The sequence below is a fragment of the Carassius gibelio genome, chromosome B23, assembly GCF_023724105.1.
Source record: "Carassius gibelio isolate Cgi1373 ecotype wild population from Czech Republic chromosome B23, carGib1.2-hapl.c, whole genome shotgun sequence".
In the NCBI taxonomy this organism is placed as follows: Eukaryota; Metazoa; Chordata; class Actinopteri; order Cypriniformes; family Cyprinidae; genus Carassius; species Carassius gibelio.
The window spans coordinates 14,542,550-14,658,986 of record NC_068418.1 but is presented as its reverse complement, the minus strand read 5'-3'; the positions used below and the strand labels follow the sequence as shown (position 1 = coordinate 14,658,986).

At 36.7% G+C, this 116,437-nt stretch overlaps 6 protein-coding genes across 16 annotated transcripts; 1 reads left to right on the top strand and 5 right to left on the bottom strand.

Moving 5' to 3' along the window:
- Positions 1 to 532: 532 nt before the first annotated feature.
- On the top strand, positions 533 to 9,492 carry LOC128011461 (zinc finger protein 362-like). Of its 4 annotated transcripts, none has more exons than XM_052593905.1 (9): positions 533 to 654; positions 2,149 to 2,215; positions 2,671 to 2,917; positions 3,781 to 3,885; positions 4,004 to 4,301; positions 4,393 to 4,617; positions 4,706 to 4,784; positions 5,625 to 5,783; positions 5,870 to 9,492. In XM_052593905.1, exons 2-9 carry the CDS (start codon positions 2,153 to 2,155, stop codon positions 5,984 to 5,986), a joined length of 1,293 nt encoding a protein of 430 aa, XP_052449865.1. In that variant the 5' UTR covers positions 533 to 654; positions 2,149 to 2,152; the 3' UTR covers positions 5,987 to 9,492. The 4 variants fall into 4 exon arrangements, with proteins under 4 accessions (XP_052449865.1, XP_052449864.1, XP_052449863.1 ...); XM_052593904.1 differs by having other exon boundaries at positions 534 to 654; positions 3,980 to 4,301; XM_052593903.1 differs by having other exon boundaries at positions 535 to 654; positions 3,977 to 4,301.
- Positions 9,493 to 9,944: 452 nt separating this feature from the next.
- On the bottom strand, positions 9,945 to 24,811 carry LOC128011460 (coiled-coil domain-containing protein 30). Of its 4 annotated transcripts, XM_052593899.1 has the most exons (30): positions 24,741 to 24,811; positions 24,525 to 24,616; positions 24,088 to 24,236; positions 22,779 to 22,958; positions 22,493 to 22,613; positions 21,144 to 21,334; positions 20,778 to 20,846; positions 20,543 to 20,617; positions 19,897 to 20,050; positions 19,349 to 19,420; positions 19,072 to 19,187; positions 18,884 to 18,958; positions 18,694 to 18,758; positions 18,408 to 18,600; positions 18,235 to 18,324; positions 18,023 to 18,148; positions 17,727 to 17,864; positions 17,418 to 17,596; positions 17,049 to 17,271; positions 16,442 to 16,564; positions 16,102 to 16,272; positions 15,772 to 15,981; positions 15,537 to 15,694; positions 14,484 to 14,649; positions 14,272 to 14,393; positions 13,887 to 14,028; positions 13,677 to 13,813; positions 13,479 to 13,596; positions 13,309 to 13,373; positions 9,945 to 12,620 (listed from the first exon to the last, which is right to left on the bottom strand). In XM_052593899.1, exons 3-30 carry the CDS (start codon positions 24,100 to 24,102, stop codon positions 12,407 to 12,409), a joined length of 3,708 nt encoding a protein of 1,235 aa, XP_052449859.1. In that variant the 5' UTR covers positions 24,103 to 24,236; positions 24,525 to 24,616; positions 24,741 to 24,811; the 3' UTR covers positions 9,945 to 12,406. The 4 variants fall into 4 exon arrangements, with proteins under 4 accessions (XP_052449859.1, XP_052449862.1, XP_052449861.1 ...); XM_052593902.1 differs by lacking the exon at positions 20,543 to 20,617; XM_052593901.1 differs by lacking the exon at positions 24,525 to 24,616 and having other exon boundaries at positions 24,741 to 24,784.
- Positions 24,812 to 25,377: 566 nt separating this feature from the next.
- Positions 25,378 to 30,306, bottom strand: LOC128011302 (ubiquitin carboxyl-terminal hydrolase 21-like). The gene is made up of 13 exons (XM_052593540.1): positions 30,156 to 30,306; positions 29,481 to 29,664; positions 29,024 to 29,077; positions 28,828 to 28,945; positions 28,574 to 28,688; positions 28,284 to 28,406; positions 28,130 to 28,194; positions 27,067 to 27,170; positions 26,901 to 26,987; positions 26,740 to 26,818; positions 26,543 to 26,650; positions 26,338 to 26,452; positions 25,378 to 26,147 (listed from the first exon to the last, which is right to left on the bottom strand). The coding sequence occupies exons 2-13, from the start codon at positions 29,634 to 29,636 to the stop codon at positions 26,057 to 26,059; spliced, it is 1,215 nt and encodes a 404-aa protein (XP_052449500.1). The 5' UTR covers positions 29,637 to 29,664; positions 30,156 to 30,306; the 3' UTR covers positions 25,378 to 26,056.
- Positions 30,307 to 31,227: 921 nt separating this feature from the next.
- On the bottom strand, positions 31,228 to 41,389 carry LOC128011985 (rho guanine nucleotide exchange factor 3). 2 transcript variants are annotated; one of them, XM_052594828.1, is made up of 13 exons: positions 41,175 to 41,389; positions 40,922 to 40,979; positions 40,747 to 40,809; positions 39,365 to 39,409; positions 39,025 to 39,132; positions 38,763 to 38,927; positions 38,275 to 38,337; positions 38,106 to 38,202; positions 37,948 to 38,024; positions 36,249 to 36,506; positions 35,340 to 35,510; positions 35,033 to 35,225; positions 31,228 to 32,393 (listed from the first exon to the last, which is right to left on the bottom strand). In XM_052594828.1, the coding sequence occupies exons 1-13, from the start codon at positions 41,228 to 41,230 to the stop codon at positions 32,146 to 32,148; spliced, it is 1,602 nt and encodes a 533-aa protein (XP_052450788.1). In that variant the 5' UTR covers positions 41,231 to 41,389; the 3' UTR covers positions 31,228 to 32,145. The 2 variants fall into 2 exon arrangements, with proteins under 2 accessions (XP_052450788.1, XP_052450789.1); XM_052594829.1 differs by lacking the exon at positions 40,747 to 40,809.
- Positions 41,390 to 43,272: 1,883 nt separating this feature from the next.
- uba1 (ubiquitin-like modifier activating enzyme 1) lies at positions 43,273 to 64,081 on the bottom strand. 2 transcript variants are annotated; one of them, XM_052594119.1, is made up of 26 exons: positions 63,868 to 64,081; positions 58,958 to 59,074; positions 58,698 to 58,756; positions 58,426 to 58,594; positions 52,346 to 52,480; positions 52,098 to 52,204; positions 51,925 to 52,015; positions 51,644 to 51,776; positions 51,220 to 51,317; positions 50,983 to 51,129; positions 50,619 to 50,795; positions 50,393 to 50,500; positions 50,181 to 50,261; positions 49,536 to 49,688; positions 49,282 to 49,447; positions 48,976 to 49,172; positions 48,813 to 48,877; positions 48,527 to 48,722; positions 47,509 to 47,583; positions 47,234 to 47,423; positions 47,045 to 47,133; positions 46,868 to 46,960; positions 46,588 to 46,779; positions 46,398 to 46,499; positions 44,362 to 44,462; positions 43,273 to 44,254 (listed from the first exon to the last, which is right to left on the bottom strand). In XM_052594119.1, exons 2-26 carry the CDS (start codon positions 59,072 to 59,074, stop codon positions 44,119 to 44,121), a joined length of 3,177 nt encoding a protein of 1,058 aa, XP_052450079.1. In that variant the 5' UTR covers positions 63,868 to 64,081; the 3' UTR covers positions 43,273 to 44,118. The 2 variants fall into 2 exon arrangements, with proteins under 2 accessions (XP_052450079.1, XP_052450078.1); XM_052594118.1 differs by lacking the exon at positions 63,868 to 64,081 and adding an exon at positions 61,263 to 61,522.
- Positions 64,082 to 65,426: 1,345 nt separating this feature from the next.
- LOC128012159 (caM kinase-like vesicle-associated protein) lies at positions 65,427 to 104,000 on the bottom strand. 3 transcript variants are annotated; one of them, XM_052595211.1, is made up of 12 exons: positions 103,766 to 104,000; positions 80,698 to 80,722; positions 73,955 to 74,061; positions 73,652 to 73,783; positions 73,239 to 73,313; positions 71,782 to 71,920; positions 70,755 to 70,875; positions 70,577 to 70,652; positions 69,371 to 69,507; positions 69,188 to 69,266; positions 69,006 to 69,093; positions 65,427 to 67,841 (listed from the first exon to the last, which is right to left on the bottom strand). In XM_052595211.1, the coding sequence occupies exons 1-12, from the start codon at positions 103,966 to 103,968 to the stop codon at positions 66,516 to 66,518; spliced, it is 2,508 nt and encodes an 835-aa protein (XP_052451171.1). In that variant the 5' UTR covers positions 103,969 to 104,000; the 3' UTR covers positions 65,427 to 66,515. The 3 variants fall into 3 exon arrangements, with proteins under 3 accessions (XP_052451171.1, XP_052451173.1, XP_052451172.1); XM_052595213.1 differs by lacking the exon at positions 80,698 to 80,722 and having other exon boundaries at positions 103,766 to 103,995; XM_052595212.1 differs by lacking the exons at positions 80,698 to 80,722; positions 103,766 to 104,000 and adding an exon at positions 80,062 to 80,646.
- Between the last annotated feature and the right edge of the window lie 12,437 nt (positions 104,001 to 116,437).

The following is a 116,437-nucleotide window of genomic DNA, read 5'->3' as shown; positions in this document are numbered from 1 at the left end:
GCTTTAAAGCACCTTACACAAACAAACATCAAAAGTTTTTCTCATCAGACTTCGCTTTTTTTAGTTTGTGGACTGTATATTTGTTTAAATGGTAATTTGACCTTTATAACAATAGCATTTATTACACATTTGATTGTTGTGCTGTGCACTCTAGTGAATCTGTTAATGTGGAAATCGCGAAACTGTTATTATTTAGTGGTGATTAAATTACCGTTTTATTTAAATTTACTAGAACAAGCACTGGGTGCATCAAACTTCATATATTTATATGTTACTACATAAAATTTGTCCATGGGAAAGCCTCAATTATGTGTTATCTCAAATGTCTCTCTTAATGGAACTGTAAATAATGCAAATATGGTTACTATATTAAAGTCTAAGGTAAAAAAATAAATAAATAAATAAAGGAGACAGAGATGCCAGACAGACCAATTACTTAAGCCTAAAGGAACTGATCCCGTGTCTGTGTGAGACTAAAAGCCTCAAATGTGCCAGCTAAAATGAGAGGTTTTGGTGTAAAGCACCCAGAAGTGAACACGCAGGCTGACCCGGAAGCTGTGCTGTCTGGAGGCGCATAGAGAACATCCAGCCTCTTCTCTGCTTTATTAAAGCCTTTTTTTGCGAGGAAAAAACACTCTGACATCGAAATAAAAGGTTTGTGCGCTCATGGCGGTTTTTTTCCTTTTTCCCACACTGCGCTATCGTGCACATTACTGCATTGTGTGACACATAACTGTTCGTCGGGCGCGACTGATCGACCACAGGTTGCACAAAGCGAAATATAACATTAAAAATGGCAATATTTGAATGTATTGTGCATGCATGTACTAATGGTTTCTACGTGTATTCGCTATAACGCTGTTATAAAGCGGTCCGGGCAGGCATATATTGTAAAATTATACAGCCGTGTGTAGCGTTTCGCCAATTGTAAGACTTTTTTGCACGGCATGATTGTCGGAAGTGTCAGGGTTTTTTTTTTCAAGGGGGGCCGGGCAATTCAAAGGTGCTATTCTTCATAAACAAACACACACACACACAACCACAAACATCTAGTCGCTCGATCGGTTTTTCCATTTAAAAAAAGGAGTGTGGTTTTTTGGGCTCTGCAGAATATGGCGTCTTAATGAAAATATAACAGACTGCCATTTTTGTTATTTTCTTTTGTCTGAAATGTTTTTGGCGAAACTGCAGGAATGAATAGACGGCTTAGAGTGATCAGTAGAGATGAGAGATAACAGTGTTGTGCAGATGCTGTATGGGGAAGACTTGAGTCACATGGCAAATATAACAAGTCCTGACACTTCGCATAATTTGTAACAAATAAACAATCAAATCAAACACCTAGTAACAATTAAGGTCGGAAATTGGGCTATATATATATATATATATATATAATTTGATTGTATAGCAAATGTTTTATTTCATTTTATATATAACTGGTTCAATTGAGAATTTATTTAAATTTAAGTTCATGTGAACTAGTATTGGCCCTTAAGAAAGAAAAAATGTCATTTCTAGTTGGTTTTAGAGTAGTAACAATTCAATAAATAATTATGGTAGAAAACATTTGCAGCTTAGTAAATCCAAAAAATGTAATTTATGTCCTAATTTACTCACCCTCATGCTGTTCATGCCAAACTCATATGACATATTTTCTCCTGTGGACCACAAAAATCCTGAGTTACCTTTCTTTACATATAAAAACGAAATGAAGGATGAAGGAATTGGAATAGCATGGTGATGACAACATCATCGTTTTTATTTTGGGGGAACTAAAGGAAATAATTATGAAATGTCAGTTAAAATGACTCATCTATTGTGAGAACAACTGAAACAAGCACTGATGGTGGTCTGGCATATTCCTCTATTACAGTTTCAATAAATTTTTATAGACATGTGATTGAAAATAAAAAGAAACTAGAGACTGGTGGTTTTAGGTCTTAATATTATAGATACTACATTACATGGTCTGACTTATGTACATTTTATAAGTAAGAAATTGACTACTTTCATGATAGGAAACAGTCTGGCTCATGAACACAAGAACATAAGATTTAGGTGGCAAATATGTTTCTAACTAATTCCTTTTAGGCTTGTGTGTGCTTTAATCTTCTACAGATTTGACCTTGTTTTGATCTGTTTTATTAGAAAGATGGCAGAGCCTCGATTCAATAATCCATATTTCTGGCCACCACCTCCCTCTATGCCTGGTCAAGTGAGTATTGTGCTTTATGAAACGTTGCCTGACATGCACTAGCATTCTTCTGTATATTTGAAAAAGTTAATTTGACACATGAATATTTATCTAATCATTATTTTTGACTGTTTCAATTTAATTAATCAAAAACTAAACAAATGCCATAGTGTTTATTAATTCATGACAACTCACTGTAGAAGAGTCTTTTGTACGTACTGTACCACTGATTACAAAGCGAAACTTTGTGGCATTTAATGATTGTTTGGAGGTAAGATAGTAACAGAATATGCATGGTTGCTCAATTCTGTACATGCCAATGTGGTTTGACAGAGTGAGCATCAAAACCTTGATACGAGTCTCCCCCCGTCCTCCCCCCAGACTTTCCCCTTTTCTTTTTGCTCGGTTTTGGTTTTGTGTCTCACGTCACATGGTGTACATGCCCCCATTCTAAACCTAACCAATGACTTTTACAGCTGGATAATCTGGTTCTTATCGACAAGATCAAAGAGCAACTGATGGCAGAAAAAATTAGACCTCCGCATTTGCCGCCCACCACTGTTCCCTCTCAGCAGACTCTGCTGGTGGCCTCTTCACCTTCAGAAGGTGGGCAACATGTGATGTCTATCCCCAAGCTGCAGCAGGTGCCGGGTCTTCAGGCCCACAACTCCTCTCAGCCCGACATCGCCCTGCACGCCCGCCCAGCATCCAGCACCATTGCAGGTACAAGGTTCACATGTAATGCTTCACCATTATGCACTGTACATCATAGTATTACATGTATTCATGTATTATGTGGGTCAACAATGGCTTTGTTTACATGCAACCAAATAATCGATTTGTAATCATATTGAAGGCTCAATCGGACTGAAAAGCCTTTATGTAAACACTTTAATCGATCCGATTGAGCTCGATTGGAATTGAATATCAATCGGATTGAAGGGGGTGGTTTATTCCTTTTCTAATACCATTGAGAGTGCATGTAAACACTCGCATTGAACCCTGAAACGACTGCGCATGTGCAATGATGCAGAAATAGCAAAATGATGTGCAGAATGAGCGGTTCTTCCTTTTGAATAACGTGTTGTATAAATGCATGTCCTCTCATTAGAAAACTCTCCTTTCACTCGGCAACTGTGAAGTGGAGCAGAACAACCTCCCACCGGTCCTCGTTTTGGATTCTCTTCCACAGGCAACCCGTTTTGGGCATGAGGAGGGGCATTTTTACTGTGTGATAAATATGAGCAGCGTGGCACACCGATTTAGATTTATTGATCCATAAATGGAACTGAATGTAGGAGAGTGGTTATTAAAATGAACACCTTTCAGAAAGGCATGGAGGAGCAAGGATGTACAGTATGTGGAAAGTAATGTGTTTTTGAACCTTAAACTGCGTAACCACATTGCATTACCCCAAATACACAAAATAATGTTCTTCTTAGCAATGCCATATGACCCCTTTATCTTTTCCCAACCATATGAAAGGGAAATAATAATAATAATAATAATAATTTCTTACAAATTGGTACATATATTTTATATATATAGCATAATACATGCTTGCTTTTATTTTTACATGATTTCAGAGCTGAATATAGATGACAAGTCTACAGTGAAGGCAAAGGGGTTATGGGAAGATTGGCACATGCGACAAGCATTGGACCAAGCCTCTAGAGTCAACCATCGCTCAGGTGGATGAGACATGCATGTATAAGCAAGAGATATTACATTCCCACGTGCCATAGACAAGTTGTAAATAGACATTTTTTGATTTTTTAACAGCAGGTCTCACGCTGTCATCCCGCACAGAAAGCCACAACACCTCTGAGGCTATAACTCCCACAACCCCGACATCTAGCAGCCAGAACCGCTTGGGCGGCGCACCTTCCTTAAACACCATTTCCGGCCTGGCCAGCGGTCCTGGCATGGACCATGTGAAAAGTGGAGGTTTGGTGGGGATGCTGGGACCACAGCCCAAAGCTCCCCGGGGCCGCAAGAAGATTAAAGCAGAGAACAACACTGGCCCATTGTTGGTGATGCCCTATCCGCTTCTGGCCTCAGGCCCTGACCAGGCAGTTACCATCGCCAAAGAGGGAAAAACATACAGGTTTAACACTTTTAGTAATGATACAATGACCTGTATTACATCTTGAGTTTAATTTCAGTAACCAATGATTCCAGTTTTGTTTTTTATTCAGGTGTAAAGTGTGTCCCCTTACTTTCTTAAACAAGTCAGAGATGCAGATTCATTCCAAGTCCCACACAGAGGTCAAACCCCACAAGTGTCCTCACTGTTCGAAGTCATTCGCCAACGCATCATACCTAGCACAGCACTTACGTATTCACTTAGGCATTAAACCCTACCACTGCTCCTATTGTGAGAACTCCTTCCGCCAGTTATCACATCTCCAGCAGCACACCAGGTCAGCAGAACTCACAGCGAAGCCTTTACAACTATACAGCCACTTTAGAGTTCTATAGGGTGTTAATATATCTGTATTTGTTTTTAAGGATTCATACTGGTGACAGACCATATAAATGTGCCCAACCAGGATGTGAAAAGGCATTCACACAACTCTCGAACTTACAGGTGATGACAACATAAAGATAACAAAGGCAAAAATAAAATTACGTATTCAAATGTACAAATTAAATATACACATATATTCTCATTTTTAAAGTATTTAAAACTCTCTTTATAATTGTTCTAAAATTATATAACTTTGTTATATAATTGTCTTATAATTGTGATAAATCTATGACAGTTTTAAAATGTAAAAATGTCTGGGGGTCAGGTTTTTTTTGTCAACAATCAACAGAAGTTATTACTTCAGCAAGGAAGTATTAATGTAATTAAAAGTGACAGTAAATACTAATATATAATTATTATTATTTATTTTTTTTTCATATACATTTTTTTTTCCAAAGAATCCTGGAATAAAATTTATGATTTTTCACAAAAATATAAAAAAAAATGCAACATTAACAATAATAAGAAATAATTTTTTAAGCACCAAATCAGCATATTAAAATGATTTCTGAAGATCACGTGACACTGAAGACTGGAGTAATGTCTGAATAAATTTAGCTTTGCCATCAAATGAAGTTATTTTGTAATGATTTTTCACAGTATTACTGTTTCACTGCACTCAAATAAATACAGCATCAGTGAGCATAAAAAAAAAAAAAAAAATATATATATATATATATATATATATATATATATATATATATATATGTATATATGTATATATATATATATATATATATATATATATATATATATATATATATGTATATCTTTCTGACCACCAACTTTTTTTAAACAGTAATGTGTTATTTAACATGTATGTGTACAGTATTTTATATTGCATGACACTTGAGTCTCAAGAGGTGTTAAAGTTTGTTCCACACTTCTTTTCCTGTTCAGTCTCACCAGAGACAACATAACAAAGACAAGCCATACAAGTGTCCGAACTGCTACCGTGCATACACAAACTCGGCCTCCTTACAGATCCATCTCTCCGCACATGCCATTAAGAACGCTAAATCGTACTGTTGCAGCATGTGTGGGCGCGCATACACCTCAGTGAGTATCAATCCAGCTCAACCTATGGGAAATTATGGGCCCCTCCTTTTGTCATATTATAACACCATTTCTTTCTTCTTTTTCAGGAGACCTACCTTATGAAGCACATGTCCAAACACACCGTGGTGGAGCATCTGGTCAGCCACCATTCCCCACAGAGAACAGAATCTCCCAACATCCCCATACGCATTTCACTTATTTGAGCTTCCTCCTCCATGCTATTCTATTTATTACAAGGTATTTTGTTCACTGCAATAGTCTTCCGTTAAAGGGGTCCCATTATGCTATTTTACAAAGTCTTGCTTGATTTTGTTTTGGGGTGTACTAGAACAGGTTCTCACGTTTAGGTTTTTCAAAAAAAAAAATATATATATATATATATATATATATATATATTTTTCACATTTACTGTGCATTATAACAACACCTCTCTCCCAGTATGAACAGCTTGAATAGTTCCTGTATCAAATGAAGGCCCACCTTCTGAAATAGGAAATGTGTTGTGATTGGTTAGCTGGGCTAGTGTGTGTTGTGATTGACAGCACTCAGCGCCCGATCTGGAAATGTTATGCACCTTACCATAGCCACCAGCGAGCTTCAGTGTAAATATTGCGTCAAAATCAAATTTAAACCCAGATGATTGTAACCACTCTACGTTCGTCTGCCTTGGGAAAGCTAGCTTGTCTCTGACATCGTGAAATAACACTCGTTGCCTTCTATAGTGCAGCTCAACCAAGTCTCGTCAAGGGCTGCACAATTAAGCAAATATCTAATCGCGATTATAATCATGGAAGCCACAATTACGTGATCGTTCAAAGCGGCAATTAATCGTTTAAAGTCCACTTATGTTATTCTGCGTGCTTAAGATGCATTTTTTTCTTTACAAATTATCTTAAGGGTTTTTCATATTATTTAAATTATAGTTTTAGTATAACAATGTAATACAATTCATATTTTTACTTTTTTATAATTTAAAGAAGAAACAAATCCGATGTATAGGTGACATTTAAGGCTTAATACTATTGAAAAGCACTAAAATAAAAATTCAGTTAGAGCCGATTTTTTTTATATATAAAAATACAGCATGCAGTTGCATCAAACCATGGTATGAACATCATTCAGTGTAATTTGTCATAATCATAATTAATAATCGACTATTATGATTTTTATCATAATCGTGCAGCCCTACTCTCATCCCATTCGTCGGTATATGAGAAATCACAAATCCCGGAAAATATGCGTTGTAGTCCAAACGAGTCATTCATTGGCGTTTTTGAAAAGTGATTTCTGTTTAATAAAATATCTTCTTTTGAAATGGACTTTGAGCGTTGTAACTTTGCAGATCTTGTTTATCCTCAAACGGAAACATTACAGACTAACTAAAGTTGAAAAAGTGAAAAAGCATAATAGGACCCCTTTAAAAAAAAAAAAAAAAAAAAAAAGGGACATGCTAAGTGTTGAGACCTCGGAGGACATTTGAGTCTGATATTGTCTTTGCCCCTTTAGCTCTTAGTGAAATTAAGCCTTACAGGCCACAGACATTGGTTACATTCAACTCCAGACACCAGTCTAAAGGATTTTAATTGATTATTCCAAAAACACAAGAGTGTCACAGTTGTGATCATTTTAACATTTTGTTTCAAAGGTGTGTAAGGGAGACTTCCAAAGATACTCTTTAAGCACTTTTCAGCCTTGTGGTTTTGGCTCAAAGTCGAATGAATCTTTTCAAAATGGGAGCAACTTCTCGCTTTGGGCAGCTATGAGAGTTTAAACTTCGTTATAACAGGATGTTGTGTTTTATTTTACTGTGGATATGACACTTCTTTCACTTTAAGCTTCTATTACTCTTTTAGGTCATGGTGAGAAATGGAAAGGTTACGTTTTGAGTTCTGTATGCCTTGACACAGTTGCGGTTAAGTCAGTTTTGTGGATTTTATAAGAGCGCTAATTGGCTCTTATATATCTTGTATTTTGCTCTGAAAGGTGAAGGAATTACAAGAAATCACCCACTAACAAAAAAAGAGTCTCAAAAAGGACACTCTCTAAAATAGTTACTTGCATCGTAGATGTTAAACTTGTTTCAGTTTTTGTGTGCAATTGCCCTTGCAATCATAGTATTTTAAGGAAAAAGTGTCCTTTGTCTTTTTTTTATTTTTATAAATGGCATAATTGCATGATGACAGTGTCCATTAAATGGATGTTTGTCATGATGTTACAGAAGAAGTGTCACACAGGTTCAGTGTTGTTAACTGAATCACACATTTAGGGTGTAACGTGACCTCTGAACTCTGTTAAGTGTTAATGCCCTCTATTCTTCCCAACATAATCAATGCAAAAGCACCTTTAGACATTAAGTTACCACGATGGAAATTGTTCGTTTTTTTTTGTAATTATATAATGTTTTTGATTATGATGCAATCTATAAGCAGTGGCCTATTTTGAAATGTTTTTATTTGTCAAATTAGAATCTTGTATACCAAAATATCAGTAATCATGTTTTATGAAAACCAAGTGAAAAAAGCTCATTTTGAATGTAGTTGTGTTCATTTCCACCGGTGCTTTTCTATTACGTTTGTCCAAAATTTATAATTCTGTAAATCTGGTATGTTTAACAGTTTTTTTTTTTTTTAATACAGTGTATATATATATATATATATATATATATATATATATATATATATATATATATATATATATATATATATATGTATTTGCTCTGACAGCAAACCAGCATACAAGCTGATAAACATTTTTAACAGTAGTTGGCTGCAGTATAAAATGTTCTTACTGAGTTAAAGCACATGTGGTCTATCGAATCGTTCTAGCCAACAGGCCACAACACTGCAGCTCTACAACATACATTTATTTTTGTGGTCATTTATACCAGTCATTTGTTAAGCTTATTTCTTTATTTTATTTTTATTTTATTCATATTTAGGAAACTTTTTTTTTTGTCTATATGTTTGCAAAGGACCAAGCTTTTGCTCCCAAATTTCCCCAGAATATATATAATTGTAATTATATATACAGTTTAGGTGATTTGTTATGCAGTAATGGTTTACTGGTTCAAAACTGAATTTCACAAAATTCAGATCACAGCAATTTGATGAGGATCTACTTCTTGGTGCTTTCTACAAAACCTCAGCTCATTGCCGGGAATAGATTGTTACATTACAGTATAATCTTGGCTTGTTCATTCCTCAAATCCACTTTAAATCAGTAAGATCTGTACATTTACTATAAAATATATAGTGTATTCATCATTAATAGTGCTAATTGCAAGGTTTAGATATTTTGTTCATTTTTGTATCTGTTTAGTACATTTCAACTTATTGATATTTGTTTTTCTGTAAGTACTGATCATTGTTTTTATAGGTATCCTTGTCATTTTTATGTGTATGCCTTAATTTTATCATCGCTGAAAGACTGTTTTCTTTCTTTCTCCCTTCATGTCAGTGTTATCAGTATTTGGTTTTCTTAAGCCTTTTTTCTGCATGGAACACTCGTTATTAATTAACTGTTAACATGTATTACGTAAGACATTGCTATGTATGTTTTGAAATAATTCACGTTTTCCTTCGTCTTGCATTGTGGTTCCATATAATGATTTTGGTTAATATGCACAGACCAGACTGATAGGTGAATTAAGAAAATCTCAATGTCAAGAACACTTTGTATTTCTATCTTGTTTACTAAATTCAGACTGTTATACCTGAGCCTTTGTATTTTTTTAAAGATGCATTGAAGTTAATGACGATACAATTCTGCCAAGTTACTTTCAAAATTGGCAGATTAATTTCCCAGGAAGTTGAATCTTAAATCATTTTGTTTTTTAGATCTAAGACCTTACTTTGATGGGAATCTTTGTTTTAACTGCTTTTTAATTTCAACATTTACTAAACCATTATTAAAATCAAAAGCTGTATCTGATCATACAAATCAGATTGACCTGAGCTAACGTTAACTAACAATAAACAGTTGTATTTTTATTAGCTAACAATAACAGATTAATACACACTGACACAAATGCAGTGCACTTTATTAATGTTAAAGTTTGCTAAGGGAAGTTTATTGAAAAGTGTTACCCAAAACTTGATTTGGCATTTTATTTATTGAAAAAATGTATAATTCTAGCTCAGATTGACTGAAGCAATCAAACAGTCATCATAAAAATAAGTTTATTAAGAAAATACATGCTTTGTGTACACTGATGTCTTTCGCAGTTTAAATGGCATGAGCCCTATGTTAATATTTTGTGAATGATGCATCCTAATATCGTATAGCAGCAGGACACAATGTAAAATGCACTCATAATGTACAGGCACAACTACAGGATCTTGATCCTTTTGCCACAGTTCAAAACAGAGGCTGCTCACTGCAGAGCAAATGGGCGGAGCTTCAGATCCAGCTCTCTTGAAACAGTAGGCGGAGCATGAGGAGCTGATGTCATTCAGCTCTGCACTTGGTTTAAAGTGATACACAATTCTCCTCTAACACATGACTTTGCTCCCAAATCACAGGTCATTCAGTCTCTGAGGACTATGTACAAAACACAAAGGGAGTGCAAAATATTATACAAATCTATAAAACTCCCATGTCACCCCATTCCATAAGTAAACAACAATACCACGAGGCTGATAATGCTACCAAGTCTGTTTTCTTGTCAGTAGCCAAATCTTTTTCTTTTTTTTTTTCAGTGGAACTTGAAACCAGCAGACCAACATTTTCCATGATAAATTATTAAACACAACGCATTGCTCACATTAGTCCTTAAAGCATATACTAAGGTCTTAATAAATATTTTGACATTTCATCGTTATGGTTTCTGCCCTCTCAATGGAAAAAAAATATATAGTGTAGGTGTGAAATACAGTCACTAAATAATCTCTAGAAATAACTCTGAGCAACGACACAGATTATGATCAACTTTCCAACGAAAATATGATATACAGCAAGCTTTTATAGCATTTGTCTTTACAGTAATCTGTGTCATACAAATGTACACTACTATTCAAAAGGTTGGTGAGATACGTTTAATAATTCTTTAATGTGTCCTATAGCGTTGAGCGATATGCTTCATAGTTATATCGTCCTATTGTCAGTTTATGAGATTGTAAATACACAATATCATCATGCTAATTTATTAAATTTTTTAATTACTTAGTTTCATATCCGGAGAGTGAACAAACTCCTAAAAGACAAAAAAAACAAACAAAAAAAAACGGTTCCCACTCTTTTTAGGTGATCAATTTCCAACACTGCAGTAAGGCCGGTATTGTTAATTTTTTATTTTTTTTTTCAGTGTTGACGTTATAAGCTACTAATAACGTTTACATTTTCCAGGATCAAAAAACCTCATCACCGACTCCTGTTATGATCAGTGAAGCCGTCTATGCTGTATGATGAATAAATCTCTCATACTTAAATCGCATGTACATCTATTATGATGAGCGAATATTAGTGAGTGAGCAGAATTCAGTCAACACACGCTCATGCTCACTCAGCAACAAAACTCAGGTGTTTCAGCGATGACTAATCTGAATGCCTCTGATTGGACATTGCATTCATACAATCAACAGAATCGTGATTAGTTATAACGTGCAATACTGTAAAAATGCTAAAAAATGCACACACACAAAAAAAACCCCGGATCATATATAACAGAACAAATATGTACTAATATTAATTAGATAATAATTATAATCATCTTTATATTGTAAAAGGCATCAGCCACAGGCGATATCTTTGACTATCTTCGATGCACGATACTATCGTCTATCGGCATAACCTTAGCCTTATAAAGACCAATTTACACTGCACCTAGACGCAGACTAATGCATAAAGCACAGTACATCATCTCTCAGATGTTCTTTTGATCAATTTAATGTTTCCTTGTTAAATAAAAGTATTAATTTCTTTAAAAACAACTTACTAACCCCAAATCTTTGAACAGTAGTGTAAATGCTTTAATCTACAAAGAGTGTAGTAATCTGAGCTCCATGTAATATTTAACCAGGTTTTTTCCACCCTAAATCAGCACAGAAAATGAGAAAAGGTTTACTGATACATGCAAGAGTTCTGACATGTACATTTACAGTACACCAAATCTCACGAAAACCTACAAACACTTGATTTCAAATACCGTTTCTCGAAAGGCAATAGTGCATTTCAGTTGTAAACACCTGCAGATTGTACCATCTGAACATCAAATTAATAGTGCTTTAAGTGCTTCTCCACCACAGTCGTACCATTACGGTGTAAATGTATAAAAATCCATATGGCATCTTATAGATGTGACAAGGCTACTGAGCATAGCATCCAATGAAGTGTAATGTTTTTGAATGATATAAAAGTTCAGGTCTTCTAGACTGACCAGCCACAAAGGCAATGCAATTCAACCCAGGTGATATGAGCCCGGGCAAAAACCCAGCTCTTCACATTCGCTTTAAAATCAATTAAAGTGTAAAGAAATGAACTGAAGACCAAACATGATAGACTGTCACAGTGCCAATTTGTGTGCATTTAACCCATTAACAGTTCACTTATTTTTAAGCCATGACTGATCCAGTGACCTTTCGGATTGGCAAACCTTGTAATGGCATTTCACAGTCATCCCAACTCGCTCAGGCCTCATCGCTGGTGGCACTGAGACTCTCTTCCTGCTCTAACCTGCTGTTAGGAGCCACAGGTGAGGTCACGTTCAGGTAGCCTATCTCAGTGGACTGTGAAACGGGCACAGACGAGGAGATCTCCAGGCTCTTCACTCCAGACTCACCCACTTTGACTTTGCGAATGGCATCCAAAATTCCCCATGAGTCACTGAGCCCAGGCTGGGGACTACAGCAAGATGCAATGTTAGATGTCACTATTTGTTTACAGAGACTGAAAAATGAATGTACTGCAGTCTCATCAGAAAAACAAATCCAAAATGGCAGACGAGTAGTAAAATAGAGTAAAACTGTAATAATTCTGTTTAAGTATTAAAATTACCATTTTCTTTTTTAATATATATTTTATATCCAGTATATAGTCCTGCAATTGCAGCAGCCATTACTTTAGTCTTCAGTGTCACATGATTCTTCAGAAATCATTCTAATATATTAATTTCTTCCTTTTATTATCAATGTCAAAAAGAGTTGTGCTGTTTTAAAATATTTTTGTGGAAAATGTGACATTTTCAAGGATCTTTGATGAACAGATGTTTTAAAAAGCATGTTTGAAATGGAAAACCTTTGTAACAATATCAAATTAAAGTAAATATATTTACTGTCACTGTCACTTTAATGCATCCATGCTGAATAAAAGAATTCATTTAAAAAAAGTTGTTGAAAGACCCCAAACTTTGCATAGAGAATACTTAAGTAATGTAATAGTGTAATTGCTATGCATTATATAACCCCACATTTTTGTGTATTATCTATTTTTGATTGGATTAGATTTTGGAATAGAAGTATTGAATAAGTTAAGAGGCAGAAAAAAATATATTATTAAAATTATTTTATATTAAAATATTTCTGAATTATACCTTGGAGTTGATGTCCGCAGCTGGCTATCGGGATGAGCTCCCGAAGGAAACATTTTCTTGACCTCCTATAACAGAAACACTCACAAAACTGTGGCATCGGTACAATCCAAATAATTTAAAATGTTTATTGAAATACTAATAAAAAGAGTAACTGCTAAATAAACACATACCTCAACAGTACACAGTGACTGAAGGTTTCTCAGCGCGCGATCTAAAATTCCTATCTGATTGGCCAGTGTTAGAGTTTTTTCTTGCAACTGTTTATTCTCCATCTCCAGGAATTTAACTCTGAGAGTGTACAGGACGAAGAGACATTTAGCATGTCTGTGTTTTCCTGATAGATGCAGAAGAGGACATAAGATCTTTACCTCTGCTGGATAGTAGTGGCAGTTCTCAGTCCGTTATTTCCCATCTCCTCAGCTTCACTTATTCGCTGGAGAAGTTCTCGTCTCTCCAGGAGGAGCTGGTCGTTTTCCTCTGTCACAGTCCTAATCCAGTCCTTCTCCTGCTCATAGTGTAAAACACTCATGATGAAGTGCAAGTTACTCATGTAGTGTTAAAGGTATGAAAACACTCACTTTCTCTGAGAGACTTGAAGCAAGAGCCAGATCGTTCTCTAGCTGCTGGATCCTGTGCTCATGTTGGGTGACTGTCTTCATGAAGATCTGTTTAGCTCTGCGCAACTTGGTTTTGTGCTGAGACTGTTTCTCGTTGTATCTTCTGCAGAACATGAGTTTCACCATTTCAAATGCACACACTGCATGTAACATCTGTACTTTAAGTCTATGTGTAGTAAGAGTGAAGGTTGGAATACACTACAAAACGTTTAAAATCTCAACAGATTTTAAATCACTAGGGGCCAGATTTACTAACAGCATGCGCCAGCGCAAACCGTCTTCTGGCTTTAGTAAATCCGGCCCTAGGTGTCATACACTATAATGTCCACCCATTGAAGAATGATACCGGATGTTAGTGTCAAGCTGCTGAACAACCAGTTTCAGTTCCTCCTGCAGTCTCTCAGACTCATGCTGGGAAGACAGCAGCTGTTCTTCCAGCCTGTGGCAGCTCTTCTGACTGCTCCTCTGCTGCAGGACACATTGGTAGTTCATGGTCAGGAGCTCCACTGACAGACACATCATTTCAGCAGAATTCAGATTCAGTTTCGACCCACAAACCTCTTCTCTAGCAGAGTTAAGTTCACTCTCCAGCACCTGCAGCCGCGTCTCTAGCTCTTGTGTGCGATGAGACAACTCTGAGTTGTTGCGTGTCAGAGTCGCCTCCTTCACCCGCAATGAGCGCATCTGCTGCTGGAGTTTCTCATCTTTCTGCTCAAGTAATTTCCTGTCACAGAAAGTCATCTTAAAATCCACTAAAAGTACATTGGCTTCTGACTCATGTAAATTTTGTTTGTTGTTTCTACGATGAAATATATTTGTTGACAACCTTTTTGGTAACACTTGTAGGGGTGTAGGGGCCAATTCTCACTATTAACTAGTTGCTTCAATTCTCACTATTGGCTTCGTATTAGTACTTCTAAAGCACATATTCTGCATTACCATATTCTACATCTCTAATCCACCCAACACCTAAACTAAACAACTACCTTACTAACTGTTAATAAACAGCAAATTAGGAGTTTATTGAGGCAAAAGTCATAGTTAATTTTTTGATAAAAGCAAGAATTGGACTTTAAAATAACGTGTGACCACTTTTTACCATGATTAAGATAAGATGAGACAAAGACAAGGTAACACTGGCAATTAAACTATAACTACATCAACATGTAGCAATATATTTCACAAAAAAAGACAAAACTAAATTGTAGTTAAAAAAAAAAAAAAAAAAAAAAAAAAAATTTATATCCAAAATCTCTGTATTTCATTTACTGTTTTAGTGAAACTTTTGACTTTTACCAGTTTTGATCATTTAGAGAGCGTTCATTTATATAACAATTTAACAAAACTTTAAACTAAATGAGGTCAAATTACCTGAAATAAAACTGATGATATATTTCTAATAATACAACAATTACGTTTTGTGTGTATTAGTCTAACCACTATGCAGTATGACTATAATATGATAATTTTTTCTTTGACTAAAATGCCTAGACTTTTTCCAGACTCAACTACAACCTAACTTAATATGATTACAAAAAAGAACATCTGACACAAGACATTTAAAACACCTTTCCAAATGAACAGTACTTGTGACGCAGTGAGCTGTCTGACCTCTGTAGTTGCTCCTCTTGCAGTAGGGCTCGGAGGGCAGACAGGTTATCAGACATGTCTCTGGTGTCTCTCTCCAGTTTGCTGGTCTCCCCCGCTCGGGCCTCCTCCAGACGCAGCTGGTGCAGCGTGTTCTTCAGTTGCTGCTGCAGTTCTACAACCTGGAAAGATGTTCAATTAACAGCTTCTTCATAACTGCTATACTACTGAAGATTTTCAATCTGCTTTAATCACACACCTTCTTGTCAGCAGCGATCACACGCGCTCTCTCTGAATTGAGCTCCTCCATCAAGCTGCTGCTAGTCTGCCGGTTCTGAGTGCTTCTGGCCACCTCCAGCTCCAGATCCCGGACCCTCTGCTGGAGTCTCTCCAGCTCTGCCACATGTCCTGCTGCGCTCCCCTCCAGCTGGGCTACTTTGGCCTGGGCCTGCTTCAGCTCTGCACACAGCTATCAGGAGCAGAAACATACAATTTCTGAGCATTAAATTGTTCATGCATCTTAAGTGTAACTTTAGTGTCCAAATACTTTATGGCACCTGGCACAATTTCATTGCATGTTTTTTTTTACCTTGATCTTCTCCTGTTCTAGCAGTACATTGTGTCTCTTAAGGTCTAGATTTTTCTCTCTCTCGTAGCGTAGCTCTCGCTCTGCAGAAGTGAAAAGATGCTGGGTTCTCTGCAGGTCCTGTCTCAGCTGTTTGTTCTCATCTCCCTTCTGTTGTAGGAGTGAGTCTTGAGCCTGTGGACAACCACATTATGGTCATTGGTCACGTTAAGCCTGGCATTAAAAAACCAATAGTGCTATAATTAAGTTATGCAGGTTCTAAGAATGTTTTGTTCTTGAATAAAAGTAAAAATGAATGTGAATGTTTGTGTGGGTGTATGAGTGACTGGAGAGCAGGACTGACCTTAGCCCGGGCCTGAGCTTCACTGATCTGGGCCTGCAGGGCCAGCTGGTGTTGTCCGGCCAGCTGTCTCTCTTCCTCCAGGGTGGAGTGAAGCTTACTCATCTCTGACTTCACACAGGCCAGCTAGAGGAGCAGCACATAACGCCAAACAGTTCACATATGATTCTGGCTGATACTACCGTTTAAAAGTCAATTCAATTCTTTTTACACTGGTAAAAAATTAATGAAAAGTGAAATTTGTTACTGTGTTCTTACAGCTATTATTTTGTAATAAATGTAAACATACTTCAACAAAACTAATTTGATTAGATTTATACTTAAGCTAAATAAATAAAACAATTAATTGTAAATGTAAAAACAGGAATATAAATCTCTTTAATAGGGTACTATTATTTATTCAAGCTGAAAAAAAAATGTAAACGTTAAGTTGGTACATGAAATAACAATGGACAAAAAAAACATTTAAAATTAAATAATGAAAAATAATAATAATAATAATAATATAATTTTAGAACATGTATTAGATAAAAATGATCACCAGCCTAGTTCATACAAACCCCCTAAAAATCCACAGGGCCAATCGTTCATTGTTGAAGAAACACCTTACCTGACAATGCCCATCATCCTCCACAGTAGGCTTGTGGTTGGTCGTGTGCACCTGTGATGCTCTGGGCATCTGCTCTCTAGCATACTGGAGCTGCTGTTTGACATGCAGGAGCTCCAGACCGAGTCTCTCCCTCTCACCCTCAGTCTGAAGCCTCTCGTAGGCTTTCTCGCTGAGCTCCTTCTGTAGCTGCATCACATGCCTGCGTTTCTCCATCAGCTCATCTCTAACACAGAGCCATAAAACATCTTACAACATGATTTCTACAGAGATCTGGAGCTTTTAGTAAAGATGGGATGATGTCAGCTATATTGGACAAGAGAGAATGCTATACAGGGACGAAAAAGGAGAAAAATAGTGATGTATCTGTACCTTATAGTGTTGTGCTCCTTCTCCAGTCGAGTCAATTCTGTTCTCAGCTTGTCCACCATAGAGTTAAGCTCTGCCACCTGTCCCCTGCTGTCTCTCAGGTCCTCTTCGGCCCGGCTGTTCTCTGTCTGAAGGGTCAGGTTGTCCTGGAGTCGTGTCTGAGCACGCTCCAGCTGGGCCACCTGCAGAGCACAAACACAGCCTCAGTGAGTATTTAAAAGCTATGGGAATGATATCCGAGCATTCCAACAACAAATGGAATGCATTCTTTGCAATATAACCCTATCATTCAGTGACCTTCGTTTTCATTACCTCTTCCTCCAAAATTCCCTTTTCTCCTTTAATCTGTGTGAGGTTCTTGTTTAGTGTCTTTCCTTGTCGACATTCCACCTCTAGTCTGTGGACCTCCACACGTAATTTCTTAAGCTCCTCATGGTCTCTTTGCATGACCTGTCCACAAGATCACCACGTGGCATTTACGGTTCCAGATCACTTTATTATAACTCTTCAGAACAAATGTTCTGTATAGTGCTATATGAATAATGAACCTCTTTCCGGGACTTTAAACGGTGTATTTTACAATGAGTCATGTGTGGCAATGACATTACCTCTTTTTCCGTTTTGAGAGCAGCCTTGGCTACAGACAGATCCACCTCCAGCTGTTTCCTCCAACCTTTTTCTTCAGCAAGGCATCCCTCGAGGAACTGAAGTCTTTCTTGAATGCTCTCGCTTAGCTTTAGATTAAAAGATAACGAAAATATCATTTATCCTACCCTACCACACAATTATAGGGACTTTTTCGATGAGTCTTGACCTTTACCTCAGAGTCAGTCCCACGAACCTGATCTTCTTCTTTCTTCTCGAGTTTCTTACTATTTCTCTTACTTAGTTCTTCCTCGATACTTTTAATCTAGAACCAAAATCAGTCAGTCTCCACATTCAGGTGTTTACTTATCAAATTGAGCCCAATGCGGATTAATAAAAAAAACGCACCTTTCTCTGTAACCCCTCTATCTCACACTCATGTCGCTCCCGTTCCTCTTTGGCTGCATTCTGCGCCTCCCCCAGCAGCGCCTCCAGCTCCTCATTCCTCTCCACCAGCTCCTCATGCTCACGCTGCTGCTTCTGCAACCTCCTCTCCAGCTCTCGCAGGCGGCTGTCCTTATCTTCAGACTCTCTCCGACACCTGCCATCATAAAACTGCCATATCAGCATCTTTAAAGAGTGGAAGCAATGACATGTAGAACTTGAGTACCTCTAATAGAAGGCAAAGCTTCACCTTTTGTGAAGTATCTCATCCTCTACATCCACAGATGGATCAGGATTGACATGATTACCAACACCCTGACAAAAAAAGCATTCGTAAGGCTCTCAAAGTCTCAAACTATTCAAATATTAAATTACCTGTGTCATGTCATACATGCAAACTAGTGCTTTTAAGAGAAGACTGTAATAGTATGAATATCTACCTGTGCAGAGTGTGTTTTATTGTGTTCTAAAGTTACACTGATCCCTTGATCCAAGTTCAGCTTCGATTGTTCAACCTGTGGCAACCCAACCCAACATGGCAAATTATATCTGTTCTGTGTTTGCAATTAAGTCTACATAGAAATAAGAGTAACTTACATGTAGTGCCACTAAAATGAACATTTCTTGCCTGTTTAAGAAGAGTCCTTCTCTCTGTGTCCAGGGAACGAACTCTATCCCTCAGCACAAGAATCTCACTATCAAGTCTTTCATTGCGTTCCTTGGCCTTCTGTAGCTCCACCATATCTGTCAAACATTGGGATTACAACCAGTTCACATCATTTGAAACGTTTTTTATGGTTTGTTCTCTCTTTATGTACAGCACTGTCATTTTTTTTGTCATAAACCGGGAGCAAATATTTTAAAGTGAGTTTTAAAGTGACATCTTGCTGCAGTATAAGACACACCACACTGTTTAAGCTTGTCCACTTCCTGTTTCAACTGCTCCACTTCCTCCCCAGTTTTCTGCAGGTCAGGTACTGAAATGAAAATGTTGTTTTGAGTTTACAAGGCAAAACAGCAAACAAAATTCTAGTACTATATTTTTTAATCTTCTAAAGTTGACCTGAGTGAACGATAACTATAAAGATAACTATAAAAATAACGATATTAGCGTCCACACCAGAGAACCATATTGTATGTTTATTCTAAGCACACGCTGATAGAAATGAGTTCTCTTTTATTGAGCAAGGAAACATTACAATGAGCAAAAGTGAGAGTAAAGATGTGTGTAATGTTACAAAATATTTCCATCTCAAATAAATGCTTCTGAACTTTCTATTCATCAAAGAAACCTGACATTTAAAAGATGTAGTTTCCACAAAAGCACTTCCTTCATCATTGATAATAATAAGAGGGGTTTTTGAGCACCAAATAAGCATATTAAAATGATTTCTGATGGATAATGTGACAATTTTACTGGCACAGCGTCACTAACAATTAGTGATTTACTTACCACACAAGTTTTGGACCTTACGAGCGAGATCTAGTTCATCCGTCAGGTGGCGAATCTCTTTATGTGCCATAGCAAGACGACTCGATGCCTCTTCCAGATCCCTCTCCAGCCTCTGGCGCTCTGTGCGTTCTCTATTGAGCTCTTCACTGTGGCCCTACAGGGGACAGAGCTTTCAGTGAGACATAAACCTGGTTTCACTAGCTGGACGAGCAATGAGGATGTCAGCATCCATGAGTTTTAACATGCATACGCCACAGAACACAGGTGAAGCTGAATGTGGAACATGTTCCAGTGTGAACAGAGTTTAATATGCACCTGCTCCCTCATAACCATCAGAAACAACTGTATCAAGTGGACAAGCAGCCTCTGGTTAGTAACCACCCTGAATGAAAGGGGCCCATAGTGCTGTTAGGGTCCAGAGTGAAAATAAGAGGAGTTAATGTGATCATGCTAAGCTCAGCATGTGAGAAGATATTGTTATTCTCTGCTTTGTGTTCAACCAAGGCATGCATTATTACATGAGGTGAACATGGAGCTGCCCTAATCTGCTTAAGTGGATCATCCTGTCTAGGACAATATGGAAGGTTCCACCTCTCTCAATTTACATTTCTGTCATGCCTTTTTTATGATATGTATGGAAACCTACAGGAAGGTTCTGTGCTCTTAGTGTAGCCTTGCGTACACCAAAGAACTTCCTCCAAGGACTTTGAACGGTTGATTCCTGTCCATTTAAGGGAGGAACAAAGAATCAGGAGAAATTATGGTGAAGAACATATCAAGAGATGGAGAATGAAACACTTGAATACAGATAAATGGGATATGATTCCAACACGCTGCTTTTGAAGTTGCTTCCTGCTCAAGTGACACTGAGGTCTTCTCACCTTCTTCATGTTTTCCTTTTGCTGTCTGAGTTCATCATCCAATGTGTGACGCATATGATCCAGCTCTTCCTTATTTCCATAAGAGAGGAGATATTAAAATGACCACAAAACTAATGAGCCATTACTATTAAGAGAAGACTCCACATTTTAACACATATGTTTCTAATGAAATATTATTATTTATTTTTTTTGCATTTGCCATTTCATTCAAGTTTTACACATTTTATAAGTATGCTGGTGTTGCTATAGGCACATTTGGTTGATTTCACAGCTAGCATTTTTTAATAAAATGTAGATATTATAACGGTCTACCTGTTGACCTACACTTTTATGAAAACTGATATAAAGTTGTATTTCTCATAGTACCTGCAGATGCACCTCTCTGAGGTTGCCAGTGAGGGTCTGGGTGTCCAGTTTTCTTTCCGCGGCCTCCAGTCTCTCCAGCAGAGTGACTCTCTCCACCAGCAGATAGGCCACCTGCTCACTGGCACTGCTCTGACTGATCTCTGCCAGACCCTCCTGCTCCAGCATCTCCACCACCTCCTTACACTGGGAGTCTGACACATGCAATCATGACTAAAGACCACTTACTGGACTTTGACATTGGACATTGTGCAGAATGCTAGGGCTATGCTCTCAACGGAATACTAGTGTACTACATATTGCATACAGTACTGTATGCACTAAATACCAAAACTATTTTTTATCAACTCAGAAATTAAAATTTATTTTTATTTTTATCTAATTCTAAGTAAATAATAATAATAATAATAATAATAATAATAATAATAATAAATGCAATTACATTTAGAAAAAAGTTAATTGGAAAAAAGTTGAAAAAAAAAAAATTTGAAAATGAGAAATACTGCTAATAACTGGAATAAATTAAGTTTAAAGGCCTGTTCAAACCAAAGCTGATGACTATCACAAAAACAAGAAAGTGCATACCATAACTATAAAGATACTGAGACAAAGGAACATTTTTTTTTTCAGCTGATGAATGACAAATAAATTCAGAGCTCAGGCATTTAAAGCAACTGCAGTGTGTAAAATGATCAAAACATTAATGTCTGTTGGTGTATTCACATATATGTTGTAGTTATTGTTATAGTAATTTTATAGTTATTGTTTTTGGTGTGACCAGGCCATGTTGAAGATGAAGTACTACAAAAACTAAAACTAAAATAAAAATCTATTTAAAAAGATATATATATATAAATGGGAAGAAATTAATAAAAATGAAAAGACAACAAAATTATTGCAACAAACTAAAGTTAAAACGGACATATACAAATAAAAGCAAATTCTAAATTGTAATAACTTAATATATAAACAAGATAAATCCTGAAAGCATTATGTAGATAATATTAAAATAATACTTGTAAAAACATTGTAATACTTGGATGTCAGATCAAATGAGAGAAGAAAATTGTGGCTGATATTACTTCCAGGTCCAGCCAAGCACATTGCATTGTGGGATACAGTATTCTACACATCACGCTCTATAATATACTGTACATTTGACGAATGTAGTAGCTGATCTGAGTTTTCTGCATACAGAGCATTTACATACTGTGTACACTGCAGAATACTGTCTGCATGCTTATATTTAGTACACAAATAGTATGAGCAACATGCAACCAAACTACTCACTGACCAAACTTAGACCACAGTCTATTTTATTTATGTTAAAACTAACACGAGGTCAAACTCACCCTGCTGGTGTTTCATTAGAGCGAGCTCAGCACGGAGCTGTTCGCTCTCACGTTCGTACTCCGCTGTAAGAGATTCCCGCTCCTCCAACATGTTTCGAATATGCTCCACGTAATTTTCCACCTTGAAAAAAACCCATCAAACCACCACACAGCACAGCAAAAGCATTAGCTACAGAAGCGGTGTGTTTTAGTCAGGAAACAGCGTGGTCATGTTACAGTGCTGATGAGGGATCATTAACTATTCTTTAGGGTGGGAGGACGCCTGGCCTGCCATCTGCCGGCTCACCTCTCTCATCTCGCTGGCCTGCTGTGTGCGTAAAGTCTGCAGGTCTTCAGTGGCCACGGTCAGGCTGCCCTCGCTGCGCTGGAGCAAACGCCACAGGTGCAGCTCACGCTCCTCTGCTGGAGCCTCAGGGGACACACCGTCCCTCTGCAAGCGGAGGGTGAGCTCGTCCAGCTCCTTCTCCTTAGAAGGAAACAAAACAATGATGAGGCCTGGGTTACCCGACACCATCTTCAACACTCTGTCACCCTGTCTACAGCGCATCTAATTGCTCAGTGTTAAGTACGTCTCAAAAGGTGCCTTATATCTCACTATACTGTCTCATTAAGCAGTATTTCTTAAAAGGGGGGTCGGGATCCACTGGGAGGCCTTTAAACTTCTAAAGGTGCTGCAAAATGTTTTAGAATGACAATTAATTCCATTTGAATTAAAATGTGTATTTTGCATGTAGATCAGTGGTTCTTGACAGATGCAAACATCAGCAAACTTCCAAGGAGGCATCAAGATGCTTAAGATAATTTAAAATAGTAATAATAAGCTAAAAAAAAAAAAGATAAATCAAGATGAAAACTGACATTGTTTTTATAATTTCTATTATTTTCCTCAACTATAATTCTTCTTAAGAACCAGGATTCTTAATAAATGCAGATTTATGAGGGAATTTTAAATGCGAGATTTCTAGACTAGGAAAAGATTTGAAAATGATTAAAATAATAAAGTCATGGACATTTTTTGAATGAATATCTATTTTTAGAAATAAGGGCTAAATATTTTTAGTATCTTGCTGAGAAATGGCCGTTTGGAAGTAAAATGTAAAAACCTTATTCCATACACACTAGAAAAATAGAAATTATAGAAAAATAATTTTTTTTAATATCATTTGAATATAGCTCTTATTTTGACAGTGTAATTAAAAAACAAGCAGCTTATTACATTGCTATTACAGCAGAAGTGCCAGAAATATCTTCGACTACATGGGTGGCCATAGAATATTGTCCTTGACACATGGGGGCCTTGGACTCAAATAGGTTGACACTTTCTGTAATATAATTTAAACAAAGATACAAGAAGACCTTGGGGTTACCAAAGATTGAGAATTACTGTCATAAGGTTATTTCATTAGATGTATTCATAAAGTACATATTATTACACCTGTTGAAATGAAAAACAAACGACCCCGTGTAGTTAACTACAAAATCTATTCGCTTTTTCTTTCAAAAAAACTACCAATACAGGCATATTGCATGATCTTCGTTAACTTTCATTTCATACGGATGTCATATTTATAAATATAAAAATGACGACAGCATACCTCTCTTTTTTCCATGGCCGAGTATAGCTCCACTGGAGTCCGTGCATCACATGCAAATTAGCCAAGCGTTTTTATGCGAACAAAGTTTAGATTGTGGTTTCCAGCATTTGCCTCCGCTCACGTCAGTCTCTGGACTATTCATCACTTTACTGTACAAAAGAAAAGCAATAAACATAACTCTGCATGAAGTCTGCATGCATTTTAGTTGCACACAAGCAACAACCTTCAAATACTAACAACACTGCAACTAACAAAACAAAGACTAACGTTACACGTGATATTCTGCATAATCCAAAAATCCATTATCATCCGTTATGAAATGTTTCTCTTAACGTTACATTTTAATAATGTATCTGCAGTCACGGGTGTATTTGACAATAATGGTGTTGCTTAGGCCTCAACAGGCTTTTTTACTGCAATATAAAAAGTTTCCTAACCCTAGCACAGTCCAGTCCGCTAACTTTGGCTAGCGGGCTAACGTTAGTTCGCAGGTATTATGCACGAGCTTCTTTTCATATCCTCCAGACGCCTGTTTAAAATAAAACAAATTACGTTTGTCGTTATCCTTCAAAATCGACTTGAAACAGTTAATGATGTCTGTCTGTTTACAAATATTGATGCAACAGTAGAGTTTAGTATCTCCTGAGGCCTACCAAGTGTTTTGTTGCAGCTGATCGCAGTAGCGTGTACCGAGCGCCTAGGCAACGGGTTAAACCATTACGAACAAACAGGGAGAGGAGGGTCATACCATCAAGAACATACAGGGAGAGAAGGGTCAAACCATTACGACCAAACAGAGAGAGAAGGGTCAAACCATTACGAGCAAACAGGGAGAGAAGGGTCAAACCATCAAGAACAAACAGGGAGAGAAGGTTCAAACCATTACGAACAAACGGAGAGAAAGGTCAAACCATTACGAACAAACAGGGAGAGAAGAATACGCTGAGAAGTTAATGTGAGAAGTTGAGGTTTCACGTAAGGCCAGCAGATGGCGGTATTTGCTCTATAAATCAATAAGCAACCGAAAAATAAAGTGTAGAGACAGTACTGAATGACTTAACTGTTCGTTTAATATTGTAAGTCATCTATCTATCTATCTATCTATCTATCTATCTATCTATCTATCTATCTATCTATCTATCTATCTATCTATCTATCTATCTATCTATCTATCTATCTATCTATCTATCTATCTATCTATCGATCTATCTATCTATCAGGTCTGCAATAACCTTTATTTATTTAATGCAGTATCAGGGTGAATTAAAATAAGTGAACTGGAGTCACATATATAAAATATAAATTTATTAAAGTAAATTAATAGTGGGTGGCATGCTTTGAATCATTACCTCTATGTCTAAACTAAAACCATTTTTATACATTTATACACTGGGTGAATGTTAAATCTAACACTCGATCAAACAGGTTTAAAGTGGAGGAATTGAGCATTCATTTATGGCACAGAATTTTGCATGTCGTTCTATAACAGATAACAGATAAAAGATTCTATAACATGTGTAAAGCCAGACATAATGTACAGAAAAGACAAAGATTTTATATCATCCACCAGCTGCATGAATTTCCATGTTTAGTTCATCCCTGTTTTTCCACTCTTAATTAAAATTACATTAAAATTACAAAGTACAGATTTTGATTTGAGAATAAGAAAATGCTGAAAAAAATAAAACATTTCAGTGCAAACAAGTCATTACATATCTAGATGTTTTTTTATATACAACAGGCATGTTTTTCTAAAAGAATGTGGTTTCCTGAGTGAATAAAACACCTCATTACCTCATAAAAATACCTCATTATCATGGATTTACAATGAAACTTAATCATGTAAATTGACCAGTATTTTTCAAGCTCATTCACCTTCTCCCAACATCACAATGCAACATTTTTTCAGTGGTATCTGAAATTTGCCAGATAATTACAGAAGTCTCTCACAACAGCACGCTCTCTGCCCTCATTTCCTGGTGATATTGCAGCTTTTGCGCTCATAGAAGAGAACATATGCCTGATTGGACTGAAGCTTGTCCTCTGTTATTTCACCAACACTGTAAAAGAAACATAGCATTAATTTTTTTCACATTTTCTATTACTATAAAAATATTCTAACATCGTCAAACAAACAAAAATAATTTATCTATATTATCTTTAATAGGAGCAAATTACTATTCTTGTATATTGTGAGAAAACTGGCCCTTTAATACCATTATTTTATATTGAAAACAGGTCTGCACCTACCATGAGTCATTATAGTAGCACCAGCCCTCCTCCTCTCGACAAGCAGCCGTGTAGTGACCCATATTTACTGTGCCTGAATGATTGCACACTGCATAAAGATCATACAGCACTGGACCTGAAAGCGAACATTCGGTAATATTTCAGTTTATAACAAGACCCAAAATTTATGGTGTGCATTATACTTATTCAGATATTAAGATCTCACCACAGTCAACAGGTCCAAATGGCCCTAAATCCAGCCCATTCAGAGGGAAAGACACGGGCACTGTGCTCTTTGAGATTGAGTACCTTGACATGGCGAATCGATTTAAGTCTGAGATGGGAAGTTAAGTCAATGCACCTTTTGTAAAGCATGTACTTGGTCACAAGACCTTACACTTACTGCTCCACACAAAAGGATACGTATTACGAGGATTCTAGGGAACCTTTGGATGGACAGTCTCTTTGTGCTCTCAGTGCGACGGTTACACCGCTCACACATCTAAGAAACATACACATCCATGGGTATCAGTAGAAACTCCCATTTTAAATGCAAGCAAAAACTGGCCATGCTTTTCACTCACTGGGGAGTTTTCTTGATCAAGTTTTTCCTCTTGTGAAAAGAGATCTAGACACTCTCTCAGTGTGACGGTGCGTCCATAATCACTCTTCTGCAATACACACAAACAAAGATGATGACACATCTGCACAATGCCAGAAAAGATGAGGACAGGGCCTGGGGAGCGTTACCTTTGGGATGGGGAGTGACAGGTCACAAAACACGTCAAAGGTGTTGGAGTAATGAGAGCAGACTGAACAGTGCAAAGAACTGCGCAGCTGACCGGAGAACAAATCTGTGACAGAGGGGGAAAAACCTTTGAGCACCAGGATTTAAAATGGACAGAAGTTAAAAAGAAATGTAAAAAAGAAGAGGAAGAAAAAAAGTATTTTTTTATCGTATTTACTAAATAGACTTGAATAATAAAAATATAGATTATTATGATGATTGCAAGTATATATTTAAATTAACGGTACTTTAACTTATTTTACTTTGGTATTTTACTGTTTTTAATCATTAATACACACACTCACATATAAAATAAAAATAAAAAAATCTATAAAATCCACAAATATTTTAAAAGTTTAATGGTCAAATGGTTCTGCATACAAAAAAATAAAAAAAATAGCACAAGCATAAGCATGAATAAGGTGTTATGCAAACAAACCAGTTGTGTCATGAAACTCTAGATTCCCCAAACTGATACGTCTTTTACATGCAATCTAGAATTCCTATAATATACTACATGACAAGAGCTGATTGGTCGCTGATGATTCTGCAGTCAATAAGACTGTTTGCTCAACATTTAAATAGTCTGATTCAGAGTTTACTGTAAGCTGGTCCTGTAGTGCATTCCACCTCCCCCAGCTCCACATGTCTAGATCTGCTACGGGATTTACACTGAACAAAATTATAAATGCAACATTTTTTTTTTTGCCCCAATTTTTCATGAGCTGAACTCAAAGATCTAAGACTTTTTCCAGTACACAACATTTCTCTCAAATACTGCTCACAAATCTGTCTAAATCTGTGTTAGTGAGCACTTATACAAGGCAACTCTAAAATGTGCAGTTTTATCACAACACAATGCCACAGAAATCGTAGGTTTTGTAGCAGCTTATGAAAAATGGGGGAAAAAATAAGTGTTGCGTTTATAATTTTGTTCAGTGTATATACCCATGCAAAATTATTGATTACATTTATTGGTATAACGGATTATTATCACATCATTATTTTAACAGCGCTACTGCTTACCAACAATTTTACTGTCATCCCTGTCAAGATGCCTTTGCCACATTGCAAAGGCCTCCTCTGAAATCCTGCAGGAGACAATGAGTGATTAAAGCCTCTTAATGACTCCAGATACTGTAAGTTTGCTCTTTTCAAGATCTGTCTCTTTGTGGAGTACCTGAATCTTGTGTATGTTGGTTCCTTAATTTCCATAACTGGAGGACGTTTGGATGGACGACGGTTAATTTCTGTATGAAGCCTGTCCAGGAGGAACCGCAAAAACTCTTGAGCATCCTCCTGACTGTGTGAGTGAGAAATGAAATGGATAGATTATTTGTCTGCCAAATATTATTTGCATAAAAACTGAGAAGGATATCTCTAAACACCTGTACCCTAGCACATATTTTAAATATTGTGTTAATCAGAGAAATCTGGATAGATATCGGTAATAATTTGTATTGAACCTACCAATAGCCACTGAAGTAAGGCACTGAATCTTTAAAGACGTGATAAAACTTCCCAGGATTCACTGTGGTTTCCCCAACATCACATTCCCACAAGCCAGCCAAAACTTTAGCGAATTCTACAATAAAGTCATCAACAAATATATTTAAGAATGTAGATTAGAAGAGGAATGTATAACCATGCACCCCCAAACCACTCAGATTTTGATTTACTGTACCACGTCACCCCTTATTAAATAACAGCCGAAGTGTGCTTACCATTCATAAGCACAGGTTCCTGGTTGGAGTGTTTGTCCTGAAGGTAAGTTCTCATCAGACAGTAGTCCCGAAGACTACGAGTGTGAGAGAGACACTGCACGATCGCATTAAGGAAACACTAGAAACAAAAGAGAGCATCTGAGATTTTTTTCTTGCAAACATAAGCATTAAAACCTGTCTTTGAATTAGAACGTACAGTATTTCCAACGTTACGTAGTCCAACTTGTCCATTTCCCAGTTGCAGCTCTTTCTATATGAAGAAAAATGACAGCAAATGACTGTCAGTGTGACTTCCTCAATTACATCACAAGCGGCAACAGGTTTGCCATTAACTGTCCCCCCTGCAGTGACTGAGTGTCCATTTATAGGTCTATGATCCAATTATCACAGAGGGAAGACACTATCATAGATGACACTGAGGTTAAGTCCAGATATATACTTAACTCGAGGTGAGCACCTACAAGTGACAAAACACATGTATTATGCTTTATTTTAATAGTGATTTTTAATATGGTTTGCAGTTAAGCTTAGCCTGTTGTTTAAAGCAAATAAGAGTTAACAGAAGGGGCAGATATATAATATATGCAATGTGTCAAACACACTAATATGGCAGGTTTCAGACAGAATGTGTCAATGGCATAACACTGCTTCACCTCGTTGTCTGTCACCAGCAGGAGTCCCATGATGGATGTGTATAGTACAGACTGTGAAATGTCCACGTTTTCTGGCTGAAGGCCATTTTGAGTGACTAAGTTTCGGCACAGGGCCTGACACGAGTTGTCCATTGCAGTGGATTCAGCTCTTGGCATTATCACGTCTGCAGCCCTGCCAGTGATCCTGTGAATGAAATCATGAATAATGAAAAGTTCTTTGAATATCTTATTCATTAAGCAAACTATATGGATTGTTCTATTGCTAAAAACTTCAGTTTGTGATTAAGTCGTGCACTGTAGCATGAATATTTATTATGGTCACATTCTTTGACAGTATGTCATCTGTAAACTTGAAAAAAGTCAATTCAATTAATCAAAGACCATGCAGGCTGCTACATTATCTGTTTTAATTGACCGACTATTTCCCATGCAAAGTAAATAAAGAGAGAAGTGATAATTCACTTGGCCATAGAAGTTAGTTTAAAAACATTAAAATTGCAGCGAGATAGAGAGAGAAAGAGAGAGAGAGAGAGAGAGAGAGAGAGCATTGGTTAATTATAAAAGAAAAACAGCAAAAAAAAAGGTATATTAAAGTTTTTTTTAAAAGGTAGCCTATATTTTCAATAATATTGCATTAATTACATAACATGATTGCATAAAAATTTGTTTACTCACCCTTCAAAACACAGTATGTGCTCCACTTATTTTCCGACTGATGGTCAATGAGAGTCAGTCTTTCTATCCAAAAATCAATCTCAAATTGAATGTGTATAAGCGTTACTGTGCTCTCGTTACACCTGCTGTTCACCTGTCTGTCCTGTCGCTGTGTTTCTGAACAAGCTTTAATCATGGCTAATCTTTCCTCTCTCTCTTTAGGACCTTCTATAATTAGCCATGTCTTCGCCTTTGCTTAAGAACAGCTTTGACACTGAGGAGACATTGTCTGCATGCTACTCAGTCACTATAGTAAACTACAACTGCAGAACGTTATCAATAAATACTGAATGTCTGCTAGTATCTATCGCTGTGCATGTTATAAATGTTAATGTTAATGTTAAGAAATAGTCTTAACTATGTTTTAATTGGCGAAAATGGGATTAGTTAGTTGTCACTCTAGGAAGTTGTGGAAGTCAAAATTGCTGTTTATTTTGGGTAAAACGTTGACACAAGTGTGTTTTCTCTAGCAGTGGTTTTGCATGCTTGTGTATCCATAAAATATACTTTCGCTTCTTAATTCAGTCCAATATTGTATTTTTGTTGATCATATTTTCTTGCCAAAGAAAAAAAAGGGTTCATATGATAATTGGCAGACAACATGACTGAGAACAGTATAAATAAAAATAGTATAAGTAAAAAGTGAAAACTAGCACTAATCTAATACCGTATTTTCCGGTCTATAAGTCACACTTTTTTTCAAAGTTTCGCTAGTCCTGCGACTTATAATCAGGTGCGACTTATCAAAATTAATTTGATATGAACCGAGAGAAATGAACCAAAAGAAAACATTACCGTCTCCAGCCGCCAGAGGGCGCTCTATGCTGCTCAGTGCTCCTGTAGCCTACACTGAAAACATAGAGCACCCTCTCGCGGCTGGAGATGGTAATGTTTTCTCTTGGTTCTTGGTTCTAAATAAATGCGACTTATAGTCCAGTGTGACTTATAGTCCGAAAAATACGGTAAATGAAATTAATGTTAGTAATACTGCTGCTTTGAGAATTAAAATAAAAATGAAAGTAATCAAGTCCTCTTTTATGGAAGTTGTCAGTTTATTGAAGACAAAACGGTAACTTATGGCACTGAAATGATAATGGGAGCGAATACCTTTTGGCATAGAAGTGGCACAGAATTTCTATAAAGCAACTGTATATAGTTGCATGTATTTTTGCAACTTTGGGGTCCCCTATAGATAAATGAGTCTTAATAACAGTGGATTGCTGTACACGTGCATTTATTGCTGCAGTAAAGCAATCTGCCTTTTTAGCCAAAATTTCATACCCACCCTCCAAACTTACACACTTCTACAACAGAGATATGAGGTGAGTGTTGGAAAGAAGCCGTTCGCCTTATTATTCACCATACCATCAGAATGGATTTTGAATCAGACATTTCAAGGTAAAACATAAATATAGTAAATACAGAGAAAATAAGCATTTTGGCTATATTCAGGTTATATCAGTGAAAGACTTGCAGAACTGTTAGCTCTGATGCTACCAAAATTCAATGCCTAAAATCCTGGACTCATCTAAGATCTTACCGTTCAGATTGCACAAATGTTGTTGTTTATAAACTATATGAAACAGAAATGGGGCACAATTTAAAGGAATGAGGAACCGAGAGATAGTTCTCATGGCCCATAGCCATATGTCATTTAAACATATTCAAGAAACATCACACAGTATTCTCAATGTAAAAAATAGAAACAGGTTAAGCAAGAAGCATAAATCTAATATGAAATATTCTCCTTATGAGACATCTGACACCAACAAAAACATCCACGTGAAGAATACAAATATAGCTACATGACGTTATTTTCACAGTTTCTTGACAGGGTGCAAGACAGCAACTGTGTGTTGTCCTGAGAAAGTCGGCTGTCTCGCTCACAATAACAGTGAAACTCTGTGTCTGTGAATGAACCATTGAACTGGAAAGCACCGGTGGCCCTGGTCTATGTGTCTGGCATCTCCACATCAGAGTTAAGGTTGAGTTCAGCAATGTTGTTAGTGAGTGCAGGCTCAGGGCTTAAACGCTCGAAGGGTTTGCAGTGACTGCTTTGAGCCTGTCTGTCCCGTGACTGGACCATTGCTTGGCGCAGACATGAAATCCATTGCTGCTTATTGAAGGAGTCATTAGCCTGCAGGCTGTGGGATTGAGGCTTGGAGCGCCCCGTGGCACTCACACGAAAACAGTTCTTCACTGCAAGGGAATTAGGAATAAAATGTAGAATTAGAATGAAGTGAAAGCAATTAAAACACAATTTTCGAACGAGTCATTATCTGGCTCGGCTCGGTGTTCATCTCTCTCTGCACAGCAGATCAGTCAGTGTAGGGGAGAGCAGGGGCGAAAGTACCATTTTTCAGAAAAACTTCATTTTAAAAGATAATGTTGTATACAGAGATATATTTCTGCTGCGGCCAGTAACTCGGAAGTGTGGTCTAACAATACCAGGTGGTATTTTGTAGAAATGTAGAAAGACTTCAGTATAATTTCACTTTGAACATAAGTTGAACATTGTTACTTTCGACCCCATCAGTTGGGAAGAAAGTAACACACAGGTGGGTCAAAAGTAACGCAACAATATAAGCTAGATTTTTTTCTGTTAGTCTTATTTTTTTTTTAAGTATACCTGATTGTGACATTGTTAATAAATAACTGCAAACATATTTTGTCCTTTATCTTTGCAAAAAAATTATTAAATTACATTTTCATATTTTCATTTAAAATTTAAGTTTCATCAGAGGTCTTAAAACCTGACTGTATTTTTTTATTGTAAATTTCAATGTATATTTTATATAATAATAAAAAAATTATACAGAATGCACAATATAACATTTTTATCACATTAGCATAATAAAAAAAAAAACTCTAAACAGGACTATTTATGTTTCCATCCAGTTGTTTTTATGCATGAATTGAAAATGTGCATTAAAACATCTGGAAACACTGCAAATTCACAGGTGGAGGTGTAAAGGCTAAGATATGGCTAAAACCTAAATATAAATAGCAGCTGCCCAGTAGCAGCTGCCCAGAGAGAGATGTTCGTCTATGTCCAGAAACACCCTCTCAAAAACATCTGTATAAAACCAGACCTCTGTCTGTCTTTCTGACCCTCACTAAGACATATTCTTTTGGTATAATATGACATTAAAATTTGTAAGAAATGATGCAAGACACAGAAATTCACAATATAGCTTCCACTGGAACAAAATAAATACTTTTTGTGACTGTCGCGGGACAAAAGTAACAACTGTTACTTTCGTCCCGAAAGGAATTCCTGACATTTAAACTCGATTTAATTTTATATAAAAATAAAATTGAAAATGCAAACTTTAGGATGTGTTAAAGCACTAAATAACCTGTAGATTGATCATTACTTTGACACATGAAATAAGAAAAACAACACGACTAATAAAAAAAAATTACCGCTTCAACAATTTACTTTTTGTACACTAAAACAGTTTTAAGGTCCTAACTTCGGGAAACGATGAGGAAATCACATGATATTTCTCAGCTCCGTCAAGGATTGCATGCTGAATATACCGTCATAGCTAGGAATAGAAATGCAGAAAGAGGCTCAGAGAAAATCGCTTTGTTACTTTCGTCCCGTGTTACTTTCGCCCCGGTTCTCCCCTATTGTTTGAGTGCATGCATTACTCCGGGATATTGGTTTGTTTTAACTCAGAGGGAGTGTCAGCCACATTAAAAAATGTTAACAGCTTAAGTCATTTGTGGATTAATGCGTATTAGAGACGCGAACCGTTTAAAACGATTCAGTTCGATTTGGTGAACTGGTTCAAAAAGATCCGAATCCAATGATTCGTTCACGAACCAGATATTACAAACTGCTTTGTTTTGAACTCTCTCTCACAACAGACATGGAAGAGAAGACCATGCTGAATAAAGTCGTAGTTTTTGCTAGTTTTGGACCAAAATATATTTTCGATGCTCCAAAAAATTCTAACGGACCCTCTGATGTCACATGGACTACTTTGAAGATGTTTTTCTTACCTTTCTGGACATGGATTCAATGGAGGGACTGAGAGCACTCAGACTAAATCTAAAATATCTTAAACTGTGTTCCTAAGATGAATGGAGGTCTCACTGGTTTGGAATGACATTAGGCTTATTAGGAGTTATTAATAACATCATTTGGATTTTTGGGTGAACTATCCCTTTAAAAGCATATAGAATTACAAAACAATTAAACATTTAAGCCTCTAATGCATGCATTATAAAAGCAATAGTAAAAAAAATGTACCTATTAATATTATTATTTTAATTTTAATTATTTTAACATTTTAAATATTGAATCATTTGGAAATTAATATTGAAAATTTGAACAATTTATGTTGCTTGTGAAAAGAATTTAACAACACTTTTGTCAAACTAAATTGATATGACTGTAACGGTTTTAAAATAATGTTTACTCACTAGTAAATTTAAATAATATTTTTTACTGCAAGAAAAAATTGATTTATTCAAATTCATATCTCTTCCATTTTAATCATTTAATTGCCATCCTTTACATGAGATGCATGCAAAAAGCATTTTAAGCAATTTAATACAACTAAATTTAAAACTAAATAAATTTTTACATTGTGTTTTATTATTTTAAAACATATATTTAAATACCAGATATATGTAAATATTGAATATCATATAATAATACAAAAAATATAACATATTCAAAAACACTTTGCTGCTGTTAAATAAATAATTGATTTATTCTATTTTAATGGTAATCATTTTTTTGCAACACTGTATGCGTCATATGCTTTCAAATGAAATCAAATAAATAAATAAATGATTATAAGTGTAAGATGCAATGCTGCTACCTTTGTCATTGCCCGTAAAAGCCCCACGAAAGGATCCAGAGCTGCTTGGCTCTCCATCAGGCAGGTCCTCCAGGTGGAGGTGAGCAGCTGGGAGGGGCTGACGATACACCTGGAACTGGACTGGTCCTTCCCTATCCTGGGCCATCGGTCGGGTCAAAACCAATACCAGCTCAAAGAGGAACACATGCAGCTTCTAGAGAGGAAAAATGAGAAGGAGAATATTTGTGTGGATTGTTTTTAATTTAAACACTGGAAAGATCTGCTATACATTTGTTGAATAGATAAAATATCTATTGAAATTAGTTACCTGTCCTTTAGTACTCTTCAGTTCACCATGGCAGTATAGAAAACGAGATCCCTGGATTTCTGAAACCCTCTGGCTATCTTCTGAGTAGCACAGCCCCCGTCTGTAAAACTGACACTCAGCCTCTCCAGTTTTAAGATTGACTTCTGTTATGATCCTTTGGATTAGTTCCATCTGAGATCAGAAATAAAAGGATATACTAGCTGCAGTGTTACAACATCAGGTGGAAGGCAGTGTTGCCAAGTCAGCAGAAAATGGGCTACTTTAACACTCATTCTGCAGGATGTTTTTCATGTCCATGGGATAAAGCGACCCCGATATTTAGACTCTGGAATGCGACTTTTATCAGGTGGACGCCACTGAAAAATATTTTTTACCATCCAGAATACATTTTTTATTTTTATCGGTGGGCTAGTTTTAAGTAGCAATTGGGCAGGTTTTACTGTCAAAATCTGGCAACCCTGGTGAAGGGGTCTTGAAAAGTGAATCCCTGAATCACTCAACCATTTGTTTATAGGCAACAATAAAGTTAGCTGCATTGCATCTAAACATCATTCATTTGGCTTTGTGTGATCAATTTTATCAATCACTCAAGCATTTTGTTCAAAACGTTAATTGAATGCCAAATGATGCACTATACACGTATACTCAATCTACTTGTACACCATGTGCTCAACCATGCAGGGTTATATAAGGTTATTCTGTCATTAAGGCCCCCCCCCCCTTCGCAAAGTAATTAAAGTTGCGACAGTTGAATGCATGAAGTGTCCAACATTCCACACTTAAGTTTTTTACGGTTATTTAAGTGCATCATTTGGGTACTTGGGATGTACCTAATGATTAATTCAGGAAGAAGTAACTTGGATTCATATCCAGTGTTAGTATGCTATATGTGAAAGCATCTAAACTCACCGCCTGTGGCAGCACTTCCTCATCTGGATGATCAGGCGGAGTGCTCTTCTGAATCTCCTTTAACAGCAGAGGATATTTCACCAGCCTGCTGCGAGGCAAGTCTAAAAAGTTCCACAGGTCTAACTTTCTGCTGAAGGATGACTCCTGGCACAGCCGCAGGAAATGCTCGACCCGTCTGTCCTGCTTCTTTTGATCGAGCAGAGCTTTTGCCCCAACCTGGTTACAGCAGTATGTGATATATGCCTCCAGACATGGAAACTATGAAAAGACAGCAAAGAGCTTATAACCCATTCAAATATTTTCTTCTAAGTTCGTGGGTGAAATTTAAAAGTACACTTCACTTTTTTTTGAAAATAGGCTCATTTTCCAACTACCCTAGAGTTAAACAGTTGGTTTTTACTATTTTTGAAACCATTCAGCCGATCTCCGGGTCTGGCAGGTACACTTTTAGTTTAGCTTACCATAGATCATTGAATCTGATTAGACCATTAGAATCTCGCTCAAAAATGACCAAAGAGTTTCAATATTTTTCCTATGTAAAACTTGACTATTCTGTAGTTACATCATGTGCTAAGACTGACAGAAAATGAAAAGTTGTGATTTTCTGGTGCTGTGTAATATTTCACTGCGCCTGCTGCACTCATGGTACAGCAACAAAGATTATTACGCAGGAATTAGAGTATAGTTCCTAGCCATTTCATCCTAGAAAAATCATTTTCCGTCAGTCTTAGTACAGGTAAAACTTAGTACAAGTTTTAAATAGGAAAAATACAGAAACTCTTTGGTCATTTTTGAGCGAGATGCTAATGGTCTAATCAGATTCAATGATCTATGCTAAGCTAAGCTAAAAGTGCTACCGCCAGACCTGGAGATCGGCTGAATGGATTTGAAAACTGTAAAACTCAACTGTTTAACTCTAGGGGAGTTGGAAAATGAGTGTTCCTTTAAAGGCCCGTTCACACCAACAACAATATCTTATTTATTTACTACTATAAATAAAACTTCAGTTACATATGTATAACATTCTGTATGTCGTAAACAACAGAAAGTCTGAATTCTGACTTTTTTTTCCAGTTTATTCGGACAATTCTGAGTTTCTCTCTCAAAATTTGGACATTTCTCTTAGAATTCTGAGTTAATTTCTTGCAATTCTCTGCTTTTTATTGCTCCCAAGAATTGTGAGAAACAGTCGAAAGTCGAGGCTCCAATAGCCTCATGGTTAGCGTGACGGGTCGACAAATATGATAACTGTGCTCTGTGCAAATCAAGTTTGAATCCCATCTCTAGGTCCTTCGGCTATCCCGCTCCCCTCTCTCCCCCCATTGCTTTTCTGTCTGCTCTCTACTGTCCTGTCCATTAAAGGCATAAAAGCCCAAAAATAGAACTTTAAAAAAAGAATTTTGAGGAACAAAGTATACATTGTGATACATAATTTCACAATTGTGAGGTAAAATGTCACAATCACCTTGTTTATTATTATTTTATTTTTTTATTTGTGGTGGAAATAGGCTTCCATACTCTTCCCCTTTTCTCACAGAATTTGAACGACAATTGAAACTTCACAGTTTTGTTTATCATCCTTGATGTGGATGGGCCTTTAGAGTTGCATTGATAATAGCAATGTTTTAAGAAAAATGGACTACAACAATGTGTTGTTATCATCTTTACACGTTGGTAGGCTGTCAAACATTAGACTGACCCAGTCCATCATGGTCGGGCCGACCTCTTGCACAGTCTTCTCTGCTCCACGAAGACCTTCAAGACGAGCTAAAAGATCTAAATGCACAGGTCAACAATTGTGAATACACAATTATGTCTCAAAGAAACAACTAAAATGAGTGCACTTTGTACGTTTACCTTCATGAAGGGGTATTAAAGAGTCAAGGGTGCCAAATATCTGTCCCAGCTCACTTTCTGTCATGATGTCTAATTTCAGCATTGGTTCATAATACACCTGTCAGGAGAGCTCAAATGAAATTCACTCCATAAAGACAGTAGAAACAAACCTGCTGAATTCTGCACAAACCTTTTTCACTAGACTTAGATCCTCGATGAGCTGTTTCTCACCCTGGGTTAACTCATAGATTACCTGCAGGCGAAGATAATAAAGCGGTAAATAATACATAAATGAAGGGTAAAAACTGCACAAGGTAGAGCTAACCTCATGAGGCCTTACATAAGCAGAAGATACCACAAATTCACACACTTTAATAACTGCGCTACTGTCACAAGCTACCAGTCAGTTTGGCAGTGTGTGGTAGAGCCTTTCAGAGGAAATTCTGACACTGAAATAGAGAACATGGCTTTGTATACCAGCTCACTTCCTGTTTCACAACTAAGGCCACTGAAAGCTCTTTAAAAAGGTATTAAGGTACACGAGCCAAAACTACCAGTGTGATACTTTAAACTGTATCTTATTAACCAAGAACTGAATTACATCATGAAAAATATCAACTTTAAATAGTACGCAGCATGTCTCTGTGTTGTGGCGTTAACTCAAGCAGCTTTTCACACCTCTTGTCTCTTGATCTCTTTGGTACTGAGCTCGTGGCTCAGACTGTCAACTGTATCACTCCACAGCTGACTGTTCCGACGGCGTGGAAATGAAGAGGCCTTCTGACGCGTTCTTATTGGCATTGGGGGCAACGGCCGGGCCTCTGTCCGGAAACTGATAGACCGCTGAGGACAATAAACAAACATTCATTAATATGGATATATATGTATAAATATTCAAGATGGATGTGAAAAGTTGAGTGCATGAAGAGGTTTATTGTACCTGTATGGACTGGCCCAAGCGTTTCAGCGCTGGGGTTTTCACAGGTGCTATAATCCCAGTGACTGAAGCACTTTTATCTACTGGTTTGACTCTTTTGTTACATGGACCCTAATGAGAAGCCAACAGCAGAGAATAAGGGTGATGGTTAAAATATCTAGCATGCAACACCAAGGTATTCACTGAAACTGAGAAAGTTAACTGAAATGGCGCATGGTTCAGTAATGAAATTTGAGCTTTATCAGATCTGATCATGATGTTTTGACAACTGTAAAGGTTTATGGACCGTTACTGCACAGGAGCAGAAATGTACTAGAACAAGGATGCATATTAATTTCTGTACCTCAGAATCTTGTATGTGGTCACTGATGGGAAAGTCATCGTCTTCCTGAAAGAGACGTGTAGCGTAGCACAGATGTCAGCACAAGCATATAACCACATGCAGATGAAAGCAACAAACCTATTCGCTCTGTTTGAGTTTATTCCACCAAATATCACTAAATACATCAGTAACAGAATAATAACACAGAACACAAAGACTTCCACTCACAAATAAGTGTGTGTTTTTTCAGCTACAGCCACGGTTATGTTATAATGAATTTGGAAGCATTTTCCACAGCATTCATAATTTTATTTTTTTACTCAGTTTAACCCTTACCACAGACCAAGAGTTCATTACTAAAATAAGTAATAAAAAAGCAGTCGTAAAATGTATTTAAAAATCTATAAATAAATAAAAAAAATCATACATTTCTAAGTTATTTTCTATGAAAATCTCACAAGTTATGATGTCATTTCCAAAGTAACTTTTTTTCTTATCTATTTAAAGAAGTTTGATCAACTTTTCTAATTTGTTAATGCCTTTTATTAATTTTGTTGCATCAATTCTAATCAAGCCGCAATTATGAAAAGTATTCAAAATGTATGGATGGCAATGTATTAAGGGTACATTGAATTCTAACTGTAAACACAGCCTTAGCAAAACTAGGCCATTTTCACAACGTCATTTCCACCACAGAATCTGAATTTTAGAAAACATATGGTTCTGGTCCTAGATTCGAATTGGTTTTTACAGTATTGGAGCAGTGTTGTATTTCTAGCCTGTATTAATGGTTTACACCTGTTCATTATTTCAGGCGTTTTATTCTTAGTGAGTGTGTTTCTTTTCTAAAAGTCCACTGGTGCCAGTATATGAAGAAACAGCAACAGCAGCAAGTGAGACTGAACCGCTATCATTCAGATTCAGACCGGAAACGTAGTTGTAAAGCTTTTTTTCTCGTCAGCTTTTTTTCTCACAGCTGAGCACAAGTTGCTTCATTCGTTTACTGTAATATTTCTTAATTTCTCTTTAAGGATGAAGGATCTTTTCTAGATGTCTTGTGCAACAGACCGTGAAAACCATGGATTGTCACCTGGTCTCAACAAGTTTCCGGTGTAGAGCACAAACAGGTAGACCACCTTCACCATGTCAGACCCTTCAACCCACGTACATCAATCTTCACACATAATCAATGATCAAGTTAAAATATATAGAGAAGAACTTTAACCGCTGACTATCTTTAGATCATCAAAAGACAGACTAACAGGAAATATCGTGGCTGTTTTTGTAACAGATGCTCAAACAATCACATTCAAACATCTAGTACTCTATAAGACTATGTCAGAATGATTTACAACATACTTAGATCAGGCATGTTGCATCTTATATCATAGATAACAACTTACACAGTCCTCCAAGATTCGGGCTGAATGCTCAGCATCACTACTTGGGTCTTGTTTTCTTTTCTTCTGCTCAGAAACCAACAGATAACACATTGGTGTTCCTCAAAGGAGCAAGACCTACAGTTTAAGGTCTGTCCATCAAAATATGCACAGGATCTACGACCAAAACGAAACTTACCCCTGTTATATCTGAAAGGTTGGCGCATGTGAGGAGCCTTTCTCTAGATACAGGAGACCTGAATGCGAATCAAATAAAGTGGAAATAGGTCACTGATCTTAGGTGTATGATTTAAATGAGTATCTGTTAGTTCATTAGTGAACAGCTATTAGATTTATTGAGTTTATAGGCCACTACAGCTGATCAGAATGACAGCTAAACACCAAAATGGCTTTTAGTTTGAGCAACTTGTTAATTGGTGAAAAAGTCATACCAGGAAGGTGATGTATCAACCTCCGTCTCTTCAAGTTCCATCTTTCCCTCTCTCATAGCATCTCCAAAAGTGTTTATGAAAAGAAACAGCAGTAACTATAAGAAGATTACATTACAAAAATCAGACCATAAATCTTAGAAGCACCTGGACCCACTTTTTAAAGAAAAGACCAAAAAGATAATGTGCACTCTCTCCCAGCCCTCCCCTCTTCCTCTTACACTTGCATGTCTGAAACCACATCCTGTGTCAGAAAAAAAAAACGTGTACTTCCTGTTGTCAGGCAGAATGAAGACAAACCAACCTCTCTTAACATCTTCACAGATCTTTGAGTCTCTGTGTAATTACAGCAGCCACATATAACTGAAGAGGACGGAGTTAAGCAAATCTTCTGACCCACTTCTGAAAATAATACAGTGGAGTCTACTGCTCGGTTGATTAGGTCTCGACTGGCTCAGTATGACAGAAATTAGGCTCGCCTTGAAGCATGTCAGGAAGAAAAAAAAAAGAAAACTATGGCCTAAAATAAAAATAAGTATATTTTTTTCTCCATCAAATGTCTGGGAAATGATGTGCATAACCTTGAGGAGGTTGAATACTCTAGGGGTTCTATTACTATGCATTTACAAGTTTTGATAGGTTTAAGACATCTAAATAACGTAAATGTAGCCTAAAAACAGCAGTCATCATTTTGGGACCAATGATAGTTTGTTAAAGAAAAATACTTTTTTTCTGATAGTAACAGGGTTTAATGGTTGAGATTGGCAATGCAGTCAGCAAAGTGGATAAAACTCTGGATATTTACTGTATATAAAATGCTACTTCAGATGCTAGGTCAGTCAAAGCCAAACCCCTTAACTGTCACTCACGTTTTTGAAGATAGACTTGAATGTGCATGATACAAACTTAATTTTTATAATTCATGACTGAAAACATTTTGTAACATGATATTGATGTATCATTTAAATGGTAATGCAATGTCTGATTTTAAAATGGATTTTAAAGGATGAACTTTGAGATTTTATGTTTTCAAGTGATATATAATTTCTAATGATTTCTAAAATGTGATAGAGAAAATGGCAACAAAGAAGTCTTTTTTAAAACAAAGGTCAAAGCTCCTGTTATAATGTAGATTTTAGAGGGTGCACTCTTGTCATAAATTAATCTATTACTTTTCCTACATAATTTGTAACAAAAATCATTGGTAAAATATATATTTGGGAGTCTTAGACCTTTCCAACGATATATAGTTTTTTCAAGATTAGATTCGATTTGATTGTAATATAGTAAAGTAAACGTAGGCATCCCGTATTCAGGACGGGGGTGACAGTTAAGGCGTTAAAAATGGTTAGGTTTAAAATTGTACCCATGCTTGAAAAGTGACTTAACCACATGAAGTGCACCCACATGCACTTGAAAGAGGATAACCTGCAGAATGATTCTGTAATGTGATGAAAGCAAACTTGTAAAATTAATACAGCACCACAAACAGTTCCAAACGTGTAGCACATAGTGCCAGCATCACACTTCCGGCTTTGCAGCAGGGATAAATTCAATAGAAAAGGGGGGGGGGGGGGGGGGGGGGCAAAGTAAAATTGAGACAAAAATACAATTGGACAATGTGCTATACTTTGAAGGCCAGTAGGAGTAGGATCATTTAACTTACAGTTAAACTGTGACTCAGATCACTGTGTAACAGCCAAGCTGTAGTGAATTTAAATCAAAAAGGTTAATGTTAAGAAGTGGCCCATTTAAAGTGGAGTGACTCTCAGCACAGCGCATAAATGCAAATTTCTCCTCAAACCTCTATTATCTAGATTCAAAGCCTTGATCCAAAAAAACATTTGACCTAGACTACTCATTTCTACTATTATTGACAAAATATTAAAGATTATAACGTTTATATCCACTAACACCTAATATATTTAAATTGAGACCTTTCTTTCTATAAACAATGAAACACTCAAAGTTGAAAGTGTATGGTGCATCTTACCAACTGAAATATTCCTGACAGGCAGTCTGATTAATTGCAGATTCTTTTATTAACTTTATAGATACATTTTAAAAACAACCGTAGCAAAGAAAAGACAATAAAGCAAGAAAATGTTTTCAACTTTATTCACTAACACACTAAGTGCTCCCATTACAGAGTAAAATCACTTTTTTTTTACTGTAATGTTTTTTTTGTTTTGTTTTTGGAGTTTAAAGTAGAAAGAATACAGAATTTATGTTCTACAAGGTGTACACCAGAAAAAAATAAAAAATAAAAATGGGGGAGAAAAAAAAGGTTATGTGCAAGTTCCTGAACCCAACCCATGAAGAAGCCAGAGAGGCAAAGGGATGTTCCCACCGGGCTTACGGGAGAGCAGGAGTTCAGTAAGTGGACCAACTCGCTCCGAGACCTTGGCCAAAAAGAGCGCTTTAAGTTACATTTTAAGGTGACATCAAGCCAAGGCAGTGAATTGAAATGATTAAGCGAACATAACTGATTTTTCTCTTTTGTACTCCATTTTTTGGCATCAGTCAATATTTTACTTCAGAATACAAAGCAGTATGGTGCTGCCCACAAAAGTAACATGAGGACAGGAACGGAGACCGGTGTGAAGATGATGTAGAGGGAGGGAGTGACGAGTGGTGTACAGATAAATTCATACACTGAAGCTGTGCGTTACAACAACCAGGTCAAACAAGCTACAGCCAAAGATTCACATGCTCCCCATAATCCTAAACATTACCAGCCTGATTGATACATACCCTAGAGAGCTCGACCAATAGGGAAAGAGTGCTGTTTGAGAGATAATACTTTTAGGATTCAGTTATTGATTAAAATAAAAAAAAAATGGACTGTTTCTCTTTGGGCTTTCCAAACGTACTGATACTCCCCCATCCCCAGTGGGCCGCCCTCTCCTGCCTCTGACCAGTCCCCTTCCCTACCCCAATAACCCTCTCAGCGGATGGTGTATCTGACATAGGGGACCTCTACATCCTCTTCTGTCTCATCGTTGCAGCAGAGCTCAAAAACTAGTGCTTTAACATGCTTCCCCAGTTTCTTCTTGGACACCTTAGTCACGATCTCAGTCATCCTATGAAAATAGAGAGAGAAACTTAATTTTCTTCAATCTCATATGCCTCACTGCCACCTGTATGCTTAGAATGGAGTAAATCTTTGAAGATAGGAAAACCAACTCACGGTAGGTCCAGTCGTTCTTTAAGCTTGGCGGCAGGCATGAAGAAAGAGTAGAGCATGGAAACTCCCTGAGAGAGCATGGTGATCTCCAGTTTGTGTTCATTCTGAGGGAGCAACAGAGTGTCAACCATTAGCGCGCAAGGTCTAAGATCGAAAAGACATACATTTGTTTGTTTCTACAAGGGATGGACACAAATAGGGCATATTAAAAAAAAAGCTAATAATATTACTTCCCCATTACATTGAATATTAGTATTTATTTTAGTCAATTCATAAAATTAAATGGGGAAGGAAATGCATTAAATAGTCATGTGAAAAAGTTAGAAAACCCTACTGAATTCCATGCTTTTTCCAAAATCATAAAAAATAATAAAAATAAAACGTTTTGGTAATGGTATGGTTAACTTGGAACCACAACCGAGGTGGTACTGAAAAAAGTACCGGGTACTGTAGTTTAAACAGTGGAAAACTCCCCCAAAGTGAATCGCACCAAACTATACCGTGCAATGGAAAAGCGCCATAAGGGTGTCCTAACTTTTCCATTTTGGTTTTATTTTCATTAAATAAACAATTACACAAATAAATAATGCAATGTGTCATATGTAGTTCATCAGAAGTTTCAAATTTTAAGACCTGCCAAGCCGTTAAGATTTATTACAAATGTGTCAAATTGTCTAATGAAATTAATTCTACACATTTAACAATTAAATGGTCTAGAATATAAACCAAATAAAATATAAGACAAACATTCCTTTTATTTTTTTCAAGTGCTGTAAAACAGACCTTTTACAGTGTATAAATTAAAACATGGGTTAATAAACATCTTGATAGTATGATATTTATCAATACATTATATAATTATATTATGATGACTTCTTAGAACTAAAAATAGTCTTTAAAGAGATTTAACAAAGATTTCATATCTTTGCCCTCTTTGGCCTAAATATTTGCCACTTTTTTTTTTGTTACCTTGAAATTCTTAGTCTTTATAATAGGGAAATTAGTTAAGCTGTAATGCTCAGACAACTTCGTAAAAATAGTAAAAGCAACATGACAAAGAATTGTGATAAAATCGTGAATCATGTTTTTTCTAAAAAAACATCGTGATATTATATTTTTTCCCATATCGCCCACCCATACATGAGAGGGGCCTGTTTTTGTGACATCACGAAGACAGGCATCTGAGATCGGCTCGATTTAAGAAAGGGGTAAAGATTTAAGAAGATTAAATAAAATAAAACAATACTGGCTAGATTTTTAATCATTATAGGGTGGTTCTGCACACACACTGCCAGCACACATTTCAGTAAAAAACAACTTGTAAAAGTGCATGTAGCGTCATATGTTCAACCAAACCAATCAGAATGTTACTAAGGCCCAATCCCAATTCTATTTTATACCCCTTCCCCTTGTCCCTTGAAACAGAGTGTCAAGTGGTAGGGGATAAAACACAGACGAGAATACATGCAACTTCCATTTCTCTCTCTCTCTCTCTCTCTCTCTCTCTCTCTCGAATAGGCAATATTTGAGAAAATGGTTTAGCGATTTCTAATTATTGGAGGAATTAGCCCCCATCAATGTCTATGGCAGTTATCGCCCTGATCAGACATATGCTGTGTCACTATCATACAGTCTGTAATGATATGACGTTAGCAAATATTAGCGATTTTTTGCAAACATTTGAGTAACATGAGCGTTAATATGAACTCACAATTGAAGGTAACAAATCAAATGATTACTTTTCATTAAAATCTTTATGCCAAAAAAGCTTACATTTATGTGTCTTTGTTTGCTGTAGCAGCCATGTTGCCTTGAGAATTCATACCCCTTCGTTTGAAGTGTGGTCCCGAAAAATCTTTGTTTGAAGGGCTATCTGGCCCTTCCCCTTACCCTCCAACCAAAAGAGCATCGAGACACCCCTACCTCTTCACGTGAACGTGCGAAATGGATCGAGCAATTTATCTGCCGAGTACTAAAATAATTTTCAATGTCTACCACTAGTTTCTTCAAATTCATCAACAATGAGCATCAAGTATTACCTTGAAATAGTCCAAGAACTGTCGGAGTGTCATTTCTTCACCACTGGACTGAATGCCCTTCACCTCAAAGCGGTCCCAAAGCGTCCAATCAATCTCATAGTACTGCGGAAGAAAGCAAGTGTTAAAAGAGCTCATTCATATTCAAAAGGACACCAGCTCTGCTGCTGTAATGGACAATGCTGTTGGTTACCTTGTGCTTGGGAGCAGCTATGGGCTCAGAGAAGCCAAAGAAAGGCAGAGCAAGGTTCATGAAGCCGTTCTTGTAGGACTCAACCTTCTTGTGGCCCTGAATGATCTTCAGCAGCTCCAGACACACCAGACCCACCACGGCAGCTGTCGTTGTGGCGATTGCTGGAATGATTTTTCCAGCAATGAGTTTGCTCTGAAAGATGAAAAAGAAAGGTGAGGACATGCGAAGGGTGGGATTTGACTGCGAGAGGGTTAAGAAACCATTACACTGGGCCTCTCACCTTGTGTCTATCTGCAGGAGGAATGTCATAATTCTCTGCTCTTAGATTAGAAGCTGCTACAATGAAGTCCATATGAAAGTTTGTGTCATCGTCCTGAAGAAGGGAATATAATTAGCATTTTAACTGAAGTTCAAAAGCTCTAAATTCAGGAAATTGAGGTCGAGTTATAAGTGGTACCTTTTCAAACTCAATGGGACAGAGCTTGAATTGAGAAGACGCTTCAGGAGAAGGCAACAGTGTCTTCAGTTCTTCAAGCCTAGAGTCGTCTGAAAACAGACCAATAGTAAAATGAGCAATCAAGTTTCCTTTGTTCTGGCTTCACTGGAACAAAAAAGATGAGTTCAGCAACTCTTCATCTCCTCTTACCGATTGATGCACTGGCACTCTGCAGCTCCTGATCAGACACGTGGATCTTGACTCCTGATTTGGGTATGAACTCAGGCACTTTAATATCCTGCAGCAGCTTAGTCAGAGCAGAACGTTCAGTGGAGCCCGGCAGGCCATATGACTGGGCAAGCAAATTAGCTGCTGCCATAATGTAGTCCATGTGAAGATCCTACCAACCATAATATCAAGATCAAGCATTTTTTTATGACATGAAATTTCAAATCAAGACTTGTCTTTTCACAGTGAATACTCACGTTGTTAGTGCTGAATTCTAATGGATGGGGACATCTTTTTGGACCTGACCAGAATGGCGCCCCAGAACTTGTAAGCTAGACAGAAAGAGCAGGAAGACATTAAACTAAATGTTCAACACGGTTGGTATTAAATGGAAATTCACACTATTTTCTAAATACATTTTATTGATTTTTATGCATCAAAAAGTAATTGTATTTATAAACAGCAATTTTAATGTATTTTTTATAAATTAAGCCTCTGGTGCTCCTCACATGGCAGTAAAAAATAACCCCCTTTTTTTTCATTTGTGAATGTACAAGATTTACTTTAATAATGTTTTATATATAAATATATATAGTATTTTTAGGGGATTTTATGGCAGTTAATTATTTTTACCTAGTAGTTATAACCCATTACCTGCTAACCATTTTTTGAGCATAGACCTGAAAATATAATTTTAGCACAGACCTATGTTTGGTCTCTTTTTAAAAAGACAACACCTGGCAGATTACAGATTTTATATGAAATGCATATTTTCCAAAACGTGTTTTACTCCAAAACAACAAAATAGTAGCCATAAATCTAAGTTGTGTTCCAAACTTAAGGTTGATATTTCAAAAATTATATATTTAAAAAAAGACCGTGTTCTGGCACAGTACCAACTGTTATCACTAGATTAGAAATTAAATTCCCATTAGTTCTCAGTGGGAAAGTGGTCATTTTTGACAGTGAGGAATATAAGTGTGACTATTTTCAGAACCATTCAACCTTTTCAAATCATTTCCATGATTTTCCTGTTCACAAAGCAAGTGGCAAAAACGCAAGTTGATAAAGCAAGTTTTGTACAATTTTGATAAAAGTAAAAACTTTTAAAAACATTCAATTCAAATTTCAGTTAAAAAAACGACTGAATAGCACCAGTGGTTTACTATTTCCTGTTAGATATGAAAAAGGTGTCATGTGATTGACCCTTTATGGTTAATTTTATGTAAACACCATCCAATGATAGCTGATCAAATGAGAACAGAAAGGCCTCACCTGGTCTGGAGGGAAATTGTGCAGTAGCTGACGGATGTTGTTGTTATATTGACACTGAAAGTGGTTGCGGGCCCAGGCTACACAGTCATCCCAGCTGCGTGGGTAATCTGTCACCAGGCTCTTGTATACTGCCTCCACCACCTCCAACGGCTGCGCTCCAGGGAGCTTCAGTGTGCGCTCCATAAACTTCGGGTCTCTGGGGAGGAATGAAAACATTACATTTTAAACCGGCTGACAGCACCATGCGTGGAAAATGTACAGGTTGTTTAGGTTGACCAGAACTTACGTCAGATACTGCATGGCGTTTTCAACAGGCTGTTTGAAAAGACCCTCAAACTCGTCACGAGCCCACTAAGAAAGCAGGTGGGTAAACAGTCAGTTTAGGTCAATCAAGGTATGCAAGGCTTAAGACACCAGAAGTTCACCACAAAGAAAGTTTGAAAAGTTACCTGAAGGGTGTGCTCGATTGCATTAGGGAAGTTTTTGAGCGTGCAGATAGGAATGGACTTCTCTGGAGGATCCTGGCTGGAGCTGTACGACTCTGTTAGGAAGGGAATGACCACCTGCACGTTCCCTTTGGTGCCGAGAGTACCAGACTCCAGCAATGGCTTACGGTAGTACACACACCTCCGGTCCATATACATACCTGGAAAAGCAAAGCATGAAGAGTTGATTTCTCCAAATAGTTTTTTGATTGTTACATTTTGAAGTGACCTATATGACCAGCCACTTTGCTTTCTAAAACTTTTACTTACGGGCATCTACATTGTCAAGAGCATTTGCCACTCCATCAAGGCTTTCAAAGAAGTCATCATCATAGACCTTCTCAGTCTCAGGCCCTACACGGTTCTGATGGCCCGTGATGCGGACTGATGGGTTCATCAGCTTCACAGCAGCAGCAGCGGTCTCGCTCTTCATCTTCTGCTCAGAGGAACAACAAACTCATCAGCAACCAATCGAGAAAGACATAAAATTCCTTCCTTCTCTAGTCTGTGTCAGTCAATCTTACCGTAACGTCCCAAGGCCTAAAGAGGAACTGTCGATTGAGATTGGATTTCTCTATAGTGTCCATGTCAGTAACTATGACCTCTCCTTCACCGCTGGCCAAGCCCATCATAGCAAAGTTCTTCAGCAGCTCACAACCAATAGCTCCAGCACCAACCTGAACACAGGAAACAAGTCACTAAAATCAACACTCAAGACTAAATCAGTGTTACTTTAGTACACTTTATTAATTATTATAGTTTTCAGAATTTTAAATTAGCTTTATTTTAGTAGATTTAATACATTTGTCATTATTAGTTTATAAATAGCTTAATTTTATTCAGTTAGTAATTTTAGTACTTCAACTTACACTAATTGCAGTCAGTCAGAAAGGCAACATCTCATTTTCATTAACATTTCTCATCCAATATTAAGATTTTACTTCAGTTAAAAAGGTATTTTATAGCTTTATTTTTCAATAACCCTGGACTAAAGGCGAAACAAACTTGGTTAGAACAGTTAATACTTGCAGCATAAATATGATTCAAAGAAGCTTTATTTTTATTGGCTCATTAAAACTTCAAGGGAAAACGCAAGCAGTGTGCAACTGCATAATTGGCATGGCGTAATCAACTCCCATTTTGATAAATGGCCAGTTTCAGCTCCTCACCAGAAAATATCGCTGTTTGGCTAACAGCTCCTGCAGCTTGGACCCAAAAACAGCAATCTGGCCATCATAGCGGCAGTTCCTCTACAGAAAACGGATGAATACATTATTCTTTGCAATCAACCAACACTCTTTTGGGTGAGATGCATGTAGCTCCACTAGCATCAAACAAATACTGAAACGCATAAATAGACAATGGTGCAAGAAGCACTCACAGGTGCACACTCTTCCTCTGTCAGAACAGCATCTTCAGCCTCAGGTAAGCACTCCACAGCATCAAAATACAGCCACTGCATGATGGGCATAAACTTCCCTGTGCAAGCCTGAAAAAGAAGAAAGAAGCAATATATAACAGACCATGACAGAGGAGCCTAATGCAACACGTCACTCATAAATCTCATTGATTTCAAACTCAAAGGAAATGATGGAAGGCCATATTACTTTTAGAACCTCCTGGGCAGCAAGCCCTCCAATAAAGGCATTGATGGGTGCCAGGTCTCCGGCAGCCATGCAGGACAGTTTTTTGATGATTGCCTGGTCCAGCTGCTCTTGCTTGGCAGATCCTGTCTGCGCAGCATTCGCCTCTTCAGCCAGAGCCACAAGCTCATCCGCATCAGACTGCAGCAGTACGGAGAGAGAAAGAAATAGTTGCTGAGTCACTGAGACTGATGTCCACAGCTCAGCATTCATATACCATTAAATAGAACACCGTGTAATGGATGAGGCATTACATTTCTTGGCCAGAATAAGCTTGGAAGTGGATTGGACCTCATGCACAAATCTAACAACTAGCAAAAGTGTTCACCTGATTCCAGGGCTTCGGCAGACGACTGTGCTTTTTCTCAAATGCATGCAGCGCCTGAAAGCCTATGTGCAGCTGGCCTGGACGATCAAATTTGGCAAAATCAGTCAGCAGGAACTCTGGTTCGGCCATGGAAGAGGACAAGGATTTCTGATCGAAGACAGAAGTGTGCATATGTAATCCACTTTTTCACTTTACAAGAGTAATATAATGTTAGCCTCAGCATGGGCGTCAACTTACAAAGGCAACTTTCTTGGGCATCTTGACTTGTGTGACAATACCACCTCTCACATAGTCCGAGAATGAGCTGGTGTCACAGATGCTGAAGGTGTAAGGACCTGATGGGAGAGGACATCACAGTCACAAAACAGCCTACAGACTGACCTTCAAATCGTGTATCAGGAAAAACCTTCTTAAACGGTAACAAGTTCAGTGCTTTGGCCTCTGAGACCAGGAACTCATTTCAGGGATCCTACACATTTTCCATTTCTGGAAAACTCCTGGAATTCTGAAATGTAATTATATTTACTTGCTTATTGGAGTCAAAAAGCTTGAGAATCACTAATCTAGCATGTTTTTATTCTGAAGGACCCTGGGCTAACAACAGACTAAAAGCTGGGTGGTTGCTGGGTCGGTTTAAATTAGAAAACCTATGATAACTCACCCAGTGTCTTGATCTCTATTGGTTCACAGCCATTGAGCTCGGTCATGCCCTGCACTTCTGTGAAAGTGACGAAATCTCCGCTCTCAAATCCATGCCGTGCTTCATCCAGACATGTTACCACACCAGCACTGTCCTTTAAACACACACAACACAAACGGAGCAAAATGTTTAGACAGCCAGTGTAACAATGTGACACTTCTTTCATTCTGACTACCGTAAACGAGGTTTAAATGGTACCATCACACAGTATAATTTGGTTTTATTGGTTTAAAAGTTTTTACCTTTGTGATCATTGAGATCATGGCGCTCAGCGGCTGCTCTCCATTGGTGTCAAACACCGTCATTTCCTCCCCAAAATCACAGAATAATTGCCTATTGAGAAACAGAAATTACATGAGAATAATAACACCAGAAAAAAATTATTACTCAACATTAACTAAGAAAAGTATTCTACCCAAACAGCCCACGCGTGTCTGCCACGATCAACTTAATGCCGTTACTATGGCAGAAGTCACCGAGGCGTATCTGCTCATCGAGGCTAGAGTTGGTGAGCACAACAACCTGGTCAAACACACAAACACCTGTTAGCGGAGTATTTAAATGCATTAAACTTGAACTAATGCAAAGTTCTGTATGTATGTGGGAATTTAGTCCATGTGTTGAGCTTATGGATGTAGTCCAGAGGAGCCATAAAGCTAGTACCTGAAACTTGGTCAGGAATTCGTTGTTGAGGGCGCCAGTGTAGGAGGTTACAGGCACATAGCTGTTGAGTTCGGCCAGTCGAGTCTGACTGACCTCTGCACGGTTCTTCCCAAGATCCTCCTCACGCAGGTAAAACTAAGACAAGAAACACTATTATTTATTATTACTACAACTAGTACTTTTAACAAAACATTTCTTTTTTTTTTTTGTCCACTGAATGTTGTTATATGTCTTAATTTGTTAATATACACAAGTTTTTGAAAGAAGTGTCCTATGATCACCAAATCTGCATTTATTTAATAAAAATAGTAATATTGTGAAATATTACTACAACTTCAATATCTCCATTTTAAAACAATTTAAAAAGACATTTATTCCAAAGCTTGAATTTCTGCATCATTACGTTAGTTTTCAGTGTCACATGATCCTTCAGAAATCATTAAAAAATGCTGATAAGCAACATTCATCATGTCGTAAACATCTGTACGGTTTAATATTTTTGTGGGAACCATGAAACACTTTTCTCTGGATTGTTGGATTAATAGAAAGTTGGAAAAAAAAACTGCATTTATTTTAAATGATGAAGACTGCTGCGACTCCATTTTCTTTACACCTAGCTGGCCGTTTTCTTCTTATATAATGTCTTTATACAGATATATCAGAGGCCGTTTAATACTTTATTCGCAGAGTTAAATGTTACAAATCACAAAAATATTTTATCTAAGTTTTGTGGTGTTTTTTTTCTAGTATTAATCTTTTCTTTGGCTGCACTAATGGTATGTGTTGTGTCCGGAACTCTCCATGTGGATCAGTTGTGGATCTCATGATGAGGTGAGGGCCTGGGGATTTCCTGTGGATATTAATGCTCCAATGCACGATATTTCTACACTGTTTGGTGGAGATTTTACAAGATCTACCACGGCTCCAGCGACTACACTCAACATCTTCACATGTCATAATCCTGTGGTAAGAAAGCAGACTGTATATAGAATGTTTCAGACAGTAAATCACCCGTAGGTTTTGTGGGACCCCAATGTGAAACCGAGAGGACTTATTGGTAGAGATTTGAATATTAGGAGGATTGTCTCAAAGAACAAACACTTGTCTCATTTACTATCCAATTCAAATTTGGACTTCCTTTGCATATCTAAAACTTGGTTGCAAGAGTTATCTAACAAGTGATTTTATGATGCCTGGATATCAATGTTTTAGACGTGATAGATCCTCAGGAAGGTGAGGGGGAGTGTTAATATATGTGAGAAATGGTTTTAAGTGTGAACATCTTGTGTTTAACTCCGTTAACAACTTTGAGTTCGTAGGGCTAAAAATAATTATGTCTCCTCAAAAATCCTTGTGTGTTTATAGACCCCTCAGTAAATTTTATATTTTATAAACAATTTACAGAAATTAGGGATGCAATCAAAGAAATAATTATTATGGGTGATTTTAACTTGAACTGGGAGGACAAACTAAAGAGAAAAAAACCTGAAAACTATTGCAGATAAATCTCTTTTAAATCAGGTAATCAAAGGACCCACAAGAACTGCTAAATCATCTTAGACACAGTTAGACCTTATATTCACAAACATACCTGAAAGGAGTTAGAATTTGATCACTGTGGCATCTGATAACAATTTAACATTAGTTGCTCATAAACTGACCAAAAACAGGATGTAGAGTATGGTTGTAACACTTCTCAATAGTACTAATTCTGTAAGTGTTAAATTCACTATAAAAGTTCAGAAAAAAAAAAAACCCAAGCATAAAAATAATCTAACTTGGTTTAACGAGAACTTAAGCTCATAGAGAACAGGGACTCTGCATTAAAGATAGCTATTGAGCCAGGAAGGGATATCGACAGGCTTTGTTATAAAAGACTGTGGAACAAAGTTATTTGAGAACCGAGAGCAGCTAAATCAAATTATCTTCACCAAATGAACGAGGCAAAAGGAAACCGTAAATTGATTTGGAAAAATGTCAATAGCCTTTTACAGGAGATAAATTATCCATGAGATCTTAAGATCAAAGTTCAAGGAAATTTTATTCTAGATTACTCCGTCGTATTCCAAAAAGGGAAAGAAATATTTTATCGTCTGATGTTGACAGCCATGGTTTTAACCTAGCCATGACTAATATTACACAGGTTAACAAAGTTATCAGCTTATTAAGACATACTAAATGTAGGGATGTCCATCAATTTGACATTAAATTTCTCAAAACTCAAAGATAGTGTAGCTCCTGTTATTTCAAATTTAATTAATTTATCATTTGAATACAGTGTTTTTCATATTGCATGGCTGCAAGCCATTGTTTCTCCTGTTTTTTAATTTGGGGATCATTTCAATGTTAGCAACTACAGAACTTTCAGAATACTGCCAGCAGTCTCAAAGTTTGCAGAAAAGGGAGTTCTTGAACAACTGACATCTTAACTTAATACAGCTAAGCTCGGTTCACACTGTATGCAATCTGGTTTCAGAGTAAATCTTTCTACTTAAACGGCTACTTTACATTTAACAGAGCAAATAAAATCTAGGCTTGATAAAGGTGGAACAGTTGATGCTATATTTTTATCTGAGAGAAGGTCGTTAAAATCGATTTCTTATTTTCATTTTCTAAACTTGTGTTGATTGATTCGTGCAATAGATTTTCGAACATAAAGTGACAGTCGACATGGTCACGGTTTTAGACAAGAGAGTAGAAGGGATGGGAAACTATCTGGGCACAGTTTCCAGAACTTCGTGCCAAGTTAAAGCTGCTCGGTGTCGAGCTGTTTTAATGAATTTTTTTTAGATGTATTATGGTGCCCGAACCCGTATGACTTTGAACAGTGACCGCAAACATTTAGTTTACTGCAGCCGCAGCCATCATTACCAAGCATGAACAGTCTCTGACAGGACTCTGACAGAGAATGAGAGAAGAAGCGAACGCACAGGCCACAGTGTGACATCCGTGTAAACAAAGATGACGTCAAGGGTTTTTTTCAAATTAAAGAAGATAGCCTTCATTTTTATGTAGGCCAAGGCAATTTATATATTTACAATACTTACTTGAATATAATTAATATACTACTTGGACTAAAAGCAAAAAAAAAAAAAAAAAATTGAGTCGGTGCTAAATTGACAGGGTCGGTCGGGTTACGGCTGAGAAGAACGATGAAAATACAGTTCAGGGTAAGCTGTGCAGCGCCAAGCTTTCACACAAATCTACAACAAATACAATGCGCTATCATCTAAAATTTGTACATAAAATATCTGGCGATAACAGAGCGGCGACTCGGACGAGCATTTTAATCACTTGTCGTAAGACCTAAATGCAACACAGGCAGAATCGAGAAGACGACAAAGCTATTCGCTGAAATGGTGGTGAAAGATTTGCTGCCCATTAGTTTCAGGGACGGAGAAGGTTTACTTGTCCAGTGAACCTGGCTGTTCCTGCAACATCTGTTCCAGCGGAGCGAATTTATTCCACTAAATGTGAACAGGCTGCGCACTCGGCTCTCATCGGAGCACGTAGACTGACTTATCTTTTTGAATAGACATTTGAATGTTTCACCAGTCGTAGTAAATATAATATCCATTTTTTTTTTAATATTATTATTTTAGTTTTGAGTTTTAGCCATAGTTAAAATATCTAGGCTATTTGGTCTCTGTTTTATACCTTATAATAGTTGTTTGGTTAAACTTGGTGAACTTTTTTCTTATCTTTTAAAAACTAAGTTTCACCGCTGGATCAAAATATGCTGCTAAAGTTATAATGGAAGACTGTGTGTTCATTTTTAAATCACAGACAAATAATGAAATTGTCTTTATAAAATAAAAATGCACTGGATATAGGCTATTTGTAGCCTAATTACATTAAACATTTGTAGAGATGACGAAAATCAAAATTATTTGTTTGTCATAGTTTTTATCTTAAATATATTTTAAATCTCATTCAATTATTTAGCAATAATCAGTGATTTCCATGCTGTTAAATAATATTTAAATATTTTGGTTGATCAGAAAGTGCAAATTGAATACAAAATATTAAATATTAAAATACATTAAAAAAATAAAGATAGTGACACTAATGTGAAGTAATTGTACTTTCGTGTTTGTAAAGCACAATCCGATCGAGTTACACTTTCGGTCAAGTTCACATCTGCATCTGCGAATTTTTTTCAGATAAAAGTTGCAAGAGCTAGTCTACATCTGATTAATTAACATGAAATCGATTAACATGCTGAAATCGCTGCCTATCAGTGATTCGTTTCATGCTCATATAAGCAATGCCCCATAATGATATTGCTCTTAAATGTTTTATTTTTCTATTATTATTGATATTTTATTACTGATGTTATAATTATGCAGCCAAGCTTTTTTTCCCGTCATATCTGTGGGCATAATTCAATTCATATGGCTTCGAAAAACACGCAGGTTTATGGAAAATAAAACTTTACTTATAAATAAAACTTAATTACAACTATTACACTTAATAACATAGATGAAAATATAGCACAAATCTGCCATACATTTATAATGAGAACTTTATAGGAATCTATAGTAAAATCTGTCCTTGCCCATCTTTCAGCGCGCTGTCATTAAAACGCATCAGAGGGAGCTCGCGCTCGCTCTCTCTTTCTGTCTAACGCATAACTTAGCATCCTATTGTGCTGATACAAGTTTTAATGTTACGTCTGTATTTCAGTTATCTGATTTATCATAGGATGTGTCATAGAATTAGCTTCCGTTTATTGGTATAGGCTACTCTTCACCTCAGGCAGATATTTCTTGCTCCTTTATTAATAACATTGCTTGATCATAATCATAATCTAACCTGTCCTAATCATGTGTTCATGTTTTCATAGATTTTCATGTCAGATTTTTTATTTTTTTTTCATTTTCATAATCTTCAGATTTTTTCATTATATACATTATGACCATGCCCCGCCCCCCGCATAAGCCCCACCCCCGATTAATCGTTTAATCATTTTTGAAACCTATCAATGATCGAAATGAGAAATTTCCCAAAATGCCCATCCCTAGTTATTACTGCAGATTGCATATTCAGTCCATGGTTAGCCTAACCCCTCTGCTCGTATCACGGGTGGATTTCCCTCACTACATGAGTGAGAGAGTGCTGCTGGCATGTGCAGTTTTATGTGAACACAACTGGATGCTTTCCCTCTCTCTCAAATATTGTAAGTGCGCGTTATGCAGTGGGCACTGACTGGCAAAAACATAAATCTGCATCTATGGCATGGATGACGAAACCTCGTCAGAGCCATAATGCAGCACAGAAGTGTTGCCGCATGTCTACATTTGAAATAACAAACCTGAGCACACAAAAGAGGCAATGTTACAGCTACTTTTTCCCTGCATGTCATGTGTACGGGGCTCCGTTTTTATGATGAGACGAGTGTAAGTTTCAAGTCTAAGAATAAAAGGATTAATTTACTTAGCTTTTAAAACTAACTTGTGTGTTGTTTTCTAACAGTTTGGAGTTGAATAAAGACAGAAAACTTGCCCTTAACCTTTTCACAGGCATTTAGTTTTCACAGTTAGACAGGTATCATGATGTATCATCATAGAACTGTTCAGCAATATATTGATTATGGAATAATCACTGTATCATGATATTATCGTTATCATAAGCCATGTATTGTGACTCATATCGTATCGTGAGATAACCCTGTGATTCCCACCCTCTGTATTTGTTGTCTTTTTTTTTCTTTTTTTTTACCTATGATTACCAGCCAAGGGACCGCAGATGAAAACAAGCCATTAGCTAAATTCGGTACAAAGCAAGAAATGGAATCATTTGTTAAATTTGTGCATGGTCCCTTTTATGTAAATGTAAATAAAATAGACATCTTTTGCAACATTCCTTTTACTTTATCTTACTGAACCCAAACAGGTCTTACTGCACCCAAATAGGACAGTAATGTAATTAACCTCTTGTTTGATTCACCAAATGTGGATTTTGACTATTCTATTGTTTATGCTATTTTACGGTACCTTTAAATTGCACAAGATTAGCAGCAATTGCTATGTTTTGCATCCACACACACTTATGGTTATGACTCATGGCCAACCACTGACCTGTGAAGAAAGGTCCTTCCACTCAGCAACGCCCTGGTCATGCAGGGTAACACTCTTGACTCCACCCAGAATGACATTCTTGGCTATCTCTACACCCAAACCTCGCAGCCCTGAGATCAGAACACTGGAGCTCTGCATGCGCTTCATAGCCTCATGGCCCAGTACGTACCTGAGAGACACATACTAAATTTAACAACTACTCGTGTGACCTCTTATTTGCTCATTAAGAACATTCTAAGGATACATCAAACTGAAATGAAGGCCAAACTCACAGCTGTCTGGAGTACAAGCCCTCATCGATCTCAGCATCATTTCCATTCTTAGCCATGCCCTGCAGAGACCAAAACCACAGTTAACAGACTATAAATAGACGAGCATAACTTATGAAACTGGCTGCCTTTCAACAACCAGGCACAGTAAAGAATGAAGATTATATTCACAAAATATGCAAATACACATACTAGATCAGATTATCTAGATGTTCCCATTATATGCAAACAAGCTAGTTCTGAAAAGCTTGACTTGAACCTACGTTAGCTGGTGTGTGAGACAGTTCGGTTCTGACAGAGTTAGAGGAGGAGCAGTGGGATCCCGTCTTCGTCTCTGATCCTGACACGCGACGCTTCTTGGACAGCGGCGAGCTGGACATCTACAAGAGATGAAAGAAAACTCAACCTCAGTATTTTTCAGATATTATATATAATATTATGGGTTTGGAGCGCATAAAGATTGATACACAAACAATGCAGATCATGTAAAATCTACAGAGAAAATAAAAAACATCATCTTACAGGTCACTTCGTTTTGGTGGAATGAGTTTCCCAAATGAAACAAACCAATTATCATCTTAGTGCATTTTCATGCTATTTGCTCTTGGACTTGGCAAAAGCTCATGTGTTATTTCCACAGACAAATAGAAAGCAGTGGTGCAAATGAACAATAATAGCAACATCCAGATGGTTTGAATACATTATTTAATGTGCAAGCACCTAGCCAAAAATAGCTCTACTAATTGCATGTTTTAAAATCTTGATATAAAGCCAACATGGAACAAAAGAGCACAAGGTGTTTTTTTATAGATTTCATCTTTGTAAACCAACATGTAATGTCCATTCAGAAGAATGTTGAAATATGGCCTTATATCCATAAATGGTTATTTCAGCACTGGACAGTTCCTTTAAGAGTAAAAACTAAATAAAATCGATCATACCAGCAATGCAGCCAATTGAGCACCGTTCTAAAGGGCACAAAGAAATATATTCTATAAAACCAAGGCTAGTTATTATAAGACTACTCATATTTAGCAAATAATTTCATTTAAATTAGATTTTACTAAGAAAAAAATCAAATGAACGGGAGCGCACCAGGCTACAATCAGATCACTTATGTGTGGAATAAAAACAATAAGGTTTGTCTTTCCACAGCACAAGGACAGCCTGATTTCTGCCGCAGGACGAAGCGCTTTGGCTATAAATAGCTGGCGGACAGAAGCGTTGTGTTTATGGTGAACGGCCCGTGCATTTTCTGGATCAACCAATCGGTCTTAATAAAACTGCTGATTCATTAAAACAAAACTGCAGTGAATGCCACATCCCAAGACCAGTCCGTGCAGTGTTTCCACAACACAAACTTAATACAATCTTATGACGGTTTCCATTAATTCATATTTCATGTATCATGTTAGTATATTTCATTAATAAAGCACTGAATGACGTTCAGTTCAATATTTAAGACATACGAAGACTTGCTTTACTGAAACGAAACTCTTTAACGCTCTTTAAGCAGCATAGAGTTCAACGGCCCTGGAAAGACAGCGTAGATTCTAGACTGACTACAAACAAAACTCGCCAGCTGCGCACGAGCTGCAATTCCGCATACAATCGTGCCGTTCTGAACAGAATTCTCGTGATTTAATGAATTAAATTAGAACATGTAAACACAATTTGTGTTGTTCTAAACATATATGGTGACTCCTGTGCTACATAAAAAGAGTTTACAGTCAGAAACTGACAGCATCATTCATCATTCACTCAGGTTTTCCACACAATGACTGAGGCTGTCATTCTGCCTGACAACAACTTTTTTGTTCCACCAAAGTCAGTCAGTCACACGTTTAGAACACGATAATGAACTGTAATGTTTAATAAAAGCAAAATAATGCCCACAAATTCCATTAGTGTACAGATGGCTAAGTACATACTTAATATATTGACACACCAAGATATGAGAAAATTAGCATATGGGTGTACAATGAGCTGATTGAGATGCCCACCCTCTGATCTGAACCAAGCGAAACCGAAACATGAACAAATCTGTGCGTGGCATAAGCAAAAAATAACATACAAGCTCTATTATCTCGTAAAGATCAACGATTAACGTTACACCTGCTTGGTAAATGTAGATAATTCACTTCCGTTTCGACGAAAGAGACACACAAAAATCATCCGCAGTACGTCAGGACATCAAATGTTCAATTCAGTGAACACGCGAAGCAGGTAGCGTAATTTAACGCTAATCAGATTTGACAAATTAATTTAACCGGATGATCACTTAGCAGGGAGCACGAGGGGATTCTTAGACAACTAGCTTGCTAGCCTGCTACATGCTTTGCAATTGTAGGTTAAGGCAGTTTACTGAGCCTGAGGCCTAGCTCACTTGTACCAAGTTAGCATGCTAACCAGTGAATGAAAGAACTCGGCGCCTGTATAAACACAACGACCTGGTCCATGCCGATCAGCCAGCACGTTATTATAAGAGCATAGGCGGGGAAATACACGCGATAAAGAGCTATCCGAGCGGACAGCTGCTTGCACCAAGTGCAATCGTTTGCCTCTTACCAATAATCCTTCTCAGTCCACTCTCTGTGTCAGCAAACCGCTCCTCGTGTGAAACTAACTTAGATGGTGCGGATTGCGGGCTGATGTAGATGCGAGGAGAAAACGGACAGCAACAGCACGAACAGCAGGGTGAGATGCTGTGAGTAAAGCCCCTATACTATCCTGCCGAGTCACTGTCGTTCAGTCTGCTGCCTGTCTGTGTCGCGTTTCTGGGTTGGTTTGAACGGAACAAAACCAAAATGGCAGCTGTGACACAGAGGCGGAGCTGCTCGGATAAAGAGGAACAGGAAAAGGTGGTCTGGACAAGACTGCTGCAATCATCAACAGGCGCCCATTGGCTGCCCTACCTATGACTTTACGGAAAACCCACCCACTTGTGCATATGCCGGGACTTCAGGCTTCTGTAATTGATATTCAGTTGTGCTCATTGAACTGAACCACCTTATCTATTGTCATGAGGCTGTGGATAAAGAACTGGACACATGCTGTAGAAGCCAACAATGAAAATTGCCCTAATTTTCTTCCTCACTATGACACTCCGTACCTGTATGACTTTGAATTTGATTTTTTTTTGTGCAACATAAAATTTTAAAAACAGGGTTTTTCTTTTTCATTCAGTGTTTGTCCATGGCAACCAAAACTTTTTGGTTGCCAATTTTCTTACAAATATTTTGTGTTCTTCAGAAAAAAAGGCAAACATTTTTGGAACGCTTTGAAGGGTGAAGAAATGATGAGTTTTTATTTTGTGCGAACTTTTTCTTTAAATGATTTTATGTCTTGTACCATTTACATATGAGATACAAATGATACTGAAAATAAAAGCATGCAAGAATTTATTATTATTTATTATGTATTATTTGAGTCCTAATATGTAGAAAAATGTTTTCTGAGATATTTAATGTCTCTGTCCATAGCTATAAAGCTATAGCTACATGACAACAATACAATTACAATCTTGTTGAGGGTGGATGTTAATGCATTCGGTCTACAATTCTCAATTTATACACCATTTTGCTATACATTGTCATACATGTATATCAGTGGCACTTTACGCTACAGAAATGTAAAGATACGATTAGTTTACAATTAACCACCAAAACTAAATGTTCATATGGGTTTGGTAATAACAATGTGAATATGTACTACTAATCAAAGGAAAGGGCACAAACGACCTCAAGTCAGATCAGACAAGCAGAATTATAGTAATCACAGTACATTATGACATGCAAAACATTTTGGCAATAAATAATCATGCAGATCTGTATAATTTTTGTAAAGGCTGAATTGCTGAAGTGCTAATTTGATAACTTAGAAATCATTTACCAAAACAACATTAAAGCAGATGCTATTCTTATTCATAACATGAAAAAACCCATACAACCTGCTAGTTGACAGCTAACTCTCTTAAGTAGGTCGCAACTATTTTACTAAGGAGCAGACATACTCGACATAAACCATTTGGGTAAAATGTGTCACCCTTGCAGATGGTAATTTAATATAAAACCATAACAAAACCATTAAATAACAGCCTGCAGAAACACTGAACATCCATACACATGATGCATACATATAAGCACTGAAGAATTGCCTCATTTATTTACATAGAGCAGTTTACATACCCTAAAGCAACAAACCATGTAAAACTATTCCTTTCAAAAGCAATGACTGCTAAAATGAGGGGTTATGCATGGGCTTTCTCGAAAATGAGAGGAATAAGCGTTGGGGGATGGGGTGATACTTGTGACAAAGGCCCAAGTGGGCCGCTTATTCTCGCATATGGTGCATACAAGAAGCAAATGTTCCCTGTGTGAGTTACCTTTAAAGCAAGTACAAATAATGTCAACACCCCCCAACGCATCCTTCTGTCGCTCACGCACCTGCACTTGATAGTCAACACCTCACTGTCCAAGTGAGCCAGTTACCTCGCTGCAAAACATCCTCTTAAGAGGTGTTTCACATAGCAAGTTACAAGCTTACTAATGAGGGATCGTGAGGTTTAAAGAAGCTACAGTTTACATTATAGCAAATCGATGCTAACAATGCAGGTTTAGGTTTTATGATCAGTGATCTAAGCGAAGAAACAAAGCGCTGACAAGTTTGATTCAGTATTTGCTCTATTTTTCCTAGGGCGAATTTTGAGATACTTTTAAAAGACTGCAATCTGAGCAATTGTGCAATTATGTGGGCAGTCAGATTATCTTGCTATCTTTCCAGGCTAGCTTTCAGGGAAACGATGCGAGGACGTTTTGCAATAACGTTAGCCTGCAAAAACGAAGCTTGTTAGCTTAGCGCAACCTTCTTGCAAAGCTTGAAGGAAATCTGAAAAATAGCCCAAACCATATGACGGGAGAACTAGCCAACTTTTCCGCAAGAATGAGTTGGTTTCTTTTATCCCCGGCTCGTGATGCGCGCATAGGGCACATTGTCTCGCGCATGCCGTTAGCTGGTTGTTCCTAAAGTGGCCAGTTGAAATTTACAGGCAAATTGTTGCGCCTGGTTAGCTGACTTCAGCGGTACAAACTTGGCTTTGGCAAGCTGTGACTGTGTTCTTGTGGAGACGTTAGCTAGTTAGCATTAGCTAGACACATAAGTATGCAGAACTCACCACATCCGATATTACTTGGCCTCTCCACGGTACTGGATATAGAAATACCTCGCGGGCAAAAGATAAATAACAAAATGGTCAACTCAAACCGTTTCTGTAACTTTATCCCTGGAAGTGGCGGGAGCTACGTGACTTTCCAGTGTGAGGGGAGGCTGGACGGTTGCCTGACCGGCTATTCCCTGCACCGTTAACAGTTCAGCAAGTATTCTTCAGTTCAGGAGCGTAGAACCAACATGTGCAGAGTTTGAGTTCAGACAGTGCTATAATTCAAGATACAGGGAAATAATTCAAACTTGTGTTTATATTTAACCGTCATATACATTAAATGCGTTGACGATCAAATGTTTAACGTTTACAATTATATTTTAGAACAAACGTAGTTTGGTAATAATTAAAAACCTTTTTGTATTTTGTCAAAACCATTATTTTACAATTGTCATCCCCCCCACCGAATTACAAAATAGACTCGCCCAAAGCTTGGGTTGCGCTGTGCTCTATGGTAGACGTAGTTTTTATGCGTGGAAATGTGCGTGAAGTTGCTTTTAGATAGAACGTGGATTTTTATGTACACATCAAGATTTCGGGTTAAAATGTATATAAACGGGTAAGCAAATTGATATGTTGTACTATTCCTTTTGAAATGTTAACAGTTTAAATTATGTATTTATGACTGGATCATTTTAAATGGTCCTGCAGTTTAAATTATGTATTTATTGACTGGATCATTTTAATGGTCCTGCAGTGAAAATTTTCCAATTAATATCAAATTAGTATGAGTTTATTAAAACTACAATGCATTTAAAATGCAACTGTATGTAAAACAATTTAAGATGGCTGTAGCGTGCCACCACATGGCATATCAACCTGATTAAAAGGTATTTAATGTCAATTGCTCTTTTGTCATTTTCAAAGCTTACACAGGATTTTCTGGGCATTGAAATACTTAAAAAGCAGCTCAGATTGCAGGACGTTGACAATACCAACAATAGGCTGTGCAAACAAAACGCAGGCACAGAGTACGTAAACACTAAGGTAAATGCTAAAAAGGTTGGGAAATCTGTTAAACAATGATTTAAGTAATGGGATAAGAGCACTAAGGAACTCCTGAAGTATAAGACATTGTGTTGTAGTAAAATGTAGTTAAATGCATCTGTAGCAGCAGTAACAATGTGCTGAAAGTGAACATTGTGAACAGAAAATAAGATGAGTAGCATGTTTGTAATTGACAGGAATGTGACCGTGCTAATAAGAGAGTGAACTAATAGTGTGATGAACTAAAAGTAAAAAATCCTGTGAAAAGTGAAAATAAAACACTTCTAATTTGGTATATTACCAAATAATTCTATTTAAACTTAAAACTGAAAACATCCATAAATTAGGGTAGCAAATGTGCTAGTTGGCAAGTGTCTATGATATACCTTTTTTACAATGTGTGTTTTTTTTAGCAAATTAGGCATATTTGATGCAAAGTTATTTTGTAGTTATGTTTACTATAAGGCTAGTTATGTACCAACTGTAATTTTATAACAATCATGCCAAAAGAAAAGGCTATAACAAGATAGTTTGATCTGAATTTTATTGAAATAGTCATGTAGAGAGTGCAAAAAAATAACTTGGAATAATATTCACATCACCAAAATCTATATAATAATTGGGGAGGTGGAAGCCACAGTTACAGTTCACAGACATTTGCCAGGACTTTACATATAGACATTATAGCTTACTTTAGAATATATTAGCAAAAGTACTTTATAATGTAAAGATAGTATGCATCAAAAATTGAGAAAACTGAGTAAGAGCATGAGAATCAAACAAACACGAAGATGGACACATACAACAGCAAAAAAAATGGGGGGGGGGGTGTAGGAAAGAGAACATCGTTTTAAAGTAGTCTTGAAGTTATGATCAGTTCTCGCCCTCTGAGCATTATTATTCACAATCAATGAAAGACTGTCATGTTTGGCAGAGACGTATGTCTGTACTGCTGTACAATGTGAGAATGGAATATACAATAAGAAAGATAAATTAAATTGTCTTATTGGAAATATTACAGAAAGTAAATGATTGATGAGATTACACAGATGCACTGCTTCAACTTATCTCAGAGCAAAAATCCAAGATGGATGAAGTGACAAAAATAATGACACCCTCCAAAAGTCAGTACCTGGTAAAGAGCAAATGTGCAGCAGTTCTCAAAAATAGGGCAGGATGCCAACTTGTTTTAAGGGTACAAGTTTCATTATAGGTACATTTTTCAGGTTATATAAACTCTTGTATCCAAACTGTATCCACAGACTTTACGTTTTAATTATGAAATTATATAGGAAAAATGATAGTGTTTGCTATGATATTGTAGTGTAGAGCAGAGCCATTTACAACCATTTATAGTGGGATAACCTTAACTGTTCTCTCTAATATTACAAAATAGTGCTCATTTTGCTCACTTTCCTCTTTCCACATTAAAAAAACTTCTTATCCTTCATGTACAATCAAAAACAAGACTCTTTGCATTGGGGGCCAAATATCTTTTTACAGCCCCTAAAGGTATGCTGTGCTCATGAATCCTAATCAATATCCCAATTTTATTGTATTTTTTGTTACATGCCATACCTACTTTATTCTTGAGCATTCACATACTTTTAGGATATTTACAACCCTTTTCCTGACAAACTTCCTCTTGGTGATTGGCCAGATGGCTTTGTTGAATTCTGACCATCACTGTTACCCTCTTCGGCAGTTGGTTGGCTGTGACCCTGGATGTGACTGGGTGGGGAAGGTGGTGGGTACGAGGGAGGCGGGATGGTCAGGTGTGGTAGAGAAGGCATTGCTGGGCGAGGTGTGGTGGGAAGAGGCGGTGGGCTCGAATGATGGTAGGAGCGAGGTTGGGGTGATGGGGAAGAGCTGGCACTCTTTGCTCTCGGAAGGGTCTCAGGATGGTCGCTGATCTGCTCCAGCAAGGAAGGCATGTCCCCCTCGATCTTCTCTAACACGGCAGCCATTTGCTTTTCAATTTGTTCGATAACACAATCCATTTGCCAGTCCGCACTCACTCCACTTCCTGGATCTAGACCACCGTACTGTCCGACAGAGTAAGTAGGACAGTACGGGCTTGCGTACCCTGATGCACCATGGACCATCTCTTGCAGCTCCTGCTCAAATACTGTTTTATCACAGCCAAGACCTGAAGATCCCAATCCTGCATATGTACACTGGATGTTTTTTACCGACTGACAACTTTTGTCCATTCGTCCTTTATTTAACTCTCTGCTCTTAGGATTGACCTCGCAAGTCACTGCTACTTCTGCTGGACTCTCTGCAACTGCTTCCGGGAGCTGTGTTTGACACCAGCTACTTGCGGCCATATCATGAACTGTGTCTTTTTTGTCTTCTGATTTAAGAGTTGGTTCCTTTCCCACTGACAAGGTACTGGTTTTGGCATCTGAACATGAACCATGATCCATTGAGAGTTTGGCTGCCATTTTGCGTCGATTTGGAGTATCAGGGAAAGGGGATTTCTTTTCGACACTACCAACAGTAGTGGCCTCTGGCTCCTTGGGAACATTATTCTTTTGGTTGTCCGAGGTCTTGATAGGCTGGCTGGGTGCTGCTTTCTGGCTCGCTCTTGTTGATGGTTTGTCCTCCCTTTCATTAATGCCTTCAATAGTCTCTTTCATGTTGGGCTCTCCTGCCTGTACATTTATAGAGCTTTTTGATCTGGGAAGGGTCTCTGCTTCTTTCTCTTCTGCTTTAAGGTGTCTTGCTTTCTCCTCTTCTTGATTCTCCTCAGGTCTGCTTTCGACAGACACCTCACGGGACATGCTCACAGTAGAAATGCCGCCTGAGTCTGTTTGTATCCCTTTACCATCTAATCCATCCGCTTTGTCCTCTTCACCCTGGCCTTCAACTGCCCCATCAGAAGATCCCATTTCAGAGGCTCGGAGACGCTGCATGAATGTAGTGACACGAATCGCTTTCTGAAAGTGAAATGAAGCCATACCAAACACTTAGTACCTTCTAAATTCTAAAGTAACATGAGGTCTTCTTTGCTATGGAGGTGAAATGCATTGTTAACAGCATGGCAGTCTGTGGTAGCAGTTTTCCATCTCAATCTCTTTCATAAGATAAATACATTGGAGATGGGCGTTCTAGTAATTTCAGGGAGGCATCTCATTTTTTTCAACGTATCGAAACATCAATAGATTTCTAACAGTTAAATTATTTTAACAACTTTAAATTACAGCTAATAATTATGCACAACAATTAAATGAAAGTAAGAGCCATTTTTGGTTTATTTATGTTTATTACTGGCTGCTGATCTGAATGAAATGTTTTTGATATGTATGTGTCATTGACAAAAGCATGATGTGAATCAATGAATCAGGGTCACTGTAAATCATCTTAGGAAAAATCACTTTGCCCTCTCTCTCTCTCTCTCTCTCTCTCTCTCTTCATAAGGACCGCTTTAGTCATTTCTGGCACACACACAAACACAGGGACAACTTTTCATACACATACATGTGACACTATGATGAATATTCAATCTGGAGATTTGTCTGAGTGAATGAATGACTAACTGGAATTCAAACTGGAGTATTGAGGACACTGTGATTAAAAGCCAGACGGCATATGACTGAATGCACATGGGACCAGCTGGGCAGTGATAAATTTGTTAGTTACTGGTGTGCAGATACAGGGAGGCTTAAGTGCAGCGAGAATCTTTCCAACAATCAGACTTGAACTACATATTTCCTGAATGATCGCTCCTTAAAGAATCAGGCCAGGCCATGAGACACTGCAGCCATGTACACTAGGTATGATGCTAAAGGAAATATGAGTGCCCAAGTCAAAGATTGTTATACAGAGAAAAGAATCTCTGCCTCTAGGCTGCCCCACGAATATCAACAGTACCTTCAAATCCTGGGTATCACATGCAAGGAAAAAGCAAACATTAATATAATAACCATCAGAACCTTTAATAAACAATAGCTTTATTTGGCATTACCATCTTTACAGTTAATGTCCTTATTCATTATCCTATTATTTATTGTTCTGTTTTCTAGAAGAGTGATTAGTACAATCATTAGAGGCACCTGGCAAGTTGTACATGACTGTTGTGTATTACAGTAGATTCCTCTTACCCTCCACTTGGCCTTTGCAAAGTTTTTCTCAAATTGAGCACAGACTCCTTCCTTCAGATTCTTTTCCGAAGCCCCATTTCCAGCGATCCTGTCAAAAAAAAAAAAAAAAAAAAGTTGACGCGTTATCTCTCTGAAAGAAAGCAACAGTGTGTTTGAGTTTGTGTGTTTGTATATAATCTTACCATCCATGCGTAAGGGCATCTTGTGCAGTAATTCTCAGCATTGGGTCAACCTCCATAAGTCTGCATACCAGCTCTTTCGCTGGATGACATTAAAGAGAATAAGACTCAGGTTTAAAGCATCAAAAAATAAACAAAAAAGTTTTGATCAGATCAGGAACTTATATCATATCCTGATATTAGTACCAGCAGGGGAAATTTCATCCCAGTATGGTGAATCAAATTCAAATTCTCCAGCAACAATGCGGCAGAAGATTATCCGGTTGTGCATGTCGGTGTTCTCCTCCTCAGTTTCATCATAGAATGGAGGGTTTCCAGACAACCTACAAATGAAATTTGTATGATTTGTATTATGATCTGTTGTGTTAATATGTATGAGTATACACGGCAGATTTACCCAGATAAATTTTTAATCAAGGTTTTTTGGTGCCATAGATGCTGTATAAAACTACAGCAGGCAGTTCTTTTTTTACAGTTATACATTTGTGGTGTCAAAGTAAACAGGTTGATATTCTTGAACAATGTGCATTTTAAAAACACTAAACAAAAAATCTAAGGCTATTTTCACACTGCAGGCTGAAACGACCCAATTCCGTTTTTTTGCCCCTATGCGACCTGTATCTGATCTTTTCATGACCGTCTGAACGACACATATCCGATCTTTTCAAATGTGACCCAGGCCACTTGGGTATGTGGTCCTGAATCCGATATGTATCCGATCTTTTGAAATGCGACCTCCGTCTGAACGGCCAGGCCACATGTATCCGACCCGTACGTCATTGATACGCTACAAACGTCATAATTCTGCGTTGAAGTTGGTGGGAACGAGAAGAACCACTCACATCAGTATCCCACCACTCCTGGCTGCGACTCTGCACCCACGCGTTTCTCCGTACCGACGTTGCTAACACTGCTCCACAAAACGCCATGGCCAAAAACCTTGCTCTCCTCCTCCTTTTTAATTTTCTTCTTAAAACGAGAAGATTGTAATTGTGCTGGCTCCATTGGGAAAATAACATTAATATTGCAAAAAGATTTCCGCTGTTGACTACACTGTTGTTGACATCCATGTTTAACGTTAACTACTTCCGCAAACAACGAGTGACGTTGTTCACCGTTGAGTACTCTTCTGCGCATGCGGGTCACTTCTGGGTCATTTCACGTTCACACAGGAGATCACAAAAGGTCGCATTTAATTGGAAATGTGAACGGCCTTGCAAAAAAATCGAATTTTTTCAAAAAATCGGAATTGAGCATTAAGCCCTGCAGTGTGAACGTAGCCTATATCAATTTCATAATTTCTGACTAAAAGCCACAACCCCCTGTTTTAAAGATAAAGAAAATAAAGAATCGCTGACAAATCTATTGAATGTCAACACAACACCAACTTACAAGATGTACATAATGACCCCCACCGCCCAACAATCGACTGGTCTTCCATAGCGATGACGAGCCACCACTTCAGGGGCTGACAGGAAATATGACAGAAAAACAAACAAAAAATGATGTGAAGGTTAATACTTCACATACAAGTACAAATAAATAATGAAATCATGTGATAAATCATTACCCAGGTACTCGGGTGTCCCACAGGGCTCGGTGAGTGACCCGTTCTCAAACCTGGACAGGTAGAAATCCCGCAAAACTACCTTGTTGTGGTTACTCTCTCTATAGTACATCAAGTTCTCCAGCTGAAATAAAAAAAGGCATTGTAAAAAAAAAAACAACGAAACAAAAAATCAATACTTTAATATATAAGTAATGATGATACAAGGAAAGTCATGGCATTATGCCAAAGTATGACAGAACAAGAGGTTGCTTTGTCCTAAATAATATCAGCTGGCCAACAGAGACCAGACAGGACACATCCTTCACCCATCTCAATGTGAAGAATGAGTTTTGTCTAAATCTGAAAGCAAATGCTATTTGTATCTCAGTTCTGTGATTACAAGCACAAGCCTGAATAAGAATCAAAGCTATATATAAAAACACCCAGGAGGCAATACTTAATTGTGCTTTACTGACAAGAATGAGCGTTAAGCAAATGAGATGCACATATTACACATGTAACAGCACTAGAGGGCACTGCAAACACATGTTGTCTCATGACAAACGGCATCATAATCTTAATGGCTTTAGTGTGAAGCATTAGAACCACAGGAGGTGGCAATACTGTTTATTACTTTCATATTTGTTTTGAACATTAATAACACCCACAGGGAGCTCTTGCAATTTTACAAATGCATAGTGTTATGAGGCAAAGATGACTAGGCGTTTGATTAATATAACTGATCATCATTTAATACTCTGCAGACAAAAACATCCGCAGCACACACATAAACAATAACATGTTAACACAGAGTTACAGCCTTATTATCACACATTCACTGTTTCTTTGTATTAAAGTAAAAAAAATGAACCAAAAGCATCAAGGTATCATTACAAATGGCCTGTCTTTTCAATTTCATATATCAACCCAGTTGCATTACATTTAATGCACATGTTGCACTCCATTATTGTATTATACACCATGCATATGGCCTGCACATATATCATTTTCATAGACAAATAATATATTAATATGATTGTAAACCCACCTTTAAGTTCCTGTGTACTATGTTGAGGGAGTGAAGGTATGCCGCTGCTTCTAAGACCTGACGGATCACATTGGCAGCATCTCTCTCTGTGTAGTTCCCCTGGTCTAAGATCCAGTCAAACACATCTCCTCCTGTGGCCCTGTGACAAACACACAGTCACAAAAATAAATGAGAAAAAAGAGAGATCTGAATATGTTTGTAGAGTTAATTTCTGTTTATTCTTTATTTATTGCTTATTCATACTTAAAGGAATACTTCACACCAAAATGAACATTTTATCATTAATCACTCACTCCCATGTCGTTCCAAACCAGTAAAAGCTTTGTTCATTTTAGGAATACAATTTAAGGTATTCTGGGTGAAAATCGGGAGGCCTGACTGTCCCATAGACTGCCAAGTAAGTTACTCTGTCAAGGTACAGCAAAGTATGAAAGACATCGTCATAATAGTCCATCTGCCATCAGTAATTCAACCGTAACGTAATGAAGCGACAAAAATAGTTTTTGTAAGAGAGGAAAACTAAAATAATGACTTTATTCAATAATTCCTTTGTCAACAGTCTCCTATGTGTCTCTCCATATCACTGTATGCTGCGTTTGCTCTTCTTTATCATCCGCGCCACAAGGATGCACTGTTTTCTTTGAAATCAAAGCTAATTATACGTAGAAACAGCGCATTCTCTGGCACGGCTGACACAGAAGAGCATAGGTTGCATATGGTAATATGGACTTACTTGGCAGTTTATGGGACATTCAGAAGCCTCCCGGTTTTCAACCAAAATGTCTTAAATTGTGTTCTTAAGATGAACAAAGCTTTTACGGGTTTGGAATGACATGGGAGTGAGTGATTAATGACAAAATGTTCATTTTGGGGTAGAGTATCCCTTTAAGTTATTGATGGATTATGCCCTGGACCAATGGGTCATTTTTGTGTTTGTTTGTGTGTGTGTGTGTGTGTGTGTGTGTGTTTTGTAAAAATAAAAATCTTAGAAAATGATCTAAATATTATAGATGTTTCATTTACATCAAATTGGGTTCTTGCTCTTTGGCTTGTCACCAAACAATAAGTAAATTAATAACACAGTGCTATATTAGAAGGATCTTGGTTAACCATTACATAAAAAAAAACATCCTGCAGGCTAAATATAAAATAACTTTTAAAATCTTATTGGAAATAGTAAATGACTAACTGTCTAGAGACTATATTTCTTATTATAGTTACTCATTACTGTAATCTTAATAGCTCTAATAGCATGTCAATGTCATTCATGCAAAAGCAGATGACAGGGTTTTAATAGACTGTAAACCTGGCAAGATGTGGATATTTGCATGAAGAGCGGTGACAGAAGAAGTGCTTTTTTGGAGTGATGTTCTGATGAAGAGAGATGTCTTCTTGGCCTACTGAATGACACCGGGAAGGGAAAATGACTGATCATGGCAAACGGAGGTCAGACTCACAGCTCTTGTATGATGAAGAACTCTTTCCTGGTCTCGAATGCATCAATCAGCTGCAGGATGTTTGGGTGTTTGACCCTGGAATAAACACATCATGGCAAAAAGCTGAATAGTTTCTTTATCTCACATTTAAGAGAAAAGTGCTTCAAAGAGAGTTAGAAAAGACAGAAATAATCACACTAAGGGTGATGCATACAGCATCTCTTAGCCTCTCCATCCTTAAAGGACTACTTCACCCTGCTACATTTACAATTTCGTGCTCCAGAGTTTAAAGAAAATTTGAGGTTTGAAATGACACAAGGGCAGAATTTTGATTTCTGGGTGAACCATCCCTTTAAATTTTTTTCTTCGTTCTCTCTGATCAGCACTCTCACGAAACCCTACATCATCTGTTGACGTTTTGAGTCACCACATACATTTTCAAGATCATGATCTCATTCTTGGCTGCCTTCCGCACTTTCCTGCCATCCTTCTTGAGGAATTTCTTGCACACATAGACCTTGTCCGTCTGTCGTTCCTTTACCAGGCACAGCTCGCAAAATTCTTTGCTGCAAAGAGAAATTATTCTGAATGCTATATTTTATGCTGTAAAAATTACTGTGACAAGCACCTATCTATTAGGAGAAATTTGTCTTAAATTAATGTTTATTGAGATCATGCATCTGTAATTGATGGATTGGCTTTCTTAAGGCTATAATGGCAGATCTATGCACACTCACGCCTTGAGGACCTGTCCAATCTCGTATTTGTCAGTAATGTCTGACAGGCTGTTGTATGTCCGCCCATCTCGCAGAGCAAGGCACCCAAATGGCATGACAGCATCCACCTGCCCAGAGGAGAACAAGCATACACATACACATACAGCCATCAATCTCAATAAAACTAATGTCATTCACTCTAGAGGAGCATGCGTCTTCACAAACTAGCCTCACCATGACAGGTCCCACATAGAAATTGCGAAATGCTATTGAATGCTGTTTCAACACGACTGAAAAGAGATTTTCAACTAACTTCAAAATGTTTGGAGCATTAACTGGAAATATTGGACATTATTCATCTAACATATGCAGAACGATTTCTGTGTAAAACATTATTGTTGAACAATCCATTCCTTCATAAATCGGCCCATCGGACAGAATATGACAATTTGCTACACAGAAATGAATTCTGCTTGTGTTTCATGAATAAGGCTCACTGATTATAAGACACTTACCGGAAGAAGGATGCAAAATAGATTTGGAAAACCTTAGGGATTTTAATTTTTAATTTTAAACTAAGACTCTGTAAAAGGAGATATGTTTAGCACTCAGAAAATGGTTTTAAGGAGATTTTGTTTTCTGTTTATTTTGGGTTAGCAGTTTCCCCCCCAACCAACTCTTTTAAAATGTAGGGCATTTCTGAATAAAGTATAAAATGCTGTAAATGCTTCTAGCAACACAATTAAATAAACAAGTGAATAAATGAACAAATAAATAAAATTAATAATGTATCAGGGTTGTAGTAACAGGTTTGCAGATTTTGCCAAGATTAAGATGTCACTCACTAGTGACTAGCTAGTATGGGACCAAATGTTAAAGTTAATAATAAACATATATTTTCCATATTTGCATAATAATAATAATTTATTATATACATACTCCCTATTATATACATCACATGCATAGATAGCAGTTTATAGTAATATATAACAGTTATGACTCCAAAGAACACAATTTACATAATAATATTGGTTCCCGTTTGTGAAAATGTGTCATATAGAAAAAGGTTTGTGTTAGATTATTATCTGATGTATTACACAATGACAAGATCAGACATATAATGCTCAAGTGAAAATAATTCAACAGATGGTTGAGAGGTTTGTCTGTGAGGAGAAAAAGAAGATCTTTAAGGAGGAGCGTGTTGAGAGTGACAGCATCTGCCAGCATCAGAAGACAGAGCGCTGGTCTGTTAGCTGTGTAATCCAGCTCCGGCTCCGGCCCCTGCCCCTAATCCCTAATCCTTCACATGGATCCATGCAAGGGAGGGGTCGGGATACAGTAGGAGAGGTCGGGAACAAGAGAAAGATTACATAACTGGAACACTGTGTGGGACTATGCTGATTTCACGCTGAATATCTCATATGAATGAACTGGAATATTGCAATATCTGTTTTGTCTGCTTAGAAAAGGAAGGGAAGAAATTAAAACCTTCCATGCACTTCCAGGCTTGTGCTTGACAGCTGTTCATCCTACGGCAAAGTCAATATGGCATTCTTACTCGTACTTCGGAGATATCATGTCTGTTATATTTGCATAGCTATTTCTGTTACCTGCCTTCTGGTACCACACAGACAACCCCATAACAGCCAGTTGAAATGAAATTGTGCCACGATGGTTTGTATGTGACAGGGCTTTTAGAACATTTCCGCATTTAAATAAACTATGACACCCAAAAAACATGTTACAAGAGTGCCCTGTTATTCATGGGGTTTATGACTAATTTAAGATGTAGTCAATATGAGAACAATGCTTTGGTGTTGTACATTTTGAGTGGATAATATTTCATGTGCAGGTCGCTACAATAACAAAATGCTCATCCATGAACAGAATATTAGAAACTGTAAAGGTCAGTTTTTTTTTAAGCAAATGAAACGGAGGGCTATTTTCAAAATGGACTAATTTCCTGATTCAGATGGTTTTGAGTTAACTTGACCCCAGTCAGACACATTTCTTAAGAGTCCTTTACATAACATGTCTTACTGTGTTCAAATTAAACTAGATGGGGCACAACAGAATGAAACCCAACACATGGCTCTCCAGACTTGTTTCAAAAAGTGAAACTATATTTAACTTGACATGCTATCTTAAAAATGCAACACTCATGTCAGAGCTGTGGCTCAGAGGGTGGTGCATTGCTTCTGAAATATAAAAGGGCTGAAGAACGGGGATCAAGTTTGGCTCAGTCAAATCCCTCTCTATCAAACAAAATAAATCAAATAAATATTTATTTACAAAAATAAGTAAAAACTTTTAACTAATAAGAAGCATGCTTAAATACTTTCAAACTTTCAAATACTATATTTATAATAAATACTTAAATAATAATAAATAACTTTAAATAAACTACATACAGATAGATATGAAAGTATTAAATATATTTTTTTATTTAAAGATACACTATGTAACTTTTTTGTTTGACATTAACCAAATGTAAATAATGAGTGAATACATCTTAAAACAATCTTGAGAACCGTGTTAATCCCTAACCTTAAATCACAACACCAAGCTTACAATAATTGTTCGTATTTTAGAATTATCAGGACAAATTTCCTAAGAAACTGTATACTTTCATTATTCGTCCATGTTTATGTCTTATCCGTAGGGATGTAATGATTCCCCAACTCACGATGTGACACAATTCACAATACTGATTTCACAATACGAATTTCTCACTCTTCTTTCCACATTTTTTTTTAAATGAAAAGATATTTCTCAAAAAAATTATGCACGTTTCTTTGTGATATTGAAATATTGCATATAACAAAACTAAACTGAAATTTTAAAACAAATCCCAAATCAAACAAATAAAGAATACAAATGATTCTTTAAATTCGATTTTATAATCTCAAAATGTAAAGCAAAAATAGAATAGTCTGACTTCAAATTTGTGAAATTAGGCTACATAAAACATACGTGAACAACAAAAACAGCAGACTGGCTGCATGAGATGCAAATTCACTCTCTTCCAGCAGGTGGTGCTTATGGAACAGCGCCAATATAGTGTTTCCTTGCTTGCTGCTTTAACCAACACTGCACTTATAAACACTACTTCAGTATACTTTATACAGAGACAAGATGGAAGGAAAATGCCATCAAAACTTTTCTGAAGGTTCCCCTTAGAGATACATTCATATAAACCCCCACTTCTGTATCACGACTAGTTTAACATTTCAACCGACTGGAATCGTCACACATTTTTTGCCATTTTCAACTGGCTTAGGGTGCATCTCTACATCGCTGTCTGTAAATAAAGGAAATAAGGCTACTACTGTATTAAGTGGAAATGGCTTAAAGCCACAACAACTGAATCTCTAAACCAGTTACTAGTTTGTTCTATTTGTTTACAAATAGTTTCCACCATTATCTGATATAAATAGCAGTCATTTAGTCTGACATTAGCATTGGCAAACTTTTGTAACATTATTTTAAAACTACAGATTTCAACAAGTTAATTTACTTTAATAAGAACTGACTGATAAGGCGATCATCTGTAACTATCTACACAGCCTGTGTGGCTCAAACCATAAAAATTCATCCAGGCAGAATAGCAAGCTCCTGTTATGCCCAAAACAATGTTCATCAGCAAGTTTTCTAGTCTTATGCCTCAACCACTACAGGGCCAAAAGTCATACAGTGTAGCTTTTTTTTTTTAAAGAAAAAATATAAATAAGACTAGTCATTGGAGGATGGCAAGCTGATTATTGTGGCCCATCTGTAATAAAGAGGAAGTTGTATGTTTTGAGCCAGAGCTGCTACTTCCCTTCTACAGGCACTTTTTAACACTCTTTCCGTATGGCATGACTATGCTTTATATATTTACAGCAAGCGTGGATTCCCTCCAGAGATGGATGCAAATACAGAAGGTGACCGAATGCTTACATTAGGGTAGTGATGTGTACTTTTTGATTGGAACCTTGCACTAGAGTGACGGATCACATCTCACAGCTCTCACTCATTAGTTGCACTCAATACGAGCGTGTGCACTGCGTTACAGGACTCAGGTGCAGCGTAAACGTACTGAACTGCACATCCTTCTCTTTGCGGTGTGGTAAAAGTCGATCTTGTTGAGAAGACATTGTTAATGTTCCATTATGGGACACATTGGGATGAAGGATTGCTGTCTGACAGCGTGCGATTTCTCAGATCGGTTCTGGAAAAAATGTATGTTGTTTTAATTGGGGTCCATGCATATTCATAATGGCTATTTTTGCATACACCCACGCCTTACATACACACACACCAATATTTGCACCCAAAATTAGCATTCAAACATTCTCCTAACTCGCAGAAGGCAACATTTCCACCGGAGACGGAGTTCAAGAAAGATACGAAAAGACAAAGACAAGGCAGCGACAAAGGGCTTTAGGGTTGCCTTCTACAAAGACAAGCTTGCAACAGATTCCTCCCTCCATCATTAAAGACCACGAGACCCCCAACCATCAGCCTTTCCCAAGACACTCCTCTGTAAAGCTATGTTCTTCTCTCTTCTCTCTGTACTGCTCTTATTAAAGCAATGAATCTTCATCTCTAGAGACACACACATTAAACACTAGATCCAGTCCCACAGGATGGATGAGGATAGAGAGGAGCTGTGCTGTTCTCCAAACACATCAAATCCAACCGCGCACACACACCGCCTCACAATCCAGCACAGCAACAAGTTCAAAAGTCACAGCATGGAGTGTAGAAGTTTGATGTCCTCCCTTCTTCCCCTTGCTTAATCTGGTGCTAAATTATAGCGTGCAGTCCCACGTTCTTGTCTCTCACAGACAAACACCATAATCATTATCATCCTGCTGGGTTTATTATGCATTTGGTGTTCTGAAACTCAAATTTTGGCACCACTAGGTGCAATATTTGCCAGAGCCTCGGCTCAAACCTCAGATGTAGTGAAAATATTGAGAAAAGACTCATTCGAAATAGTAAAGCAAATATTCTGCCTTTGGTTCAGTTTATTTGTTACAATTACATGTCATGTTGGGGTACTGTATCACAGAGCATTGTATGGGAAAATGAACACCATTTACACTTGGCACAGATTGGAAGAAGCGATCTTTCTTCTGTACTGTGACATACATCCAAGTGAAAGGGATTATTGAAAAGAAAAGAACTCATGGACTTCAATTTAACTTGGTTGTTGATTGGATGGAGGCAGATATGAATGCAAGATTACAGTCGACTTTTAGAAAGGGACGGGTTTATATGGACAAAATGATTGGAGAGGTCCAGACATATGTCATGATTCGAAGTCTGACATTTCACCGGAAGATATAGAATTTCCATTAAAAATGTCAAGGTCAAAGTATTTAGAAAAACAATTATGAAAATGGACAAATTGTTCACAATGGATGAATCATTCACGATAAAAAACAAAATACACTCTGAATTGTTTTGTGAACTGAATTAAATGATTCCCTCAAAATATCTGACTCGAATGCAGGGGCGTATATTTTTTATAATATATTTTTTTAATATATTATAATATAATTTATATATTATATATTTTCGGTCAAGTGTGTTCGCATAGATGTTTTCAGGAGCTGGTGTGAATAAATATAGACTTAGACTCAAAGAAACAGAATTGTCTGCGCATGATCTGACGTTTTATTCGGACCCAGAAGACGAGATGAACATCTGGACAAAAGCGTCCAGCTATGCTGTATGAAAACAGTTGTTTTCACAGAAAAACAGACACTTTTGGAAACACGAACATTAAACATACGATTGCGACAATATGGTTTTTCAAGTCATCTCCAGCAGGTAATAAATAAATTTCTGTCCCCCTCACTTCTGAAAAGATGGCTACGCCTCACAGACATTTTAATTTCCTGAAAAAAAGTGAGTCACTAGAACATTCTTCAAAATGTTAGTCTTCTACTGCTATAACATACAATACTTCTTGTGTTTGCCTGACGTCAAAATGATACAGATCATGTGCAAAGTTTTACTTTTTAGAATTTTTTCTGCTTTATCAAGATGCAGAAACACGCTGACCTCTTTTGGTCTGCTCACTTTTGAACAGATCACCTGTGTAAACACAGCCTTGGATAAATTTTTAAGTAACTCACCCATGACTTGGTCTGACTCCAAAATCAATAACGTCCAACTTTACTGGTAGATTCCTGGAATGGACTTTGGCATGAATCTAAATGGGGCAGTATAACCCCACCCAGGCTGAGTGAGTCCAGCTGGGCTGCTGCTTGAAGCAGCTGGATGCTCCACAGATCAGCAGAGGGAGGAGGGAAGGGCTCTCATTCACACACAAGATGCTCATCCAAAGGACGGAGGCTCAGAAATCTGGAGTTGATGCAAAAGGACAGCTTCCATACAGGAAGGGCAGCATAGGCCTGGATTAAATCAATCTGTTACCCTTCAGGTGGAAAGCTATGAATTGACCAGGAATCGTGCCAAAGACATGGTTGTAGGTTTTGCCAGTTTCTGTAGGTTTGTACATGTATGTGACTAGAATGAGGGCCTTATCCCTGCGTTTAAGTGCACATAGTTGAAGACACAGGTAACACAAATAGGAAGGAGAATATATTGAAAAGAATTGGGAGAATTCTTAGCAGGGAGAGAGGAGATATGGATGAGAAAATAATAAATAGAGCAATAGACTTGAGGATTGAAGGTTAAAAGCGTGGTCATGTCACTGTGACTGGCTGATTACTTATGAAAAACAGGGATATTTTGTCATATTTACTCACTCTCATTTTCTTCCAAACCTGATGTCTGTGGGGAAAAAAGAAGATATTTTGAGAAATGTGTCAACTGTCCATAAAATGAAAGACAAAGAAAAAACTAAATTAACTAAATTTCAGTGAATATACCAAACAGATATTTTTCTACAATGTTTTACACAGCAGAACAGTCATACAGATTTACAACGAAATGGGGACATAATTTATATTTTTCATTTGGTTTTGATACTTTGGTTTTTATTTTTATTTTTTTAATAATTAATTAGAATTGTATTTAAGATATACATTCTACTATTACATTCATTCTTGGGAATCAAATACATAACCTTGGAATTTTTATAACCATGTTTGACTATTCAAACCATAGTGAATACACTATTTAAATACATTTTTATTTTAATAATTAATATAAATATATACAAATATTGTCCTACAAAAATTATGTCTTTTAAGTGAAAAACTGCATCATGGAACTAGAAAAAAAAAAAACTCTACCACATGCCACTGACATGTTTGTCATACTCATGTGGGAAGGGAAAGAAATCTAAAAAGAAAACTCCAAATGTACTGTAAAAATCAGTTCAGTGATTCATGAGAAATGTTAAAGTATCCATAATGGTATTTTGAGACTTGTGTAGGCAGAGGAGAGGAACTCATTGTGTTAAAAGACCGTAGGTACAACACGACTGTGGGAGGACAGATTTTGTTCATCAGAAAGACAGAAACCATCAAAGCTTTCATTCGTCTTCCTGTCTGAGTCTTCACTCAGCTCCTATTGTCTTTAATATTAAGTGGAATCTTTACCTGTGATGACACAAATTGATTTCATTGCGGTTTTGCCACAACATAATGAGGGACTCCTGCTGCTCTCTGTAGTCGCTTATGCCTCTGAGAAGCTAATGCAAATGTTGCATTACTTTTTTAAGCCGTTTGCCTGCTCGCTGCATGAGCGAACGCTTTGCCCAATTATAATCAGCGATCTCCACATAGTTCATAGTTCCCTCATCACTGAACTGTCTGCAAGCAACAACAGAGCAAAAAAAGATTTGCACCCGCCTTTTTAATAAGCAAACTTAGCTCAGTGCGCCAATGTAAATTAAAAATTTACTCAGTCTGCAGGAGGAACGCCTGGTGTATTTATTTATTTTTGGTCAGAATTATGGACATATTATAAAACCAAGCTCCAAAACAAATGCAAATGAAGCCTTGTAAATGGATTTCTATGAAATGATGCTCGTACCATGCAGAAACCCAGAACTGCAAACAGGTCCCACTTCTTTGTGATTAAATTTTTTTTTTAAGTTACATTAAACCCATTAGCGAAAATCAAATATAACCAAAGACATTTAGCGCTAGAAGACGGGCTTATTGCCGATCCAGTACAGCAGGAGATGCGACTATTGCTCCGGTTTGCTATATAACGAGTTTTTAAAGCATGCTGGCAGCAGCGGTAAAAGGGCTCTTCATGAGACCCTTCTTTTAGCAATTCTGTTGCTTTTTTAACACGGATGCCTGTGTCCTAGCAGAATCTAAATGAGATCCCTGGGGTCTCGCACAGCCGGGGCCACATACAAGACATCCACATCATTACCTTTCTCTGTCTCTCTACAGGCTGTTCTTCAGCTATAGATACTTTATATCTCCCAGTGGGAGACAGTGGAGCTAAAACAGGAGTTGGTGTTTGTAACCTTTGGTCAATAGACACCTGCGGATAAAAGCGCCGATTGACTGAAGCAAAAATCTATTTGACAAGTGACTAACAGCTATAGTCCAAAACTGAGATATAAACACAGGAAGGATTGCAGACGAATAAAACATTATGCATTATTCTTGTTTGATGATGGATTGGCAGATTTCCATTAGATGGATTGAGAAAAATGAACAAAACAGGTTGTGATAGGGAGTTGGGAGGATAAATGTGCGTTCGGTTGCTATTGTTTATGAATTATGCATTAGCATTGAGTGGATTACCGCTGAAAGGCAGCATGGCAACTCACGCTTAAATGCAGTAATGAGAAAAAGATACACTTGCTTACCAACTAACTGTGACTTTAATTCAGCATTATGTACAGACCTTTGGGTTGCTCAGTGTTTTGGTCTGAGATGTGCTTACTCAAGTGAACATATACATAACACGCCCCTACACACACATACACACGTTCAGGCACAGACAGACACGTGGTCACTGATGGTTTGAAAGTCTAATGATTATGTTAGTAAGAGGGGGATTTGTGCGACCCAGAAATTAAAGCCACCCACAGTCACTATATCCAAATATTCAGCTGCATGATGAGTGTAATAATGGGGTCAGATAATACATTTTTAATTATTATTCTTTCCTACACCAAAAACAGTGGTATCTTGACATTGCCCATATTGTAGAAACTTAATTTTCTGTAAAGTTGATTTGTATCGTAAAAAGCATTATACAAATAAACTTGAATTGAATTGAATTTCATTTTTGTCCAAGAATTTTTTTTTACAGTAACTATCACATAGCACCTGACTAAATGTTAATGACAATGACAGAGGAACTTTGGCCTCTCTATCGCCATCTGTGGCTTAAACATAAATCATCATAAACAAGATATTTGTGAAGTTGTTTTTTATGGCAGTTGTGTTCGGCATTTTATTAGTTCATGCGAATCTGCCCTTCCTTCCTCCCACTGACAGTAAAAAGATTGTCTGACAAGGCATTTTTCTGAAAAATATGTCATCTCATCAAACAATTTATCTGCCACTATAATAGCCTGGATCTTTTTTCATTACTTGCAAATATGAAGCAGGGACAAATTATGTAAACTTGAAGGTCCCCACCAAATCCAACAGAATTGTTCAAAACTGTAAGGAAATCAATATTGCAAACTTAATATATTAAGTCAGGGTACCCTAGTAAAACAGTAATAGGGTTACATTTATTTCATGCTAAATATAGTTCAAATCTATCAACTTGATTACTGCTTGGGACTTACTAATATAAAAAATGTATAACTAAATCTTATTTGGAATAATGCTTGTGCACAATGCACATTTCTTAATATTAAACCTAAAATGTGTTTTAATGTCACTATTAATGAAAACGGCAAGTTTTTTATTTATTTTTATAAATAAGAATAGAATAGAATAGAATAGAATAGAATAGAATAGAATAGAATAGAATTTGAAAATTCTCGTTTTTGAAAATGGCTTAAGATTCAGCTGCTTGGATTGAGATAAGTAGGTTGTTCCACCAGCTTGGGACAGTCCAGGGAAAGGTCTGTGAGAGTGATTTTGTGCCTCTTTGGGACAGCACCACATGGTGTTGTTCAGCTTCTGGAGGGCACTTAGGTCTGAATTTTTAAGTATAAGTTTCAAGCAAGTTTTAAGTATATTTGTGAAGCGCCAGTGGTTGTCTTGTAGACAAGCATCAGTACCTTGAATTTGATGCGAGTGGCTATTGGTAGCTAATGCAAGCTGATGAAGAGAGGTGTGACGTGAGCTTTCTTTGGCTCCTTGAAAAAGACTCTGGCTTCTGCATTCTGGATCAGTTGCAGAGGCTTGATAGTACATGCAGGACGGCCCTCCATGAGAGCAGTCTGAAGAGAACAAGAGCTTGGACAAGGAGTTGTCGGTCTGCTATGTTAGGAAGGGTTTTGTATAAGGCATACCTGCAGGACTGGGCTGTTTTAGCAATATGGTCTGTAAAGTTTAACTGATCATTCATAACAACTCCAAGGTTCCTGGCTGTCCTGGAAGGAGTTATGATGACCAACCAAGCGGTATAGAGAGGTTGTGATGAAGTGCTGGGTTGGCTAAGACCACGAGCAGTTCTGTCTTAGCAAGGTTGAGTTGAAGGTGTTAATCCTTTATCCAGCCAGAAATGTCTCTCAGACAGGCTGCAATGCGAGCAGCTACCATCGGACCATCTGGTTAGAATGAGAAGTAGAGTTGAGTGTCATTAGCATAGCAATGATAGGAAAACCAATCCTTCTGAATGAAAGATCCTAAAGATGACATGTAGATGGAAAAGAGAGGTGGTCCTAACACTGAGCCTTGAGGAACCCCAGTAGCAAGAAGTTGAGACTTAGAAACCTCACCCCTTTCAAGAGACACTGAAGGACCTACCAGAGAAGTAAGACTGAGACACCCATCTTCATGAGGGTGGACAGGAGGATCTGGTGGTTAATTGTGTCAAAAGCAGCAGACAGATCCAGCAAGATGAGTACTGAGGATTTGGAAGCTGTTCTTTCCAGTCACAGGGCTTCAGTAATAGACAGCAGAGCAGTATGTAAATGTATTTGTAGTACACTTAGCATGAAATAAAGTATTTCAAATACATTTTTGTGTATTTATTTTTCACTAAAGTAAGGCGAGAACATTGATTTAAAGTAATTGTCAATATGGGAATTGTTAAATTCATTATAAAAACGTATTAAAGTAAGTATTAAACATTATTTCTTTCCGTAATTTAAATTAAAGAATCTAAATACTAGATGATAACCTAAACTTAAATTTAAACAAAATAATTCCAAATGTGGCTTTAGCAGCTAAATTAAATAACATTTTATGTTAAATAATAAAATTTTACATAAAAAGTTGAAGTACTAAAATTATATAAAAAACTAATACTGAAATAAATATAAGTTAAAAGCATATAGAAACATTTAGATTTGTTTTTTTAATTACTGATGAACAAAATTACTGAAACTTAAAGAAAATCAAAATATTACTATAACACCATTTCTAACTGCAGTAACAAACTGAAAAATATTTTAAAATGAATGAAAAACAAAAACTAAATCTAGAAAAAAAACTAAATATAACACCATTTCTAACTGCAGTAACAAATCCAAATTATTTTCTGTCATGTTTGACAGCCTGCCTTGCAGTTGACAGGGCTTAAACTGTTTTTAACCAAAATATACATTTTTAATGGGCCATATTTTGCATCTATGTAAATGCCCATTTCAAATGTGACATGAGTAACAATGCTTACTTACTGGATGTGGGTTTGTGTCAGGTCTAATATAGTTGTTTTAGTCAATAACAGCCTCTTTGCATAGCTTACATTACATTCCGACAGGTTCACAAAACAAAACTCACTGAAATGTGTCGCACCAACTGTAAAGGTCAGATTGATTCGACCACCTTGTTAAATAAAGGTTTCTGGTTCAGTGTAAGTTAAGCTCTAACAGAAACATTGGTGACATACTGTCAATTATCTCTGAAAATAATTTAGATCCATTATTTTCTGAAGAACAAGTAAAAAATGTCTGTGGTAATCGACACTATGCCACAAATGCTGTTGAAAAAACTGAATTTGTTAAACCCGGATCATTCCTTTAAAAATAAACCTCACCTACACGTTTCTACGGTTATGCAAGGCCGCATGTGCAACCCTACAGCAAGGAACAGCTTGAAGACCCATAAAAACAGAAAGGTTGTACTTCCAGCTTATAGTGCTAAAAAATGGGAATTAAAAAAAAAAAATGCAGAACATACATGTATGTCAGGGACCATAATCTGATTATTGTTTTATACAATTGATTACACTAAATTCATATAAATATTGCATTTGAATTTGTAGATATGCGCAGATCAGCTACAGTTTACAAGCGAAAACAGTCCAAAAAAGTTCTAAACAAATATGTCAGTATATTTTGATGTGAGAGGACAATATGAAAGGAGATGGACTTTTTCACTGGAAAATATTATTGAGGATTAGGGGTAAGTATGCTGGCCAGAAAGAAAATTCCTTGATGTATTTGTTTCTAATAAACATGCAGCTTTTCACTTTACAAAATGTTAATTGATGGACTGGAGCCATGTGGATAACTTGTGGATTATTGTGATGTTTTTATTAGCTGTTTGAACTCTCATTCTGATGGCACCCATTGACTGCAGAGGATCTATTGGTGAGCAAGTGATGTAATGCTGAATTTCTCCAAATCTGTTCAGTGAATAAACAAATTCATCTACATCTTGAATGGCATAAGGGTGAATAAATTATTATTTTGGGAGGAACCATTCCTTTAAAAAAATGGGCCTGTCTGCCAGAGCAGTCATGCTCATTCAAACGTGCCCCCTCAAATTTTTGAGCCAAGTGGATTTTGAATGCAGCTTCCAAAAGACAAAAACAGCAGAATAATAGTTTTTTATATATTTCATACAATTATACTGGCATTATTAGAACGTGCAGTTTCACAGCTTCGGCTGCTAATTGAAATCAGCGATCGCACTTTGGCTGGCGCTGAGCCAGAGACAGACGCATTTTTACAGCTGCACATTGTAAAAATTACACACGATTCTGTTGAGCTTATGAATGCAATGACCAATCAGAGCCATTCAGATGAGTCATGGCGGAAATCATTCGTTCAGTGTAGGTGTTTGCTTAAAGGGATAGTTCACCCAAAAATTATGTTTATCTGCTTTCCCCCAGGGCATCCAAGATGTAGGTGACTTAGTTTCTACAGTTGAACACAAACTAAAATTTCTAACTCAAACCGTTGCAGTCTGTCAGTCTTATAATGGAGGTAAATGGGATTCTCGGCTAAAACATACAAAAAAAAAAAAAAATACACAAAACCAAATTAAACCCTGCAGCTCGTGACGATATATTGATGTGTAAAGACATAAAACTATCAGTCTGTGTAAGAAACTGAACAGTGTTTATATAGGTTTTTTTTAACCTCTGATTCACTGCAATGCCTGAATTGTCTGACCTGTACTAAATACATAGCCGGCATGTGACACGTCTTCTTCTTGCTTTATGGTGGATCAGAGACTTATAAGTGCATTACTGCCACATATCTCTCAAATGGACCATTGACACTCAACTGGGAGTGTCAATGGTCCATTTGAGAGATATGTGGCGGTAATGCACTCATAAGTCTGCAATCTGCTGTAAAGAAGAAGAAGAAGACACGTCACACGCTGGCTTTGTTGAGGACATGCCGTGATTCGCATGCACCTCCATTATAAGACTGACAGACTGCAACGGTTTGAGTTAAAAATCTGAATTTGTGTTTTACTGAAGAAACAAAGTCAACTACATATTGGATGCCCTGGGGGTAAGCAGATAAACATCAAATTTTCATTTTTGGGTGAACTATCCCTTTAAGGAATTCTGCTCTCTGATTATTCTCAAGTCAGAAACAACAAAGTGCAGTTGTACATATTTATAATATGTGATATTTATTTCACAGTGTAAACAGCTTCAGTGATTATAATGAGAGTGGTAATGTCAATGTTTTTACTGAATACAATGAAAGTGTTCATTAATTTGTAAATTGCAATGTTTCTATTAAATACAAAGTCAGTCTTATTAAAAATAATTTATGGCATGACACCCATCTCTGGTATGTAAGTACAAAGACAGTTTTTATTTATTTATTTATATTTATTTTTTGTGTAGTTAGTTAATAGATTACACGATTAGGCTACTTTGCACATCTACAATTATCAACTAACATAATATATAAATGTGCAAAATGCATCTCCTTACGCATATTTGAGAATCAAGATTTAATGTTATAGTTAACATGTTTGGGAATATTTTGAATGAAACGGGAAAAAAATAAATAAAAGATAAGCCTATATCAGTTATAGCCTACTTATATACATATATAAGTCACGAAGCCCTGCTGTCTGCTGATAAATTCAGTGGAGGAAAGGAAGAATTTCTGGTTTAATAATTATTGATTTGGTTCTAAGAATCACCCATGCTGCATAATGTTTAGGTTGATTGATAATTGCACATACAAGTAAAATTATGCACAACCCTCACCTATAGACATTCACATGCATTTCAACTCTCTCACGCACACAAGCACACACACATCCTTCTGGCACTTTCTTTCACCAGCTGTGATGCTAAACTAACATTGCAGACTGTTCGAGATTCTGTTTGAAAAATGCCTTCGCCACTCTACTCTAGTATTTTCATGTAAAATGAATCATTACAGAAGCTGTGGTATATTCTTTCCCCCCAAACCCCAATTGATGATTGTACTCTAAACGTTTGGTCTCCACACTTTATCTCTCTATTCTCATGAAGCTTTGATCCTTTACACTTTTGTTCATTTACCCAGCTCCCCCTCTTCCTGCCCATCCTCTGTTTTCAAATGTGAAAGTGGAAAAAAAAACACATGAAGAGAAGAACGAATAAAGGACACAACCTGGAATGATTACATTTTCAGATTTAAATCAGCAATGGACAAAGGCTTTGTGTTGAACATTGTTATACAAGCCAAATTTGGCAACTGAAATGGAGAGCATCTGTTATGCACACAGCCAATTACATTTTTTATGTCATTCATTGTTTGTCACAGTCACAAAAATGTTAAATGAAATGAAAAGATAATACAGAAACACCTTAAAACATCCACAAATTAGTTTGTAGGTCAAGTACTGTATATGCCACACATAATGTCATCATACAGTTAGAATGATCTCAAAATCCAGCTGTAAACTGAGCATCTGCAGTACTATGAGCCTCAAGCTTGTTTCCTATGGAAATGAGACATCTGCACGTTATACACTTTTACACTCACCCATACTCAACTCATTCCACCAAATTATATAGGACTCAAAAAGATTATATAGCCATTAAGACATATATACATAGCCACTTAAAGTGCACTACTGTTTGTTGATGGAAAATCACTTTAAATTTAATCGCATTGTGTCAAGACAATATATCTTCAACAGTCCAACATTTTATAGTATTTAAGATAGTTATGCATAATATAAGGATAGTGTTACCATCTCCACACTACAAACAAGGACATCTATCATAATGCACAATGATTCTCCCACTAAAAGCCTCTAACATGTATTTTGGGCTGCAGTTCGTCATATTAATGGAGTGCTTTGACTAGTTTTCCACCCACTTGTTGGCATCCCACCTGAGTACATATTCATTCATTTATGTTATGTTGTCTTCAATGTGGATAACAGCTTCAAAGTATAATCAGCATCAGAGAACCACAAATATGCAAATGTATAATTATTGAATTATTAACTTGATATCTTGGGGTAGTAAATATTTTTTGTGTAAGGGGTTCAAGAAAAGTTTGATAAGAGTTTGGCTGGACACACGGATTTGGCGTCAATAACAAAAGAAAGCCGATAGGAAATGTTAATAAGCTTATTAATTTTGCTATCCAATCAGTACAGACCTGTGACCCATTTTGTTTTCAAATGGCCCACCAAACTAAAACCACTGCTTTAATCTTCATTAATCAGATCTTCCTATCAGAAGGGTCTTCAAGCTAACGGACAAACAAGAGTAATGGGTCCACTGAGGAAGTAAACTCAACAAACCTTTAGATTTTTAACTGCTTACGCCACACTAGGCTTCATGGTAATTTAATGAGGGCATTGCATGAAACCACTGCATCTGATGAAATAAAATATTGTTTTTTTTTTTCATAACGCGAGGTGAATCTGGGATATGGAAGATATGAGTGTGAGAAACGGCGTTGCGCGCCCATGCGAGTGCAGCCATGTCTTCGGAGGAGAATTAGGTCAGTTGGGCTCCTGGGAGAATCAGAGGGAAAAAGAGAGAGAAAGAGCAGGAACAAGCCAGTGAAACAGAGAAGACAGCAGGGATAAGGGATGGAGTGAACAAAGTAGAAGGTTAAAAGTGAAGGATGAAGGAGAAAGAGAGAAAAAAAACCACCTGAAATGATTTAAGTGGATGGTACCTAGAGAAAACAGCTCTGCATCAGTGCAATGCTTGTGGTTTTAAATGATATTTTGAAAAGAAGAAAAAAAAGTACATCAAAAAATGATTCATAGATCAAGTATAATGATGAAAGAATTACCAATGGTATGTTTATTTTTTAGTTTACTTCTAACAACTAAGAAGGAACACAAGTAATCGATTTAAATGCTAGCTTTTCATCATGATGTTTTAAGTTGCCAATCACAAAGAATTTCACAAAAAAATTTGTGTTTGATTAATGCTTTTATTTACCTGTTTCTGAGGTCAAATAGCCATTACATGAAAAAACATCTTTGTAATACATCCCATGCACCCTCTTTCCAGCATGCACTGGGATATATACAGTATAATTAATATGGTTGTATTGACCATTTGCCATTTTTATTTACATTACTGATGAGTTTGTCTACACATTTAGAAATTAGTTGTCTTGTTTGTTTTCTTATGATCCAGTCTCCTGAATGATCTTTATGAACTTTACATTTGGTTCAGTCAAGATATTTACTTAAAATGCCAAAGCAAATCAATTCGATTCTTAAACAAAATGCAGTCTATTACCTTGAATGTTTTATTCCTTGAAGTTCTATTAAAAGCCTACTTTTTACATCATAAAACTTTGAAAGTGTCTATTACAAACTGAAATGATGCAGAGATGCTTATGTGAAATATTTAAAAGATGAAGCATCATAGAGAAAAATCTGACATATCTGCACTAAAGTTTACAAAAGTGAGTATAGATGTCTGTGATGTCTGATGTGTCCCTCCTCTGCATCCTCCCTTCAGTCATTTTAAAACACAGTCTCATCTCCCGCGCTGTACTGTAGGGCTTGACACTGTACTGGGGTAATTAGTTAGTGGCTGGAATAGATGTATGAAATATTAAGGGACTTCCTATGGGATCAAACTTCAAATGAAAATCTTGCTGGCCTTCTGGAAATGTGCCAAGCTCGAAAACTGGAAATATGTACTAAAATAACAGGGATATGTGTATGCATGTGTCCTTGGGCATGCACTGGGACATACATAATTGATGAGGCTGTACTGACTATTTGTCAGTTATATTGTTACCCAATGTGTTGTCACATTTAGAAATGTGTTGTCTTTTATGCCAGGTTTAAATTCTTACAGTTTCTTTTATGGTTATTTATGACAGATTTTAAATCATGAAAATTTTGAAATACTACACTTTTAAAAGTAAAGGTTCCAATAGCATGCTTTTGTAGGGATGCCATAAAATAATAATTCTGTGGTTCCCCAATGAACCTTTCAGTGAAAATGTTTAAAATAAACTTTTCTTCTTGATGTAAAGAACATATTAATGATAAAAAAAAAACTTTTTCTACTATAAACAACCCATCGATTTAAAAGATACTTCATGGAACCATCAATGTCAATAAAGAACCTTTATTTTGAAATAAAGCATTATAGATTTAGCAGTTGTATTGCTAAATTAAATTATATAGACAATATAGACACATTTAAGAGTTTAAAGCAAAGAATTCTTAGAACTCAGAAAAAGAGCATACAAACTACTGCCTTGATTATTTTATTCAAGTTCTGTGAACACTTCCTTTATATAGTCTTCAATTTAAGACTGCAAAAGTATCGTGGAACGATGCAGAATATTAAAAATAAAAATAAATGGGAGTGTGCATAAATGTGTCCTTGTGCTAAGTGCTGATATAGATTTGAAACTGTTTTGATTTAAATTCTCAAGGTCTTGGTTTTGATTTTATTATAGTCAATTCTGATTATTTTTGGCATGTTTTATTTTGTAATAATTTTGAAAAAGAAATGATCTCTCAGCTAATGCTGTATTATACAATGTACTTTCTGAGTAACTTTTAAGGTTTCAATTTTACAATATTTTACATGATACAAACTATGCAGAATACTTGCTTTTTACTTATTGAATTTTATTTTTCAGGTTTATTTTATCTGGTTGTTTTTTTTTTTTTTTTTGATTTTAAAATAAACACAACTTGCTCTGTGGAGTGCAAGTTAATTCAACCAAAAATTTTAACTCTTATTTAAAACTGTATATTATTACCACTACAACTAATTTTGTGTTATATACTGTAGTGATTTAACGATTCACTCAGCTCCTGATGCAATACAATTCACAATACTGATTTGACAATATATATAAAGATAATGAGATTTAAGACAAATTAGAAATGAAAAGCTGTCCTTTTATTACTTGGGCGAAATGCTGCACAGTTCTTTGTGAAATTGAAATGTGTCAAATAACAGAACTAAAATGAAATTTTATTATAAATCCCAAATCAAATAAAAACATAAACAAACTGAGCTTTTGCATGTGTGCTTTCCATTTAAAATGAGAGGCAACCACTGTATTTTAATCCCAATCCAAACAAAGATGCTGCATACATTCAACATGAACAGTTTTTCATCTAAATTAGACTGCATAACTGTGAAATTTGAAGCAAAAAAAAAAAAACCCCGTAATGTCCCGACTTTAGTTTTGAGAATCTGTACTACCTAAAACATATCTGAACAAAACAAAAACAGCAGACGGGCTGAATGAGAATGCAAATTCACGCTCACCAGGCAGTGTTTATGGAAAAGCAACAATATAGTGTCTTCTTTTTTTTCAGGTTTACGCTGTAAACAAAGCAGAGCTGCACTTAATAATATAACTCTAACAGGAAAATACCAAATAAACTAAATTCAAATAAACTTCCACCCTCAACTGCATCGCGATTCATTCACATCTCAATCGTTTGGAAAGTCACATCTGTATCGATTTTCATCCAGCTCGGGGTGCATCGTTACATCCTTATTATATGGACACCAGACTGACTTTGCTGTGTATTTAACAATGCTGGATATTTAACAACCAAAACTTTTTTTTTGCTGCCTTTAACATAAAACTAAGTGAACAGAAATCAACAGGCTGCCAAACTCAGTTCATGCATCAGAGTCCTTCAGATTTATCCAGACTGTCTGCCACTCAAAGGGCAAACCTTATGATTGTTAAAAAAAAATTGTGATTTTTAAATATGTATGATTAAAATTCATCAATATATTAACAAAAATTAACATTAAATATAGAAAGCTGTCAACTTCAGCACTTCAAATCCAAACTCTGTTTTACAGATAAATGTTTTTAGAGAAGTGACATGTGTAATGAAGGGACAAGTCCTCTGCTAAAGGCATCAGCTTCAGAGATCAAAGACCAGGGAAGCTGCACGAAAGCACCAGAGCGGGAAAACGAAAGGGGGGAGAGAGAACAGAAAGGCAAGTGTAAAATATTAAGCAGTGAAATCCGTTCCCTGGTGAAGCGAGAGCTAATGATTAAAATGAAGATAATGGTGGCCATGTTCCGAAAACTCTCAGCGTCATTTATCCTCTTTGTGCCCACAGACTGAAATTAACCATAGGGCTGAACAATTTCCCACACTATCGCAAAGGCTACTTAACAACTCATTAACTTGTGGTATTCAGATTCTGATGTTTGTCCTGTTAAAAGATAGCTATATTATGAAATGCTTGCCTCAACAGTAATTCTGTAGCTCATATGCAAATTAGCACAGTGAAGAAACACATTGACTGGAAGTCTGAAGTGGCGACCAAAGAGGAAAGTGAATCAGCACGGGCCAAATTCAACGAAAAGTGCCCATCTGGAGAGTTTGGCTGCATCCTCTCACTGTAAACTGTGATGGCGTCAAAGCTGGCCGTCATATCAACACACAAACACTCACAGTGCTAACAGATTAGCAGTTAGCATCATCTCCTGTACTCTAACCTAAGGCACATTGGTTACAAAGCAGCCAAATATAGGACCTAGGGGTGATGGTTCGGTTATTTAAAGCACATTAAGAGAGGGATAGCATGTAGAAGTGTGTTGAGGGGTGAATGAGTTTTAAACTGAATACATTAACAACCGAGCGTAGTACAGTATGTGTGTCTGTGCGTGTGTGTATGATGCTACAGCTGTTGATTTGCTATCACGGATGGGTAAATGTTTTTGAAGAACGAAGTTGCTTGGGAAAGACAGCAGAAAGGAGGACAGGAGAAGGAGGAAAAACACAATGATCAAAAACAAGGAGACAAGAGGCCGAAGGGCAGAATAGGAAGAATGTCTGTAGGAGGACAGAACAAATGAGTCAGATTGTGAAAAATGTTAAAACAATACATTGACTATACACAGCTATATTAAAGCATCACTTTTTTCTTTTCTTTTTTTAAAGCTGGAAGAAAATCATTATGCACTATATAAGGAAACTGCCTTAATTATCAACACTACGTTAACAAAACTTAAAGGTAAAGTGCATAATTGTGTTGACATTAAAATAACTTATATCCCAGCTTAATATTCAGAAAAGCAATATGCAAAAATGCAGTTGATTCTTTTTCACAAACACTGTGATCCTGTGGCGCTTTGAAAACAGCCCAACACAGAAACGCTGGCTCAACCAATAATGTGTGTGGTAGGGCGGGCTATCTGTCTGTCAGCCAATGATAGACAGGGTGAATGGTGAGAAACCTATTAGATATAACCTTGAATTAATTGTGACTTTACAAATTATTTTTACCAGATTTTTTTTTAAGTTAAATTATGCAGTAGCACAACAAAATATTCTTCTGACGGTAAATTGAAAAAAGACCAAATTTCCTAGCGATTTAGCGATTCCATGTGGCAATAACAGACCTATCTTTAATTATTCAACAACAATTTAATCCATTGCAGGGATAACAGTTAAATAAAACTACAATAAATAAACTAAATCTGCAAAAAAAAAAATATATATATATATATATATATATATATATTTAACTTTATTTCAGCTAGCAGCCAAAGAAAAAATTCTTAATGTACTTAGATTTTCTAGCTTATACTGTATATCATTTATTTAAAGATTGATTTCAAGATTTTAAATTAATATTTTGTGTCTAATTTCTAATGTGGTTAGTTATGTTTTTAAGGTAAATTTGGTGCCAAAAGAGATGCAGAAACTTTGGGTTAAATTTAGTATTTAGTATTTAGTATTTAATCATTTAAAAGATTACGGTTTACAACATTTTCTTTTAAAATAAAGGCTCCATCAGAGATTTATTAGTTTACTATATAGATCTTTACTGTAAATAAAATTAGATTATAAGACATTTATATTACGACATCAACAGCATTAATTTAATTTACAGCATTTTTTTATTTCCTTCTCCCTAGATAAATAAACAGAAAGAGGACGATCAGTGGCTCAGTGTGGGACAGCATTAAAATGACAAAAATATGTATAGCACCGCTGTCATAATGAGGCTCAAGCTTTCAATGGCAAAGGCTTCATCTCATTTTTGTTCCTCGTCTCATTCTCCATTCTCTTTTTCCATCTCTCTTTATCCTCAAGTTGGGAGTAATGGCGGACAAAACGAGGAGTCCTCATCACTGATTTATGTTTGCTCCCATGTCCTGCATATATTTACCTCACTTTGAATGTAATCGAAAGCATGCCCATCACAAAAGCGCACACAAAAGCTCCAGCTTTCATTGTGATGCGGAAAGCCTCAACTTGCATATCTCGCTCACAAAGCCTCTTTGCTTTGTTTTATCACAAATGCTTAAGTGGAAGCTGTTCTGTCTATTTTCACATGCAATCGGAAACAAAATTATGCTGAAAAGGTGCCTAAGCGAGGTGGAGTTGGTGGAGAGCGCCTCTGCTTGAAATTATATAATGTAGATGATTGAAAGTAATTTGAGGGAGAGAAAGAGAATGTGTGAGTATGAACGAGTGCATTAAGACTCACATGACCCTAGTTATGTCTTAGTTGTCCGTGTATCTCTATTACACTATTTATTATTGACACTCTGTCCAGTGTTAGTTTCTGCTAAAGAGGCTGTCATGACACTTCTAAGGCTGGGCTTTGATAGTTTTAAGGGGAGCGACTCATCCTCTGTAGCCTCTATTGTAAAAGAATCATAGTTGTTTAATATGTTAGTGAAGAGTGCTGCAGGGGGTGAAAATGATTGGTGTTCAGCATGGCTGCAGATGTATGGCATCTCAGCTGTGCTATAAGCTCAACTTAACTATTTATGACCCCCATTCGAAGTGGGTTCACAAACGGCTGAGGAATAAATCTCAGCTGGCATAAATGAGGGCATGTGCTGAGGTAATGAGGCACTTAAAAGCAATAATTAACATATTCCAACAAATTCAAGACATGCAGATCTTACGTGTTGTGACCCATTTGATACTCTCTCTCGTTTTTTCATATAGACAAACAAACATTTGGCAGACAGGTTTTTATTTTTTATTTTTTTATAGTGCTTTCAAGTACATCAAGTTCATCAGTTAATGCATTTCCTGGGATTCAAACTTGTGACCTTGGTCTTGCTCATCATGCTCTACTATTTGAACTACAGGAATACACGTACCATCCGTCTTCAAGATGATTCATTTATTATTTGATTTAAGATAAAGATTTAAGATAAATTATAAATTAAAAGGTGTGCTTTTATTATTGCTTGGACAAAATTTCCATTTCAATCCAAGGTTTCCATTTACAATTAGAGGCAACCACTGTATTTTAATCCAAACAAAGATACTGCATACATGCAGAAAGAACAGTTTTTATTTTTAATTAGATTGTATTATTTCGAGATTTGAAGAAAAACCGAATGCTCTGACTTTATTTTTGTGAAAGTGCACTACATAAAACATCTGCACGAAACAAAAACAGCATGAATGAGAATGCAATTGCTTCTCTGACAGAAGTTTTTTAGTTGCTGTCAATACATCCACATCCATATTTTGCTTTGTGTGGGTGTGTGTGTGTGTGTGTGTGTGTATATATATATGTATATATATATATATATATATATATATATATACTGTATATACTGTGTGTGTGTGTGTATATATATACGTTATATACACAGCGGGTAAAATAAGTATTGAAAACGTCACAATTTTTCTCATTAAATATATTTCTAAAGATGCTGTTGAATTTTCTCCAGCAAAAAGGCATGGAAAGCCAAGACACCAGCAGAAATCTATCAGTAATTAGAAAGCATTCCTGCCCCTTGTCAGTAGAAATTATTATTATTTGGTTTAGTCCCAAATGATGGCCTATAAATAAGAGTCTCATTACCAACGTGCCACACAAGAAACAAATCATGATGGGTAAAAGCAAAGAGCTCTCTCAAGACCTTCACAACCTTATTGTTGCGAAACATACTGATGGCACTGGTAACATAAGGATCTCCTCACACGTTTCGTTATATGCATGTGTTGTGATGATTTGAATCACTTCTGTTGTCAAACTAATGCAGATGTTTTCTTCATTTGCTGGTGTTTTTTCAGTTTGCATGTGTTTTCTTAAGTTGCAGCGTGTTGAGCTCTCTCGGCGTGCGTATTGCTGAATGAAAAAGCTTGTTTAAAGTTTGCTGCACAACATTTAGACAAGCCTGTGAAATACTGGGAGAAATTAGTCTGGTCAGATGAGACCAAATTTGTACTCTTTGGATGCCATAATACACACCATATCTGGAGGTCAAATGGCACTACACATCACCCCAAAACTTCATGGTGTAGCACTAGCAAAATTCATATAATTGAAGGAAGGATGAATGGAAAATGTGCCGAAACATTCTTAAATATCTGCTGCCACCTACCAAGATGATAAAAATGAAACAAGGGTGGACATTCCAGCGAGACAATGATCCCAAACACAGCCAAGGAAACTCTCAGTTGGTTTCAGAGAAAGAAAGTAAAGCTAGAACGGCCCAGCCAATCACCTGACTTGATTCCAACAGAACATCTATAGAAAGAACTAAAGATTAGAGTTCATAGAAGATTTCAAGACTGCTTGTGTGTCAGAATGGGCCAAGATCACACCTGAGCAATGCATGCATCTCTCCATACAGGAGACGTCTTGAAACTGTCACTAACAACAAAGGCTTTTGTGCAAAGTAATAAATACAATTCAGTATGTGTGTTCAATACCTTTCCCCTGGGTCTTTCCATTTTATTACACAGAGCTTAATTTCTGAACTTATTTGTTTTGTTTTCCTTGTTTTTATGGATTACTTGGATTGTTACCGACATCTGGTGAAAATTCCATGTCAACAGCACCTTTACAAATATATTTACTGAGAAAAATGGTGACATGTTCAATACTTAATTTAATTTGCTACACATAGAGTGTGTGTGTGTGTATATTTTTATGCACATGTAAACATTACATTTGAATACCTAAAAAATACTAATGATATCAATGCTGTGTGTTTGTCTACATTTAATTTTAAAGCACACTGTCTCCACATAATAAAATCTTAATTTATAGATATTGTAAAGCTGATTACATATGAGCTATAAAACCTACGAGAATATGTTTCACAATCCTTTTATGATTCCTATTTCATTTATCTTTCTTCGAGGGTGTTTACGGAGATTACAAATCCATCAAGGAGAATAGCTCTTTTGTTGTAGGCTGATATGATTAGCAAGTGTTTACTTTATTTGTTTAAAACTGCAAACAGCACATCTGAGCTTATAAGCCGAATGTTGGACAAGAGACTTAGACGCCTGGAGTACTGAAATACACCCGTCCATAGTACAATGACTTTACAAAACGCATCTGTGGGAGGTGTGTAGTGTGTGGGCAAAAGGTACGAATCTAACTTGAAAGATCTTGCTATATGTAGTCTAGCATCAAGGTGGCCCACAGGAGTCAGATTGGATGCTGCACTGGTTGGAAACTGAACAGAAAAGCTTCATATAATGCTCATATGGTGGGTTATGTGTATGCATTATTTTGCACTGAATATATTTGTCTCAGAGCTTGAGGGGAGCTGCTGTAATGAGTCTCCAAAATTAAAGTAACCTCTTAATTGGCACCATCCAAGAGGTGAAAACAATGTTGTGAGACACAGTGCTAATGGGTGCTGTGCATGTTTATAACTGTGCATGTTTATAAATAACCGATTGCATATAGAGCTTTAATTGTGACTCATTGATTGTGATTTCCCTCCACTAGTGTTATGGAGGGTGTAGCATGTAATGTTTCCACGCTGTGATAACAAGCCATTTGAAAAATGCGAACTCGCTAGCATATGTTCTCGCAAAGGTTCTCCACTCTGTCTAGCTGAGGGATGCCAGCACTTACTCTCATAAGTGGCGTAATTTGTTGAGTAGCTGGAGGTGATAGAACGCAGGATGGGGGCTGAAATGATTCAGAGCTCCATCCAGTAGAAACGCAGATAATGATGCTGACATCCGGCATATCAGTGGACTCAGGGGTGCTTTTATATGAATTCAATGCACCATTACGTCAATATAACTGTGAATGGGTGTCTTTCATTACATTGCTTATTTGGATTATGTCTAAGGTGTTACATTTGTTGTGATTGTGTCTAATGTCATTTTGAGCCAAAGTCGTCATTCAGAGTCGCTGTAAAAAGTGTGAGTGACGTTCACGGGCGTCTTGGAAACCTCAGCTGGGGATTTAATGTTGTCCGGGTACTTGTCTTGACTTGATTTCATTGCCACCTTTGTGGGAGTCTACCGGATGGACAGATTGAACCCCCCTGGATGGGAGAATATGCATCCTTCGTGAGATGGATGAGGAACATCTTACTAAAATGGGGTTGCTTTTACATCTTTCATACATTTGAGTGTTTTAGGCTTTTTAGTAAACTCTACTGACCATTTTTCAGTGTATATATATATATATATATATATATATATATATATATATATATATATATAGTCCTGGCATGCATTTTTTTTTTTATGAATGTTGTACGTCTTATTCTGTGCAATTAATCTGTAAAAAAAATGATTTTTGCATTCATTATGATAGGACAGTAAAGAGACAAGAAGTAAGAGAGAGAGGGGGGTGAGATCAGGAAAGGTCCAAAAGCTGGGATTTGAACTGTCGGCACGCTGCCCACTAAGCTATCGGTGCCAATCTGTGAATATATATCTATTTTTTTAAGTTCTGACTTTTTTTAAAGTCATTTTTCATCAAAATGTTGTAACTGGATATTCCAGTGAAAACTTCTCTCCAGTGATGTATCCAGGACTTCTCCATTCATTTTACACTAAGTTTATGCTCATCTACCTCCACTTTTCAGTGCAACATCCAATCAAAAACGAATGCATTGAACCAAGGCTCTACCCTTTTCCCTTTAAAATTATCAGTTTAATTTGTATCACAATACAGAAAAAAAAAAATGAGTCACTACTTCCGTTTCATTACAACTTTAAGTTATAGGTACACTGCAATACATTTTGTACTTTTTGCAGAAATAAAGTGTAAAAATGATATATTGAAAAAAAAAAAAAAAAATTTAAACAAAGTAAAAATAACCTTGCATTATATGTAATTACATTGCATTATTTTACATGAAAATACTGTAAAGTGTATAGTTTTTACAAGTAAAAACTATTAATTAACATATAATTCAGTGTGAAAAACATGACACATGGCTTTCTGTTTTACTACATGTATTATTATTGTTGTTATCAATATATTTTTATCTAAAAGTCAGATTTTGAGTTCAAACAGACTTGGTAACATTATATCATATAATTGAATACTCGGTTTTAAGTTGTACAATATGCAGGCACCAATATGCCACACAGTAGTAACAGAAACATTGTTTTTTTGATGATTTTTTTTCTCCACTATGGTAAACTTCTGCCAAGCACAGCTGCTGTTGTTTTTTTTTTCTGTAATTTTAACAGGATATTTTTCTGTGTAGTCAGCCATATTTTTGTGGTCACCACTCAGACATATGGTACAACAGCATTTTGGGTGACCCAAGTTAAAGTCCTGGCTCATGTTCCTTTCCGAGTCTCATTCTCCTCTTGTAGCCGACTGTTTCCTGTCTCTCTTTAACGGTCCTATTCAATTAATGGCAAAAATATCACTAATATAATTTAAGAAATGTTATAGACATAAGAGAAGGTCAGAAAACATCCTGGCAGTAATTCAACCCCATAGCTGATCCTGATTACTTCAATCCTCGACAAACAATTGATTTATTTTGCAAGCAAAAGATTCTTCTTCTTCTTCTTCTTATTATTATTATTATTTTTAATCGGACCTGCATATTCTAGACCACCAATGACTGTATTTGAATTTGACGAGAATCTCTTTTATTCTAAGTCCAATTCCACTGAAATCAAGCTAATCTCACATTCATGCTACCAAGTTTTTTTTATTTTTTTTTTCCTGCTAATCCACTGTGGCCCATTTGCCCATTAGTTCAACTGCCGGTTTTTGGCACATTCTGATTTTGAATCCGTCACGGTCATTAACCATTTATAACAGATCTGCTCTAGAGTTTAGCATTTGTGAAATCCTGTAAATGAGTGTTAGCTGGGAAATCCTGCATCATGCTGCTATGTGTTAAAAAGATGTGCAAGATTTCAGTCAAGTTCACAGCTCACCTGTGGTTGCATCTGTCACTTTCACAAACACCTCTCTGGCTGAAAAGACAGTTTAAGTGTGGAATGGGGTAAAATGGTCTCCGTTTCAGTAGCTACAACCTCCAGCTGAACGCTCTAGAAGGTTCCACACTGATCTTTGCATCCGCAAGCATGGCATTACTGTATGCTAGAACTGCCACCACATAGACAGAATCTCTATATACCTTTACACAGAAAATACTCCATTTTCATGTTTTAATTTAAGAAGTTACGCTGAAATTATATTATAATGAAGATCTCAGATCTAATTTGTCAGATATTTTCTGTCTACAAAAAGATTGGATTTCTTCTGGTTTCTCTGGCAATTGATAGTACAAATTATTGCAATTCGATGTGCCAGAAAGCATATTAACAGTGTTATTAATTTTAAGACCATGAAAAAAGAAATTATGCATTAAGCAAAAAAAAAAAAAAAAAAATGAAGTAACAGATTTTAAATCTTTTAAATTATGCCAAATGGGACTGGTTCAAGTGTGCTCAGAATCAAAGAAAACAGTGTGTAACTTTAATTTTCCCTTCTACATTACAATTAAAAGTCAACTTAAAACCATGCAAGACTCTTTGCATCAATAATGAGGATGTTAATGGATTTGCAATGTAAGCACCATAACAAAGTCCTTTGCATGAAAAAGGTTGAAGACCCCTGGCTATTATGATAGACTGAAAACAACAATGAACAGTAATGACAGAGAACTAAATGTGTGGGACTCTAAAAATTTAGTGCTTTGACAGACATACATTTTAATATTACGAACCCAAATATTACTGACTTTTTCAAAACAGTTAATAGGTGCAACTCCAACGGAAATTCAAACATGCCACGAATATGTCAGCATGCGGTTATTTTATTATGCATAAATAGTAGGCTATACTTTTTAATCTGCATGAGTGAAAACTTCACATAAATGTTTTTTTTTTATAACTACACTACTCTAAAACCTGTTCACGCTGTTAGATATTAGGCAAACCAAGACCAAATGTCCTTGGGTTTTGACTTGCTAAACATGTAATTTCATTATATTTGTAAGGACATTTGGTTTTCACAAGTAGCCATAATAAAGCTGTATACACACTCACAGACTTTACTGACCCTGAATTTCTCTCAGCGCTAAACCACTCTCGAGTTAAGCCTACTTGTACAATAAATGGCTGAATATCTCAGTAATGGCAAGGACAACATGACAATAGGAAAAAATGTGACGACTGCATAAGTGCCCAACCACAAATAAATAGTCTACATATGCATAAGCACATCATGACTCAGTATGAAAAAAAATTAATAAGCTCTTTGGGGAACGTTATGTCACAATATGTCAGTTATTAATAATTAATATGTTATTTCAACCCAGACTCGCTGTGAACTCATGCCTATGTATTCCTACATTTCTCGACATTACTCAGAGCAGCTGCTCTCAAAAAACAGTTTCACAAATCTCAGGCGAAACGATGCTACAGTGCGTCGCTAATCCCATCTCTCAACTGTTTCTCTCACGCTCCCACTCTCATTTCTTTTTCTTTTCTTTTTTACATAATAGCTTAAAAATCACGCGTTAAACAACTTTTCGGCGTAAATGCGGTCAGGACACCAATTACTCCAGGAATAATTAAAACAAGCAACACTGGAGGCAATGGAGCGCATAGAAACCGCATCTTTACCTCACGCACCTGCGTGCTCATCGACAGGTTTGGGTTTGGTGTGACATCTTCAGGAATGCTGCACTCACAAACTCGTCGCAGTCTATAAACTTGAACACGGTCGAAACGGAAGAATTCGTTATCTCTTAGTTTGTTTCAACAGATGTTCCGCCTGTTTTGCGATGCCGATATATGATAGGAAGGAAATACTTGAAAGGAAATACATAAAAGACCAATTTAAGACAATATGCCAAAACATCAAAAGTTGTTTTACCTGCTCGGAATGGCACAGAGTACGCACGGGATGGATGAGGAAATCCAAACTTTGAAGACTGCGAGCTTTAATGGCTCGTTTGTGAGCGACGCATTGGCTCGGCGCAGTTCTGACAAGACTATCGGCGTGCACTGCTGCTGTCTGTCTCTCCCTCCCTCTCTCTCTCTCGCTCCCCCATAGAAATAAATAATCTCTGCTTTCATCTGGATCACCGAATCTCTCCCTCCTGCTCCAGTTTGAGCGCACTGTATATCTCTATCTCTTATTTTCTCTCTCTCTTACACACACACAAACGCGCGTGCGTTTCCATTTACTTCTGTTGTGTTAATACAGTGTTAATAATATTTTCTGTCAACCCTCATGCTGTCAACTGTCTACATTTTAGATCTTAATAAAAAATACTTAATACGTTTTATTAGCCATTTTTCTGGTGACCATTGGCTTGTCCCGCAATTTATGTGAATTCGTGCATCACTATTAGTGCCTGGGACTACATTTTATAAAAGCACATCCCAGGACAAAATGAGTAGGATATAACTTTTTGGACCTTATCGGGGCCCCTTCTTCATAAAGGCCCTGCAATGTAGGCAAATCCTGACCCATTACAGTTTAGAACACATTAGAACTGATTCATCTGGACCAATTTTTAAACCATTCATTAAGTTCTCGAAACAAAGACATGTTTCTCAAAACATTTAATAGTACATTTCACCTGTTTGCACACATGTTCCAATTTGCGCAGTGTTTTCTGCCAAACCTCTTTTTGCACATATTTAATCATGTTCTCATTCACAAGATATCACAAACAGACAATTAACTCAAGCATATAAAAAACACATATTTATTCATGTGTGTACATTAAGTAGCAAAACTGATGACACACAGGTCAGGGTGATATGAACAAGAGCACAGCTGATGATGTGTTCTGGAAAATTAATCCTGGTAGTGGGAGGCAGGGTAATTAGAGAAGAAAATAAAAACGATGGGGATGAGGTCAAATTTCATTTGTTTCTGATGAAATACAAAGCCCTAGTTGACAATGTTCTTCTGCATGGACTGATGATGAGGGAAATTGGCCTACAGGCTCATCGAAAAGGTTTCAATACTACTTACACAATACACATTCAATATAATTACAGTAGCAATAGTATTTCAGATTAGAAAGCTTCCATTATTCTATGTACAGTAGCACAAGTTGTACACCCTCAAACTCATTACTTTTGAATTGATTTGTAGCCAAGTATAGTCCTTACAAGACGACTGTCTTGGGGAGGCAGAGAAGTCTTGTCAGAAGACTAAGAAACTGCTATAAGGACATTTGTTTATTGCTGAATTTTACTTTACCTGCTCCCCTCTATTTATGTTGTATACTGTAAGAGACTGATGCAAAATGAATCCTGTTTCCCAAAAGGAGTTTTTTGTAACAGTGTTTTGAATTGATCGCACTAGTGTTCTTTAGGCAGGAAAATAGTAGGTGTATTTTACAGGTTTGTGTGCAATCTGAGGCCAAAGTTTGAGTCAAAAGAAAACGTGTTTTTGACTACAGAAATTGATTTTGACCTTGAAGTTTGCACAAGTTGGTTTATAGTTTTGGGATTATGTTTAGTTGTGAAAAAATTGTGAATTGTATCATGAATTGTGTGCTAGCAATAGATAAAAACTGAGAATTTTATTTTAAATATTATATTATATTATATATATTTTTCAATGTGTACTGAAGCTTCATCAAGACAAATTCCCTATGTGTATCACATGTGACTGAACTGAGTAGCATGCTCTCATATTTCTGTAATTGATGGGACTGTATGCTTAATTCACCGTTAATATTTAATACCCTTCAAAAGGATTTACAGTGACTAATTCAGTAATTCTCAGTTTTGGACCTCATCATTGTACATTTTGTGTGTCTCTCTAGATTTACATAATCAACTCATTAGTAGAGACTGCGAGAAGGAAACTGGTGTGTCAGATAAAGGACACATCTAAAACGTGCAGAGCTGGGGCCCTCCAGAACTATGATTGAGAAGCACTAGCAGATTGCAAGCGACAGGATTACTATGTCGGATTAAACTGCAACAAGCATCATTTCATGATCTGCGCATCAGTTGAAAAGGATGATGTGGTGGCGAGAATCACTCACTGCTGTGTCCAGTTTTGTTTTTATAAACTTGGACATTATATAGACTTGCACTCAGGAAAGAACAATACTGGGCATTAATATCCAATGACAAGAGTTAATATATTGGAGTTTCATTATGAGTTTTGTGGGTTTTCAGTAGTCTTCTGCAAATGAAATAATACTGGCATCTCAGCATGTAGGGATGAGTTTGGTAATATACATGATCTCATGCCATTATGAAGTTCATCAGTCAGAAAGAGAAATGAGAGGTCCTTTCTTCCAGTTTATAGCCATTATATCTCTGTGGGAAGAGTTAGTCTCTTCTTAATGGGATGAACCAGTGAACCACACAGAGATCAGGGCAGCGATGCTGAACAAGGTCTATAGTATGCCAATGGGAAACGGACAGATGGCTGTGTAATTACGCAGGAACTAACCCCTGTGCGTGTGTGGCTTCCATTTTCAAATGTGAATATGCTCAATTATTCTTGTTTTCTCAAGAAAACAACCATCACGTCATTCTATGATAACTATATGTGACTGATAAGAACAGAACACTTAAAGGGGTCATATGACATTTTGTGTATTTGGTGTAATACAATGTGTTTATGCAGTTTAAGGTAAAAAAAAAAAAAAACATTATTTTCCACATACTGTACATTATTCTGAAACATGATGATTTTTACAATGCTCAATCGCAAATTCTTAAAATATGAAAACATACTTCAGGCTTTGAGTCAGAAGCATTAGACTGTCCTTGCAAAGTTGGAATTGCCCCATTTTATAGAAACAGCCTTTGTGCACAGCCAGGTTCAGGAAACGGTCCACCGTAAAATGTGCTGCACACATCTGAATATTTAGGTTTAACTGTTCTGGAACAGTGTTATAAATACAACTTAACCACTGATTTCTAGTCGTGTCCTCTTTTGGAAGGCCGAACAAAGTAGCTTCGCTTTCACAACGAAACACACAGTGTCTCCACAAAATGGCAGCAGCAACAATACTACAGCGAAAATAAAAATTTTGCTTTCTTTCTTAGCATAAACATTTGGTCAGTGTTTTGCAAATCCTCCCACATAATGACATAGACATGTGGAGGCGTGTTTAAATGAGGCGTTTTAAAAAGGCGTGGACAAGTCTTAACTTTTATAAAGAATATCTCTTTGGATTTGAAACTTTAGTCTTTGCAAATTTAGGGATCGTATCTATGCACGAACCGCTTGTAACACTCCAAAGAGTGTTACTCCGCATCATATGACCCCTTTAATGAGGTCTAGACAGTAATGTGAGAAACTAAACAAAACTCATTTGTTAAACACACACTTCAAGAAATTCATTATAGCAGGCAACACAGAGGAGTGCTAGATAAGACAAATATATGTGGGGATAATGTAAAGTCTTTTATTTTATGATTAATACTAGTTAATATTAATATCGAAGTCCTCTGAGGTCATTTTTACTTAGAAAAAAATATATAAAAAAAAGATAGAATCAGAGTTTTGAATGATTCATTTGAATAAATAATTCAATGACACTCATAAAATCTGCTTTTCTGAACAAGTTGACTGAGTGAGTCAATTGATTCACTTTTAAAGATTCAGTTGATTCACTTGTTCCTTGCCGCCACTTACTGGCATAACAATGCAACCTGCAGAAAGAGCCACTGAAAATCCCAACCACTAATTCACAGACTGACGATCTGGAACATGAAAACACAGACAGTAAAATGTGCTCAGCCAATCAGATATGTGGACTGGAATTAATTGTTGTACGTAGACCAATGCATTATGACCTTAATAGTGTAAACAAAACCCACAAAATTATCTGTACACAAGTGATTTTTTTGCTCTTGGATAAAGATTTTCAATACTGTTTTCCTTTAGTGGTTCTCCAGTGCGCACAAAAATAAAGCACCAAAATAAAATGTAACAAAGCCTTTTTAAGGCAGCCTTGTCTTTGACCCATGGTCCATAAAACCAAAAGCTCTATAATTAGCAATTGGTTTTTAAGAAGGGAGGAAATGGCCTCACTGGCAGGCCTGTGTAAGACAACCTATAATTGGACTACAGGCACACCCATTCAACCAGCTACACAGCGTCCCTGCATCATTCATTACCATTTAATTGTAATAATTAAATTGCCCAAATGTAGTAGTTGCAATACAATCGAAGTAAGAGGTTGCAACTTAAATGGCAACCTGTTCAATGCACTTTAATAAGCAATCTGTATGTGCAGTGGTTTAAAACACACACTGTGTAAAAAAAAATACATCTGTTCATGTATTTCTGAATTAGGGATCAAAGGATGAAGGCAGCCTTTGCAATGCTATTCATCATACAGTTATTTCCTGTCCTGGAACTAACATGCATTTGTCTTTTTCAGATAGCCTTTCAGGGTGAAATTTGGCTTTCGCCCACACGAGTTCACACTGTGGCCTTGGGTTTGTGCGACAAAGCCTTCTTCAGAGAAAAAAAAATATCCTTCAAAAAATATATAATAAAAATGTTCAGTAACTGTACATAGATTGAACATAGATTGAAATGGTGCCTGCTGGACAGATGAAGAGTGATATGGATGTAATTCGCAACAATATGCTTAATAGAAACCAGGTAAAATCAAATAAAAATATAACATGAATAGAAACTGAAAATGTCCTTGAATGATCTTAAGGAATCATTCACTTAAAAATTAAAATGTGCTGAACATTTATTCACCCTCAGGCCAACCAAGATGTAGATTAGTTTAGTCCTTCTTCAAAGCACAGATAACTTCACTTGCTCACCAATTGATCCTCTGCAGTGAATGGGTGCCATCAGAATGAGAATGTCTTGTAAAGTGAAAAGCTGTATGTCAGGGTTATTCAAATCTTGTCTTGGAGGGCCAATGCGGTGCAGAGTTTGGCTCCAACCCTGATCAAACACACCTGAGCATGCTAATCAATGTTTTTGGGATCATTAGAAATTCCCAGGCAGGTGACTTTGATCAGTGTTGGATCCAAACTCTGCACCGCATTGGCCCTCCACGGCAAGATCTGAATAACCCTGCTGTATGTTTTACAAAAAAATCCATCATCAGGATGCTTTGAACTTAAAACTGTTGCTTCCAATTTCCGGCTAAAATACAAGTCCTCTGCTTTTCTCCAAACATGCAGCTTTTCACTACACAAGATGTTAACGGACAGACAGGAGTTTACTTGCCAATTATTGTGATGCTTTTATCAACATTATTGTTTGGATTCTCATTCTGACGGCACCCATTCATGGTGGAGAATACCACAAGTATTCCACAAGATGTTATGCTAAATTTCTCCAAATCTGTTAAAAAAATTATGTAAGATGGCAAAGGAGAAAAAATTAACTCAGAGGGTGAGTACTTTTATTTTCTTTTGGTTAGAACTGCTTTAAGGTTACATAAAATCCAAGCTTCTACAGATAATGATAGGAAATTGGCTATATCATAATCTAAACAGATGCAGAATAAATTACTCTAAGTCTGGTACAGGTTTTCTGGTAGTATGATACAGTTAAAAGGAATCGTTCCCAGGCTAATGGGTTATCGGTCACGTGTACTAGATGGCCTTAATTATGAGGCTATATTTGAATGGGGATGTAGGGCAGGGATTACTCTGACATTAACTGAGTATAGAGGTAAATCATAAAGGCATATGTCCGGTTCAGCATGTGTGCTGACATCTGCACTGCATGAATGTCACCAATCCAATAATTGAGCACATTGACAGTGGTGTCCTTGAGTGATCTTAACTTCAAAAAATTCATTAATTGGTTGGTCAGGAAAAGTTCTGTCCCAGCACACATTGACTGAAGTAAGTCGGAGGACTTCATTAATCACATGGACATAATGGTGAAGAAAAATATGGGACAGTTTGTGATGGCTGATATTTTGAAAAAGGTTAAATTTGTTTTGAAAACTGGATTTTTCTGTCTTTACTGGGAGTTCTATGAGCTGCTCAAAAACTTGGTCTATTTTTAAGTCTTGTGTGCACAAAAGCTGTCTCATTTTCAGACAGAGGTCTCCAATTAGCCTGCTCTTTCCTCTTGGAAGCCTTTGAAATCTAGTCTTGCACGCACTATTGTCATTTGCGAATTTGAAATAGGTGCTAGATTCACCCCTTATTCTGGTCAGTTCACACAGCAGTTGTGGTGGTGGAAAGAATAATGGGTCAATGACATATAAAAGTGCCTACAATAAAGAATACACAATAAAAAGTTTAAATCACAAATAGCTAAATCTTGGAAATGAACTACTGGATCATTTCTCATAACATAAAACTTTTCATATAAAACCTGACTTTGAAAAACATCATTTTTAATTCTCATTCAATATGTATTTTTTGCAACTTTAAGTAAACTTGACACAAAAAAGTTTAAATTATCTTAAATTTATCTGCATGTTGGTCACATGATATTATGTTTTTTCAAATATGAATAAACAGTTAATCATATTTTTTTTGTTCAATTTAATAATAATAATAGATTATGCCAAAGTATTTTTGTACAAGTATGGTAATCTTCTCAGGAATTTAGTTATTTTAATGAGTTATTTTCTTCATTGTATGATATCAGGAAAGTTTTCACCCATTTTACTTGCTAAGTACCCTTTTGCCTTTTCATTTATTAAGAGAGTAGGTGTATGTCATTGTATCTAAGAATTGCATTTTTAAAGTATTTTTGAATTAATTAATGAATCCTGACCAAAAATAATTGTCATGTAATGTTGACCTACACATGAGTGATTTGGACAGGATGTCTATCCCAATAGATAAAAAACACATGAAAGTGCAATTTAACCAGGGCCATTACCTTCATAAATACTTAGAAGGACCTTCACAACCCACTCTAAAACTCAGCTAAGTTCATATATTTTTCGTACCTTCCTGAATTTCTTTGTTCCAGTTTCATTTCCTTATTAATCTGGATTATGACGTGCAGAAGACAGGTTGTACAGTATGAGAAAATGAATGTATCTATACCCAGAGCAGTCTTTCCCCCAGATTTTAGAGGTCACTAATAAAAAGAGATATGCCCTGAAGAGAGAACACATGAACTGGGTCAGAGAGGAGATTCTTTCACTCACCAGGTGCTTCTGCAAGACTTTTTAACAGTTTCATTCATCCGCTGTTCAAGCAAATAAGAAAGGACATTCAGTTCGAATGAAATCGATTACTCACTGATTCTCCCCACAACTGTAAAGGTTGAAGTGTTAAAAATAGCACAGTAAATTGTCTTACCTCTCAGTCTCCGGCTGTGTGTCGCTTCAAATATAGATTGAAACACCAATACCTTCATTAAAACTCAACATAGTAAAATACTTAAAACCAAAACTGACAATTATATGCCTATAATTTAGACTAACAATATCATAAAGAGAGGATACAGAATAATAATAATTTATTTTTTTATCACCAAATCACCTTACATACAGTTGTACACACCTGGCAAAATAACTGGTAGACAGCAGAAGCCTTTTCTCTTAGGGAGATGAGAGGGTCTGTATTGCTTACTATTGGAGAAAGCGTAACAGTCAACTTTCTGCAAAAGAAAGCAACTCAAGTTTGGAACATTATTATAAACTAATGAGGGTATAAGGCATGCTGAAACATTCTTATATTTCCATTTACATTAATTTAACAGAGCTTTTATCCAAAGCAATCTTACAAATGACAAATACAAAAAGGGATTCATTTTAGATAATGACCTATTTTCAGTTTCATGACCTCATGTGGCTTATTGCTTAAATAGCTATGTAACATACAAATAAAGATTATATTGAATATCCAGAAATTCAAGTTAAACATCCACAGGTAGCTTCAGTCTCTACCTCATATTACACTACATACCAATTCACCTGTAACAGGTTTCTGCTTGAAAACTTTTAATTTGCACACGTGCCACTCAAGGTTTTCCTTTGTATCCAGTTTAGCTCATCACATTTTATTTTTGCAAGAACTGTCAGCTTTAACCTTTCACACCCTAACACACACACACACACACCATACACCATCAGCAAACTTCTTTAGCGTTGACTGAGGCTATGGCTGCTGCTTTTGTCCTGTATGCTGTTTCCCTCAAACTATTCGGCTGACCTTGAGCTTGTATTATCTGGAGAATAAAGACTCAGCTTCACTCAGCTAAAGAAGATTGGAGTCATATTGAGGCTGTATAAGAGTGACTGAATGTAACTGGTTTCTATCGAGCACCAAGCTTTGACCAGATATAAGAGACATATAAACTGTAACCCCACATTATATAGATTGACCACTGTTTTAATAAAGGCCGTGGTTTGTCAACTGTCACTGAAATGAATGAAGAGTCGCTGTTGTTAAAAACACTTTTGCAAAATGCTATGAAGGAGGTGATATGAGAACAAAGATGGAAACATATCACTTCCATGTTACAGAAATTTTGCATAATGAGCAGAAGCTGTGAAGTATGAATAATTTTCAAGAGAAAAAAACTGTCAATAATTCATGACTGAAAAACTCAAGCCTAAAAAAATATATATATATTTATATATTTATTGCATATCTTCAGCTAAAGGACCAATACACAACAGACTGCCTCTGAGCGAATAAAGATCAGCTTCCATTTCAATCGTCTGCTCTCTGAATAAAATGCAATGAATAATCAATAGACATGAATTGAAAAACACTTTAAATTATTAATTTACCTTACAAATAGGAAAGTGCACTGCTATCTAACACAATAGGATTTTTTAGACTCTTTTTTTTTCTTTTTTTTTTTGACTGGAAAAAGGGATACTTTAAAAAACTATGTTGACGTCAGAGATCATTTCATGTATGTGGTGCATATAATCATAGTACGTGAAGCGGAAAACAGTTTATAGTTCCGGCCATCAGGAACTGGAAGCAGGGCACAGATTGCTCGTGTGGCCAGGGACCAAAACAGGAGCAGAGTGGAGAACGTTCCAACTGTGCAATGGAAAACCCCACTGAGATCCCCTTTACATAAGCACTCCAGCCTCAGTGCTGGCCAATAACACACCACTGGCCATCAGCACAGACGGCAGAATATATAGATGTAATAATTAAAATGTCATACTGTTATATCATATAAGTCATATTACAGCAGAGAAGTTAGAGCTGTAGTTTCTGTTGTGTAGGCATATGTGCTGCTAAATTAAACTAACATTAATTGTGAGGTAGCAAAGATTTATTTCATGTGGACATGTGGCTAAAAAAATTCAGCACCAGCTCTTATAATTTTAGTGTCTTTATTTCTTTCCATTTTCTTTCTGATTTAGTTTTCCCTCTTGACTTTCATTGCAAAACGTTGTCGTTTGCCCTGCACAACACCCTTTTTATGACACTGCCATCTAGTGATAACAACCTTATCCTGAATCCAACATTTTCACTTCAAGTTGGTTTGAAGGAGTCTTATTTACTTTTTTTTTTTTTTTGCTGTTCATTATTAATGATTCGCACATCTATTTTCTTATTTTTGTATTTTTTCCTCGACCATTATTCTGTGATTTCTGTTCTCATTATGCAACACATCAGAATTCTGAAACATTTAAATAATTAAAAAAAATATTGCAGGTCTTTTTTATGGATTAATTTGAACATTTTCTTCAGTACATGAACTTCAGTTGTTTATCTGTACACACCCTTCATACTTTTTGATTTCAGTTAAAGAAGGTTGATAAACAAAAGTAAAATGTATTTTCTTTTTAATACATGCTAATTACAGAAAACAACATTTCCTAACAATGCAGTTTGCAGGAAATGTAAATTAGGGTTACTTTATTTTTAGCTACTTGCATGTAAATATGGTTTATTTATTGTTATTATAAATGTAAGTACATGTAACATGAATGACAAGGACACCATAAAATACAGTGTTTCTGATACATGTTTTAAAATGCAGATCCTCTTTTGAATAATAACACCGTTGACATTTACACCAAAATCAGACACACAGATGTAGACTCAGACCCAAAACATTTAGAATATTTTCCAGCAGAAAGAGCCGCTTTTAAGAGATTTTATAACCTGCTTTATACAGTTCTAAACTAGGGCAACCTTTGAGCATGTCTAAGTCCTTGAATGTCAAAAGCCATCTTTGCATTCAGTAAGGCTTATGCTGTCTCTTTACTTTTCAATGCATTTTTTAATGGTTAGTTGCCAGCTTTTTCCCTCACAGCGGTTGCCCCCTGTCCAACCTTGTGACCCAGGCCCTGACTCTCTTGTGTCCTACATTAGCTGTGCTCTGACCATGACCAAAAGACTTTTCTTTTTTTCTTTTTCTTACTTTCTTTTTTTTTTTTAAATCGAAACCACATGCTCCAAGTCTATGTGCATTTTTTCCAAGAAGCCTAAGCTATATAATTAATAAATGCACTTCAGTCAAGTTCTATTATCTATAAATAATCTATTATCTATTATCTAAAAATAAACTATGAAAACATAAGATGTAATCATGTTAATAAGACTAAACATCCATAATTTAATAACAATCCCTTTCAATGAATAGTCTGTAGTGTCATGCATATCGTGAATTACACAAAAAAGATGATCAAGTCTAATGTAAAATAATAAATAATAATAATACATAATAAATAATAATTAATAAATCCACAGAAGGGTAATTCACAGAAGGCAGGCAAGACACACACGCACGCACTCGCGCACACACACACACACACACACACACACACACACATATGCACATGCACACACGCGCGCGCGCGCACACACACACGCACGCACGCACGCACATAGGGGGCAACATTCACAATACCGGACCAGAGACAACTGAACAGGCTAGAACTAAAGTAGGGGTGCTAATGAGGGACAGACAGGTGAGGGGGATCAACTAATGAGGACACAGGTGAACTGACTAACATAACCAAACATAGGGAAAAAGAACAGAACATAAGTGTGACCTGTAGATGACTTTGGCTAGGTAGTCTTGTCTTCAGAAGGCAAGATTTGAGTTAAAAAAAAAAATCCAGTTAAACAAACACAGATCACTAAAACCAAAATGACTGTAAACAATTACTGTGAAACTGCACTGACATATATTCAAGTGACAACTGTATAATAAATGTTGATTTAAATAAACATAACAGAAGTTGGGGGTTTGTCTTCTTTTGTGTCTACTTACATATTTGCTGGTTTATGAATTGTTTTATATTTCATAATTGTTTATTATTTAATACCAGCAGAAATGCGAAGGATCCCATTGTGACAACATGGCCAACTGGTCAATGTCTGGACATATCTGTTTCCGGATATTTAATCAGTTATAACTGAATCCAGCATTCTGACACAAGACTTGTACTATTATTAATATATTTATTAATACTTTGAACTAGCTTTATTTTTATATTTGCAATTTATTTTATTTGTTATGTGCATATGTTTTTTTTTTTTTAAGAATTCTAGCACTTTATTTCAGTTCATTTCAAGGCAATATTTCTTTCTTATTTTATATCTTATTACTCATTTGTAACAATGAAAGTTCATTTAAAACTTTAGTTATAGATTAGCTACAATAAATAGGTATGATTCAGATCGATTTTTTCTTTCCTGTTTTGTTATGTCGCCTTTACGCGTGATGTCGAATGCTTCCACATATTTGTAGTATTAGCCTACTAAATTTTAGCTGAGCATTGCCAATCACGCTTTGTTCTTGTTTCTTGTCAACAGTGATCAGCACTGAATGACTGACAGACTTTCTTTTGTGACAGATTGCACAAGGTAAGAGGTTGACATCTAGTGGACAAGACTAATGAAAAGATTCACATTAATCAAATCTTCTTTTAAATGTTTGCTGAAATAAATATCGGAAAAAAGATCGATTCACGGCTTTTGAGAATCGACACTGAATCGATGTCATAAAAAAAACCGTATTAATCGAAAAATCGAAATTCATCTTCATACTTTCATCACCATCACAGAATAGCTCGAATGAAAAATCAGATTTCAACAGAACAAACAGTGATTCAGTATTAGATGAAGTCAGGATTCTCCATCAGAAGTGGCAAAGCTCTTTTTTGGCTGCAGGGGGCACTATAGAGTTTCCCCACAGACATTCTCATGTTCTCCTCCCCCATTTTGGTACTGCTCTGTGGACATCATAGACATCCATCAGCCAACCTGTTGCAGAACGTCTCCTTTCAGCCTCTGTCCCTCAGTCCCAAACCCTCCCACGCCACATAACTGGAGTACACATGCTACTCTCCTTCCCTTAGACTTGCATAGCAGGAAAGAAGTCATTCTTTAAGAGCGACTTTTATATCATCCCTCCATTTTGAAATTCCTTCTTGAAAATTATTTTTAAAGACATGACTAGTTTGACCTCAGGGTCACAAATGACAATTCACTTAGAGTGCAAAAACTTTTCTTTAGTGTGAATGGCATAGATTTCATTGAGTTTGGGACAATCTTGTCTTACCTAAAAGTATAAGCCTCTTTTGTTTTTCAATCCATTACCTCTTTCCACTTGTCATTTAAAGACACTTTTTAACAATCCAGTGAATAAAAATCCAATTTTACTCAGAGATGTTATATT

Coding starts and splice junctions, on each gene's coding strand:
- LOC128011461 (XM_052593903.1), top strand. CDS start 2,153: ATGGCAGAGCCTCGATTCAATAATCCATATTTCTGGCCACCACCTCCC. Junction 2,216..2,670: donor CTCCCTCTATGCCTGGTCAA/GTGAGTATTGTG, acceptor TGACTTTTACAG/CTGGATAATCTGGTTCTTAT. Junction 4,302..4,392: donor AAAGAGGGAAAAACATACAG/GTTTAACACTTT, acceptor TTTTTTATTCAG/GTGTAAAGTGTGTCCCCTTA.
- LOC128011460 (XM_052593899.1), bottom strand. Junction 20,618..20,777: donor AAAAGGAAAACATGAAGAAG/GTGAGAAGACCT, acceptor TTAAATGGACAG/GAATCAACCGTTCAAAGTCC. Junction 15,695..15,771: donor TGATCGCTGCTGACAAGAAG/GTGTGTGATTAA, acceptor ACATCTTTCCAG/GTTGTAGAACTGCAGCAGCA.
- LOC128011302 (XM_052593540.1), bottom strand. CDS start 29,636: ATGCCAAGAGCTGAATCCACTGCAATGGACAACTCGTGTCAGGCCCTG. Junction 28,689..28,827: donor GGAACCTGTGCTTATGAATG/GTAAGCACACTT, acceptor ACTTTATTGTAG/AATTCGCTAAAGTTTTGGCT. Junction 26,148..26,337: donor TGCTACTATAATGACTCATG/GTAGGTGCAGAC, acceptor TTTCTTTTACAG/TGTTGGTGAAATAACAGAGG.
- LOC128011985 (XM_052594828.1), bottom strand. CDS start 41,230: ATGAGAGAGGGAAAGATGGAACTTGAAGAGACGGAGGTTGATACATCA. Junction 38,338..38,762: donor AAGAGATCAAGAGACAAGAG/GTGTGAAAAGCT, acceptor CTTCGCCTGCAG/GTAATCTATGAGTTAACCCA. Junction 38,025..38,105: donor TTTAATACCCCTTCATGAAG/GTAAACGTACAA, acceptor CTGTGCATTTAG/ATCTTTTAGCTCGTCTTGAA.
- uba1 (XM_052594119.1), bottom strand. CDS start 59,074: ATGTCCAGCTCGCCGCTGTCCAAGAAGCGTCGCGTGTCAGGATCAGAG. Junction 50,796..50,982: donor TGCCGAAGCCCTGGAATCAG/GTGAACACTTTT, acceptor GTACTGCTGCAG/TCTGATGCGGATGAGCTTGT. Junction 50,501..50,618: donor CTGCCCAGGAGGTTCTAAAA/GTAATATGGCCT, acceptor CTTCTTTTTCAG/GCTTGCACAGGGAAGTTTAT.
- LOC128012159 (XM_052595211.1), bottom strand. CDS start 103,968: ATGAAAGCAGAGATTATTTATTTCTATGGGGGAGCGAGAGAGAGAGAG. Junction 71,921..73,238: donor TTCTTCATCATACAAGAGCT/GTGAGTCTGACC, acceptor TGTTTGTCACAG/GGCCACAGGAGGAGATGTGT. Junction 70,876..71,781: donor TAGTACACAGGAACTTAAAG/GTGGGTTTACAA, acceptor TTTTTATTTCAG/CTGGAGAACTTGATGTACTA.